The sequence below is a fragment of the Tenrec ecaudatus genome, chromosome 3 (genome assembly GCF_050624435.1).
Source record: "Tenrec ecaudatus isolate mTenEca1 chromosome 3, mTenEca1.hap1, whole genome shotgun sequence".
In the NCBI taxonomy this organism is placed as follows: Eukaryota; Metazoa; Chordata; class Mammalia; order Afrosoricida; family Tenrecidae; genus Tenrec; species Tenrec ecaudatus.
This window is the reverse complement of record NC_134532.1, coordinates 7,297,857-7,442,035: the sequence shown is the minus strand read 5'-3', so window position 1 is coordinate 7,442,035 and position 144,179 is coordinate 7,297,857. Positions and strand designations below refer to the sequence as shown.

Below are 144,179 nucleotides of genomic sequence, written 5' to 3'. Positions count from 1 at the left end.
GTAACTAGTTTCTCTGTCAATGTTGTTGTTGCTATTGCGAAGTTCCATGTGCACCAAGTACAACAGAATGCCATACTTCCTGATCCTGCTCCATACTCATAGTCACTGCTGGAACCATTATGTCAATCTTGTTGGAAGTCTGTCTCTTTCACTGACTCGTCACTTTAACAAGTGAGATAGTTAAGGTTTATTGTGCCAACCTGGCCAATAAATACATGTGGGGTTAATTGAAGGGTGGAGAGATAAATGGCTCAGTGAGCCTCGCCTTTCTAATTCTCTGGTCTCTTGCTTTCTGATGGTCTAACTAGGGTGCAGATGCCTTAGCCAGTTCCCTGCTTCAGCTGGCAGGTCTCACTCCCTGCAAGACATTCCTGAGGAGAAGCCACATGGACCTACCCTGATGCAGCCCTGGGTGCTGGAGCAGCCATGTGGAGACCCTGACAGCACTGAGATGCTTACACATTCACTGACTCAGCTTTCCTCTTGCAGCCGGCATCACTGCGTGTGTTTTGTGAGATGGAGGAGGATTTTGTGGATTGGTATCGGACATATGGGTTAATGTTGGACTTGTGTGCTTGGGCAGCACTGGGTTGGGATGTTTTTTTTTTTTTTTGATGTGCACTTAACCTTTATATAAAACCGAGGATATACACTGGTGCAGCTAGGAACTGGAAACACAGGGAATCCAGGAGAGATGAACCCCTCAGGACCAGTGGTGAGAGTGGCAGTACCGGGTGGGTGGAAGGAAGGTGAGGGAGACAGGGGGAACCAATTTCAAGGATCTACATAGAACCTCCTTCCTGAGGGACGGACAGACAGCAAAAATGTAGGTGAAGGGCAACGTAGGATGATTTAAGATATGGCAAAATAATAATTTATAGATTATCAAGAGTTCATGGGAGAGGAGGGAACGGGGAGGGAGGGGAAAATGAAGAGCTGATACCAAGGGCTCAAGTAGAAAGCAAATGTTTGAGAATGATGAGGGAAACAAATGTACAAAAGTGTTTGACACATGGATGGATGGATGGATTGTGATAAGAGTTGTATGAGCCCCCAATAAAATGATTTAAAAAAAACAACTCTTATACATGAGTTTCTGTGGATTTGTTTTTCTAAAGTATCCAGACGAATAGACCAAGTATACTGTTCCCCCAAAATTTGTATCTCCTGATAACATATCAAAGGCCATGAGATGAAGTCTTATCCTCACTTTTAAAGGAGCCTTATAATTGTCCTTCTTCCAAGTCAGATTTGGTCCTTTTCTGGAAATCTGTGGTAGAGCCACTGTTCTTCACTAACTATATAATTCAAAGGCATCAGTTATCCTTTTTCTCTCTCACTGCCCTCTAGTGGATTCTGATTCACAGTGACTCTATAGGAAATGGTAGAACTGCTCTTGTGAGTTTCTGAGACTAACTCTGTAGAAGTAAAAAATTCCCTCTTACTCCCTGGTAGCTATGAACTGTGGACCATGCAGGTCACAGACTAATGCATAACCACTACACCACCAGGGGTCCTCTACTCCTTTAGTCTTCTTTATCCCCCCGCCCCCAACTTTTCCCATGCAAACGAGGTGATTGAAAATACCATGATTTGGGCTCAGGTGTACCTTAATCCATGAACTGACATCTTTGCTTTTGAACATTTTATAGAGGTGTTTTGTAGTATGTTTCCCCCAGTGTGATACATTGTTTGACTTCTGAACTGCTGCTTCCATGGACTTTGACTGTGGATCAAGGTAAAATGATAAAATGACATTGTTGACATCTTTAATGCTCCCTATTGACCATGTTCTTGGGACTATTTTTTAAATGAACATTAATTTATACTGAGAGCTGTAGCCATGGATTTTGACATATGTCCTTCGTTCTTTACCTGAAACAAACACATTTGTGGCCTCTGCTTTTACTATCCATGAGTCTTCCACAACCCTAATGCCTTTTTATTTTTCATATAGTTGAGCTTGTAAAATTATTTGCTTAATATATAGATTGAATAAGCATGGTGAAAGGCGACCACACTGACACATCCTTCTTGTTTGAAACTAAACATGTCTTTGTTCTTTTGGAAAAGTGCTTCTTGGTAGATGTACAGGTTCTACATAAACTCAATAAAGTGATATAGAATTAGACTTCTTCTCAATGTCGTCTTTAATATTTTTGTGATGTATACACCTAAAGGCCTCTCTATAGTCAAAAACACATAAGTAAAATTTCATGGTATTTTTTGCTCTCGGCCAGAGTCAGAATCCTTCGGAAATCAATAATGATACTCTTTTTCTTAATTCCACATCCTATTTTAAATCTGGCATAAGTTTTTTGGCAATTCACTGTTGATGTACTGCTACAACCATTTTAAAATTACTTTCAGCATTATTTCCTTTATATATATAAGATTATATTGTTCAATAACATAATATTGAAGGATCATCTCCATATTCAAGGATCATTTTTCCTTAAAATAGACACAAATATAATCTATTTTAGTCAACTGACCTGTCTTCCAACATTTTTTTGGGGGGGGGTTTGCACAGGCGAATAAACTCTTCCATCACTGCCCTTATCCATGGCAGCAACATTTGAATCAATAAAATGAATACTGAAACAGAAAAAGAAATCCAAAAAGAGAGGAAAATATTTTAAACATAATTCTAATCACTTTATGCAAAAATGTGCCAAATTTTAGGGGATATATGATCAATGTTCTCATCCTTAAGCACTGAAAGTGATCAAAATAGCAGTTCTTCTCACAAAATGCTCCATTAAAAAAAAAACCAAACCAACAAAACGTGAGGTACAGTTCTCTGGTAATGTGAATTGAAGATTATGGAGGCAGATATTGAACTCTTAATTTCAGAGAATGATAAAGCAGCATTGGAAGTTCTTGGTATTAGAGTCTGCTTTTTATTGCTTTGTGTAGGAGACGTTTTATCAACGTTCCTTCTGCTTCAGAAACAATTTTTATATGTATCCATGATATAAAATAACCATTTAGTACTAGTATTTTTCAAAAGTTAAAGCGCTTTCTCATCAAGCAGCTCATTATTTAATGTTTCAATTGGGTTAGCTACAGATTTATAGCTTAACTCTTAAAAATATTTGTTTAATGGCTTTTTATGCACATTTGTATTGCCAATTGTTTTAACTTCAGTTTACTGCTAATCTTTGTTAGGAATTACTAATGTGTCTCTGCTCCAGGGCTTTATTGCCTATTATCAGTGTAACTGAAACGCATTTTAGGATTCTGACCATCCATTTTAAAATAAGTGGTAGTTTAATCTCTTCAAAGTAAGAAAAGATGAAAATTTCTTGACTTAATAAATATGTATTACAGAGATTTTAGCTGATAAGGTCCTTACTTAGTTAGGGCCCAACGCAGACTTGACTGTGGAGCTTGTTACCCTAGTTGACAAGAGTCTTCCATGAATGGTGTACTGAACAAGATGAAAATGAATCGAGAGACTACCCAGTGTCTTCTCAAGAAGAACAACCAGAGAATTCACAGCATCATGGAATAACTGAACAAGGGAGGAAAAAAAACTGCATCCAGTCCTAGGATGCTACAAAATCAAAAGAATAAACTTCCAGTTGCCTATTGTGAAAATTATTGGATGCAATAAATTCTTAAATTATTGGATGTACAAAATATCAAATGGGAAGCCGATGACCTTTATAACAAGTGGTGCTGGAAAAAATGGATATCAACATGCAGAAAAATGAAGCAAGATCCTTATCTCACTCCATGCACAAGAATAAACTCAAGGTGGATCACAGACGTTGAAGTTAAACCCCAAACAATTAGGGCCATCAATGAGGGAATTGGGACCAACTTGAGAACTTTGGCGCAGGGAATACACAGGCTATCAGAAATAGGGAAGGACACAAACACAGAGGAGGCACAAATTGACAAATGGGTTATACTGAAGATAAAACACTTGTGTACATCTAAAGAATTCACCAAGAGAGTAATAAGAGAGTCCACAGACTGGGAAAACATCTTTAGCAATGATACGTCAGACAAAGGCCGTATTACTAAAATCTACAATACTCTGCTAGATTCCAAAAAGAAAAAGACCAATAACCCACTTGAAAGGTGGGCAAAGGACTTGAACAGAAACTTCACTGGGACAGAAATCCGAATGGCCAACAAACATATGAGAAAATGTTCCCAATCTTTAGTCATAAGAGAAATGCAAATTAAAACAACAATGAGGTACCACCTGACACCCTCAAAGGTAGCCCAATTCAAAAAATCAGAAAGCAACAAATGTTGGAGGGGTTGTGGGGAGACAGGAACTCTCATCCACTGCTGGTGGGACTGTAAGTATGTACAGCCACTATGGAAATCAATCTGGCGATACCTAAAACAGATGGAAATAGAGTTACCATATGACCCAGCAATCCCCCTACTGGGCATATACCCAGAAGAGGCAAGAAACAAACCAAGACCAGACATCTGTGCTCCAATGTTCATTGTGGCATAGTTCACAATTGCTAGGAGCTGGAAGCAACCCAAATTTCCATCAACTAATGATAGGATTAAAAAACTGTGGTATATACATACAATGGAGTACTATGCATCACTATAAAGCAGTGATAAACGTATGAGGCACATAGCGGCATAGGAAGAACTGGAGAAAATCATGCTAAGTGAAGTAAGTCAGGCACAAAAGGACAAGTACAACATGAGCTCACTAAGGTAAGTAATAAATTTTTTTTTCTAAATGCAAAAGTGGCATAGGGGAAAAAGCTACTGTATACAAACATTTTTTTGGGTGAAGACTGTGTAGTATGGCAGAGACCAGACCAAAACCAGGGATGCACATGGTAGACAACAGTGGAGGAAGTGGGGAAAGGAAAATAAAAGGATGAATATAAGGAAGAAAAGGGAAGCGGGGGCATGGGGCACTAATCCACCCAAGGGGAGGGTATTGTTTATATCTCCACAGGGAAAGAGGGACCAGACTTCAACCCAGTGTCGCAAGGTGTGAATGCAATATCCTGGCGTGGAGGAGGGAACCAGTGGAGAGGTCTGGGAGGCTGGCCCCAGCACCAAAAATTAAGTGGATTCCTGCCCCTCCCCCGAAAAGAATTTGTTTCAAAGGACGACATTGATTCTGTAGCTCCAGGAGAGGGACATATCTGATCAGCAGCACAGCTTGGCCCACCAGGCCGTGAGGATGATGTTTCTGAATAGAGCAGCCAGTCCACAGAGAGAACAACATGGCTGGCCCCACTCTGAGACATGATGCCCCTCAGTGACTAAGGACGATACAGGGGACAGCACCAGAGACACAGTGTGGGAATTGCACCTGACCTGATTCCACCACACCTAGGCAAAGCACTGGGGTAGTGCGGCGGAGCAGCAAGGGAATGAAGTGGCAAGGTCCCCAGGGAATGCTGACAGTGGACTTTGGGGCCAGGGTGTGGTGCCCCAACAGATTGGACTGGAAAACACTCCTAAGGGCCAACAAACGATCCTTGAACTAACTATAAGCTTTTCTTTCAGGAAATGTTTTGTTTTGTTCTTTGTCAGTGGTTTGTTTTTGTTGTCTGGTTGTATACTGTTGCTTTGTTTTCCTCTGTCTTGTTTTCGTGCATGTTAGTGTCTCAACAGGTCTGTCTGAAAAGGACAGGCTGGATGAACTATCTGGAGGAAAAACAATGGGACAGACAGTTCCGGGGGGACTTGGTGTGGGGGGAAGTAGGGGAATAAGGAAGTGGTGTTAACAAACACAGGGACAAGGGAACAACATGGGACCCAAAATGGTAGTGAGGGGGGAGTGGCAGGCTTGGTGGGGCATGATCAAGGGTAAGGTTGCGTAGAGAAGAGGTATAGCCCAGGTGGGGATGGAGCATGGTAGTAGGGCAGAAGGAAAGTCAAGGTAGATGGAGGAAGGAGCTGGGAGTCAAGGGGCATTTATGGAGGTCTAGACAAAGACATGTACATGCAAATATATACATGAGGATGGCGAAATAGATCTATGTGTTTATATTTATAGGTTTAGTATTAAGGTGGCGGAAGGACCTTGGGCCTCTACTCAAGCACTCTCTCAATGCATGAATACTTTCTTTTATTAAATTGGCACTCTACGATGCTCACCCGCCCAACACAACTGATGAAGTCAAAGCGGGTGAACAAGTAAATGTGGTGAAGAAAGCTGATGGTGCCCGGCTATCAAAAGAGATAGTGTCTTGGGTCTTAAAGGCTTGAAGATAAACAAGCGTCCATCTAGCTTAGACGCAAGAAAGCCCACATGGAAGAAACACACCAGCCTGTGCGATCACGAGGTGCCAAAGGGACCAGGTAAAAGGCATCATGCAAAAAAAAAAAAAAGAATATATATATATATATACCATAGTGAATGTAGTGGAAGTGCAGAGTGGAGATCTAAGGCCCATTTGTTGGCCACTGGAGATCCCCTCATAGAGGGGTTTAGGAGAGGAGATGGGAGTCAGGGTGCGATGTAGTACCGAAGAAAAACACAGCTTTCCCCCAGATCCTGGATGCTTCCTCCCCCCAACTACCATGATCCGAATTCTACCTTTCAGGGCTGGATAGGACAGAGGCTGTACACTGGCACATATGAGGGCTGGAGGCCCAGGGAATCCAGGGTGGATGATACCTTCAGGACCGGGGTGTGAGGGGCAATGCTGGGAGGGTAGAGGGTGAGTGGGTTGGAAAGGGGGAACTGATTATAAGGATCCACATGTGACCTCCTCCCTGGGAGATGGGCGGCAGAGAAGGGGGGGGAGGGAGACTCCGGATAGGACAAGATATGACAGAATAACAATCTGTGGATTATCAAGGGCTCATGAGGGAGGGAGGGAGGAGTGGGGAGGGAGGGGAGAAAAAAAAAGAGGACCTGATGCAAAGGGCTTAAATGGAGATCAAATGCTTTGAAAATGTTTAGGGCAAAGAATGCACAGATGTGCTTTATACAATTGATATATGTATATGTATGAATTGTGATAAGGCTCGTATGAGCCCCTATTAAAACGGAAAAAAAAGAGAAAGAAAATGATTAGGGCAAAGAATGTACAGATGTGCTTTATACAATTGATGTATGTATATGTAGGGATTGTGATGAGAGTTGTATGAGCCACTAATAAAATGTTAAAAAAAATTATTGGATGTAATACATCCTTCATAACATGGGGAGAGGAGTTCCAGGAAGATGATGTCAATGTAAGATTGCCCATAGGAACAGCTCGCTGTGTGATCACCAGATTTATGGGCGAGAGGGCCCGGTTCTGGGTGAGAGGGCCCAGTTGGGGGCGAGAGGGCCAGGTTCGGGGTGAGAGGGCCCGGTTCGGGGCGAGAGGGCCCAGTTCGGGGCGAGAGGGCCCGGTTCGGGGCCTGGGACATGAAACTGGGTTTCAAAGCACTCCAAGGTTTTCTTCTCAGTTTTCGCACGCAGAGCACAGCGGGGCTGGTCATGTGTAAATCCCTTTCTCGCAGCATTCACCTGCAACTTGCCTCCCTTGTTAGTGGGGTGGCATCTCCCAGCCTCGTTCCACTCCCCCTTACCCAACCCAGACCCACCAGTGTGGGGATGAGACCAGGGACACTGGACCCCTCGGGGCATCCCATGGACACCTTCATGGACTCTGATTGGCCCTGGGTGCTGTAACTTGTGGCAGCCCATGGAGTAGAGTTTCCACTGGGGATAATCCCTAGCTTAGGCCAAGATTTCTCCCCTGGAGGAAAATAGAAAGACCTGGCTAATTGGAGAGGGACCCTGTACTGGGGAGAGAGGGGTAAGGCTGTAACCCACAGGTCAGCAGTCTCAAGAAGGTTTTTAGAGCTGTTCCTATTTTGTGTTGAGAAAGGAAACACAAAACTCCTGAATCCATCAGAGGAAACAGAACCTGGCACGTCTGGCTGTCTCCACAGCTCACCTGTGGCTTGCTAGCCTGCTCATGGAACTGGGGCTGAGGCAGATTGCCCACTGATCAGAAGTCCCCCTTTCCCTGGGACAGCCATTACAATATCCATATCTACTCTAAGACCACATGTAAGGCATGGATAGTTCTGAGTTGTGCAGAAATCCACTGTTATAAGCATAATAACAGAAGGGCTACAATCTCCCTACACAATATAGAGCGTCAATAAGGGACTGTGCAAGATGCAACATACCCCTCACTTATGCCAACCACTATAACGTCTGAGCCCTGGTTCCTCTACATCAGTAACACACACTTTCCTTTAACTTACCAAGCAAAATCACATCTGCTAACATCCTCTTCTCCAACTCATTAAGAATTACTATTCTTGATGGGAGGACTATGATTCATGCCACCACTTACAACCCACTTCCAAGCGCCTATACCCTAATTCCCCCTTTACACAACTAACACTCTCTTTACACATAATCGGATCCTCCCCACTCTAAAAAGCCAGCCCTGCCCCCACACATATCTCAGAAGACTACTTACTTCCTTCAGCTCAACCAAGATGCAATGCAAACAACATCCAACACCAGCAGCTACTGTAAGAAATCAAGAGAAACAAAAATAAATTACCGAAGAGGATCCAAACCGAACGGTTTACACAGAAGAATCAGATCTTGAGCCATCAAAGAAAGAAGGCATACCAATTCTACTTGTGCAAGAAATCAGGGATCCAATCCTGAAACCTGATAAAAAATAGACACTAGGATCTTCATATCAAAGGAAAATCTAGGAGTTGAGGAATTCTTTAGATGAAATAAAGGAAAAAGGCAAATGCTGTCACCAACAGAATAGAAGATGTAGAAAAACAAATCTGCAGTCTTGAAGATCACCAAGTAGAATTCAGCAATCGAGAGAAAAACAAACAAACAATAAAGCAAAAGACTCTGAAGAAAGCCTGAGGATGGTGTGTGATTGAATGAAGTGAAACAATATTTGAATGATGGGGTCCTGGTACAGGAGGAAATAAATATGCCTTCCGTTAAAATAGGAAGGGAATTCTAGAAAGAAAATTTCCCAATATCACAAAGGAGGAAACGTCAACCATTCAGGAAGCCAAGGGAACACAAACTAGATTAACTCCACTATTACCCCCCCCCCCCCAGAAACAAAGCAAAAATAAAACAACCACATCTAGGCATATCATAATCAAATTATCCAATTTAAAGAAACAGAGAATAATGAGAGCAACTGCAGAGAAAAAAGCATTTACATATAAAGATAAAAGTCACATAAAATCACAAATAAAAATAAGCACAGACCTCTCCACATAGACCATGCAGGAAGAAGAAATAATTTTTTAAAGTAAAATACATGTAAACATCTTTCTAGTATACATGTAAACATCTTTCTAGTACACATGTAAACATCTTTCTAGTATTCTCTTATATCAGCCAACATTTACTTCACATCTGCAATGATATTCCATATTCTTTTCCTGTTCTGCATTTGGCTTGACTTTCTGGTAGTTCCCGGTTGATGTACAGATGCATTGACTTAAAAATTATTTTCAAAACTTTTAATTTTATGTGGTATAATGATCTTGTTCAATACTTTCTACTTTCTCTTATATCATCTTTCTTTGGAAGAAGTGCGTATAAAGAATCTCTTCTAGTAAGTTGGTCAACTGTCTTCCAAATATCTTATCATAGATTAGTTCATGCTTCCAGAGCTGCATTAATTTCTGAAACAATTCAATTACTATCCCAACAATTCCTGGAACCTTGTTTATCCTAATGCTTTCAGTGCAGTTTGGACTTCTTCCTTCAATCCCATTGATTCAATCATATGCTACGTCTTGAAATAGTTGAATGTGCACCAATTCTTTACAGTACAGCAAGTCTCTGTGTTCCTTCTCTCTTCCTTTGGTACTTCTTGAGCAATCAATAATTTCCCCATGGAATCATTCAGGATTGTATTACAACTTCAGGTCTGAAATTTTCCCCCCTTCATTTCTTTCAGCTTGAGGTATGCTGAGCAGGCTCTTCTCTTTTTGTTTTCGATCTCCAGGTCACTGCGCAATTCATTATTATGATTTGTGTCCTCTGGATCCCTTTGGAATTTTCTGTTTAATTCTTTCCTTCCTCGTTTTTCCCATTCATTTTAGCCACTATATATTAAGATCAAGCTTCAGACTCTCTTCTGCATGCAGTATCATTATTTTGTCATTTTAATAACCTTTAACTCTCTTCACACATGATGTTCTTTATGTCCTCCTGGAACTCATCAGGTCTTGCTCACTAGTTCAACTAATCAGGTCTGTTTTGAAGATGATCTTTAATTTCAGGTGGGACTCATTGACGCGGACCTTTTGACTCTCATAAGTCTATATTTTAATGTTTGTCAGCTTCAGTTCGAGGTTTTATATAGACAATTGATCTTCTGTTTCATACCAACCTCGCCTTGTTTTAGCTGATAATATTATATTTCTCCATATTATCTTCAAGTGTAGTTGATTTTATTGCTGTGTATTCCATCTGGTGAGATCCATATGTATAATTGATATTTAAACTTTGGAAAATGTATTTGCAATGAATAATTTGTTGGTCTTCCAAGATCCTATTATGCAATATCCAGAATAATTTATGTAACCAAGGTCATATTTTTAAACTATTGTTCTTTCCTCTTTGCTTCCAACTTTCACATTGCGATCACCAGTAATTTTCAATGTATCATGATCACATTTTTATCAGAAGAAGTTGACCTAAGACATCAACTTATCCACATTGTTTTAGATTGTGCAAACGTTTTGAAAATGTAGTTATATTAATTGGGTTTTCCTGTAGTATATAGATATCATTCTTTCACAAACAGCATTGTACTTAAAGATAGAGATATTGAAATAATCACTTTGATTAATGTGGCACCATTCCTTTAAAATTTTTCGTGCCTGACAAAGAAAATCTATGTCTGTCTGAATAAAAATTCAGCTCAGCTCACCAATGCCTCAAATATCTATGCAACTTTATGATGACTTTCAATTTTCCTATATTTATATTTTGGTGTGAATATATTCCTAGATTCCACATTCTGATAATTAGTATGGTGTCTTCAAATTGTTTCTTCTCATTTTGAGTTGGGGTTCCTCAGCAAGGGGAGCCCACAAACCTTTGCTCTGTCCACATTAGAAAGTCAACTATACTTAGAAGAAACACCACCTTTCTCAGTCATAGTTTGATAATCTTTCAACTTAAGGGACTTGTATTTCGCTACTACTATATCAGACAATGTTCCCCTGATATTATAATGTCTTCAGTGTTTAATCCCTCCCTCTTTCTTTTTCCTAGTTTGTCTTAGTTCAAAAGCTCCTCTGAAACCTGTCCCTCATGGATAACCCTCCTGGTATTTGAAATATGAGTGACATTACTTCTTGTATCAAAGCAACAAAAAAGCAAGCTCAGTAGAGCAAACAGACAGACAAGTGGTGGAAAATTCAGACTATATGTCTATATTTTCTCTATATTTGTGATGACAATGTAAGTTTACTGTTGTTGAATTGATTCCAATTTATATGAGGCAGTGGTAGAGTATAAGACATCCTCTAATTAGTTGCATAGATAACAGGTCATTTAATTTTATATAAAGGACATAAAGTTTTCATATTTGCATGTGTGAAAGAAAACATATTTATAAAGTGATAGGAATATTTGACAATTTGAGAAAGAGTGGGAATACAAGAAAGAAACAAGAAAAGAAGAGGTTGACAAGGCTGTCAGAGGCTCAACTATCTGATGACTGCGGTTTCAAGGGTGCCCACTTTGCCCAGTGAACTTCCTTGACCCCATGACACTAGTGGAGACCAAGGATTCTAGCTCAGCAACGCAATCGGTATGGATCAAATATAAGCCTGTGGTCAGAGGGAATCATAAGGAATAGATTCATTACCTAATTTCCTTCAAAAACTCATGAACACTTATAAAATGGTGATAAGTGACCCCAATTTATATATGCCCAAACTAGAGACAGATGCCTAGGAAAACAAATGTTGATGAACACTTTGTGTATCTGTATGATGCTTTAGTGAACTTGATCTTCAGGTCTGTGCTTGAGTGATACTATTGAGAGAATCTTTCATAGATAGGAAATGGGAGACAATGTAGAGCAACAGATTTTAACAATGAACAACACCGTGGAAAAGATTCTGGGAGGTGCTGAACACATAGCAGGACTGAAATATACAGGTATCTCATAGACTTACTACCCTTGGAAATTATCATTTACTCAAAGCCATACTTACTTCATCAAGTATAAATGAAATATTGACATTTAATTGAAAATTATATAGGGCTATGAAGTTGACACAATTCATGGCACTTTAAAGGCGTGCCAAATGTTCATTTCCCAGTTTCTCTTCTCATCCACCTTGTTGGGTTGCTTCACTCTTGCACTTTGTTCTATCAAGCTCTCTAGATCTATCAATCAGACCCTGGTTTGAGTCTCTGCTGTGTGCAGAGAAATAGAACTTTTGTTTTTGAGCTACTGCTCCATTAGACAGGCATACCATATTTAAGTTTGTGAAAACTTAGCAAAATAGAATTATATATTTCTTTGTATATTATTAAAAGATGGGAAGTATTACAAACCACTTCTGCTAATTAAATGTGGAATAAATAGCTTATATTTACCTATGTAAAAAAATCTTTGTCTTTGACTCTGGGAAAGTCAACTTTTGGTGTCTTGGTCAAGGACTTCCTGGCCATATTTGAGAAATATACTGGCTGTTTGTGATGAGCTATACTAGAAACCACTTAGCTGGGACATAGCATCAAGACTCAGGCTATCATGCAGCATTGGACAAAAAGACTCCTGAACACACGGTGTCAGAGAGCATCAGAGTTGTCAAGAATATCAGCTCTCAGAAGGTCGCCACATCTGTTGTGTTATAGAAATTAGTTGTTGGAAATGCTCCCATCTCATACTAGGCATATTGTTATTTATATCCTTTTTAGTTATGATAAATCTGTACCACCAAGTAATATCCATTTGGTGGTTTCTGAATTTTTCTAGAAAATCATAAAACTCAAAGGACTAGTGGGAGCAAGCCGATCTCAAAGTGAAGAGTGCTGTGTGGACCCCTAAGCTTGTTGCTGGCACCCTGCAGGAAAACTGGGGAACAGCTCTGAACTGAAGGCGAGCAGCTCAGATGCTTGGGATCTCATGTAAACTCCCGCCAAGTACAAACTTGAGCCTGAAAAACGATGTTCTTTTAGATTGTGAGCTCTGATCTAGCTCAGGTTAGTTAAAGGTCAGAGAGAGAATACTGGGGGCAGTTAGCATTTAGCACGGAAATGCAGAAATGTGAAGCTTATATCCAAAGTCACACATGAGAAATTAGAGTGATGCTAATCCATATTTCTGCATAAAGAAGAGTGAAGAAAATCGAAGACACACGGAAACGACTAGTCTAATGGATGATGGCAACAGCAGTCTTCATTACTCTGAGACCAGAGGAACTAGATTGCTACCAGTATCAAAGTCTCTGAAAAGAATGACTAAATGAGCTCCAGGATAAAGTGGAAGAGAAATATGGAACAAAACTCGCAATGTTTTCAAAGACTAGGTTTACTAGTTAGAGAATAGTGGAAACCCCAGTAATATATACCTTAGCTACCCTGAGGGCCCGGAATTCTTCTCATCTTCAAGGCCCAATGTTCAGCCAAACAATAGACAGGACTATAAAACCAACAGTAAACAAGGACTGCTTTCACTCCCTAGAACAATCGACTCTCTGAGATCACAGGGCAGCAATTACCCAAGGACAAAGTTTAGAAGGCTTGGGAAAGAAAGTGGAATGGAAAAGGGAAATGTCCAAAGAAAGTTAGGTAAGTGATGCTATTTTGTGAGTATTACCATTAATACTGTAAAAAATGGGTATGAACTGTTCCAGAGAAAACTTATTTACTCTCTAAACTCTCACCGTATTCCTAATAACTAGGTTTTAAAATATTGTTTTAAATAACAGAAACATTTATTAAATAAAAAGCTATTGTTTTTGGGGTGGGTTTTGGACATATCCTCCACCTCGGTCTATGAACTTTCAAAAATGGAGTTTCCATCTATTTAACCATTCTCCCCAATTATGTACATTTTTATTTATGCCAAATGAAAAAAAAACAGCTTTGAAACTCCCAACGGACTGAAATTACCTTCTATTTAAATGTTATTTGGTTGTAGGACCACAAAGAAGTTCAAAAGGTATAAGATCAGGGTTGTTCATATGAGGGGTAAGGGTTCTGTAGTACAGAACAATTACTTAGTACCTACTGTGCTGCTTATACTGACCTCAGGGGACTCATGTGGTTCTTGTCCTTTTGTGACAGGTTAACTTCGCTTGGCATAAATCACTCCAACTCTCCCCATGAGATGATGTGCTTCATGCAATCATCAGTGATTTTCAGTGCTGTATAGTACTCCATTGTGTGGGGGGGCCACAGTTTTCTAGTCCACCCGTCTATCAGTGGAAATTTAGGTAGCTTCCAGTTCTTTGCGATTGTGAATTGCGCTGCAGTAAACATGGGAGAACAGATGACTTGTCACTGTCTATTTCTTACCTCTGCTGGGTATATGCCCACTAGAGGGATAGCTGGGTCATAAAGTAGCTCAATTTCTATTTGCTTTAAATATCACCAGATGGTTTTCCACAGTGGCTGTATAAAGGACATGGTGTTTGAAATTAGTCTCATATGTTCCAATACACGCTTGATTATTTTAAATACTTCTTTTTAGTATTATAAATCATATGCCTATATTGTGAAACATGTTCAGTTAACTAACAGAATCACGTTGTGAACAGAAAATAATTTAATTTCTCTCTACCCACAAAATTAGCTCTAAAACCACTGTCTTTTTCTAATTGAACACCCACTTTCAATTGGTCAAAATATCCATGAGTTTCTTTTCTTAGCATAGCTCCTAATTTAAACTGATAAATGTACCTTAAAACCAATTTCTGGAGATAGCTTCATCTCATCAAACCCCGAGTTCCACTTGATTCATGAAATTCTGCCTTGTATCCTTAATTGGTAATCCAGTGCTGAAGAACACTGTTGCTCACTGTTTCTTTGTGTGACCTTGGGCCCAATTATTCAGCTATGTGTCAAACTCAGAATTTGCTCCAGTATCTGTCTATTGCAGAAGAACAAAAAAGTTTTGTCCTAAAAATGCATCATGAAGTAGGATGGCTGCTTAACAGACTGTAAACAGTGTTTAAATTACCCTGTTTCTCAACTACTACCCATGTTGTGGAACTCTGTTTTACTCTGTTTATGACTAAATTGCTTATTTTTTAAAATTTAGTGAACATTTCCTGTCATGTCCCTGCCAAAAACCAAACCCACTGCCTCTGAAGAGAGTGCTGCTCGCAGACTGTGTTTTATTGCTTTGCCAGGGCTTTCTAAGCAGATATCTTTATATATGTCTCAAGGAGAGGCTAGCAGTTGAACCTCTGTTAACCTTGAAGTTAATAGTTTGGTGCTTAACCTACAGTGCTACCAGGAAAGTGTTGAACTATCAGTTAGCATAAAATTATTTCTAACCCATAAGAAAAAAGCTACATATTTACATTTTCATCTAATTGTGGTACACACACATTTATACAAAGGGGTTTCAAAATATTCATGGAACATAGATTTAAAAGCTCATCGAATTTTAGAAAGTTAATGAAAAAAAATTCTATGATATTTTAATTTTATTTTTTTCACAAACTTGTTGAAGCTCTTTGTACATACCGCACACAGAGACATACATGAACACACAGTGGTAAGTCATAAAATTATAAACTTTGCTGCCAGGTCCGACATGAAGAGATTTGTTCCAAAAATTGTTTTTGTTTTTAATGCCTCTGTGATTAGAGGGTGGACACAGACATATTCTCCGTGTAATGCGCTAATTTGAGTCTTGCTAGGGTGTCCTTCAGAAAGATCCAATTAAAATAGAGGCTTACTATGAAAGGTGCAAAGGGAAAAAATAGGAGAGGGAAAAGTATGGGAAAGAGAAGGGAGAAAGAGAAGAAAGAAATTGAGAGATAGCAGTGTAGAAATGGAACTTGCAATTCTGTGATTCAACTTTGCTCACTAGGAAAAATAATAGAAAAAAACAGAAGTATTTTTTGAGGGGATCTGCCGGGTCGGTTACATTCAAGGCAGAGAGGTTAGTTCAAAAGATATGGCACTGGCTTTGTGGGATTCCAAAAGGGAATTCTTGACAGATTTTCTCAAAATTAGTAAAACCACATGGGCTTATTGGGAAAAAAGTGTTTGTTTTTAGTTGGGGAAAAAATTGAGAAAATTTGTGCCTCAGAACTAATAATTTGTCATTTCCCTCATAATGATACAGCTCCTCTTTCTGTGAGTTCAGCCAGGGATATCCTATAAGAATTTTCTTGGGAAACTGAAAAAGAAAAAATGCCTTGAAACCCACAATTGACTTTCTGCGCTCCCATGTTTACTGCAGCGCAATTCACAATCGCAAAGAATTGGAAGCTACCTAAATTTCCACTGATAGACGGGTGGACTAGAAAACCGTGGCACATACACACAATGGAGTACTATACAGCACTGAAAATCACTGATGATTGCATGAAGCACATCATCTCATGGGGAGAGTTGGAGTGATTTATGCCAAGCGAAGTTAACCTGTCACAAAAGGACAAGAACCATGAGTCCCCTGAGGTCAGTATAAGCAGCACAGTAGGTACGGGAAAAAAGCCACTCATCTTACACTGTATGGGTTGAGGTACCCACCATCGGGCGGGGGACAGAGTAAATCCAAGAATATACATGCGATTTCAACAAAAAGAAGAGGCAGGGGTGGGTGAGAGGGAGCAAAGGGGGAGAAAAACGAGCAAGACCATGTTATTGGGGAATAAGGCACTAATCCACCCAGGGGGAGGGTACTGCTTATGTTTGAACAGAAACATGAGTGTGCGTGCAGACCCCACCAAAGCAGGCCAAATTTTGAGGACTACATAACCACATGGTGCAACGCATGAACAGAGAGGCCTATAGGGCCAGCCCCAATTACAGTCAAACTTACCTCTCTCCCACCACGCCAGAAGTATGTGCTACAAAGGACAACACTAAATCTACAGGTTGGGGAGAAGGGTTGTCCTGCCACATACATACAGAGGCAAACCAAGAAAGAAGAAGATAGAATGAGGCACTAGACCCCATACTGGTACCAAGCCCTGAGGGTGATGTCCCTGCACGGAGCTGGAAGGGAAACAACAGCTGGAGACATGATGTTCCCGTGACAGAGGACAATACTAGAGACACACAGTGGGCAGTGAACCTGGTCTCACCAACCCCTCAGTGGGACGAACCAAGAAGGGAACATAACAAATCAATACCTTGAGCAAAGTGAAGCCACAACCCCCCTGAGGAGCCCCCAAAATTGAATTCAGGTGAGAAGGGGCAGTGCCCAGAATCCTCCAGGACCAGTGGAGAGATATTCATAAAGGTTAGCAGACAAACCTGGTATTATGTAGGTTTTATCATTTTTGTCTTGTTGTTGTTTGTTTTTATTGCTAGTTTCCCCCTTTTTATTCAATCTTTTGTTTTCTTTTTGTGTTGTCTCTATTATTGCTGTTTTGCCTATCTATATAAGATAGGCAAGGAAAGCAAGCCTGAGGAGAAAGCAACAGGATGAATGGCTCCAGAAGTACTTGAGGGAGGAGACGTGGGAAAGGAGCAGTGCACAAACAACACCATAGACCGGGGAAGAACCAGGGAATTAGAAGCAACAACTAGGAGGATGTAGATATCCCAGTGGTGTTGAAGCAACAGCAATCTAGCTGATAGGAATTACTAATAGGCAGAAGAAGGGTGGGAACGGTGGTGGGGCAAGAGGAAGGTAAAAGGAAACAGAGAGAGGAAAGACCTAGGAAGCAAAGCTATGGATAGATGTATAAATAGCTGTGCAGTCATGTAAATATGCTAATTCATGAAAACAGTGACATTGAACCACATACACATATTTATATGGCAATACACTGCGGAAGTGGACAGGCTTTGAACCTCTGTTAAAGCCTCCCCCCCAATACAAGAATACTTTGTTGTAACAAATTGACAATCTGAGATGCTCATCCTTCCAGTACAATCGCTGAAGACAAAATGGGTGCATAAGCAAATGTAGTGAAGAAAGTTGATGGTGCCCAGCTATCAAAAGATATAGTGTCGGGGGTATTAAAGACTTTACATTAAACAAGCAGCCATTTAGTAAAGAAGCAACAAGTTCATGTGGAAGAAGCACACCAGTCTGTTTGATCATGAGGTGTCAACAGAATCAGGTAACAGGCACCAGAAGACCCCAAACAAGCAGACAAAAAAACTATATTGTTGAGAATGAGGTGGGTTAGAGCAGGGGACCCAAACACGTATGTGGAGAATTGGACATCCCATCACAGAAGGATCACGAGGAAGGGATTAGTCAAGTAGGGTGCAGTATAGCACCGATGAAACACATATTTCTTTGGTTCTTTGAGGCCTCTTCACCCCGCAACTATTATGACCCCAGTCCTGATTTGCAGTTCCTCCTAAACTGGAGCATGTACACTGGTACAGACAAAAACTCACAACACATGGAATCCAGGTCAGATAAACCCCTTAGGAACAGAAATGAGATTAATGATACCATACCCTGAAGAAAGAGGGACATGTCTGATCAGAGCACACAGAAACAAATGAAGGGAGAGGAAGAGAGAGTGGAACACATCCTGGCCCACCAAGCCCTGAGGACAATATTCCCACTCAGAGAAGTCAAAGCACAGAAAGGATCATAGAACTGGCCCCACCATGAGATCTGACATCCCTCACTGACCCATAGTGCTATGGGGACAACACTGGAAACACAGTGGAGGAATTGCGCCAGATCTGACCCCACCACACTGAAGCGACACACTAGGAATGTGCAACAGAACAGCAAAGGGTACAGAGCAATGAAGTTCCCAGGGAATACCAAAAATAGACTTTGGGGCCAAGGCGTGGCACCCCATCAGACTCCACCAGAAAACACTCCTAAAGGCCAACAAACAGGCCTTAATCTGTTTACAGGCTTTTCTTTCTTTTCTTTTGCCATTAGTTTGTTGTTGTTGTTGTTTTGTCTTATTTTGTTGCTTTGTTTTGTTCTGTCTTGTTTTTTTTGGTGCATATTATTATCTCTGCAAGTCTATCTAGATAAGATAGGCAGGATAAACAATCTGGAGGAGAAAACAACAGGATCAGTGGTTCCAGGGGGACATGGGAGAGGGAGAAGTGGGCGAAAGGAGGTGGTGTTGACCAACCCAGGGACAAGGGAGCAACAAGTGATCCAAAATCAGTGGCAAGGAGGGTATGAGAAGCCTGGTAGGGATTAATGAGGGAGCAATATAACCGAGAGTAATTACTGAATCCCAAATAAAGGCTGAGCATGATAATGGGACAAGAGGAAAGTAAAAGGAATAAAGGAAAGAACTAGGAGTCAAAGGGCATTTATAAGTGGTCTAAATACAGAGATGTACATATGTAAATATATTTATATATGACGATGGGGAAATAGATCTATGTGGACATATTTATAGGTTTAGTATTAAGGTAGTAGATGGACATTGGGCCTCACTCAAGTACTGCCTCAATGCAGGAACAATTTGTTCTATTAAACTGGCATTCCATGAAGCTCACCTTCCTGACATGATCTCTGAAGATAAAGCAGATGCATAAGCAAATGCGGTGAAGAAAGCTGATGGTGCCTGGCTATCAAAAGATATAGCATCTGGGGTCTTAAAGGCTTGAAGATAAGCAAGCAACCATCTAGATGAGAAACAACAAAGCCTACTTGGAAGAACTACACCAGCCTGTGTGATCACAAGGTGTAGATAGGATCTGGTATCAGGCATCAAAGAACAACAACAACAAAATCATATAATTGTGAATGAGGGGAATGTATACACACACATATATTTCATTCATAATCATATATAAACATACATACACACAAATATATGTGTGTGCATATATATGATATCTTAGGAAAAATTACATGCACAAACATAACTATACATAGTTATGTCTATATGTATATGTTCACACATAAATATCGATGTAGACATGTGTTTATGTATATTAATATGTGTTTATATATGCATATACATAATATAAAGAGAAATTTTTATATTGAGATAATAGCTGTCAGTGGTAGAAACAGGCAAGTCCAGTCTAAGCCCAGGCAGGTGACAAGTCCATGGATCAACTATTAAGCTGGAGTCTTCACATACTTATGTAGCTTCATGGATTGATGAATCCGAGATTGGCGGGAACGGCACTGGTAGGTGACTGCAGAGGGAGATGAATCCAAGGTTTTCAGGATAGATGGCAAGCTGCAAGTACTACCTGAATTTCTAGGCAATGTGGGAGGCCACTGCTCAAATTTCTGCTTCCCTGCTTGCAAGCATGATGTACTTTTTTCAAGTATTTGTCTATCCTGATAATGTGTCGAACGTACATGAGACAAAAACATCACTATTCATGCTTTATAGGCACATTCTGGCTCTATTTTGTTAGAAACAAATTTATTATTTCAGCAGTCTGTGTTATTTTCTATATTTTTGACCAGAAACATGATTAACTGTATCAATTCGCTTCCCATGCATAAGAGGCGGCTTGAGTCAGGTCTGCATTGGTCTTCAAAGAGTCCTCCTTGCTCGGCAACATAGGACAAGATATGACAAAATAATAATTTATAAATTATCAACGGCTCATGAGGGAGGGGGGAGCAGAGAGGGAGTGGAAAAAAAAGAGGACCTGATGCAAAGGGCTTAAGTGGAGAGCAAATGCTTTGAAAATGAGTAGGGCAAAGAATGTACAGATGTGCTTTATACAATTGATGTATGTATATGTATGGATTGTGATAAGAGTGGTATGAGCCCCTAATAAAATGTTAAAAAAAAAGATTTGCCATTCTTGTTGTTAAGGTGCCAAAGAGCCAGTTCCAAGTCCCAAAACCATAGGTACAACAGAACAAAACGTGGTCCGCCCTCCACCACCTTCAGAATTGTGTTTATGTTCCAGCCCACCTTTTTAGTCTCTGTGTCGCTCCATCGTGTCGAGGGTCTTCTTCGTGTTTGCTGTTCCTCTACTTTACCTAACGTGATGTCTTTTTTCAGGGACTGGTATCTCTTGATAACATGACCAAAGTTCATGGGATAAAGCAATTTAGTGAAGCATATTTTCCCAGTGCAATTTGTCATTTGTTATTTGTTCACATCCAATATACATGTACAATAAATTCACTATTTCAACTCAGAAGCACATATGAAACAATGTTATCCAGGAAAATAGAGTGTGTATATGCAACCATTTTGTCTTTAGTCCAATTTCCAGTCTAACAAAGCACCTTAAAGCAGCACATTTTCCCATTTCATTTATATACCAGGGTTTGCTAAAGGTTCCTTTTAATAGTCTCTTAGATTTTTCTATCCCTCTGTTTACAATGGCTATGCTTTTGCCTATGTCTCCTTTTATAATGCAAATGCTTAAAATATTAATCCTAATCACTTGACATAAGGTAGGTTCTGCCTCAGGGTGAGCCCTTGCCCACCACGGAGCTGTGCTCCATTGAATGTGCAATGACTGATTTTTCAGAAGCAAATTGTGGTTTCTTCTTTTGATTCACTTCGGAGTGGACTGAAACTGCAAACGCTTGGTTAGCAGCTAAGTGTATTAACTATTTTCACTATCAGGAACTCCTATATTAGCCAGTGTTAATTAATTACTTAATCAATGCACAACCATCAAGTACATTCCAATTCATAGTGACCCTACAAATGGTTTTAGAGACTTTTAATCTTTTTAAAAAAATTCTAGTGTCTTTGCTTTCCTCATTTTTTATTGTTATTCATTGGACTTAATACATACGTGTTAATCTGAGTTGACAAGAAAAACAAATTCATATACACTCATTTGTGTAATAGAGAACTTTATATCAAAAAGTAATTATATATTAAGAAAATATCCCAGCCCAGTCCAGATCAAGTCCTTAGGCCCAAGATTAGCCCACATGTCCGATACCGGTCTATAAAATCCTCTTCAGACTCACGCAACACATACAATGATGCCAAATGCAGGAAGATCGCTGAACAGTGGGTGGAAAATTCTGTAGATCTAGTGGTGGTGTAAGCATCTCAGCTCTGGCAGGAGTCTCCACATGGCTCCTACAACTCCAGGGCTCTGGCTCTATCAGTGTAGCTCTATCTGGCTTGTCAACAGGAAATATCTCTCTTAGGAAGATGAAGTAGTGAGTTGAAGGAGAGAGTGCTATTTATCTCTGTCACACGTCCAAATGAGATCATCAAGCTGCAACCTGATTGACAGGGTAAACAACCCCCCTTCACTCTTAATAGTCTCAAGCGAGCACCAGATTATGTAAATACCAGAACAAGATTAAAACAATTCCATATTTCAATCACGCCCAGCAGAATTTTACATTTGCTTCCACAATCAGTTTACAAACATTTTTTTAATGTGTGACCCCTTGACGTCATCACCCCTTCACCTCTCTGCCAGGTCTGTCTCAACCTTCTCCAAACCCTTATTCTACTTGCTGTCTCTGTGGATTCATCAATCCTGGTTTTTGTAGCCCCCCCCAAATGAACAAATGTATACCACAACTTCAAGAGGGTGATCCCCAATTACTTAGCTCTCCCGAGATATCCCCTGGTATGTACAATCAAATCCTCAACGTTTCTTTACCGCAGCAAACAACCTCATCTTTCCTTCATAAAGAAGTTGATGTACGGTATTTGAACCACCAACTTTGTGGTAAGCAACCTGATGTCTAATCCATAGTGCCAACAAGAGTCCTTTATATTAAAAATAATTATATTAAATTCCTGACCTGCTAATCCTGAATCTCTTATATATCTGAATTTACTCTATCTGAAACTTGTGTTTTCACCATTTTTTAACCTTATAGCAAATGTGATGCATTGAGACAAATAAATGGAGAATTATCTGATCATATAGTGTGAAGTTTATATGCCTAGGGCTGAGTTTTTATATACTGTTTCCTGTCTATCTACATGTCAGAAGATAATATTTCCATTGATATGCTTTTATAAAAAATCACCCCTTCTTTCTTTGGATTCACCTAGAGACTTCATATCAAATAGACTCTGAGTCTTGCAAATTGCTTTTCTATTGTAACTATTGTTTTCCAGGAGTCTCACTGATGCGGTGGTAAATACGTGGGAAGGTCAGCGTTTAGAGTCCTGTGGTAAGATCTCGGACTTTCAGCCATTCTAGGATTCTGAGCTATGGCCTTCACAGATGTTTTCCAGCTTCCCTCCTCCTTGGTTGAAATGTGAACACTAATGGAAGATGGAGTAATTTCCCATTAATAAAACCCCCGTGGGTCAGACTGCAATTAAAATGTTTTCCTTTTGAGCAGGTCTTTACTGAGGAAAACAGAATTATATGGGACTATTTTAAGGTAGTTACATGTACCCTTTCCTGCTGGAAATCATAGACAATTTTTACTCAGTCTTCACAGTGAGAAACGGTGAGGTGGCTCTGACGGATAAAACTCATAAAAGACTGCCCTTCCTTCATTCTACATAACCTGTAATTCTTCACTCAAACTACTCTGATTAATCTATGCTCGAACCCCATTATTAATCAAACCAAAATTAAACGTGTTGTCTTCTATAATACCCTGACTCATGATGATCTTGTAGGTCAGAGGAAACGGCTTTCTTCTGTCAAGCAACTTCTTGGTTTGAACCACTAAGTTTTTGGTTACCAGTCAAATGCTTAACTTCTGCACAACCAGGGTTCCATGATGCATAAATTACCCAGTATGCATTTTAACCAGTTGCTGATTCTACATAGCTTCTGTTGCCAGCAACCTGTGATTGTCTTTAGGCGTGTGTCCCTCCACTCTTTTGTGTGTGTGAAGAGAGTGGTGGATAGATCTAAGAAAGTCATTTTTTTCCTGTTTTTGGTAAATAGCTTTTTATTGTTGTAAGGACAGTGATAGCAACTTCGAATGCTGGTGGAAAATCCGGGGATTTCTTTCCCCCCATTTCTGTATGTTTTTCCTATCATTGTATCACTGATAGAGTTTTTAAAACCATAGTTTATATTTTTTATTGATCCTCCAACATCTAGTTGATTTTAATACTTTGCATGCATCATATAAATACATAATTTTTGTATCATACAAGTGAGTTCTGCTATCCTAAAATAACCTCAGTCCATTGCTGTGGTGATCATTTTGTCCTCTGTAATATCCAGCCACCTCTGATTAGTTTTGTTTCTAGAATGCTATATAATGAATCAAAAAGTAGCTAGTAACTTAATTAGGTATTTTAAATCAGTAAAATAATTTGAAGATGTATCCATGTTGTTAAATGTATTAATAGCTCATTACCCTTTTTTGCAGAGTAGTATTCAATTGTGTAAATAGATCATAGCTTCTTTAAAGATGTTTTTAAGTTATAGAATAGATGTGGCCATTTTCTTTTCTTTAAAAAAATCATTTTATTGGGGGTTCATACAATTCTTATCACAATCCATACATCCATCCACTCTGTCAAGAACATATGTACATTTGTTGCCATTATCATTCTCAAAACATTTGCTTTCTACTTGAGCCCTTAATATCTGCTGCTCATTTTCCCCCTCCCTCCCCACTCCCCCTACCTCATGAACCCTTCATCATTCATAAATTATTATTATTTTTTCATATATTACACTGTCCGACGTCTCCCCCCGCCTTCTTCTCTGCTGTCCCTCCCCCAGGGAGGAGGCTATACGTAGATTCTTGTAATCAGTTCCCCCTTTCAACCCTACATTCTCTCCACCCTCCAGGCATCGCCACTCTCACCACTGATCCTGGAGGAGTCATCTGTCCTGGATTCCCGGTGTTTCCAGTTGCTATCTGTACCAATGTACATCCTCTGGTCTAGCCAGATTTGTAAGGTAGAATTGGGATCATGATAGTGGGGGGCTGGTAGGAGGAAGCATTTAGGAACTAGAGGAAAGTTATGTTTCATCGTTGCTACCCTGCACCCTACCTGGTTCATCTCCTCCCCACAACCCTTCAGTAAGGGGTGTCCAGTTGGCTACTATTGGGCTTTGAGTCTCTACTCTGCACTCACCCATATTTTCAATGATATGATTTTTTGTTCCTTGATGCCTGATACCTGATCCCTTCGACAGCTCATGGTCACAACGGCTGGTGTGTTTCTTCCATGTGGGCTTTGTTGCTTCTCAGCTAGATGGCTACTTGTTTATCTTCGAGCCTTAAAGACCCCAGCCACTATATCTTTTTATAGCTGGGCACCATCAGCTTTCTTCACCACATTTGCTTATGCACACATTTGTCTTCATTGATCGTATAAGGGAGGTGGACACCCACTGATATGGTTTTTAGCTCTTTGATGTCTGATAACTGGTCCCTTCTACACCTCGAGGTCAGCCAAGCTGTTGTGCTTCTTTCATGTGGGCTTTGATGCTTCCCAACTAGATGGATGTGGCCATTTTCATGGTCCTGTAATTTTTTTATGGAAACAAAAACCTGGCTTTTTGTTTTATAGATTTTGTGAAAGGAGATAATTTGACAGAATAATTCAAGGTTTCTAAACAAAAACAATGGAAAAGTGGTAATGAGGGAGGTGGCTTGTTATTGTTGTTGGGTGCTATCAAGGTGGTTCCATCTCATAGAAATACTGTGTGCAGCATGATGAACATTGTCCAGTCCTGCACCATCCTCACAACTGTTCTTGTGTTTGAGTCCATCGTTGCTGCCCTGTGTCCATCCACCTTGTGGAGAGCTTTCTTCTTTTGCTAACTCTCTACTTTACCAAGCATGGTGTCCTTCTCTAGGGACTGACAATATGTCCTAACTATGAGAGAGAAAGTTTCCCCATCCTCGCCTCTGAGTAGCAGTCTGGCTGTACTTCTTCCAAGACATATGTGTTGGTGATTTTGGGAGTTTCTGGAACTTTCAATATTCTTCACCATTGTTTCTTCTTCAGTCTTCTTCTATGTCCAACTTTAACATGCATCTGAGAAAACTGAAAATATTATGGCTTGAGTCAAGCATACCACAGTCCTCAAAGCAAGCAAACTTGCTTTCAACACCTTAAAGAGATCTTGTGCAGTCGATTTATCCAAAGCAATGCTTGGATATCTTTTGATTTGATATCTTGATTGCTGCTGCCATGAACATTGCTTATAGATCCCAGTAAGACAACAAGTTTGACAACTTTGATCTTTTCTCCATTTATCATAATGTTATATACTGGTCCAGTTGTAAGGATTTTGGCATTCTCTCTATTAATTTTTAATCCAGAGTGCATCCTTGACCCTCATGAGCAAGTGCTTCAAGTCCTCCTCACTTCAGCACGTAAGGTGGTGTATCATCTGCATACAGCAGGTTGTTTAGAAGCACTCCTCCAATCCCAAAGCCACATTATTCTTCATACACTTCAGCATCTTCCATGTGCCTTACCTACTCTCAGACTAACAACCAGTTTCAGAGTCGCTGCTGACACCCACTTTCACCTTTTCTTTCTTTCTTGCCTTTTGAATGATCTTATACTTTCTTGATGAATGATGGTCTTAATGTCCTCCCACAGCTCATCAGGTCTTCTGTCAGTTGTGTTTAGTATAGCAAATCTGTTCTTGAAAGGGTCTTGAAATTCAGGCAGAATAAAATTCAAGTCATACTTTTGTTCCCATGGATGTGTTTTAATTTTCTTGAGCTTCAACCTGAACTTACATATGAGTAATTGTTGGTCTCTTAAATATTCAATCCCTACCCTAATTTTAGTTGCAGATTTTGAAATTCCCCATCATCTCTTTCCACATATGTAGTAAATTTGATCCGTGTATTCCATCTGGAGAAGTCCACAAGTATATTCATGCTGTGTGTTATTGAAAAATAGTATTTTCTATGAACAAGTCATTGGTCTTGTAACATTTTGTCATTCAATCTCCATTTTCATTTCTATCACCAAGACCATATATTTCAGCCACTTTCTTCAACCCCCCCCCCCACTTTTGAATTCCAATCACCAATAATTTTCAATATGTGTTTATTGCATTTTTGACTGATGTCAGATTGGAGATATTGGCATTTTTAACTAGCTTTAGTGATTGGTGTATATATTTGAATAATATTTGTATTGATTGAGTTTCCATGAAGGTGGATATTTATAATCCTATCACACACGTTGTGCTTCCAAATCAATCTTGAAATGTCCTTTTTGACAAGGAATCCAAAGCCATTCCTTTCGATTGTGTCAGTCGCAGTTTAATAAGCCACATCTTTCTGACTAAAAATGGCTAATACCAGTTGATTTCATTTACTAGCATTTAATATACAGATTTTTATGCATTCAATTTCATTTTTGCCAGCTTCTAATTCACCTAGATTCATAGTCCATTCATTCCAAGTTCCAATTATTAGATCTTTTTTGCAGCTGTTTCTTTTCATTTTGAGTCATGCCCTTTCGGTAGATGAAGGTTCCAAGGGCTTAACTCCTGCAGCGTTTACTCCTTCCCTGTCATTGCAGTTGACTTTTCTTTGAGAAGGTGGTGCTTTCTCAGTCATATTTTGAGTGTCCTCTCACCCGAGGGGCTCATTTGGCATTGTGACAATATTCTGCTTCTTTATATTTGACCTTCTATATCTGACAATAATTCAGTTCTCTATAAGGTTTTCAGTGACTGATTTCTTTGAAGTGGACAGCCAATTCCTTCTCCATCGTCTCCTTTTAGTCTGGAAGTTCCACTGAAATTTGGTCATTTTGGGTTCACCTGCTGGCATTTAAAATTATGATATAGCTTCACAAAAACATAGAAGCTACCATAATAGGACAAACTGACAGACACGTGAGTGGTGCTGGGGGTTACAATATTAAAATGATAGATCTTAGAAGCCAAACTGAATGAAGAAAAATGAAAAGGTATTTATTGGATGTGAAAAAGTAAGAGATGAAGGAATAGGAGATCATTGTCTGAGAGTATAAGTTTGGACCTTTATTTAAAGGTAAACATGATGTATATTATGGAGTGAACAATTCAACCATTTAAAGCGGAAGTTAACAACTGAATCCTTGCTGTGAATGAAGTTGAAGTGTAACACATTTTTGTTTTTGTTGAAATTGTAGTTAGGGTAAAAGTTTGCAGAGTAAATTTGTTTATCATTAAACAGATTTTACACATTTTTATACCATTAATTGCAATTCTCTCAATATTCAGCAAGCTTCTCACTTCCTTCCTGTTTTATGTTTTCATCCATTCTCCTTTCATACCCAATGCCATGTGAGCTCGGTTTTCAAGTAAATACCGACCTGTTTGGCCTCATATGGTTGATTGCTCTTAAGATTATATTTCTTGAAAGGATTCTTGTTTACTATGTAGAGTTGCGTGTTGTTTGATTGTAAGGTGATTCCTAAGAGGTTTAACACTATTTTTTTAAGTATTGTGGCTTAAGTGAATGTTTACAGAGCAAATACTTTATTTCATTCAACAGTTTACACATATTTTGCTTCAATTCATGCAACCTCGATGTACCATGTTTATCCCACTATGTCTTCAGGTTTCCTTTCTATTTTTCCTCCTTGCCTAACCTATCTTTGAGTAAATTCTGCTCTTTGATCTTACATGGCTGATTATCCTCATGTAGGGTGAGTTAAGCTCCAAACCGAAAGGCTATTCTGGGCTATAATTCTTTGGGTTCCCTCATTCTCTGAACAAAAGGGCTGGTCTCTCCTTGTTTAGTTGTAACAGTTTAATTGACATATAATTCATCTTTTATACAGTTCAATAGTTTAAACATAATGGAAAGAGTTGTGCAAGCATTACTATAAAGAATTTTAAAGTATTTTTCTTCTTTCTTATACTCATTATTAGTTCACCATTCCACTCCCCACCCATCTCTGCTGCTCTACCACCAAGAAACTATTGACCCGATCTCCATAGCCTTACTTACTTATTCTGAATTTCATATAAAGGAAACATAGAAAAACCTTGGTTGAAAGGATAGCAGAAGATAATAAAGATAAGAAAATTATAAAAATAAAAAATAATAGAAACGACAACAACCATTGATTTGTTGATAGAATACCTATTTGTACTAACATTTGGGAGACAGGAAATAAAAATCTGGTTTCCCTCTCAAGCTGTTCACGGATAAAAGCCAGTAGAAAATAGGATTTGAATATTTAATGATACGTTTATATTCCAAACATTTTTATATTGGCAAGATGAATATCTTGGCCCACATCTTTTTTAATGCACTACAACTTCATTCTTATAGGAGTCAATTATCTTTATACAATGCCTCCAAACAGATGGCTCTCTAGGCACGTATCCAAAGAGAAACTCAGAATAGTTCCAAAGCCGTGAGTGAGTCCATGGGAACAAGCAGCAAAAATCTGACATCTTCGCAAATCAGACTTCCAGCTGAACATCCATATGACTCTTCTTAGTGCATATTTGCATACATTGGAGGAACACATATGGACTTTCAGAAATATTTTATCTTCTAATTTAATAGCAGATTATCTATGTTCAATGTATTCGATTGAACTATCCATAGAACTACTATGGCTATATTTATCATAGTATTAGCACTATCATTTTTCGCTGCAGCAAGCATAACCTTCAACTATGCAATTTCTAAGCAGTTTTCCAGTTTTTTTCTAATTAGTTACTTAAAAGAAATGAAACGCCCTTGTTTAATGTAGTCAAACAATAATGTAACTTGAGTGCTGTTCAGCATGTGGAGGAATGAGATCTCTCTGGAGAGAATGCAAGATGATGAGATCTGCCACTTTGGGCAACAACCAGGTAGTTTCTTAAAAGGCTAAACATAATTTCACTGTATGATATAGCAGGTGTAGAGCAATTGGGTATATAAACAGCCTGAGTGTTTATACTTTATTAGTAATTACCAAAAATAGGAAGCAAGCAAGATGTCCTTCAATAGGTGAACGAGTAAACAAACCTCTGCCCAAGTCAGACAATAAAATATTATTCAATCATAAAAATAAATGAGCTATCAAGCTATAAAAATGTGTGAAGAAACATTAAATGTACATTTCCAGGTGAAAGATTCCAAATGGAAAAAAAAAGCTATATACCATACGATTTCAACCAAATGACATTCTGGAAGAAGCAAAACTCCAGAGACTATGAAAATATTAGTAGTTATCAAGGGCATATTAAAATCAGGAAAAGGATAGAGATAAGTAGGCATAAAATAGTCGTTTATAGGAAAGAAAACCAGTGTGTGAAACACTGTAGTGGTTAACACACTGCCTTTGTTAAAACACATAGAAGGATACAGCACAAAAATTAACCCTGTAAATATGGGCTTTATTTATGTATCGATAATGTAAACAATACATCAATATTACCTCATCAGTTTTAACAAATGAACCAGAGGCATACAAGATCTTAAGATTAGGAGAAAGAGTGCACAGGCAAGTAAGCGCAAGTGCAAACACTAATATCTGTACAGTACCTGTTTAAAGGTAAAATTGCTCAATAGATAAAATGCATAAAATCTGTAACTGTGTGTGTGCAAAGGGTAACTAGAAATACAATAATATCTTAATGAGATACTTTAAAAATAATGAACTTTAAAATTTTGAAAAGATATTTTTATGCATTTTAAACAAAAGAGTGACTTAGACTTGCTTTGAGATAATTATACACTCTAAGAATAAAAATAGGAGTGTACTTTATTTTTTCCCTAATAAAAAGGATAAGGAAAAGTTAAGATTTCCTTGCCTATAAATTGTACTTCACATGAAAATCACACATCTTATTACACATGAAAATTTCACAATACATATTCTACATTAAAAATCAACAGATCCTCAGCTATTTTTTAATGTATGAATGTGTATACATCTATATGTCTGTGCGTGTGTGTGTGTTTATGTTGCTACAGGGGTTCTAGGTCATATATATACATGTATGCATATACATACAGGTATATTACAAATAAAATTATTTAAACATGTCTATGCAATAGTATATAACTGTAAACAAGGACTCAATAATATACCTAGTCTAGTTGGAGTACTTTCACCAAAAAGGTCTAAATCATAGTGGGTTTAGCAGAGTCAGGAATTTCAGGATTTGGGAACTAAAGAGGATGCAATTTGGCAATGATGTAATGATGTAGTTATCCTCTATTTTATGATCTGTGGTGTTGATCCACTACTTTTGCATAGTGCTTGTTTTCACTAATGACGTTGTCTTTGGAGGTTTACCTTATCAATAAGTTAGGAATGGGGTATGCAAAACTATTGCATGATTAACTTACTATGTAGGGTTAAAACGTCCACTAAGGTTTTAAAATTCATTTTATATTGGTATATATGGAGATTGCTATAAGTCGATAAATAGATTCAAACTGATTTACATGATCATGATAAAGGACTGCAGGTGAAGAAAAATGAAAATAAAGTCTAAGGAAAAAGAAAAACATCAATTTTGAAAATATTAACCAAAAAAACTCTCATGTATTTTTGCTAAACACAAATGCAAATAAATATCCAGACAACCTTGGTAGCAGAGTGATTATTCATTGGGCTACAAACCCAATTGGATCAGCAGTTTGACACCATCAGCAGCTTCTTGGAAGAAGAGGCTTTCTACTCCTGTAAAGAGGTTACATTCTGAGAAACGCACAGGGACGGTTCTACCTGGTCCTACAGGGTCACTATGAGCTAAAAAGTGATTCAATGGCAGTGTGGTAGTTGTATAATCTGATGTGAGTTTGGGACTTGAGAGGATTAAGAGTGAATGGGGTGTAGTCTAGTCTGTCAATCGAATCATAGCCAATGAGGCCTCTCTGTGGGTGGGGCCTTCTCCTGGGAATTCTGGGAACTCTTGTATTTTCTCTTTAGAGGTGTAAGACACACTCTCTTGCCTCACTCCCTTGGAGATGCTCTACTGACAGGACACAAGGCTGACTCCCTGTAAGACATCCCTGAGGAGAAGCCACATTGACCTACTGTGATGTGGTCAGAACCATGGACCTGAAGAAGCTATGTTGAAACCCCTGCCAGCTCTGAGATGTTTACAAGACCACTGGGTGCAAAAACTTTCTACCCACTGGCCAGTGATCATCCTGCATTTGGCATCATTGCATGTGTTTCTTCAGTCTGAAGAGGACTTTATAAATTGGTGTCAGATATATGGGTTAATATCAGACTTATGGACTTGGACTGGACTGGGTTGGGATGCTTTCTTAATGTATATACCCTCTATATAAAAGTCTCTCTTATACACATGAATTTCTTTGAATTTGTGTCTCTAGTCAACACAGACTAACTCAGGCAGTGAGTTTGGATTTCGGTTTTGTAGTATGCTATATATATTGCATTCTTTCCTTTTTAAAACATAGTAAAACATGATATTCCAATTATCTTTATAAACCTCAATATATATGAGTGCAATTACCCAATTAGGAATTATTTAAATCTGTAATAGAAAATTTTTCAATTGTGTATGAGTGAACAAGAATTTTCCATTTATTCATAAATGCAATATGTGCAAAAATTATACATTCCTTAAATGATTTCTGAGTGTGTACCTGTGTTTTTGATTTAGGACTGTGCTCACACCTTATAGTCTCATAAAGCTGCTGCCTCCCAGATAAAACTGTTTCACAAGCTCCCTTGGAAAATTATTTCCAATATCTTTTTAAAAGTCAGCAAATTATGTCCTGAATCTAATAACTAGTTGGAATTTAAATCAAATTATTCTTCTACCTCCAATAAAGATATATAACTACTGTTGTACATTTTTTATTCAATAACTCCACATGCACATAAAATAGTCATGTCTTGTGCTTACTAATTCATTTATCTATTTAAATCAAACTCCTCAAGCATCACGAGGAAATCTATGTAGCAAAATTGAAATTCCGTTACTATCTACTTGAAAGCAGCGTATAGGATTTTGAGCTTTTGTAATGCCAGATAACACTGAAATGAAGGTTTAAAACCAGATTACTTTGTATAGATGAAAACAGATGAAATCCTGAGCCCCTTTGAAATCGAGTTTACTATCCTCTTCACCCACATGAAAGTATATTTACTTCACAAAAGAAGACAGTGGATTTAATAATTTAAATGGTTTATAAACTCCATGTTAACAGTCAATTTGCAGAAGAGAGAAAAGTCCTGGAAAACAGAATGTGCTATCTGAGCACAGGCATGGGTCACCCTTTAACACAGAGACAAAGCAAAGTTAGGAATGTCAATTTTCAGTCAAAAACTGACTTAGAAAAATTAAAAACTGGGATATCAGAAATATGTTGCAATTTGAATATTCTTATTTTTTAATATTCTTATTTCTTACCACATAATTAATTATGAGCAGATGAATCTGTTCCATACTATTTTATATTGGGTTTGTGAAAGCTTTTCGTTTTGTTCACAGGACACCATAGCAGAAATAATATAAGTAACTCTTATTTTGTTTTTCAATGAAGTTTTAAGCATACAAATTCACGATGATAATATAAAACTTCATAGACGAATCAGGCTGACAGTCTTAGAGAAATTCAATGCACCAAAAGCACACATTTCTTTGTATAGAGTTTATCTTACAAAATATTTCCTTAGGAAAGAAACTAAATTAAATATATAACATCACTTTGTAACATGTCAGTTCTACCTGATGCAGATTTCTAAATAGGAGGTGTGGAAAGCATTTTTATAAATCTCTATAATTACTTGAGATTCTTTCACTGCAGGCTTCCTGGTACCAGACAGAGTACTATCCGCTAGAAGAGAAATCAACTGTCAGTAAATGGAAATTAGCATGTTTCAGTATTAAGGAATTTTTAAATCAAGCTTGAAAGATCATTATCTAAGGTTCTAGAATCAAAAATAATGTAAGAAATTATTTCAAGTAACAACTGTTATTTATCATCATTTCTCATGATTCTAGTAGCTGCCTGGGTTCAACGAGTTGTTTTTTGACTTGGAGTCTTTAAGCTTATGGCTGCAGTAAAGAGTTGCTGAACTAGTGTCACTTGAGAGGCTTCCTCGTTTATGCCTGGTGGCTGAGAGTGACTGTCCGCTGCAAACTTAATCTGTTTCCATCAACCACAGAACCTGCCAGTAGCTCCTCCACGGGATTGCCTGCTCCCTGGGTTCCAAGAGAACCAGAAACAAAATATATCATATTTATGACCAAACCTGGAAAGTCATAGTATCTTATAGCCATAGTCAAAAAGTCATCCATATTCAAGGGGCAAGGATAAAGATCTTCACATTTTGGTGGAAGGATTGTCAAAGAGTTTGAGGTTTATGTTATAAATTAACCCTAGTTTCCCATAGTCAATTAATTATTCACATGCCTTCGACATTGGGATAAAAGGTAAAACTTTCTTATTAATTTACAGTGTCAGGTCATAATTTGGATCATCTTTTCCTGTAAAGAGGAGTCCTGGTGCCTTCGTGGGTTCCAGATAGGCTGCTAACTACAAAGTCAGCAGTTCAAAATTGCTCGCCACTTTCCATGAGGAAGATGAGGGTGTCTGCTCCTGCACAGATGCAGAGTCCTGACAACCCAGGGGGAGTTCTAGTCTTTCCTATAGGGTTGCTATGAGTCAGAATCAATGGGATGGCAGTGAAGCTTTCCCTCCTCTTCTTCTAAAGCAATGTTTTTGAGGATAATGACTCGTGAGAAAATCTATATATTTATATAATAATTATAAATGTATAATATAATGTTTTATTTATAATATTATATAAATTATTAACATATTATAAATTTATATAATTCAACTGCACTGAGTTACCTTGAAAATCTGTAAACAAACAATATTTTGTATCTCTTCCTAAAATCCTCCAATAGTCAGCAAACACATTTGTACAACATTGCATCATCATCAACGTAAATGTCAGCTGAGGCTTTTTGGTTTGGGTTTTTTGTTACATTGCAACTCTGCTGCTATGATATCCTGTGAACCAAATTTTAAAAAATCTTTCACAATCCCAATATAAAATAGTTTGAAACAGATGCATCTGCTAAAAAAATGGGGAACTGAAAGACACTCAGCAGTCACTATATGAAGCAATCCTGAAACTAACTTCCGCACCTATTGACAAAACACACACTGCCAGACTCTGGTCTTGCTTTAGCACTGCTCTCCAGTATTCACTTCTCCATCGCATTGTGTTCTAGTTTTTGAAGGCTTGATTAAACCCATCATAGCACCCATCCCTTTTCCATTAAATATATATTATATGTATGCAAAGACATATATATGCATGTATATATATGTATATTGAGGCTGATTAAGCTACTCAACCTTCCGTATGTCTGATTATATTGGGATCCAAAATCCCCAATTTTACAGTTTCACACCCAACTTCCCTTTCACACCTAGCTCAACGTTCCTCGATCAGAAACAATTTCTTTGATTAAATTTTTATAGGTTTTCTAAGTCATATTAGTATCCATTCCTTTAGGCAAAAAAATACAAGAACAAATATTTGGAACATCAAACATACAGATGTCCTTGAGTTGATTCTACCCCATAGCAATCCATCTTTACCTTGGGCTGGCAGTGAAGGTGAAGGTACAATAGGAGAATCCCCTTGAACTTCTTTGCTGATTTTTTTCCCCTCACATTTTATTTAGACATCAAAAGAGGCAACACGGTACTAGCATCACTCTGCCTCTAAATCAGTTCAGCTTTAGGATTCTTTAGTTATATTTCCTATTTTCCATATTACCACATGTGACCATATTGCCAAATTTTCCACTAATGTGGAAAGAGTCACCTTTATCCTAGTCGCAGGAAACATTTACTTTCTTTCCCCAAACCCCTCACTTAAAGCCTCCCAATGGCCTTTAGTCTGCATGTCATCTCAACCACATCCTTTCATCTTTCACTTTCAAACTCCTTCTCACAATCACTACTGATCTCTTGCCTCTTAACCCGTGATTCATGTTCTACGTTTCTGTTACACTTTCACATGCAAATACCCATCCAGTTATTACTGATATAAAAGATACATAATTACATAAAAGAACAGCATTATTTGCTAGAATATTATGACTTACATTTCAAGGAGCTTACATGTTACACAGTAACAGATATTTGAGGCTGCGATCACCAGTAAAATACTTCTTTCACCTGGATGACAGTCTCTGCTGGTTGTGTCCTATGAATTTATCTAGGGTCTTCCACAGATAGAGTGGGGAACACAGAGATTTTATAACTGTCAATGAGAGTATTAAAGGATGTGGGGTATTTTTTATTTTGTAGGAGAAAATTTTTATTGAAAAAGTACCTTGTATTAACAAAAATAAACGTCTTTATTTCTTGTAAAGAAATCCCTTGCTTACCAGAAAACTTCAACTTCAAAAAATTTATTTTTGATAAATTTTAATATGCTTTTATTAGTTGTTGCTCTTGCTGGGTGCTATCTAACTGGTTCCTACCCATACAGATTCTGTGGACAGAAGAACAAAACCTTGTCTGCTCTTGCACCATCCTCAAAATTTTTCCTCTACTCGAGCCCACTGTTGTAGCCAATCTATCCTATTGAAGGCCTTCCTCTTTTTCACTGGTCCTCTACTTTACCAAACATGATGTCTTTCTCCGGGGACAGGTTTCTCCTGATAACATGTCCAAACTTTGAAAGACAAGTCTCACCATCCTTGACATTAAGTAACATTTTGACTTATTTTTCTAAGACAGACTGGTTTGTCCTTTTGATAGTTCAATATAATTCTCCAGCACCACAATTCAAATGCATTGATTCTTTTTTTGGCCTTTCTTATTCATTGCCCAACTTTCACATGCATATGAGGCAACTGAAAATGCCATGGTTTGGATCAGGGGCACCTTAGTCCTCAAATTTATATTCTACACTTGAATATTCTGAAGAGGCCTTGTGCAACAGATTTACCCAATGGAACTCATCTTTCGACCTCTCAACTTTTCTGAGTGGTGGTTAACAAGTGGAGATCTAGACACCAAGTAACTAGAAAGGCTCATCAGAAACCCCATCACATCAGGGGTTCTATTAATGTTTGTTTGCCTGATTCAGATATTAATTAAACCACTCTACATTTTATGAAACCATACTATGCTTTTGATGTAGAGACAGATATAGATATAGATGTAGGGATAGAGATATACTAATGCCGAGTTGCTGTTGAAACAATTCTAATTTTGACTCCACATGTTGACGGTCGAACTGCACACTGCAAGTTTTCATGGTAACCTTTTGGAAGCAGACACGCAGGCCTTTCTTCCAAGACACTTCTGGGTTGGTTCCAACTGTCAAACTTTCAGTTAGTATTTGAGTGCTTAACCACTTTTGCCACCCAGGGATCCCAGAATTACATGTAAATATTATATTTCAGTAAAAGCCTTCATTTAAAAAGTGGGAAAACAGCATACTTTCTTATGGACAGTCACTACAATATTATAAATAAATTCCCTGAGTAACCTAAGCTTTCAAAAAAATCATAATGGTGTTGAGTCAGAACTTGAATGCTGGCCTTTATATTCCCAATAATGCTGTGCATTCTGGAAGTCATAGACCATATGCAATCAGCAACTAGGTTAAATATGTTGAGCATTGATATTAGAAACTATCTATGATGATAGAAACTTCAAAGTATACAAAGTTCATATATTAAGATGGCTGTTACTGTCAGATACTGTAATTTTTCACAGCTTATTGAGACCCCATGTATAACTGAATGAAACATCCTCAGAATTGTAGCCACTGAGTCAATTAATCTTATTGAGAGTCTTTTTTTCCCCACTAACCCTCAATTTTACCAAGCATGATGTTCTTTTCCAGGGATTGGTTCCTTCTGAGAACATGCATGATAACCTGTATGTGAGACAAAGTCTCATTCTCTGTTGTAAGGAAAGTTGTCCGTCATTCTTGCAAGACAGATTTGTTCTTCCTTCTAGAGGCTCATTCAGTGTTCTGTACCAGACCATAATTCAACTCCATCCATACTTCTTCAGTCTTTCTAATGAATTATTCAGCTTTTACATGCATATGAGGCAATTAAACTTACTATGAATAGATTTATTTATAGATGATTGAAATCTTTTAATATTCTGGGGGGAGTGGCTGTAATTTGCCTTCGTAATGGGAATGTACACTATTAAAGAACAGCTTTCCTTTGCACTATAGCACAGGAAGAAGTGAATTACGAACCATAACATTAGAAAAAACTAAACAAATGAGGTGCTTTGATTAGCGTTAGGAAATTGTAGTTGAGAAAAAGTTACATCACAAAATAAAATTATATTCCATGTGTTGTGCTTTTTCTAAAGAAAAGCTTTTTGAAATGGAAGTGTGCACTCTTTTGTATTTCTATTGCCAGGATTTCCCCACTTCAAAACGCGAACGCACTGCTGTCAAGTTGCAAGTGACTCATTGTGATCCTGTAGGACAGGGTGGGCCCATCACTCATTGTGATCCTGTAGGACAGGGTGGGCCCATCACTCATTGTGATCCTGTAGGACAGGGTGGGCCCATCCCTTTGGGTTTCTGAAAGTGGAATTCTTTACAGGAGTAGAAAGCCTCTTAAATTGTAAAATGAGCCACAATTCACAAAAGGATGGTGGCTCGAATAGGCTTAGGTAGGCTTCTGGTCTTCAATTTGCTCATGTTGTTCTTCTCATCATGATTCTCACAAAAACATCGCACATAAACACACAAGGTAGTCAGAAAGTGAGACCACAAGACATCTGGAAGGCGGATGGTGGCCTTCCTCTTCTGGCTTGATCACGTTAGTTCCTTTTATGTCTTTTCTTGAGGCTGCTTTATGTATACCGCGTCTAATCTCAAACAAGTAAGAGATTTAAGTTACATCTTTGATTTTCAGGTTCTGTGAGCCAGCCTTAAGGCTAATATATTTTCTAACCATACCCCACACTTCAAAATCCCTGCCATTGAGTCAATTCTCATAAAGAGTAAATTTATAATCCAGGCTAGACTTGACCTTGTGGGTTCTGAAACTGTAATTCTTTACAGGAGTAGAAAGCCTCATCTTGTTTTGCAAAGTGGCTGATGGTTTGATATGCTGACTTTGAAGTTAGCCACTAGTGTTCGTTTTAAATTATAACATATCTATTATCTTTTAAATACTGACTTGCCTACTTCAGTAACTCAAACTGAACTGGTTGGAAAAGCGAGATGTTCTTTGGCATTCTGGGACACTGTTGGCCCAGTGCTGCTCTACTTCCTTGTTAGCTACCCATCTGGGTGGTGATATTGGCTCTTCAGAGTCCAGGTGCCCCTCTATAGTATCTCTGTGGCACAGGGACAGGCCTGCCTGGTTCCTCTACCACAGCACGTACCAGCCACAGGCCCCCAGAGTCACCCTGGGACATGTTTGAGCTTTCCTGCTTTCTTGACTCCATTCCCTGCGCGTTAGTCATTGAAGGAGCCCTCTCACAGCACTGTGGGGTAAATATAAGACTCGTTGCTAACAAGACTGCCGTAGGTTCCTGGTGTCTAAATCCTCTTTGGGGTTTTTAAAATTTTAAGGAAAGAATGAAATTATAGCACGATATAGGCTATTTATACTTATTGAAGACACCAATACAATTGCAGGCAATGAATGAATAACTTGAAGTGCAACCCGGATCTATTGTACATACTCATGCAATCAGGTGGCTAAGTCAAAGTGCGAATACTGAAATCCATACATTCAACAGTGTCAGGGAGTTATTAAATGTCCTATCGGGCAGTGACAAAGCTTGATGGTCTCAATTATCTATGTCCAAAAATTAAGGTGTAAAGGGCACTGGCACCCCTAGGCCCATAAATGAAGCTAAAATACTGGGAGATAGTCAATAAATCCCCTTACATGTAAAAATTTCAATGTACTCCAGTATAATTTTTTTCAAACCAAGAACTACCTTTTTTTATCAGTCAGCTATCATTTTAGCAATGCTGGAAGAAGAAGAAGAAGAAGAAGGAGGAGGAGGAGGAGGAGGAGGAGGAGGAGGAGGAGGAGGAGGAGGAGGAGGAGGAGGAGGAGGAGGAGGTGGAGGAGGAGGAGGAGGAGGAGAAGTCCAATACTCATTCTTTTAAAAAATGCAATGATTTTTTTTTGGCTATTCAACATGTGATCACAGCGTACTGAACACTGACTGGTTAAAGTATATTCTTATTGCAGTATTTACAGAGATGCAGAATGAAGAGTCAATCATGAAAGCACTTTCCAACTCCTTATGGTGTTTCAACCAGTTGTTTGCTTTGGCATAGCCCAGTCATACAGCAGAACACTAGGGTAAAGACATAAAATCCTTTGTTGTTGGGTGAGATTCAAGTCTACATAGCCAAGGAAACAGATCCAGAGAAAATGAATAACCAGGGTCAAGAATTAAATCTATAGAAATAGTTCCATGTTAAAAATTAGAATATTTTGGTGGAAAATACTTGAAAGCTATTTTCTTCCTTTTTTATTCAAAACCATTTTATTGGGAGCCAGACACCATATCATTCCACAGTTCAATCACACATCAAGCAGTATTGTACAATTGCTATGACAATCATTTTCAAAATATTCTTTCCTTTCTTGAATCCCTTGACATAAGCTCCCCTTTAGTCCCTCCCCCGCCCACTGTACCCACCCCAGGAACCCTCCTACTTGTTGTCTATATAGGCTCATCAATCCCAAGTTTCATACACTGTCAAACAAAAAGACACATGACAAAAATTCAAGATGGTTACCCCCAATAACAAAATACATCTGAGGTAAACCCCATTATGAAAAACAAATCAAAAGAGAGAAAATGTTGAAAACAAGATCAAGCCCCATGAACAGCTGACAAGGTTTAAATTGTTTAAGTCAGGTTTATTATTTTGATAGCCTATAGTCACCTCTGCTGATCAGTTTCTTCCCGTCCCTCTATTATGGATAGAAGGAACTCCAGAGGCTTATTTCCTATGCAAGTCTCACAAACGTATTTTGGGTTTCCACTGTCATCCATAGCCTACTGAAAACAAGAATCTCACAATTAGGCCCTGATACTACCCCCTTTCTCAGATCTTGATTATGTGATTTACAATCCTTCATTTTGTACTTTATCAACTCAAGATGGTTCTACGTTTACGAAGGAACTTCTAAGTCATCATTCGTGTTGGAAAGCTAACGTTGCATAAGGCATATGGCCAGATCCTGTTTTGTGAGAAAGATATTTTTTTTAATTCTGTTTAATTATTTTACATTTTATTTTCACCATTATGTCCAAATGTAGAGCATAATTCTTAATGTCATAAGCACATCCAAATCCAAAGTGTTGAAGTCTTCTTTCAATCACCTAAGCCATCACACATAGTTAACAATACTGTAGGAATGCACAGAATTATGTCCATATATTAAACTTACATATTCACAAGTCACCTGATCTATATTTTTAAGTATTGATAATCTCACTTTAAAAATTATGCTCCCTTTCTCTATTGAAAAAACAAGTGACGGTAAATAAATACGTAAAAAATAAATAAAGCTACCTGAGATGTCTGACATTCATAGGACTCCAAACTCAATCAAGAAGCATACATGCTTAGTGAGCAGACCATATCAATTTGCCATTTATATGGAGCTACAGTAAAAAAATAACCAAACCCACTGCCATCCAGTAGATGTGGCATAGTGGTTACTCATTGGACTGGCATCTTCAAGGACAGCAGTTCTAAGCCATCAATCAGAAGCACTTTGAGAGACAGACTGGGTTTTCTATTTCTGAAAGAGGTACAGTTTCAGAAAGTCACAGGGCAGTTCTGCCTTGTCTTAGAGGGTTAGTATGAATAAATTGAGCTAGAAATTGCATACAATAGGTAAAAATAGTTTAAAAATCAATTATTTAGGTTACTTGTCTTTCTAAATTTATAGTTCACAATCAATTCCTCACAATGTGACCAAGAAAAGTAACTCTTTAATAGTGTATGTACCAAACGCTAAGAAAAATTATGCTCAATCTATTTTTTTTGGCAAAGTATACCACTTGTCAACTGCTTTTTTGAATTATCAACCCACTCCTAATTATTTTTCCTTTGTTTCTGAAAAATAAACAACAATGCTGCTTTTTATTTGTATACAAACTTTTAAAATGAAAAACTCATTACTGTAGGTTTAAATTATTTTAATCAGACAGACAGAAGTCTCCCAGAGCCAATGATTGATTCTTTAATCACTATGCTTGTCTAGAGACATCATTTGATTAGCCTGCTATACCTTCTTACAGTGTTACTGATCCGTGACTAGCATTTCTAATAGCATTTCCCCAGAATAAAGCAGATTCACTCCCATCATTGACAGCTTTGCACAGATAGAAAAATCTTTCCAAATGCACTTTGCTAAAATTAAAAAAGAGAATGAGAGAGGGTGTACAGAACAGGTGGTGTCTTATTTTTAAACTTCTAATGTGCACTTGGACCTCTTCTGAATGTGATATTATAGTTGCAGTAGAAGATCCTAAATAAAAATTCTTTAAAAATACAGTAAATCTATTTTATATTTTTCATATAATGCCTTCAAATTATACTTATTTCCCAGTTTGTAAGGTTATCTATTTAAATCAGGATTTAAGTCAGCGCTGTTATAGTTTATAAGCCCCTGTGTGATTTTGACTTTAGAATTTGCAAAGATAAGATCTATCCGTTAGCATCTTCATATATTTGAATTAGTCAGGATTGAATAAACTTTCTCTTGGCTAGCTAGCAAACCCATTTCATAGTGATGTAACACAAATAGGCTCCCTTCTCACTCTACAAAATTCCAACAAAATTGCTCTCAGGCAGCACGAATGTAAACAGTCAGCCTGTGGCTCTGCCAGCTCAACAGGAAACCGTTTGCAGACACCTGCAGCAAAGGGAAGGAAAGACTGAACAATTACTTAGAAGCATTCCATTCGTTCAGGCCAAATATCATTTCTGCTCCCAACTCATTGGTTAAAAGTAGTCACATGATCTTTCAGATAGCTAGAAATTATGGTTTTTCACACACCCAAAAAGAAACACTTTTAAGTGTTCACTTTTATGAATATGCATTCTTGTTGTCCGCTACTCTAACATTCCCTCTTGAAAGAAATGCCAGGATAACATAGTGACAACAAAAGTTGGAGTCCCTGGGGGTAGTTCACAGTTTAATGGTGTCATTTCCATTGTATGCTAGTTAAAATATGAGATGAATTTCCAGCTTTTATACAATTAAAGTCTCATAATTACTTACTCCTAAGGAAGAAGTTCTCTTATCTTGTACCATAATAGACAGACTTTACAGATTCAGTAGGGCCATATACTGTAAGATCAGGGTCATCAGTTTTGGGTGGGATTATTCTATCACTTCGACCATAAAAGTGGAAATGTTTACCTTCAAGCCTTTAAGACCCCAGACACTATCTCTTTTGATAGCCGGGCACCATCAGCTTCCTTCGCCGCATTTGCTTATGCACCCGCTTTGTCTTCAGCTGTTGAGTTGGGAAGGTGAGCATCATAGAATGGCAATTTAATAGAAGAAAGCCTTCTTTCATTGAGGGAGTGCTTGAGGGAGGCCCAATGTCTTTCTGCTACCTTAATACTAAACCTATAAATATATGCACCTGAACCTATTTCCCCATCCTAATATATAAATATATTTACATATGTACATGTTTCTATCTAGACCTCTATAAATAAATGCCTTTTGCCTCCCAGCTCTTTCCTCTATTTCATTTGACTTTCCTCCTGTTCAACTATCATGCACAGTCCCCACCAGGTTTTCAACAATTCCTCTTGGTTACATTACCCTTGATCATACTCTACGAGGCCTCCCACACACTCGTCACCACTGATTTGGGTCATTTGTTGTTCCCATGTCCCTGGGTTTGTTAACACCACTACCTTTCCTATCACCTCCCCCTCTCCCATGTCCCCCGAAACTGTCGGTACCATTGTTTTCCCTCCAGATTGTTCATCCAGCCTATCTTATTTAGACAAACTTACGGAGGAGATAATAACATGCACAAAAACAAGACAGAGAAAAACCAAGCAACAATAAACAAGAACAACAACAAACCAATGACAAAGAAACCCAGAACAGAACACAACAAAAAGGAAAAGCTGATAGTTAGTTCAAGCATCATTTGTTGGCCTTTAGGAGTGCTTTCCAGTCCAGTCTGTTGGGTCACTATGCCCTGGTCCCAACGTCCACCTTCAGCATTCCCTGGGGACCTCACCGCTCCATTCCCTTGCTGTTCTGTTTCACCCCCTCAGTGTTTTGCCTCCGTGAGATGGGATCAGATCGGGTGAAATTCCCACACTGTGTCTTTAGTGTTGTCCTCTGTAGAGCTCTGGGTCAGTGAAGGATGCCATGTCTTATAGTGGGGCCAGCCATGTGGTTCATAGGGAGGGTGGGTTGGAAAGGGGGAACCGATTACAAGGATTTACATGTGACCTCCTCCCTGGGGGACAGACAACAGAAAAGTGGGTGAAGGGAGACGCCGGACAGGGCAAGAAATGACAAAATAATAATTTATAAATTATCAAGGGTTCATGAGGGAGGGGGGAGTGGGGAGGGAGGGGGAAAAAACTAAGAGCTGATGCCAGGGGCTTAGGTGGAGAGCAAATGTTCTGAGAATGATGAAGACAATGAATGGGCAAATGTGCTTTACACTATTGATGTATGTATGGATTGTGATAAGAGTTGTATGAGCCCCTAATAAAACAATTAAAAAATGAAAATGTAAATGTTAAGAAAATTATTCAACCATAGATTTTCTGTCAATTGCAAAAGAGGTAGACATAGATTTGTGGCCAAAGAGACATCTTTTTAACCCTTATGCTTTTATAAATGTGAGAGAGGAAGCTAATAAATTTTACCTAAAATCAATACCTGATCATATTTAGACCTTTCAATTCTCTGTTTCTTTGTGGTTCAGGTATAGGTATAATTAATGCATGCTGTGGATACCATCGGGAAGTAGAAAGAACATCAAGTTTGATGTAAAATAAACCTTAGTGTTCTGTAAATCAGTTAGATAATCTAGTGATAAACAGCTGTTGTGGCATAGTAATTAAGAAGTTCAATGGTTAACTGGAAGGTTAATGGACACTCTGTAGAAGAAAGAAGTGACAGTATATTTCCATTAAGAAGTAGAGCCTAGGGAACTGCATGGATAAGTCTGCTTAGTACTATAGGATCTGTCTGGGTCAAAATCAACTGATATTGGATTTTTCATTTTAATCTAGTGCTGCCAATATGAAATTGAGATTGATGTGAGTGAAAAGTCTAAATTCACAGTGTTCATCAGAAGTACATTTAAAATTGCATCATAAGATATATATCAGCAAGACTCAGCCCAGTGTGTGTGTGTAGGGGGAGGGCAATAATTTATTTCATATTCCAGTTAGAAATTTACTTTGTGACCTCCCAAACCAAATCCACTGTGCTACTGACTAATGCGGGCTTTCTGAGACTGTAAATCCTTATAGGAGCAGGTAGCTTCAATTTTCTTCTGTGGAAGTGCTGGTGGGCTTGAATCACCAATCCTGTGGTTAACATTCCTAGATTAAAATTATTTTCTTTGGCACTTACCAGAACAATTCAGAAATGCATGAAAGAAAAAGGTCTTATAGTTGAACCAGAATATCAAGCTATTTACCAGTTAAACCCACTTATCTAGAAGAACACATTGGAAAGAGATAATCTCGGTAATAAATTAATGAAGATATTTATATTAGCTGTAAATAAATAAATATTTTAAGTTAGACACATGGAATAGTTTTCACCAATTATTAATAACAAGGAATTAGAAGTTGGTGCATTATATTATTTACCAGAGAGATATGATAGCTGAGGTCAAGTAAATATAACTTATTTGGTTTTTATATAATAGTATATATTCCTTTATTCTCAACATATGCTTTTTGTTCTTAGCTATATTAATTAGATAAAACAATTAATTATCTAGTATTATGGCAAATAGTTGCCTCATCTGAGTAAATAATGAGGCAGAAAAAGTAAGAAAATGAAATATACCAAATTTTTTTTACAAAATATCATCTTAGCAAAAGTCTCCCATATTACATATTATTAAAATTCTGAGTTACCCAGTTCTTGCCTATCTTTTCCCCATACCCTCATTCTTAACACACACTCTCCTCGGTCTCAAGACTTCAGACAATCTATAACTTGATCATTTGTTTCCTCCTATGTATATCTTAATTTCAGATTCACATATATAATAGCTTATGAGATAATGTCCTCTTAGCTAAACTATCTCAAATTTAATGTCTTCAAAAGTATAATTCTAATTTCTACAGCACCACAAAACCGTCTCTCCCTGACTGTTCACTCTTCAGAAAGTGGCAAGTCTTCTCAGTTTTCAATGCATAGAAACCCTTACAGTCACACCAGATTCTTCTCTTTTTCTGAAAAGTCATGTGCAATCCAATATCAACTTTTAAAATAAGAATCAGACTCATCCTCCTTACCATTCCCGGTAAATAACCAGAATGCATTCCCTACACCATTATTCATAGTTTGCTTTTGTTATTTTTATTTTCTCTATTGAGTGTCTCTTTAGACTTTCAGTTCTTTGGAGTAATTCACATCCATATTCATAGACCGCTGTTTCTTTTATCAAGAATTAAGACAATATGGCAGTGTTATACACCACCTTTTTCATAGTAACAGTGCAATAATGAAAGAAGTGGTGTGACAATGCTGAAATTGTGCTTTCAGCACCTGTCTCAACTGTAGGTCATATTTGTTTCCTCACAAGAGGTAATATTTAGTAAACACCCAACTGTGATTTTCAAAGATTATAGCCACACCAGTGCTAATTCATGGACAAATAACAGGTTTCCGTACATTAATAACACGATCTGAAAATGAAAATTCTCTTCAAAATCCACCTGGAAAACAAAATAAACATTAAAATGTGTTACTCTTCACTATGTATTTGAACAGCTAAATGGACTGGCATTTTTTAAGTATCAGATTTAAAATTGTAAGTCTCTCTCTGTTAGAGAAAATTTTTCTCCCTGCCTAAAACTTATCAAGAATTTTAAGTTTATATAAGGTGGAAATGTGTTTTCAGTCAATAGGTGTTATTTTTCCTTTTAAAATTTATATTTCATATTTTCCATGTGAACAAAATTTTTAGTAGAGTTAAAAGTGAATCCACGATGTAGGTGAAATAGATGATGTTCTAGTTTGAAAGATGAAAACTTTTAATTTCCCTTTGTATAGAGAACATAGATAAATAAATTTTCAAAGTTAATAATTTTAGAGCAATTGGCAGAGAATGGTAGGAATATTTTCACCACTGACTGAACAAGAAGTCTTTACCAGGGCTTCATGCTAGACAAATTACACACATTATGCCATCTGAACGTCATGACAGGACTTGAGCATCAATGCGTTAAATGCAACAATCCCCGTTTTAAAAATGTCTTGTTCTATTAATTCTACAGATACTGGTAACAGTTTCCAAGACCGGAACTCTTTAGGGGAATAGAAAACTCCATCTTTCTCCGGTTGGACTACAAGGAGTTTTGAATTGCCGCCTCTGCAGATCTCTGGCTCAATGTATAACCACTACACAGCCATGGCTCCTCACAGCGTCCAATTGGGAAAAAAGAAGAAAAAAAACAATATTTCAATATGAGTATTTCAAAGGGGTGTGTTACACAGATATTTGAAACAGTGCCAAGAAAAATGAATTCATTCGGATGGACGGATAATGAGAAGTAGAAACTCCCACCCGGAACTTGCAGACGAACCCTCTCCCGTATCACTGGTGAAGGAGAATATGGGTATGTGAAGCTGGAGACCGGAACCACCAAAGGTTTCGCTGCAGTTGTTAGTACCCCAAAGAGGTTCCTAACAGCAGGCACTGGAAATGCTCAATAAAATGGACCCTGAAGGTCTGCTTGTCTTCTCTTTTAAGCTAACACGGACTGTTCTGACAAAAAGAATGGAGTCCCTCCCCTCCACCCCCGCCCCCAACACACACCTGCTCATTCCTTTTTAATGTCTATCTCAGGCTTTTCTCTCAAACTATAAGGCAAGAATTTTTTAATGTTTATCTCAGACTTTTCTCTCAAACTATAAGGCAAAAGAGTCTGAGAAATTTAGTATCCAGACTCCTTCACCAGCAGCAAAGAACAGAATTCTTTTTTAGCATGAACTTTAAGCAGAGATTCAGTAGGCAAATTACAATGATAAAATTCACAGAAGAAAGCTCATAGCTCATAAGCTTGACATTCTAACAAGATAAATATTTTCTAACTGTTAGATCAATTGTCTTTCCACCATATTCTAACAAGTTCAGTTGGTAAGAAAAGTAATTAGTATTGTTTGAAGCAACAAAGGACTACACTCTTCAAGTTGTACAGGAAAGGACATTTAGAATTTGAACCTCTCAATAAAATAAGAGACGTAGAAAAGCAATTAAGATATCTTTGATCTCAGTTCATTCAGAATTATCTCTGGTTTCAGTATCTTTGCTTATAAAGCTAATGATAAGAACTAGATGTGCATTCAAATTAGGATCTAAGGAAATTCGCTCAGAGCTAGAAAACCAGCTGGTTTATTCAAACCCATTTGCTAAGTTACTACCTTGAATTTACATTCTTTTAAACTATGTGGTTTTGGGTAACCAGTTTTCCTTTTGCCATTATGAGACTATTTTAAGGAAATTCAATTAGTCTTCACTCTGCAGGTGGAGACTAGAGGGCAGAGAAAGCAAGGAAGTACACCTGATCAATCTAACTGATGGATGATTTCATTTCCTTAAGATTAATGTCTTCAGGTGAAAAGACCATCTGCTATTCGAAGATCTCCATGGTTTGTCTAGTTCCTTAGGGGATGATATATAACTGCTATCAACACATGCTAAATTCACATATGTTTCCAAATGTCCTCCTTTAAAATGTATTCGCAACCTAATTATAGCCAGGGCTTTCCTTTGCTTGGAAAAAGATAACTTGAGTTCTTAAGTTTGGATGCTAGATGACAACTTCCAGAGAAATAAAGCTTCCCTTAATTCCCTGTTATGCATGTATCGTTCACAGGATGGAGCCAGAATCATTGGAGCTGGGTTTTGGATATGCAGTTACACAAGCATTCTAGTTGTTCATAATCACACTTAAATTGGAGACTAACTAATTAAAGATTCAATTCCTGCTTTATTCACTCTAGGGCTTATTCTTCCATTTTTAATCATATTTTTACCTTATTTATTCAATGCTATCACTGTAAGCACCTAGATTTCAAAGATTCTTTACTTGTTTTCCATATGTAAGTCTGTTAGTCATGAATAAAATTAAAATTCAAACTTCATGACCATTAAGTTTGCTAAAAATGATTAAATTGAGAAAATGAGAAGTATAACTTTGTACTTCTTAATGAATTCTTAAGGCTAGAATTTTATAAGATCTGATAAAAATTCCCTATCTCCACAAAGAATGAAGGGTACTTATTAACGCATATAACTAAGATAAAAGTGGACATTTTCTATGTGTGCCTACTTGGGGAGTTGCATGGTTGATTGTGTCAAACTATTCTGGAAGGGAGGAGTTACTTCCTGACAGTATAGGAAGGATAAATGAATTCCATATTACACAGAAAAAGCATCCTAATTCATGTGTAGCATCAAGCACTAACTCATTCCCTTACCACCCCATTAATAACATTGTGTCTCTTAATATACACTTATACTACAAAACTGATCTACTGATAAAAATAGTAATTAAATTGAAAAAATATCTATTTCTTTAAAGTTTCAATCAATCATATAGGTTATTTATTTTTTCAAAAGTACAGATACTTTATTGTTCTATAATTCAATCATATAAAGTATCATTGTGTAATTGCTACCACAATCAGTTTCAAAGCATCCTCTTCCTTCTTGATCTTGACGTCAGCACCCTTTTAGTCTCAGCCCCTCTACTATACTACCCACCACCCATGCCGCCTCCATCCCTTGAACCCTTACTCTTCTTCATGTCTCTATAGGTTCATCTCTCCGGGCAGTGCTATCTGGAAAAGGGGGGGCATATGTAACAACAATTTAAGGGATTACCCCCAATGACAACACACATCTGAGATAAACTCCAATATTAACAATCAACACAACAGAAAATGTTGAAAACCAGATCAGGCTCAACATGCATCAGAGGGGAAGTCAACTGAAAAGAGATAGACCTTTCAAGTCAGGTTTGTCATTTTGATGTTTTGATCTTCTCTCCACGGCGCTCAGCTTGGTAACCAGTTCCTTCCCATCCCTCTATTATGGAAGGGGAAATAGCCAGAAACGTGCTTTCTCTGTAGATCTCACAAATGTATCTTGAGCACCCACTGTCATCTGTAGTCTTCTGCAAATCAGAATCCCACGGTTTAGGGTTTGGTACTTTTCCCTCCTTCAGCTTCCGACTGTATGATTTACAGTCCTCAGTTACTGATGCTGGTGTGCTTCTTCTATGTAGACTTAGATGGCTGCTTATGTTGGAACCAAGCCTTTCAGACCCCAGACATAATTTTATCTAATAGCTGGCACCGTCTAATTACTTCACCACAGTTTGCTATAGCACCCGTATCTTCTGTGTTCCCTTCCCGAGGGCGAGTACAGAGCCAGGGCCATGATGGATGAAATAATCCCTCTTAAATTTGAGATAGGATTTAGTGTGAGCCCCAGATCCATTCATGGACCTACCGGTGTTTGTGTGTTTTTATTTTTATCTGCCTTGGGCTCCCTTTGGACATCATCTTGTTAATTTATGGTAGAGTCTTATCAATAATCTCCCTGGGGCATACATATCTTCCATTAGTATCGTCAATGATTAGCCCCTGGTACTATTTTTGTTTTTGAACATTTTATAAGGGGCTCATACAACTCTTATCACAATCCATACATATACATACATCAAGTGTATAAAGCACATCTGCACATTCTTTGCCCTAATCACTTTCTTTTATTTTCTCCTTTTCTTTTTTTACATTTTATTAGGGGCCCATACAACTCATCATAATCCATACATATACATACATCAATTGTATAAAGCACATCCGCACATTCCCTACCCCAATCATTCTCAAAGCATTTGCTCTCCACTTAAGCCCTTTGCATCAGGTCCTCTTCTTTTTTAAAGCACTCTTGAGAGAGAGATATTGGACCAGTGTAAGCTAACTCCCTATCACAATACCTGGATTACTCACTTGTACAGAATAGATCCTTCCATGGCTGGATGCTATTGACACAAATAATGTAAATAGCATTGTTTTGTCAATGCTATTTACAAACCATTTTCTTTGTCAGGGCAAACTTACAGTAATATTTACTGATAATTTCAATCACAGGTTTGCTGTTATATATTTTAATATAGTAGATAGGGTATTGATGTAGTAGGTCAATCATTGTTTGCCTACTGAAAATTCAATAACCTTGGTATAGCTGCCTTCTGTTTCCTCAAAGATCAGGACATTTTGGTCTAAGTCCTCAGGTTATCAATGTGTTTGAGGTAGCATCCGGTTCCCCTAGTGGAGTTTTCATATCGTTTATCACTGGTGCAGCCTTGGGAGCAGCTTGTGTGTCCAGGCTTCAATGCCGCAGTATTGTAGGGCACTTGGCCTGCCTCCGCAAGTTGTGTGCAGAAACCCAGGACCACGTGGCTTATTTGGTGCATATTGCCAGGTATGCTCCCAGTTAGGATTCTTAGAAGTATTTTCAGTCATTTTCCCCGTTTTGGAGGAGGTCTGTCCTCCCACTTCTCCAGCCAACAGCCATGCATGTGTGCTCCCTTAGTCGTGTTTGCTCCCTTTCCCCTCTCCGGACTTAACTTTCCCATCAGTATCCCTCATCCCTCCCATAGGGATGTCTACCTGTCCCAGAGGACCGCTTGAAAGCTTTGCATGGCAGTAGACAACAGACCCTTCCCCTCCCTTTACAATTGGTCCCAGTTGATGTGATGTGCTCTCTGGCTGAATGATGTTCAATATGCATACCTAGAGAGGATGGTGTCTGGCTTGTTGACACCAGTCAGGTTCTCTACCAGGCTGTCTGGCCACTCAGGCAGCAGTCTGGATGCCCAACAAGCCTGATTTGTGCTATCCTGTTGCCTGTTCCAATAGCTGTGGATCCATACAATATTGGCCTTTTGTGATGGCTTAACTTCATTCTGCATAATGTCTTTCAGATCCCACCACGGCATGAGGTGTTTTGTGCTTTTATCACTGTTTTCTAGGGATGCATACATAATATTACATTGAATGTATATACCATAATTTTCTCTCCATTATTCTCCTGATGGGAATTTAGGCTGTTTTGAACTTCTTGCTATTGTGAACTGGGAACATGGAGGAGCCTATGTCTATGATCTTCAGGGTATAGGCCCAGGACTGCTATTTCTTGATAATATGGTATTTTTATTTGCATCTGTTTTAGGAATGACCACATTGTGTTCCACAGTGGTTGTATGTATTTACAATCTCACCCGCAGGATAGAAGAATTTCAGTCTCCCCACACCCTTTCCAGCATTTGTTTTCCTCAGGTTTTAAAAAAATTATTTGGACTACAGTTATGAGCGTTCGATAATATTGCCTGGTTGTTTTGACTTGTTTTTCCTGGGTGGCTAGTGAACAAGAACAATTCTCCATAGGGTTATTAGCCATTTGGGTGTCAGAGAGATATTCATTTATTCCTGTAGGTTTGTAGTATACTGTAGATCTTAGCAATGAGTCCTTTGTCCATTATGTAATTGCCAGATATCCTTTTCCATGCTCTATGCTCTTCTTTTACTCTTTTAATGAAATCTTTAGATGTATACTACTGGTTGTTTTCAATAGGTCAAATTCACCTGTTTGTTTTCCAAAGCATGTGCTTCATTTGTTATATCTGGTAGTCCTTGTATGCCAATGTTCTCATTGATGATCCCGATAGCATTAGGTTTTACATTTAGGTCTTTCATCCACCATGAGTTTGTTTTTGTGCATGGGGTGATATATGGGTCTCCATATATGAGGCAGTAACCCCGCACTCCCCCCGCAAAAAAAGCAGATTTATTTTTCCAAAGCTATGAATTTCAATTTTTTTTAAAAACAACATTATAACTGTCCAAGTACTCTCCATTTCTCTTAAGAGATTTAACAAATCTGTGACGACATTCTTGGAAACATTTTTTCAAACTCATATGTTTGGATGACCGACAGCCCCTCCCTCATTTTTTTTCTTCACCTCTTCTATATCATCAGATCACTGTCCTTTCATGGCCCTCTTCATTTGCAGAAACAAAAGCAAGTCCCTCTGAGCGAGGTCAGGTGATTAAGGTGTCTGGGACAAGAGAGGCATGGTGCTTTTTGCCAAAAACATCACCGAGATGCCTGCCTGAGAAGGTGCATTGTTGTGGTGGCAAAACCAGTCCCTTGCCTGCCACAAATCAGGCCTTTTGTGTTGCACACTGTTACGCAATCTTTTCAGAACCTCTAAATAGAAAGCTTGATGAAAAGTCTGACCTGGTGGAATGAACACCAAATACACTATCCCCCTCACATAAAACAAACAATCAAACAAACAAATAAGCATCATCATTGAGTTCACTTGATGAGCTTTTTGGGGTGAGGCGACATTGGCTTGGTTGATGTTTGCTTTCCTTGTTGTGAGATGGGCCCCATGTCTTGTCACCAGGAATGACTGGGAAGAAGTCTGGGTCACTTGAGAGCTGTTCTTTCATAGGATGGGATGTTTCTACTGAATACTCTTTCCCGGTCGATCAGAACCCCAGCCACACATTTCGCAGCAACCCTTCTCATTCCAAATAGTTCATTAAAATTCGCTGAACCAAGCTCCAAGATGGTCCAGGTAACTTCCCCATCTCTTCAGTGCTCCATCGTCAGTCTTCAAGCACAAGTACATGCATTTCGTGGACACTTTCATCCATTCTGGAAGCTGATGGATGTCCAAACTAAGGTTTGTCATCAATCGACATTTCACCTTTTTTTGAAAGTTGAAAACCACGATTCCACTTGAGCTTTTCCCGTAGTGTTGTCATTTGAAGCTGTGCACATCACATCACAACAGTTTCTGTGGCATTTTTCCCAAGAAAGAAACAAAATTTCACAGCCACACGCCTTTCTCTTAAATTGACTATCATTAAAAAAAAAAAAACGAGGTTCCAGCAAAAATGCTTTTATGAAAAACTTCGTAATCAGAGAGAACCTTCCCAGGCAACGCTGCTGGTGAGTGCACTAACTCAGAGCGGGTTACTTGAAGTATGCCTAGGAGTTCAGAGTATTCCTGATGAAATGTACCCGTAATTAATATTATATATACTATTAAGAGAAATATGATTGGCTTATACTTTCTTAGTTATCTTAATTTTTCCTTTGTCATGAGAAATTATCTCCCGAGTCATGTTTTTCTGTAAACATGCATCACTTTCTAATCTTTATGTTTTATGTTTCTATTTTTAATGTGTACATAGAAAAGTTCAAAAGTATGTATATGTTTCTTTTGTTTAGTTTGCTACACTCGGGGTTTTATGATATTTTACTTGAGCATGCAGTTTCTAAGTATTAAAATGAGATCATGGATATTTGCTTCTATCAAAGAAAAATCTATAAATACATTCTCTAAATTTATAAATTCAAGTAATGCCATTTATGTTTCCCTCTCTCAGTGGGTTGATAAAGTATTTTAGGTACAATATTTATCACTTTTACAAAGGTGGATAGATACAATCCACATTCACTCTGCGGCCCTCTTAGTTAATTCAAAATGAATTACCTTTGATTCTCTTCTTCCTTTTCTACAACTACTCTGCAGTCTCCTACTTTATCATATTTGCTGGGTTTTGAAAATATAAATTTTTGCCCAACATTTTGTCATTTAAATGTCAATTCCACGTCATGTTACAGCATATGAGCTTTTCACAGAGATTCTCTGCTTCCCCTTCTTATTTACTCACTGAGTGATTGAAGATCTCTCTTAGGATCAATGGTGACTTATATAAGTAAATTATGTACTTTCCAGAGAGAAAAATAAAACACAACAACTAAGAAGAATGAACACTGGAGTGACGCTGCTGTTAAAATAGCCAGAGGATATTAAAATCAATTTTTGGAAGTAACTTCAAAAGTAATATGTTTTAATCCATCCTTTTATCCCCATTACCAGATGCCCATGACGGGCCTAGGACCCTCGAGTGTGAAGCTCTATAGGGGGGAAAAGACATCATTCCCTTCCATCATGTTGAACATATTGTACCTTCTACATGCTGATGCTCCACATCGCTGAGTCACACAGTATGAACCACCCTAGCCCTCAACTTCCTATTACAGAGAAGCTTATGCATATTTGAGGATAGACATTTTATTCTCTTTTTCTATGATTTCGTTTTGGATTTTCTTCTTCTTCTTCTTTTTTTTTTTTTTTTTTAGCAACCATGCACTGTGCTTTTAAATGCATTGGCCACCCCAGTCCTTCTGCTTTGTAATGCAGTAACTGTGCCCATCAAAACAGAAGTGGACTCTTGTCTATTGAGAACTTCCCTTTTGCCTAAAGGCTGATGTTTCACTAACCTATTGCTAATTTAATTGGTATTGAGTCAACTTAGATTCGTAGAATCCTGTCTGTGCTGAGTATACCTGTTTCACAGGATTTTTAAGGCTGTGAGTTTTAGAAGTAAATCACCATGCCCATTTTCTGAGGGAACTCTGGGTGTCTTGAACCATCAATCTTTTGGCAAGTATATAACTGCACCATTTATTGATGGCTATAGAAACCTTATTAATGAGAGTAGTGTGTGCCATTGTTACATATTGATTCATAGAGACCTTTACTCAAACCTAATCACAATTATTTTTACAGCTTTTTAGAATTGCATTCCCTTATGAAGATTTCTTTACATGTACATAATTCACACATTCAATAATTCATTCACACTAAAAAGAATTTTACAATCATTACCAAAATCAATTTTAGAACATTTTCTTCTTTCCAATACTCATTGTTATTAACTCTTCATTTCCTTCCAAATACCCCTACCATGCCCCTATTGATCTAGGTACTGTCTCTATAGCTTTACCTATCTTGGATTTTATATATAGAAAAGCATGTTAAAATTAAAAAATAGAAAAGCAATGATGACAAAATAAAAAAAGAAAGGCTTAATTGAAAAGAAATACTAAAAATTTTAAATGTGTCAAAAGGGAGAGCCAATGATATGGTGATACATATAACCTATATCTGCAATAACCCACTTTACCATGCGCTCTGTTTGATGGTCAGGCTACTCATACCCCTGGCCTACGATCAGAAGTAATTCTTTGGAAGTACAATCCCTGTGGCAACCCTGCATATGGATTTTGGGCTTTCACTATCACAGTCTCCAAAGCAGGTGTTTAGAATTGAAGCTCCAATGCCATTCCCTACTCTGGATTTGGATTTTATTATTTATAATCAATCCTTTGATCACACTGGTTGATGTTGTAATTGCACACATGCTATCTAGGACTTCTATGGTAGGTGGAACCCTGATGTGTTTAGTTCTTAATCTTTGGAACATGCTAATATGTGGTCTTCATATTAAAAGGGACTTTGATATGAGATTGCGTTAAGGATCTTGGAAGGAGAAAAATATCCTGGATTATTTGGGCAAATCCACTATAAGTCTTTATTTGAGAGATGTAGGAGAATCGATCAGAGGAGAAATAATGATAGAAACAAAGTAAAAAGGAAATGATTGTTAAAGGAAGTCAGGAACCAAGGAATCGGCACAGCCTCTGCAAATCAAGAGAAGGAAAAACAGATTCTGTTCTAGAGCTGACAGAAATGAATATAAATAAGTCATCTCCTTCACTTAAATTTTATAAGATCTATGGTGATGTAACTCCAAAATATAAGATAATGAATATGTGCTGTTTTAAGTCACTAACTTTATGGTAAGAAACACATTTGGCAAAAAAATTGACAATAATAACTAGGTCATCTTTCATATTCTGCTAAATCACATAGTACTGTGAGCCCTAACTCTTTAAGGGAGTATATCTCCTTCGGAGACAGTGGTTGGTGGTTTCAAACTTCCAGAGTTGAAAATCACAGCCCAATGAGTAACCTCTACACCACCAGGGCTCCATAAATACATCTTATCTTTATCAGATGTGATGCACGGCAATCTCTTGTACAACAAACAAGATGTTGCCTGCACTTGCGTCATCTTCAGGATCATTGGTCTATCCACCAATTGCACTCTACTGTGTGTGTCACAACGATGCTGGAAGCTATTTATACCACCAGTATTTACACCACCAGCAGTGTCACCCATTATGAAAGGTTTCAGTGACATTTTGAAACTAAACAGATTTGGAAGAAATGCCTGGTATTCAGTTCAGGAAATGAGCCAATCCCGTGCATCACAGCAACTGTTTTCAACAAAACACTGTGATAAGAAAATTAGGATCAAGGACATTCGGAACACACAATAGTCACAACAATGGAACTTAGTCATAAGACCAGGCAACATATTATCTGTTGCACATGAGATTGTCCGCCTGGGCAAAAAGATTTGAAATATAGTAATACCCACACTTTTGGGCAAGAAAGTTGAGAGGGATTTTTTTACTAAAAATACAATTTAAGGAATTTTCATCCACAATGTGCAGTACAATAGTAGTATACGCCTAAAGAAATCTTGCTCAAAGTGTAGATCAAGTAGCAAAGTACTATGTTGCTGTGTGTTACAGAGGATCACAGTGAGTTGGAACTGATTTGATGGCATTTAACAACAACAGAGTAAGATAAAAAAACCCAACCACTGCCTAAGTTTTATAAGGATGGCTTGATTGGCAATGTAGTACTAAACTGATTAGCTATGAATCAAGTCTTTATTTTTAGGTGAATCTAAATATGTCATGTGAAGTGCATACTTATATTGATTTCATTATGGATTAAAACACTTTCAAACTGACAAGCCTATCTAAGAGAAAACAAGAATTTCTGAATAGAACTTGTATTGTTGTCAATTTAAAAGAATAAATGTATCTTAAATGATCAAGTCACTATAATTATGTATCTTAATTTGGAGGAGATAAAATTTAAATAAAAATAATGGCAGTGATTCAATAAGGGTCAAGTATTATTAGATAGTATTCCATTAACAATTAGTTGCTACGCAACTACATTTTGAACACTCACTGATAATGCTATTTTTATAAATTTATTTTATTTTATATTCTATGTAGGCTGAAGTTATATCTTCAAGTTATCCTCTATGAATGACAAAGGTTCTAGGCATCCCTGTTTCTGATTTCAATTGCTTGCACCTTTAAGAATATATTGGTCACATGAAAGTGGAACACTCTTTGACCACGGAGTACGGAGCATTATAAGCTTTAATATGTGTTTGTCTATTCAAAGATATAAGAGGACAATGAGAATAGTGGCATTTACTTTTTATTTATCATCAACCCCTGAAAAACTCAATATACTACAAAATTAAGTTTCTGTAAAATAAAGCATCTTTATCCTAGCAAAAAATAAAACAACAAATGATCAATAGTCTCATCAACTCAAAATATCAATTTGTTAATGAAGGAAGTAGAAACATATGGTTAATGTTCAACATTAGAGAAATAAGCAACAATTTACTTTGATAGAATATAAGCAAATCCACTTATAGGTCAGGACTTGGTGAGTAATGAGATATTGATTTTTAGTGGGTGGATACCCATAAGATATGTTAACTTCTGCTCCAAAATAAAATAACCTGTTCCTATCATTCTAAGGCATGGTCTAGACTTGCCCACTGCTGCCACCGTGATCAGGTTCACACCTAACGATTGTGTCCGCATGACCGTAGTTTCTGAAAGGCTTACAATTGAAGCTATCTTTCCACAGAGATTCTTCTAGCTGGAAAGGAAATGAACAAATTGTACAATGTAATATAATCTCTTTTCTTCTCCAAAATTCAGGTTTCTTTGAGACATGAAAGAATTTGTCCTGTTTGCTTCACAGTTCTTATATAAAATGTGATTCCAGGTGAGTAAATGGGAGAACAAAAAAATAACTTCCAAGCATTTATAATTTATTGATTTGTCCCCTTAAAATATTGAAGATTGACATTGACATAAATGCAGTCACGTGTACTTTGAAAGCCCAGGGCTTGAATGTAGGAGTCTGGGTTTGTTATTTCACCTGTGTGATATTGGGTAAAACAGGTTTCACACTGAGCTTCTTTGATCATCTGTGAAGTGAGAACATTGACATCTATCATGCTTGATTTCCATCGTCATTCATCTGGAAACTGTAAAGGAAAATAGAATAATTTTAGGTATACATTGCATTTGATTAATCAAATAAGACTGTAAATCAGAGTTATAGAAGTGATGATTGTACTGTAATTACAGGTGTTGAAAAATAGCAGATAAGTTTTCTTGTTTGATTGATATGAAAGCCAGTGATGAATATATGAATATGCATATAGAAATAAATTGTTATCAATAAAATGTTTATCAAATTTTTTATCAAATCGCTCACACAGTTCCAGAACTGGGTTAATTCCAGTCTGGCTCAAGTCTCTGGATCAAATGGTAAGCTGGGGGCTTCACCTGACTGATGTTGCTGCGGAGGCTGATCATGAATCAGGAAGACCACAGGTTGGGCCATAAAAATTCAAATGAATCTAAGTTCCCCATTCTGCTGATAACTCCTGGAATCGTCAGACCATATGGAAGGTGAAACAAATACAAAATGCAGATGGAGCAAAAGTGGCCAGCTTTCCCCAGCATTGGCTGAAAAGGGAGCAAGCCACACACCTGAGGAGCCTTTCTGCCAACTGCATCAAGGATGTGACCTAATAAGGGTTTATCTCACTGCTCCCAGAGTTGATTCGGCTGTGTTAACGCCCATCCAGAAGTTGATTGTATTGTGGTAGATCACACCAAGGAGGGTTGTTTGCCCAACTCCTGACAACCGTGGTATTCTCAATGGCCTTATAGGCAAGAGAAAGTTGGATAGTGAATAAGATTGACGCATTTGAATGATGGTGTTAGGGAAGCCCATTGACAGTGCCATGGACTGTCCAAAGAGCAAACGAACCTGTCTTGGAAAAACAGTCAGATCCTCCTCAGAAGAAAGGTTGGTAAAGCTTTGCCTCACATCCTTTGGATATGTTATCAGCAAGACCTAGCTTCATAAAGTAGAGGGGTATCAAAAGAAGAGGAAAACTCTCGAAGAAATTAGAAAGTTTCTGTTTTGTTCTCTTGCTTTCTCTTTTTGTTCTTGGGTCAAATGGGTTTTGTAGGATTAGTAAAAAAAGAGAGAAGCTTTACTTACTCTAAAGTATTTAGACAAGAGATTTTTGTCCCTATTCAGTAAACTTATATGAACTAACGTGTAGAATCAGAAAAAGAAATTCATACTTGGGAGCTGTGATTTGTAATGTGCCATCAAATTAGTTTGAATTTATGACCATATGTACAACAGAGTTAAACACTACCCATTCCAGCACCACACTCGCAACATCTTCCCACCCATTCCTGCTCCATCGCAATGTGTCCTTCCATCTCCTTGAGGGCTTGCCCCTTTTCTGCTCCTCCGCTTTACTGAATCTGATGTCCTTCTCCAGGGACTGGTCTTTCCTAATGATATATCCATATCCAAATTAGTTTAGATGAACTTTCACCATCATTGTCTCTAAGGAGCATTCTGGCTGGACTTCTTCCAAGAGAGGTCTATTTGTTCATTTGGCAGTTCATGGTACTTTCAATAGTCATCACCAGCCAAACCCAACTCAAGCTCCCTGACATTCAAATGTGTCATTTTTCTTCTGCCTTCCTTAGTCCATGTCCAAATTTCACATACATAGGAGGTCATTGAAGATGTCATGCCTTGTGATAGGCATAGTTCAGTTCCTCAAGTAAGAACCTCGCCTTTCAAGACTTTAAAGAGGTTGTATGCAGCAGATCTATCTAGTGCCATTTGTCCTTTTATCTCTTGACGGCTGCTTCCATGAGCAGCAGTTGAGGATCCAAGCAAAATAAAGATCCCTGACAACTTCAAGAAAATAACTTATCTACTACCCCCCAGTATCATTGATTAACGTCATGGATGCTTGGAATAGCAGTTAAATTATCCTTTACAGAGTGAAATATTTGCATTGATTATTAACAGGATGTTATGAGTTGAAGGACTTTTAAGAAGGCAGACTATGTAGAACTTTAAAAATATTTCTATATAATTCAGAAGAAAAAAGAAAGCAAAGGGGAAAGGGAGGAAGGAAGAAACTATGAATGGGAGACGAAGAGAAGGGATAAGAAGACAAGATAGAAAATAAACTACGGACGGTAACTGACACTACAGCTCCCTGTGTATCAGGAATTACAGTTGTAGTCCTGTTTGCCTTCATGTGTGTTCTACTCCTCCTTTTATGACACAGTAGAGATGCCTCATGCGGGTACCATGGCTGTGATCTTTATGGGTCCAGATCACCAGGCGTTTGCTCCTGCAGGTAGCAGGTGTGTTCAAACCATCATTCTTTGCATCAGCAGCTACGTGCATATCCATTGGACAACCATGGTTCCTCCGAGTAATGGCAAGTGTCTTCCTGTAATCCCCTTTAATGCACAGGATAACTGTGGATTCTCTCATCCACACTGCAATTTCAAAGAATCCAGAGAAGTCACTCGGCATGCGTAAGCTACTGTGTGTTGAGAATGTGGTTTTGGGTCATTCCTAATTACTCATCCCTTGCTCTTTTCATTGACCCACCACCTCCTCTTAAAGTGCAGATAAGGGAAGATTTTTGTGAGGATGAGATAGTTGAAATATCATGAATACTATTTATGACAGGGTATCCAACTGTACTGCCATTTCAACTTGTTTCATTCTCAGAAAGGACAAACAGATAAAACCCAAATGAAAAAGTGGTAAATCAGAAAAATAAAACCTGTTCCCAGCTCAGCATGTGTGAGAATAACTTTTGAACAGAATATCTCTCATTAGAGCTGGCCCCCACAGGGTTTCACAGACTAGATTGAGAGTGACAAGTTTCTCAACCATCTGCGCAGGAAAAAAAAATAATTGAAGAGAATAATTTCCTGATCTGTCCTCAGATATCTAGCTTATTTGTCATTTTTGTCATTTCCCTACATCTGGAGTTGTGTCGGGGATTTCTTATAAATTAAGATACAAGAAACATGTCTTTTGACTTCGTAATACCACTACACCATTTGCTTAAAACTGTATTTAAAACAGAGACCAGTAGCATAAAATCTAGTATGGAAGATAAAGAGATCATTCTAAATGTAAATGTAAATGGTTAGAGGCAACGTTCTGTTTCTTAACTGGCTCAGCTCAGCACAGTAGAGACCTTGTCTTTCAAAGGATAATCCTGTACTTGAGAGTTTAGATTGACACATCAGCAAGGATCAGGAGGGTTGCCCAAGTCTCATGTGAAGGTGGAGTCAGGTCAACCCTCCTTGTTGCTGAGTCAATACTGACTCATAATGACCCTAAAGGATAGTGTAGAACTTCCCCCTGTGAATTTCTGGGATTTTAATTCTTTACCGGAGTAGAAAGCCCAGTCTTTCTCCCATGGAGCTGTTGGTGGTTTCGAACTTCAGACCTTGAGGTCAGCAGCCCAACTGTCAAACAGTGTATCAAATCATTCTTCCTGCAGAGCAGCTAGTGGATTTGAACCACCAATCTTGGATTGATAGTCCAATGCTTACCCAACAACACTTTCTTACCAGATACCTTTAACTAAAAACATCCTTGGTTTCAAAGAAACCATTGATTATGATTCTATTCCACATTGTTTATATTTGCAATGAACTGTCTTTAAAAAGTAGAAGCCACACAATCTTGTGCTGCCTCAATTTTCCATTTTCTGAACCAAACAACTCAGTCATGCAATGATTATAACACCACGTTTCCCACTTCTTGTCAAATGCCTACTGCCATCAAGTCAATTCTGACTCAAAACAATGCTTTATGGGATTTCTCAGGCTTTAAACTTTTATTGGGAACAGACCGTCTCACTTTTGTCCTGAAGAGTCGCTGGTGGATTTGAATCACAAACTTTGTGGTCAGTGGTCCAACACTTCTCTTACAAGCACCTGTGTGCCAAATCACATTGACTAAAAGCCTCCTCATTTTCAAAGGAGCTGCTCATTGTGATTCTGTTTCACATAATTTATATTTGCAATGAATTACCTTTATTGTCTCTCAGTAAATATATTTACTTTATTCTAGGTCAATATTAGTTACTGCATCAGAATATGGGTAATCCACAGAAAATCAAAATTCCCTTGTAGGAGACTTTCCTGAATAAGGAGAAAAAAATTTTTTATCGCATTACCTTTGAAGGGAAATTAATTGTCTTGTTCAATCACATAAAGCTGTTTAGATTTGTTCCTTGGCCTTGAGACATCATTAGGTTCTCTCCCTGTGTCTTTGAGTGCTCTATCGCAGGGGAGTTTTTTCATTTCTTACTTCACACTTCACTCAAACGCTGTTTTGTTCTCAAGTGTGGACTCAGACTCTCTTATCTGCTATCTCTATATACTTTAACTACAAGCAGAATGCGACTGGATTCCAAACGGAAATGCCTTTTTAAAATCTCTCCCATGAACTCCTCACCTATATTTCCATCTTGCCTTGAGCAGCTCTCAGATGCATCGACCTCCGTGGTTGAGGGCATTTCCATAGTCTCACATACATATCAGTGATCACTTAACTTGATAACTGCCAAGTTTCCCCATCTTTCCTCCATAAAGCATGGCTTTATTGAAAGTTTTGTTGAAAGTTTTTTGTTGAAAGATTTTTCTCTTTTTCTATTTAACAAAGAGAAGAGAGCAGAGATAACAACAAGAATAGAGAGGTAATGACTACCGAATTGCATTTGGGAATTTCATCTACTGTTACAACTCGTATTGTCTGCTTTAAGTACCGAGTTACTTTGTTGATTTATTCTGCTGTCACTTTCAACCACCACAAATCAAAGGACAATTTATTACCAAGAAGATGAAGAAAAAAATAATCTCCTATTTTCCATTTCAAACCAGAACTTAATTAAATACGGGAGATAGAAGAAAATAATTAAAAATGTCGACGGAGACAAGAGAAAAGACAGAGTTATAATGGAAAATATTGTCAGAGATTTATGTTTATTGAGTATAACAACTGACAGATCTTCTTACTTATTTGTATCTAGAGTCCATGACCTGGTACTTCAATAAGAGAGCAAATAATTTTATTTTTTAAAGTTAAATAAGCCAGTAAAATATTAGAAACTTAATGTTATCTCTGAACAAAAGAGAAGCATTCAGGGAGCAGTAATGAAACAATAGGCCTAGTATGTTGCAGATTAATGAATTGCTGGTCTAGGAAGTTCAATCAAAGTAGGCCAATATTGATGTGCCTTTAGAAAGACAGATGGGATATTGCATGTGCTATTCAATGTAATGAATTTTCAAGGAGAAAAAAAATCTCTTCAGTATGTGTATAATCATTTATGAGCCATGGAGAAGGAAGGTAAATTATTAGAGGATGTATTTCATTCTAGCTAAGAAAGAAACAAAAAGGAGTAGAAAGAGGGATTTTTTTCCCTTAATAATTAATTGATTACTTCACAGAAATTAACTATTTTCCAAAACTATTAATGTACTAAATCTGGATCCTGTTACGTCTGGACTCTTATCAATCTGCCCCCAAAATTATAATTCACTGATAACCAATTAAGCAATGCATAAAGAGGATAAAAGAACTTCAGATACAGTCAAAAGGGAAACCAAAGCTAAATTGTCCAGAGGTAGAACAGATCTGTCTACTTAAGATCTATATCTCAATCATAGAATCCGAAATTTATTTCACCTCCCTCTCCCTTTTCAGAAAAACGAACATACTCAGTCCCAAACCCCCAGGCACCTCCCATCACCAGTAAACAAACACTTCTCTGTTTTAGCTCCTTATCCAGGAAAAAGTGCAGTTAGCTGCTCTTGCAATCCCAAAGAACTGGATCTCCCACTTCAGGAAACACTGGTCTCGCTCATATTTGCATGCCACATGCATATAAAATAGTAAAATCTCATTAGGTGTTTGAATGAATGAAAAATTGAATAAGGAAAAGAGTGATTCCAAATTAGTCATGACATTTTAAGCAAATATGTGTGCCAAAGATTTTCAAATTGATGGTTATGTTAATATTTCTTATTCATAAATCCTTATATTAGCTTTGCTAGTCTGCCTATCTCATTACTATATTATGCCTACCTCCAAAGGAGTCATGTATAACTTAGAAAGACACAATGGCTAACTCAAGTGACTATAGTTCCTAGATATACCCAAGCATATCTGAGTAACATCTATCTATATTCTAAATGTAATTCAACTTCGTCTTCTCATTTTGTCTTAAAAATAGTAAACATTACTGCAGATAAATAAGAAATTTAATATAAGGTTTAACACAGGTATTCTTTGATCTATTAAGTAGGGAAGCTTCCTTAATTATATCTTTAGATCAAATGAAATTGAAAATTCATACTAAAAATGTAACCCTGAGTATATACTTTTGAATTGTACATCCAAGAAAAATTAAGGCATACCTTATCATTTTAATTATATCCATTTCTTTCCACTTATTTTTTAACTTATCTTGCCCCAAATTCTTTGTGAGAGTTTGGTTTTATGTCCATTTGGGTGGACCAGGATCCTCAGCATCATGCCAGTAAGGCCTCTCCATAAGGTGCAAATCATAGCCTGGTGACATTTCCTTGGGAGTGAGGTCTGTGTCATATGAATAAATAGACAGGAGAGAACTGACTCTCCAGCTCTCTTCCTCTGGTCTAATCTTTCAAGATGTGTGCCAGTGGCCTGTGATATTTTCTGTAGATCCTACGAGCTGTTCCTGAGGTACCATAACATCTGATCTGATGATCTGTCTCTACCTCCAATTGCTTCTGATATTCCAGATTCCTAATGTCTTAGCTCCCCGGCTTCCTGACCTCTCAGCTGCCTGGTTTCTCAATCCCAAGCCACATAGTCATGAAAAACTTTCCAGTGTTAACAACCAAGCTGCACTTCAGACCTTCTACAACTATTTTATTTCTATACATCCATAAGTGCTACTACATTTGCTTCTCTAGAGAACCACCCTTATACACTGTATATTGAACTAGACTTTAATATTTAGTACTCCATTGTAAAGGAGGTAAATGAGTAGAGTTTCTTAGTGACTGAAAAAATTAGCCACTTATAGGGGATGGTCAACTAGACTGGACTGAAAGAAAACATGATGGACTTTGATCCTCCACTCATACTGCACCTCAGTTCAAGAACATTTTTTTCTAACAACCTGGCATTCTGTGAGGCTCACCTTCCTGACACAATTGCTGAAGATAAAATGGGTGCATAAGCAAATGTGGTGAAGAAAACTGATGGTGCCTTAGACACAGCGTCTGAAGTCTTAAAGACTTGAAGCTAAACAAGGGTCACCTAGCAGAAACGCAAGAAGCCCACATGGAAGAAGCACACCAGCCTGTGTGATTAGGAGGTGTTGCCAGGATCAGGTAACAGGCATCAGCAGACCCAAAACAAACAGACAGACCCAAAATCCATCTGAAGACAATGGGACATCTCCTCACAGAAAGGTCACAGGGAAGGGATGAATTAACCAGGGCACAGTATAGCACCAATGAAACACTCAATATTCCTCTGGTTCCCTGAGGCTTCCTCACCCCCCACAGTCATCACCCCAGTCTTATCTTTCACTGTGGGCTTCTGGAGAACGTGCACAGGTACAGATAACATATAAGAGTTCATGACACATGGAATCCAGGACCAGGAAAGGGAGTTGGGATATGAGAAGGTTAGGGGAAAGGTGGGGAGAGGATGGGAGGAAGAGGGAACCAATCACAATGATCTACACATAACCATATACCCTGCTTCCCAGGGGACAAACAACAGAAACCATGGGGGAAGAGAGACAGTGGTCTGTGTAAGATATTAAAATAATAATAATTTATCATTTATCAAGGGGTCACAATGGGGAGTGGGTATGAAGAAAAAGGGGCTGATATCCAGGCCTCAATAGAAAGTAAATGTTTAGAAAATAATGATAGCAACATATGTACAAATATGCTTGATACAATTTATGTATGGATTGTTATGAGAGCTGTCAAAGCCCCCAATAAATTATCTTTTAATTAAAAAAAAGAAATTAGGTGACTGGAAAATTGGTCTTCATATTCAATTCATAAGTAACTTTGTAAAATAGTTAATTTCTATAAATTAATGGGTTATTATAAAAACATCATCCAACAGTTATTTTAATCAGTAATAGAATCAAGTATGCTTAAACTCTTAACTTTACTTTACCTTTCCTGTCTCACAGATTTCCACATAATCTTTACATCCTTGAATTCACAACCCCAATCTATGGATATGACTTTATCATGAGAGTTCTTGGGAGACTAACTTTACCTTTCATTGTCCAGCAATGGTAGAGTTGAAATTGCTCTTTATTATGTACAAAGTGATTATCTCATTATAATAATGCTTTTTATCAGAAGCATTTTATTCATTCAATAAACTGTATTGAGTATTACCAATCAGGTACTGTTCTGAGTACTAAATATGAAATAAAAAACTAGATAAAAATTATTCTTTAGGCTACTTAGAGGAGACAGACAATAACTAAAGAAATGGAATAAGAAAGAATAGCAATGGGCTGCCATGGTTGTACTTTAGAATAAGCGTGTGAGGAAAAACTTCAGGATGAAACCAACCTTTGATTAAATATTCAATAGAGGAAAAATATTAACCCCTGCTGATACCTAATGAAAAAGTATTTCAGGTAGAAGGAAAAGTAAGTGCAAATTTTGAGATGCAATTGTGTTTCCTGGGTTTCAGGAAGAGCATGAGTGAGAGTGATTAAGATCTTTAGACAGTTTTGTCAGGCTGAGAAGTATATGAAAACCAGCTGATTTGTACTACCTAAAATAAACAAACTGGTAAAAATGAGCTCAGGTCTTTGGAGGCATGACTCCAATGCTTCCCAGAAGATCTCAAAGCCCAATATGTGCTATCAAAGAAAGCCTTATCTTTTATAGTAACAGAAATAATACTGCTGTAAATCAAATCCAGAGTCTTACCATGAGTAGTTGAATTGTAATGTCAGCTTAATTTTCAACTTATAATTATGTCTTTTGTCAAAATGTGCACATTAAGTGGGAAAAGCTTCGATCCTGAAAGCACATGGAGATAAAGGGACTAGTAATCAAGAAGATGGGTTGGCGCTATGGGGGGCAGCATTGGAGATACAGTGTGGGAATTGTGCTGGATCTTACCCCGACACACCAGGGCGAGACATTAAGGGCATGCAACAACAACAAGGGGAGCAAAGCAATGAAGTCCCCAGGGAATGCCAAAACTACACTGCGGGGATGGAGATGGCACCCCATCAGACTCGACTGGAAAACACTCCTGAAGGTCAACAAACAGACCTTCAACTATTTCTAGGCATTTCTTTTCTTTTGTTGCTTTGTTTGACTCTGTCTTGTTTTTTTGTGTTTATTATTGTCTCTGCGTGTCTATCTAGATAAGATAGATGAGATAAACTATCTTGAGGAGAAAACAACGGGATCAACAGTTCCAGGAGTGCAGGGGAAGGGGAAGGTGGGGGAAATAAAGTGGGTGTTAACCAACTCAGGGACCAGGGAAAAACAAGTGATCTAAAATTGATGGTGAAGAGGTTGTTGGATGCTTGGTAAAGCTTGATCAAGGGCAATGCAACTGAGTGGAATTACTGAAACCCAAATGAAGGCTGAATATGATACTAGGACAAGAGGAAAGTAAAAGGAAATAGAAGAAAGAATAGGAGGCAAAGGACATTTATAGAGGTCTCAATACAAGCATGTGCAGGTGTATATATACTTATATATAAAAATAGGGTAATAGATCTATGTACACACATTTATATGTTAAGTATCAAGGTAGCAGAGAGATACTGGGCTCTATTCAAGTACTCCCTCAATGCAGGAACACTTTTTTCTAATAATCTGGAATTCTGTGATGCTCACCTTCCCCACACAATTGCTGAAGACAAAATGGGTGCATAACAAATGTGGTGAAAAAAGCTGATGGTGCCCAGCTATCAAAGATATATCATCTGGGGTCTTAATGGCTTGAAGATAAACAGGGAAGAAGCACACCAGACTATGTGATCATGAGGTGTTGATAGGATCAGGAATCAAGCATCAAAGAACAAAAAATTATATCATTGTGAATGATGGGGAGTGTGGAGTGGAGGCAATTGGACATGCTCTTACAGTAGGGTCATGGGAGGAGACAATCAGGGTGCATATAACACTGTTGAAACATACAACTTTCCTCTAGTTCTTTAATGCTTCCTCCCCACCACTATCGTGACACCAATTCTACCTTACAAATCTGGCTAAACGAGAGCATGTACACAGGTACAGATAAGAGCTGGAAACAGAGAATGTGGGACAGATAAACCCCTCAGAGCCAGTTTTGAGAGTAGCGAAACCAAGAGGGGAAGGGGAAGATGGGAGGGAAGGGGAAACCAACCACAATGATTTATATATAACCTCCTCCAAGATGGATGGACAACAGAAAAATGGATGAAGGAAAACATCAGTTAATGTAAGACATGAAAAATAATACTAATTTATAAATTATCAAGGGCTCATGAGGGACATAGGGTGAAGGAGGGAGGGAGAAAAATGAGAAGCTGATACCAAGGGCTCAAGTAGAAAGAAAATGTTTTGAAAATGATGATGGCAACAAATGCACTTGATTCAATGGGTGTATGTATGGTTTGTGATAAGAATGGTACGAGGCCCCAATCAAATGATTTCAAAAAGAAAGAATAAAAATCTCTAAATTAAAAAAAATAGAAGAAAGGAATATTGTGCCTCTAGATTGTATTAAGCCACTTCAGCCACCAGCACCAGCCCTCACATGTAAAGAGATTAATCCTCTATCACTGTAACAACTATTCCCTCCATCCATACTTGAGGACACTGATCTAACTACTCATACTCATATGGCACCCATGTATCTAGAGCATTGTATGAAGCAGATGCCTGATAAGATATTGAAGAAAGTTCCCAGGAAACAACCTGCCCACTATTATTGCTTCTAGACTGTGTTCATCAGGGTAGACTAGAGAAACGAATCCACAGAAATTCATATGTATATAAGAGAGAGTTTTATATAAAGGGCAAGTGTACAATAAGAACGCATCCCAACCCAATGCTCTCCAAACCCATTATTCTCAATTAGCCTATATGTCCAACACCAATCTATAAAGTCCTCCTCAATCTCACAAAACACACACAATGATGCCGACTGCAGGAGGAAAGCGGAATCAGTCAATGTGTAAGCATCTCAGCACTGGCAGGGGTCTCCACACAGCTGTTGCAGTACCCAGAGCGGCACCAGGGTAGGTCCATGTGGCTGCTCCTCCAGGATATCTTTCAGGAAGTGAACCTTGACAGCTGAAGCAGGGAACTGGCTAAGGCAGCTGCACCCTGGAGCGACCATCAGAGAGCAAGAGACCCAAAAACAAGAAGGAAGAGGTTTTAATCTCTCCACCCTTCAATTAATCTGACATGTGTTAATTGGCCAGGTTGGCACAATAAACCTTAAACATCTCATAGACCTATAGGTAGCCTTAAGTCATAGCGAATATCTAAATAAAGGTGAAGTCCAGACAGTGAGCCACGAATAGGTAAACTATACTACTATAGTGTTATAATATGTACAAATAGAAACCTGGGGAGTGTGTGTGGGATTCGTTAGTAAGGATGTAAGATGATGGTAGGAGCATAGATTGTGTCAGACTTTGGGTGGTTCGCTGAAGCAAGGTTGCAAGAAGACAGCTTACACAAAGTCAAGTTGACATATCAGACTTACCTTGGTATACTATAGATGAAGTTTTTCCAAGGGTTAGATAAATTGGTATATTAGAGTAGATTTATCAGGATTAACCCACGGATCCACAAATAGAGTGCTCTAAGGACAGTTTTTAACAAAATAAGCAATGCATTTGCAAAAGGAGCCCCAGTATCTCTGAAGACTCCTGACATTTCTATTTTATGTCAGCAGCCAGGTAGGACAGTGGGAACTCCGCTTACAGTAGGGCTGCTGCTTGAGCCCCATGGGAGTGGAAGCTAAGTGATAGTACTCAGCAGAGGGACACACAGTGACATGGTTACGATAATGGACAGCAGACTGAATGGAAGGCCAGGTCCCTTTGAGGAAGGATTCCACTACACCACCAAGTTTTATACTGTTATTCTTTCTCTTAGTATTCCCCAAAGGAGTCTTAGGCATCTTAAGAGTGAATGGAAAAAAACATATTTTTCAGGAATTACTAGACACCGGCTGTGTTAGTCTGGGTAGACTACAGAAACAAATCCAGGGAGACATTCATGTGTATAAGAAAGAGCTTTATCTAAAAGAGCAATTATATATCGAGAAAACACCCCACCCCAGTAAAAGTTAATTCCTTAAGTCTGATATTTGCCTGTATGTTTGATACCAGTCTATGAATTCCTCTTCAGATTCACACAATGCATGCAATGATGCTGAATGCAGGCAGATCACAGGCCGGTGGTTGGAAAGTCTGGTGGATCCAGTGGTGGTGGAAGCATCGCAGCGCTGGTGTGGGTCTCATTGGGGCTCCTCCAGCTTCCGAGACCTGGTCCCATCAGTACAAGTCCATGTGCTTCATCAGCAAGAATGTGTAGCAGAGAGCAAGTGAGTGTGTGGCCTATAGTAAGCTGTTTATCTTCATCTCACCTCCAAATGAGGTCATCAAGCTATGATGATAGGCTAATTGACAGGCCAGACTAAACCGTTTCTATCTTAATAGTCTCCAGTTGACATCACATTATGTAACTGCCAAACCAGCTCAGAGTTTACATTAACTCCAGGAAATACAAAAATTTTTGAAGGTCTACCCGTAAATTGGGAGTGTATGGAATTCAAGTATTTAATGGTATTTTTACTTAGGTTTGCCTCACACTGGGTCCAGTGGTTACCAAGTCCATCCTGTAATAAATTCCCCGGTTCTTAAATGCATAATTGAAATAAAAATACTTATAGACTGGCATAACCCCCACATTGGATCTCTGACATGTGTGATATGGGCTGCTATGGTAGGCAAAATCCAGTAGCATGCATTAGGGTTGCCTTTACTTAGGAAAACAGGACACAAAAAGCAAGCCCACATTCCTGGAGTGATTCTAGAGATGGGTTCCACCATCAAGCTATTTAAGGATGCAGGGCTGTTGCTTCTCACCCAAACAAACAAAAACAGAGAGTATGGAGAATGACAACTGGTCACTATAAAATTAACTAGGCGTTAACTCCAATTAAAGCTGCCATTCCAGATACCGTTTCCTTGCTGGAACAAATTAATACTTCTTGTACCTGGTGTGCAGCTAGTGATCTGGCGAATGAGGTTTGTTTTTGTTTTTTTCTCAAATCCATTAGGAAGACCACCAAAAGCAGTTGGCTTTCAGATATAAAGGGCAATAATACACTTTCAAGACCTTCCTATAAAGATATATAATAAACTCTGTAACATTATGACATAATTTAGTTCACAAGGAACTTGATCCTATTTCCCTTCTACAAAATGTCACGCTACTCTATTATTACATTGATGCCATTAGGCTGATTGGACCCAGTAAAGAAGAAGAATAGGAAAATTTAGACTTATTGGTAAAACAGCTGTTGCTGTTAGGCGCCATTGAGTTGTTTCCTACTGGTAGTGACTCTGCACAACGGAACAAAACACTGTTTAGTCCTGGGCCATCCTCACAATTATTCCTATACTTGAGCCCATTGTTGCAGCCAATGTGACGATCCATCTTGCCGAGAGTCTTCCTCTGTTTTGCTGCTCCTCTGCTTTACCAATCATAATGTCCTTCTCCAGGGACTGGCTTTTCCGTGTAACATGTCCAAAGAACATGAAATTAATTTTTGCCATCCTTGCCTCTAAAGAACTTTCTGTCCATACTTCCTCCAAGAGAGATTTGTTGTTCTTTTCGCACACCCTTGTACATTAAATATTGTTTTCCAGCACCATATTTAAAATTCAGAGATTCTGGTTCACTCTGTTTTATTTACTGTGCAACTTTCACATGGGTATGAAGTGACTGAAAATACCATGGCTTGGATCAGGCGCTGCTTAGTCCACCTCCATACTTCTCAATCCTCTAAAGAAGTCTTGGGCAGCAGATTTACCCAGTGCCACACATGGTTTGATCTCTTGACCACTGCTTCCATGAACATAGATTGTGGAGCCAAGCAAAACAAAATCCTTCATAATTTCAGTCTTTTTAATATTTATCACAGTGTATCTATGGTCCACTTGCATCTCTACAGAGCCCAGCCTAACACAGAGGAATCCAAGAAAAAGAAGAGAAAGAATACCGATATGGGAGAAAATGAAATTTATCTGGTAGTGAACTCCATTCAGTACAAAAAGAGAAGGGAAAAAAACCAAGAGTGTAAGAACACCTTTAAAGTTTCTTAAATGTGGAAATGAGAAGCCATCATCCAAGGGCTAATTGTGCTTTCCCTCCAATGGCAACAAGATATAAAGCATATAAAAATAAGCCTCGGTTCTGTTACCCTATTTTCAGATAAAATAAGTGTTTTATGACCTTTAAACATTATTAAGGAGTCCATATAGCTCAGTGTTTAAAGTGTTGAGCTGCTAACCAAGAGGTTGTTGGCTCCCTCTCATCAGACACACTTAGAAAAATGTGGTAGACGTCTTAATGCTTTACATTTTTGGAAACCCTGTGGAAGGAACACCAATACTCTCTCCTATATTATCATTATGATTCAGAATGGATTCTATAATAGTGGATTTTGTGTTTGCTTTTTTTTTTAAGGATCTGTAGCTTCATTTACTGTTTTCTTGTGTCTACTTAAACTGTTTTTGCAATTCTTCCAGGAGTGTAATTGTGGTAGTTACATAATCTGTTGTCAGTTTGACACTTGAGAGTGAATGGGGTAAAGTTTAGCCTGACAGTCAGGTCACGGCTTGATGATCTCATTTGGAGGGGTTAGCGAGATAAATAGCTTGCTGGAGGCGGGTCACAGGCTTACTCCCTGGGAGACATTGCAGTTGACAAGACACATGAAGCTATGCTAATGCCCTGAGCTGGAGGAGCCATGTGGTGACCCTTGCTAGTGCTGAGATGCTTCCACTGCCACTGAATCCACAAGACTTCCCACCCACTGCTCTGTGATCTTCTTGTATTTGGTGTCATTGCATGTGTCTTGTGAGTCTAAAGAGAACTTTATAGATTGGTGTCAGACACATGGGCTAATATCAGACTAAATACTTGATCTTGACTGGGCTGGGATGTTTTCTCAATATTAAATTGCTCTTGTATATAAATCTCTTTCTTTTTTTAAATGAGCACCACCACCAATCAGGTGTCTCTTTGCCCATAGCCACGAGTTAATTTATTTCTTATGCACATGTGTGTGCCTATGAATTTGTTTCTCTAGCCACCCAGACTAACAAAGTAACCAAAAGATGAATTCAGAGAGCTAACTAAACAAACAATCAAACAAACAATACACACACACACACACACCACACAATAAAAGTCCTATTGGTTGCATTTTGCTTTGTGTAGGGAATGGCAGTGTGCCCCATTGACTGAGTTAAGAGGGAGTTGTAACCAAGAAACCTGTCATAAAATAGTACAGCACCTGAGAAGGATCAATGTCAGAGTGTTCATTAAACTAAGACAAGAAGTATTGATTTACAGGAAGGGAGAAAAGCCGCAGGGGACTTTTCAATGGTGTGGAAGTGGGAGGTAGAAATAAGAAGAGTGAACTTCACTGTGTTTTTTATTCTATTTCCTTTATCCAAAGTATAGATTGCAGTGTAACCCCTAGAACACATAAAACAAATACTGGAGTAACTGAATGCAGCAAGATTCAAGCAGTCCATAAAAGGGCAGGATGCTGCCTCTGTGCTCATCTGCGACTAGGGACCATGTTAAAGTCCGAGAATAGCAACTAAGACCACCCCTGTCCCAGCTGCAGCCTTTATCCCATACCCCTGTACCTGAAGCTTCCGAGGGAGGTTGCTTTAGAGCATCTTCTGTGTTTTGTTGTCATCCCCTCTTTTAGGACACCTTGTGCTACTTGCCGTGACTCCTCTGTAAGAGATGATAACTCAGCTAATCCCAATCTCCCTGTGCCAAACCCCAGCCCTTGGCATTCATTTATCAAGCCTCACAAAGGCAATAAATAAAGCAGGATGGAAAAAGTAAACACTGAATATTCTGAAGGCATTGTGTTTATATGGTTTGGATCTGAAATGTGAGCTTATTACTACTAATATTTGGAATATTTCACTTGGATAGTGAGATAGTTAAGGTTAATTGTGCCAACATGGCCAATGAACACATGTGGGATTAATTGAAGGACAGAGAGAAATGGCTCCGCCAGCCTTGCCTCTCTCTATCTTGCTCTTTGGTCATGGTATCAGTTTGCGCTGCCTTGCTTGTTCTGTGCCTCAACTTGCAAGCTACACTACCTGTGGGACGCCTAACCTGTGAATTGTATCACTGTAATTTGAAGTTTCTTCAAGACCTGCTTTGCCACACCATTGGAATTTACATCTCTTGAGTTGGGGACTGTCAGACCCTGTCATCTGGCTGACTGTTGGTGACCTGACTTGTTTACTGCCTGTGCCCGGATAGCCAGAATTGCTCTACAGAGGACTACCCGGCGGTCCTCAAGACTTGAAGGACTTCCAGTGCCTCACGTTGTCTCACGGGAGTGAGTTGTGCTGAGCCAATTGTACTGCTTTATAGAGTAGTTACATGTGTATTTCTTATGTTTTTATATATATATATATATATATATATATATATATATATATATATATATATATATATATATATATATATAAATTATTAGCATACTGGTTTTGTTTCTCTAGAGAACCCTGTCTAACATAGATAGTATTAATTCTTAAAACTGTACTCAACTATCAAATACTCAGACCATACTTTTAAACTCTAGTTAAAAACTCATTATTATAACGGAAAGTGGAGGAAAAATATTCAACAGAGCCAACAAATGGCAGTTGATTTTTTTAATAGGCTATAGTCCATAAGCTAGGATAAAGAATCAGTAGTTATTAAATACTGTATTTCTGATATTTTAAAGCTGGAAATCCCATGATAGAATTAAAAATCATTGGTTTCTTCATGACGAATAACTTTTTTTCAACAACATAAAAGACAGCTATGAAGGTTGATCAGCCAAATGGAATACACAGGACTCAGCTAGCCTATATCTGTAGAGGTAACTACTGTCATTAGTCAATATGAGGCCATGGCCCAATTGAGGAATAGACCACCAAGTGCTCATATGCAAGTTCCAACTGAAGTTGAAGGAAACTGAGACATGCTAGAAGACTTGAGGTATTTTCTAATGAAGATCAAAGAGCGTAGCCTTCATTATGTAATACAGCTCAATGTAAGTAAAACAGAATTACAACTGGATAAATAGCATCATAATAAATGGTGAAAAGACTGGCATGGTTACAGATTTCAATCGACTTGGATCCATAATCAATGTTCATGGAAGGAGCATTCTAGAGAAATCAAGCAACGAATTGCTATTGGCAAACCTGCCATAAAAGGCTCCTTTAAAGTATTAAAAAGCAAATACATCATTTTACAAATGAAGGTATGCTTTTCTCTAAGACATAGTATTTTCATTCACTTCATATGCATGGACAATGACTCAGGAAGACAAAATTTGATGCATTTCAATTATGCTATTGGTGGAATATATTCAAAGTACCATAGATTTCCAGAAAAAAAAAACCAAACTAATCTGTTTGAAAAAGTATATCCAGAATGTTCCTTAAAAGAGAGGATGGCAAGACTTCATGTCACATACTATGGACATGCTCTCAGGAGGAACAAATCCCTAGAAAAGAATATTATACTTGATAGAGGGCCAACAAAAAAAGGCAGGCCCTCAGTTTGATTGGCAGAGTGACTGTAACAATGACGTCAAGACTAACAACAATTACTAGAACGGGACAGGACCAGTGTTAAGTTCTGCGTTACAAGGAGTTGCTACGGGTCTGCACCAACAGAAAGGCACCTCCTAATAATAACAATAACAATGCAAAATATCACGAATGGCTTAGTGGATAGGGAAATTGTGTAACATCCAGATTAGAGTCATAAAAACAGTATTAATTTATTTGATGATTCACTCAATAAATACACACTGCTTACTTTATTATAAGTATCCTAATACGTTTAATCTTGATCTGAATTACAAATCCTGTAAGCACAGTCCAAGTCTGCCCAGTGTGTGTGTGTATGTATTATAAATTAAACAAATAATCTTATGAATTGCTATATACAAAAGTACTGTATAAAATAATAGCATCAACCAGATCCAACCCAATAAAATTTCATGAAATCCTGTAACAAGATAATATCATCTATTGTGATAAATTTTTCTCTGGGCATATGACATTTGAATTAATAAGCCAGATGAAAGGGATTAGGGCGGGGAAAACAGAAATTAGATTGAAGAGTTTTCTCAATCAGGGAACAACATGCACACTTATTCTTAGTGGTAAAGGAGTATGGAACTTTAATGAATTTAAAGAAAGCATGGGTGGCTGAAGCTCAGAGGGGACAGAAATGGACCACGTGTGGTAGGAGAAGTGATGTCCTAGTTGTAATGAGGAGCTATAAGCAGATTTTAAGGCAGGTGACATGTCACGGTTCCATGGCTACTTGATAGACTGCTAAATGAAAAGGTCGAACTCCACGTTGCTCCGTGAGAGAAAGCCACGGCAGTGGCATCTATAAAGGTTATAGTCTTGGAATTCCTTCGGGTGGAATCAATCTGCCAATGTGTTGTCATCAGATTATACTGCTAAAGGATGTTGCAACATATTGAATAGTCTGTAGAGGGGAAATGCAAAGTTCCATTTACAACTGCTGTAGTGAAATATGAGCGATGATGCTAGGCTAGGTAAGAATAATGGCTAATTATTATTTAGGAGTGGCTGTAGCAGAAATCCAGAGCTTTAGGAGACTTTAGGGCTTATCAATGTATTCAAATTACTTAATATTTGTAAGTAGGTGGTAAACAGATATTTATTTTAAAACAGTAAAGAGAGGAAGAAGGCAGAAAGTCTAATAAGAAGAGAGAGATGTCTTAATGTTTATTGAGACAGAAATGATTTTGATAATGGGAAGGAAAGCAGAAAGGAAGGAAAAAATAAACTTACTCACAATCTATTAGAAAACTGATGAAAGTGTAAAAGTATTCAATTTCAGATCAAAGCTAAAGTCTATAGTTATTAGGTTCTCCTATTGGGTGTATGACTATATTTAGGTTCTATTTATATTTATATATGAGGATGGGGAAATAGATATATGTGCATATATTTATAGGTTTAGTAGTAAGGTAGCAGAAGGACATTGGGCCTCCACTCAAGTACTCCCTCAATGCAAGAATATTTTCTTATATTAAATTGACATTCTAGGATGTTCACCTTCCCGGCCCAACCACTGAAGACAAAGCGGGTGCATAAGCAAATGTGGTGAAGAAAGCTGATGGTTCCTGGCTATCAAAAGATATAGTGTCTGGGGTCCTAAAGGCTTGAAGGTAAACAAGCGGCCATCTAGCTCAGAAGCAACAAAGCCTACATGGGAGAACCACACCAGTCTGTGGGATCACGAGGTGATGAAGGGATTAGGTATCAGACATCATCAGAACAAAAAATCTCACCATAGTGAATGAGGGGGAGGGGAGCAAGAAGTGGAGACCCACAGCCAATTTTTAGGCCAATGGACATCCCTTTGCAGAGGGGCAGCGGGAAGGAGACAAGCCAGTCAGGGTGTGATGTAGCAACAATGAAAAATACCACTTTCCTCTAGTTCCTAAGAGTTGTATGAGCCCCTAATAAAATGATTTAAAAAATAAAAAAATTAGCTACATGATCAAAATGTTTGCATACAGATTTCCCTAACCTTTATATATATATATATATATATATGTATGTATATATATATATATATATATATATATATATATACCATTAGAACATTGGAAATTACTAAATGCATGTAGGAAAGGAGTTACTCCTACAAAAGTTCAAAAAAATGTTCCCCTAGTTTCACTAATGACAAATTAAATTAATAAATTCAGCATACAATCAGTATACCAACAATGGTGATAGATGAAACCTTCTGCCAGCAGAAAATTATACAAAGAAAAGTTAAGAATAAGATACCAACTGAAAATTGGATGACTTCTGGTAGACAACAGGAGCACAAGGAATACCGTGGGATATTTGAACCAGAAATGCATCTTTAAAAAATTAATGTTGGATATGCTATTTAGTGGTCATAAAAACTGATATTTTCTATCAACCAAGTAATAATCATGGTCCATTTTGAGAAAAGTTCCTTCCACAACCACCTCCTGACCCACATACACCAAACCAAAACCAAACTCACTGCCATCCTATCAATTCTGACTCATATCAACCTTATAGAACAGGATAGAACTGTCCCTGTGCATTTCCAAGACTGAAACTGCTTTCAGGAGCAGAAAGCCTCATATTATTCTCAGTTAGCAGTTGGTGGCTTCAAACTGCTGACTTCGTGGATTGCACCCAATGCATAACCACTATAACACCAGGGCTCCTAATCCCACATACACACATATACAAAATCTGCTGTAGAATAAAATTAATATCTTAACTAATAATATAAAATCATATCAATGATTGCATATGATGCATTCAGTAAAAATATATGAATAGTAAGTCATAATTATCTAAAGAATTTTGATTTTGTTTTCATTCTTGAAAATATTATAGAAATTTCAGTTTAAGTGGTAGTAAACCTCAATGACTTTATAAGGACATTAACATATTCAGCATATTGAAAGTAAATGAAGGCTAGGACAATCCTGATATCCTCCTCAGATCTAGCATGAAACATATTTCACTCAAATGTTATGTCTAAAAATTTAAATGCTGACAACGCTGTAAGTTTTAGGCATTTGGCCCATAAAAACCACATATTGTTAATCTCACTTCTCTGAGTCTCATACAGTGAAAACTTTTTCCACATGCTTTCTTATGCCTCTCAATTGTCACATTCACTAATGACGAACAGAATTGATTCTCAATTAAAACCAATAATCAGAAGGGTAGAGACCTGAGATAAAACTTCAATTTTTATCCAACATAACCTTGTCACTAATGGCCACTCATGTCTCAAGGACATCGGTTGCTATCTTTGGTCATGCAGCAAAAGAAATTCATAGCTTTTTAATGACCTTGCCCTAAAATCATGGATGTCAGAGCAGATATTTTTTAATTAGATCAATTGGACAATCATTTCTATGGGAAATTATCCTGAGTGGAAACCTGGAAGAGCATGGTACTTTGGGGTGGTCTGTAAGGAGCATGTGGGAAAGAAGAGAAGAATTTAAAAGAGCCCAGGATGGCTGGGCAAGAGTCTGCAGTGTGAAAGTCATCCTAGTGGCAATGTAGAACTAGATAATTGTGTGTGTTTTAAACCAGAGAAAAGAATGCTAACTTCTATGTTTTAGACTAGCAGGTGCCTCGAGTTTCATAGTGTGAAAAAGGAAGTGGTGAGAGTTGTCAGAAAGAAAAGAAAATAGCTAACGAGGACACAATGTAAGGCTCAGAGTCTATATAAAAAGAATCATTGACAAACAGAAAACAAAATGTACAACCTGGAGCAGAGGTCACGGGCCCAGTCTGAGAGAGAGACAGCAGGATTTCTCCCGAAGAGTCAGAAGTAAAGCATGTGTGTGGCATACAGCCACACAAACAACAGGAGGAAAATGTCCCCAGAAATGGTCACTGGAGTTTTCATAGGGCTTGGAAGGCTGTCAGAGTATAGAATCGCTTAGCAAATTACCTAAATAAATATTCATTTTTTGTTATCTAAAATATTCCTTTAGATTTATTTCAGGAACCCATTATAATAAAAGCAATGATTTGTATCTGTCAAGTCATCCCTACTCAATCTAAAAAGATTCCCTAAGCATTCTGCAATGGAGAGAAAGGGGGGAAGGAGAAAGAATAATACATGGAGATCTACAGTTATGTCCTGGTTTCACAGTCATATGTTTGCATCCTCGCATAGCTGTTTCTATCGCATTAAACAGCATCCTGGATAATTTATAAACTTTCTACGAATTACTCTTCATTGTTCAACCCTCCAACATACCCATCCCTGCCTTTGCTTTCAGATGATAATACGCTTCCTATTTCACTGGGAAAATGAAAATGTTCATCTTGATTTCATACCACTTCCCCTCAATTTCCTGTTATCCTTCAGAACCAGGGGTCTCTGCAGGGTACGAAGGGCGATGCACTCTGATCCTGACAGAAAAGACCAGAGGTTATGGTCTCCTTGAAGCACTTGGAAAGACAATTCTGGTGATCTCTTTCTCAGCAGACTCTTTACAAGACTCTTTCATTTTGTAATACATACTAGGATTTCATTTTCTTTAGGGCTGGGTAATGTTTTATTGCACGTTTCTACTATACTTTTTTATACATTCAGCTGTTGATGTGTATATGAACTGTTGAAATGATCTGGCTATTATAGATAGGACTAAAGAAAGTTGTGCAAGTTTCTGTTTGTATTTCTGCTTTTAATTGGAGGGGTACATATCAAAAGTGGAATCAGTAGGTCATGTATACAATCATTGAGGTATCCACATGGAGATTATAGAAATGACCACATTTTTACCTGTATACTTCCTACAAAATATAAACAAAACTTTCAACTATTTAAAAAAAACACTTTACATACTACTGGGTTTTTTTCTTTGAATACACACGTGTCACCATGAGGCTGTCATCTAGGTGGCAAATAGGATTTACAGAACCAGTACTTCTGAGTGGTCTGTAGTCAATGTCTACTCCACAGGTTTTTCTATTGATAGCGCATTTTGAAAATCAGGGTTTTGTTTGTTTGTTTGTTTACATTCTAGTTAACATCAAAGGAGCCCTGGTGGCATATTGGTTAGGTGTTGGGCTGCTAACCACAATGTCACCAGTTTGAAACCACCACCATTGGGAGAAGAGGAGGCTTTCTCCTACCTATAAATAATTCCAGTTTGGGAAACTGACAGGGGCGGGTCCCTGCTGTCTTACAGGGTCACTGTGTATCAGAAATGACTTGATGGAAGTGAGTTTTTTAGGGGATTAATATCAACTTCGTTCTTCTGAATGCTCAGGACAAAATCTTTAAAGACATTCTCCCTTGTACGACGAAATTTCCATCTAACAGGCAATTCTATTGATCTTATATGCAGAGCACATCCAGAATCTGACTCCTTCTTAGGACCTGGGTGTTGACCACCTTGGTAGTCAGCATCATCCGTCTCATGGATTAGTGCAACTGTCTCCAAACCAATCTTCCTCCTTAGATATGCATTTGTCTATTCTCTCATCAACCGGGCGCTCATTTTTAGACACAATGAACAGGATGCTACGCCATTATCAGCTCAAAGTACCCTAATCATGCCCCAACTCAAAGTTCCAAAAGTTTTTCACCAGCCACCTTTATAACCATATCCCTTCCCACCTTCCCCTCATTCACATTACAGAACCTCACTCACCAACTTGCCATGCTGCAAACACACCAGGCAACTCTCCACTCAGAGGACTCCTCTTGCTCCAACTTCTGCCTGCAATGTTCTTCCCTGAGTTATCCCCCTACTTCTTATTTCGCTTTCTCAAAGTCTCTCCTCAAATGTCACTGTACCTTCTTTGACATCCACGCTTAAATTGCAACATATAACATCAGTATTCCCTATCACCTCGCTGACTTTTTATGAACAACTTTTTTATGGTAACAGTCTACCAGAATGACACTTTCCTGAGGGTAGAGATGTTCTGTTGTCTTTGATCATTGTTCAATCTAAAACACAAACACGTTTCAAATACTGGCAACACTTTTTAATAAATAATGGTTGAGTAGATTAATTGTATATAGCTGGGTATGATAAAGTTTTTTCACGACAGTATATGAGATATTATCTTTGCTACTAATTATTAAGTAGTAGCAGGGAGGTGAAACGGAATTTTGTTCTGTCAAAGTAAAACTAAAGGGGAGATAGCCCCAGGCTGTCTGGAAACCGCAAGCTTTAGAAAAGAAAACACAGTGCCATTTCAAATATTCTGCACTGTATTTCATCATGGGAATATGATTAAAATTAAAGTGTTCATTTAGAAAGATTCCATTTTGATAACCTGGCGTTATTTTAAATTCATTTTCTTGTCAAGTCAATGTAGGGTATGGTGTCTGCTTTGTATCAATTTTACTGCGGCATACTCTGAAACACAGGAAGGCTGAAAGATAAATTATGGCTCCTTCATTCCTAAACACTATTTGAAATCATGAAATGCTATTCTATAAGACAAATAGTATTTTGCAGTCATGTGGTAGTTTCCCTCAAGAATAATAGCTTAAGGTTTTTTATATGATTACTTCTAGTCTGTGACTCACAACCTGAAGAAAGTGATATCTTGGTCTAGAGAAGAGTTTATGTTCATGGCAAATTACACCCATGTGCAAGGACAGGTAGGTTTCGCTTAAAACTGTTAAGTTTCCAAAGTATGACATATCTCAACATCTTCTCGTTTCTGCTTGTGTCTGCTTAGTTATCCCCAATAACACAAAAAAGAGAACTCTCTGGAATTCCTTCAGAGACTATGTAGTATTTCAGGGAAATTTATGACCAGTTATGTTATGGCCAGTTACGATGTTTCTAGTCAAGTTTACTAAGATGTTGCAGACGCATAATATTCCCACAAGGAAAGAAAAAATTAAGGGGATGCTGGGGCATATTTTAAAACTAATTATCATTCAGATGTGATTAACTTTCACTCTTGAGGGTTAAAAGCATCATCCGTCATTTATTTTGCAGTTGGATTAAAATGTCATCACTTTAAATCGCCTGAAAGAAAACCAGGAAGCAGCACCATGAGATGCAAATATCTCTCGTTTTACGGTTCAGCAACTTGACAGTCTGCCCTAAAGGGATGTCCACTTTGTGCTCTTAACATTAATTTATTCAGCTATGTAGGTCTTTGCCAGGTAACCCAGGGATAATAATTGTTCCAATGTTTACCAGTTCACTGCTAAGTATTCTGTAAAGTGCATGTTTGTAGTCTTAAAATGAATCCTTTAACAGTAGAGATTCTCATTGCACTTTCTGTGCACATAATTCATAAACACTGTAGTCCTGTAGTCACAGAAGCTAAGAAAACACTGTAAATGTAACATGATGGAGCTGAGGGACACAGAATCAGTTGAACTTTTGTCTTACTTTGCTTCGCACAGTGTGAAGAGTGGGGCTTTCAGGTACATGTAGGACATGCCAGTAATTTCATTTCCTAAAACATCCAAATTATTTTCTATCCATCCTAGTGTCTCTAGTATAAAAAATAGGAGACCAAGATCTCCACTTTCCCTATAATTATTTTTACTCTAATATTTTCTATTTTTCACTGAAATCACAATTCACTACGTAAATGCGTACCTTACTTTAAAATATCCCTTTTTACTTGCATTTAAATATTTTATCTTGTTTGCATGGAGAATGAAAAGGAAGGATCAATAAAACCTGCGACAAAGAAGCACGCTGCATTGCTTACTGCACCGGACTATTCTAACATGGCATGTCAACTGAATGTTAACAGTGTTAAATTGTCTGTAACAGAACAAAGTGAGGTACTAACAGATTCATTGATCTTGAAAAAAATATTTGAAAGCCTCACATGTAGGTATAAGTATTTCTATGGGTATTTTCTATATATATGAGATATGAGTCTGAAAATATTGCTGCAAAATCATAGAAGCCATTATAAACCAATAAATTGAAATATGAAGCTATTGTTTTTCAATATATACCCTCCATGTAGGTCTAAACAATTCTGTAGGTAGTGTTTCCATCTCTCTAACCCTTCTCAAAGAATTCTACACTCTTCAATTTACACCATATCAAAACAGCAGTTTTGGCATCCTGTTGGGCCTCTATTAGTGTTACTTTTACATGTTCTTTGAGTTTGGGAACAAAAAGAATTCTGAAGGGATAAGATAAGGCTGTACGGTGGATAGGGTCAGGTTTCCCAATAACATTCTTATAGGATTTCTCTTTATACTCTTGAATGTGGGTGCATTGTCTTGATAGAAGGAAAGCAAATAAACAAACAAACGCAGTAAGCTTCCTGGTCTATTTCTTACCAATGTAGCTTACAATTTTTTTAACCTTCTTCCTAATAAATTCCCAGGATTATCCCTTGTCCTTAGGGAAAATCCATCAAGTTTATCCCTTTGGGACCCCCAAAAAGGAGTTGTCATACCTTCTATGCTGACCTCACTATCTTGAATTTAACTGATCTAGGTGATCTAATAGAGTCATTGAGTCATTTTATGGAAGGCATCCTAATGAGTATAAGGGAATTGCAATACTGAAAACATGCCTGCAGCCATATACTTATCACGGAGACATGTTTATACATGTTTCATTTGGAATATGTCTGTAGATGTATGCACTAGAACTCTATCACCACCCATGCTTCGGACTCATAATAACCCTATTAAGGGAGTAGAACTGTCCCTTTGAATTTGTAAGACGTTAAATATTTGTGGGTGCATGCAGACTCCTCATCTCTTGTAGCCTCCCTGGCGGTAATCGCGAGTGTGGGTCGGGGTCAATGTTAACTGTGAGAAGCGGTAACCCTGAGCCACATTCGGGATTACACTGCACAGAGGTCCCTTAACTGCTCCCCGGTCCAGGTCCAGTGGTGTCCTCCGCTGTGATCGCACAGTGATCTGAGGTCCTCATTCAATTCCATTCTCTGCGTGCAGTGTCACTGCACGGGGCAGAACTGGGCCGGAAATTCAAAACTGCAAGTCTAAAAGAGACACATGCACACACAGTGATACAGTGTAACCTTTCAAAACTGCAAGTCTAAAAGAGACATATGCACACACTAACAGTGATACAGTGTAACCTTTCAAAACTGCAAGTCTAAAAGAGACATGCACACACAGTGATACAGTGTAACCTGTGAGGACTACATTATATCAAAGCAAATTACCTAAGATTTGTCCATAGATCAGTCTCCAGTGCCCTGCCTGCCCTTTTATTTGGAAAATTTTTTGCCTAGAAAATTTTTGGCTATGGCATCACAAAGTGTCACTTTAGCACAAAAGGAGTTTTAGACCAGATAAATGACAGCGACAGTGACTTAGAATTGCTCGCAGATTTGTGTATTAAAGTTTATCATACCTGGAAAGTCTACTAGAGAGATTAAAATGAGTAATTTCTTAAGAATTACAGGCCTACAATAAAAAACAACAAATTTTATGCAAAACAATGTACTGCTTTGGGTACAAAATTACTGACATAACTAGACCGCCAGGGAGGGTAGGTGGCTGGAAGGTTTACATTATAGATCTTGGAGTTAGCAGCTCAAAGTGTAACCTCTATGACACCAGTGTTCCCCTAAACTTGTGGCAATGACTTTACTCTCGTATATTTCCTATTTCAATGTGTGTGTTCTATACCTTACATACGTATGCCCTGTCTTTTAAACACAGGTAACCATTGTTCTGTTGTTTTCTGCTTTCAAAGAAGATCCATTCCACATCAGTAATGGTGTGTATGACCCCTTCTCTCTCTCTCTCTCTTTCTCTCTCTCTGAAGACCCTTAACAAGCTGGACTGCCACGGTGGCTGAAACAATGGGCTCAAGCAAAGGAACGATTGTGAAGATGGTGCAGACTGGGGAGTGTTTCCTTCTTCAATGCACAGTGTTGTTATGGGTGGAAACCTACTCACTGAAGCTCACAACAATGGTATCTATTTTTCTGTCTTCTTCTGAATCTCGCTTGAATTCCTGGCAACTCCCTGTAAATACCCTGTGGCGACCAGCTTTGAATTATCTTCATCAAGATTGTCCTTCAATGTGATATTACTATTGTTTAATAATTTCTGCATTCTGTTGTGTCTTCTTCCTTGGGAATAAGCACACATATAGATATATGCCAGTTGATCAGATTATCTACATTTCATAATATAGACAGCACTTTCAGCCTTGCATTCATTTAATGGAACATCTTAATTATTTTTATGACAATTCTTAGGAACTTGTTTTTCACCAATGTGTTCAGTGCAGATGGATATTCCTCCTTCAATATTATAGGCCTCCATTACATGCTACCCCCTGAAATGGTTAAACATTAGCCAATTTTTTTGTTATATTGAGTCAGTATATTCTGTTATCTTTTTTATTTTTCATTTTTACTTATTACTGTAAGTTGAGTGAAAGTTTACAGAGCAGATCAGTTTTCCATAGCAATTCATACATATTTTGCTTCTCATTGGCTGCAATGTTCACAATAAAAATTCTTACCCTCCTTCCTATCTCTCTTGTTTCCATTACTCCTTGTTTCCTAACATTGATAAACTTTGTTATTGGGGAAAGGCTGCCCTTATTGTTTAAAATGGTTGCCTATCCAGGGTGCAAATACCTCTCCATCTTTTTGGGTTGGTTGCTGTTTGGTCAAATACTTTACCCATAAAATCCTGCAGTATTGCAACATCCGGCTAGGCAAATCATGCTTTTCATGTTTTGGCTTTTCGTTTCAACTATCGGCAAATGTAAGTATACTTCACCTACCTTCTGGGGCAACCTTTTGAACGTTTCTGTGCAGTTATCTTACTTCATTCTTTTTTCCTTTTACATTGCCTACTCTTCATTCAAGGATAGATTTCAGATTGTCTTCTGACATCCAATTTGTTTTTCTTTCTTTTGCTTTTAGTCTGTCTTTTTTAAGACCCATTATTTAGTTACATATAACTTCTGGATGTCACCCCACAAATTTTCAGTTCTGCAGTCATTACTGTAAAGCAAACACCTATCTATGTATTTTTAAATTGATCTCTAACTTTAGTTAAGATGTAGTGAAGGTTGTACTTTGACTCTTGTGGACTTTTAAAAACTTTCTTCAGATACTGAATGGCTTAAAATAATACAAAAATTTGGCCTACATGAAAAAGGAGGCATCAGAATTGGAAGAAAACTAATCAGCAACCTGAAATATGCATATGAATACTCCAGCTACTTCATGTAAGTGGAATCTTGCAATATGTGTCCTTTTGCGTTTGACTTTACTCAGCATACCATTTATAAGGTTCATCTCTGGATCAGAATTTTATTTCTCTTTATGATTCAATAATATTATATTGAATGCATTTAGCACATTTTATTTGTCTATTCATTTGGTGGTAGATATTTAAGTTGTTTCTGCTTTTTGAGTACAGGCATACCTCATTGCACTTCACTTTATTGTTGTGGCAGTCACATAATCTATGGACTTGCAAAGGGGTGGGGTCTAGCCTGTCAATCAGGTCATAGCCAATGAGGCCTCTGTGTGTGCATGATGCTCTCCTGAGGATTCAAGGAATTCCTATATTCACCCCTGAAATTGGGACACACACTCTCTGCTTCATATTCCTGATGACAAAACACATGGAGCTACTCAAGAGCCCTGGAGCTGGAGGAACACCGTGGAGGCCCACGCCAGTGCTGAGATGCTTCCATCACCACTGGATACACAAGACTGTCCACCCACTGGCCTGGGATCTTCCGACATTTGACGTCATTTCATGTGTTTCGTGATTATGAAGAGAAATGTATAGATTGGTATCGGACATATGGGCTAATATCAGACTTATGGACTTGATCTAGACTGGGCTGGAATATTTTCTTAATATACATTTACTCTTTAATATAAAGTTCTGTATTGCACACACATGAGTGCCTATGAATCATTTTCTCTAGTCAACCCAGACCAACACATTGGTTTTTCCAATATTGCAGTTTTATTTATTTATTTACAAAGTAAAAAATGTGTGACAACACTGCATCAAGTAAGTCTATTAAAAAACAAAACAAAAACAAACAAATGCACTGATGTCATGCTCCCATCATGCCTATCACATTTTTCTAAATTAAGAATATTTCAAAGTTTTTATATGATTATTTCACATCTAATACAGTGCATTGTATTGTAAATATAACTCTTACAAAGGCTAGGAAACTTCAAAAATGTATGTTATTCACGTTATTGTCATTGTTGTTGTTATTGGTTGCCATCATGTCCATTCTGACTCATAGCAACGCTGTGTGAGACAGAAATGCAGCCCTGCCCTGCACCAGGCCCACAGTTGTTTATGTGTTTCAACCACTGTGCCTGGTGTGGTCACTGTACCAGCCCTTATTGTGGCCCTTCCTCTTCTGCACTGCTGCTCCACTTCAGCAAGCACCATGCCCTTCTACAAGAATGGGTCTCCCCTGATAAAATATCCAAGGCACATGAGAGAAGTTTCACCATCCTTGCCACAAAGGAACATTCTGGCTGTAACTTTGTCCAAGACTAGTATGGGTTTTTTTTCTTTTGTCAGTCCATCAGTCTATAAATATTCTTCATCAGCACAATTCAAAAGCATCAATTCTTTTTCAGTTTTTCTTATTCAAATTTGGCTTTCACATGAATATGGAGAAATTGAAAATACATAGCTTGCCATAGTCCTCAAAGCAACTTATGTGGTTTTCAACACTTTAAGCAACAAATTTACCCAGTGCAATACATGCTTTGATCTCTTGATGGCTTCAGTACTTTATCTTTATCAGCAAGTGCTTCTGATACTTATCATTTTCAGTTTGCAAGCTTGTTCCATTTGAATGTCCAAGTTTTTTGGGTTTTTATGCTTTAAAAAAATAATTTTATTAGGGGCTCATACAACTCTTATCACAATTCATACATACATCAATTGTTTAAAGCACATTTGTACATTCATTGCCCTCATCATTCTTTTTTTTAAATCTTTTTATTGGGGCTCATAAGGCTCTTATCACAATCTGTACATACATCAATTGAGCAAAGCACCCTTATACATTCGTTGCACTCGTCACTCTCAAAATTCACCTTCCACTTGGATTCCTGGAATCAGCTCGGTTTCCCTTTTTTTCCCCCCCATCCCCCTCCCTCCCCGATCCCACCCCTGGTCCCTTGATAGTTTATAAATAATTATTATATCTTATCTTACACTCCCCGGCGTCTCCCCTCACCCGCCTCACCCTTGCCAATCTCCCAGAGAGGAGGTTACACATAGATCTCCGAGATCGGTTCTCCCTTTCTACATGCCCTTCCCTCCTGGTGTCGCCACTCCCACCGCTGGTGTTGAGGAGTTCGTCTGTCCTAGATTCCCTGTGCCTCCAGATCCCCACTGCACCGCTGTACATCCTCTGGTATAACCAGGTCCGCAAGGCAAGGTAGGATTGGGGTCATGATGATTGGGAGGGGAGGAAGCGTTCAGGAACTAGAGGAAGGTTTTCAGTTTCATTGTTGCTACACTGAACCCTGAGTGGCCCATCTCCTCCTCACTACCCCTCTGCAAGGGATGTCCAGCTGTCTACAGATGGACATTGGGTCCCCATCATGCACTCCTCTTTCACGGTGATGTGATTCTCACCACCACCCCACCTTTGATGTTGGAGACCTGGTCTCCTCTGTCCTTCATTGTCACCTATGTTGGTGTGCTGCTTCCGTGTGGGCTCGGTTGCTTCTGGGCTAGATGGCCGTTTGTTTGCTTTCAAGCCTTTAAGTCCCCAGACGCTATATCTCTCAGTAGCCAGGCACCATCCGCCTTCTTCACCACACTTGCTTATGCACACTTTCGTCCTCAGCCATTATGTGAGGAAGGTGATCACACAATGATTGTTTTTGTTCCTTTGTATGGTCCATTCAACACCTTGTATTCGCTTAGGCCGTGTGCTTCTTCTCTGTGGGCTTTGTTGCTTCTGAGCTAGATGGCCGCTTATTTGCCTTCAAGCCTTTAAGACCCCAGACGCTATATCTTTTTTTGATAGCCGGGCACCATCAGCTTTCTTCACCACATTTGCTTACACACACGGCTGTCTTCAGTGATCATGTCGGGAAGATGGTTATCCTGCAATGGCTGCTTAGCAGGGCGAGGTGCTATTGTATTGGGGGATTATGCATGAGGAGGCCCAATGTCCATCTGCTACCCTACTACTGAACCTATAAACATAAGTTTTTAATAAGACTTCCTCCAACCAAATTCTTAGCATGCAGATTGAATTGTGATATTAGTATTGAATTTTGGCCTTCACTCTCAAAACGTGGGTTAAGCTATTAGATGTGCAATTCCTTCATATCCATATAAAAGCAGGGCAATGAATAAAGAAGAAAAAATGGATGGCGGATGGCTTTTGAATGATGGTGTTGTCGATAATAAAGACTATGACATGGACATACAGAAGTAAAACAAATTTGTCCTGGAAGAAATGCAACCAGATTGTTCCTTAGAAGTAAAGACAGCGAGATTTTACCTCACGTACTTTGAACATGTTACCAGTAAGGTCATCATGCTTGGCGAAGCAGGGGGTCAGCATAGAAGAGAAATATCCTCAATAAGAGGGGTTGAAATATTAGCTGTAATAGTGAATTCAAACATAGTATTGTAAGGAAGGCACAAGATTTTTTTGTTGTTTTACTGAATGGATGGCTTGAAATAGCAATATATGCAGGAGTTATTGTGAAAACACTCACACAGTTCTTACCATCTGTATATGCCTCTGATATATACTATCTATTTCTGTTCATGGAAACATTATTGTGGGGTAAGTAATTTTTATCTTCTAAAATGCATATGATTATATTAGTTAAATCTGTGTTTAAATTGCTTTCCATAAAGTATTCTAATGAAATATTACATTCTAATTTGCTACATTTTGAAAATATCACTTCCATCAGTTTTATACATCTGAGAAATCAGAATTCCTAAGGAAAAACTGACATTCTCAGTCCTTCCACTGTTAGTGCCAACTTTACCAAATGTAAAATCTCAATTTCAGTATGAATATAAGTAAAACCAATGGAATTTGAATTCTTAGAGCTGTGGTAAAAGGCATTATGTAGTAAATCCATTTTCCCTGAAATTCAAAAGTGAAATTTAAATGTATAACTTTTATGTCATTTCTTCACTATATTCTTTGTCAATCCTCATATTGGTCATCATTTTTAAAAGAGAAATAGATAGGTTGAAGAAGATAAAGGTGAACAAATCAAAAGAAAATAAAGAGTAAATACTGTTCAACATAAATTGAAGAAGCTCAGGAAATGAGGGACCAAAAAAAGCTATGTCCTTAGATCTATATTCTCATTTAGGCCAAGAAAGAGATCATTGAAATTCATGTAAGTCAGTTTGTCATATGTGCATTAACCTGATTGTTCATGTGGAAAAGGAAAGCTATTCTCATTGTTTATTGAGGAGAAAATGCCAGTGCGGCTAAAACAGTGGATTAAAAAGAGTTTGCTCATGTTTTAAATAGAATAACTGTTGAAATAGGTCAAACATCAGATTGTTGAATATTTGTAGATATGAACAGTCACAATATATAAAGTCTCTTATTAAGATTATTTACAATAATCTTCAATGAAGTAAAACCAATTTACAAGCAACAGAATGAAGTTGTAATGTATGTTTTGTAGAGTGTATATCGGAAAGCGAATGATAGATAATAGGCTCTGGATCTGATTTAGTGCTCATCTAATAGATGAATGGTTGGCTGTTTCAACGCACTCAGAAGCACTTGGCAAGACTGCTTGGTCATCTGTTTCCCAATGGTAACAACAGTGAAAACCCAATGAAAGCCATGTATCAAGCAGTTATACTCTACAAACTTGCTTTGCCACAAGTCACAATCGACTGGGCAGCAATATACAAAAATAACTAGTACAAGATACAAAAATATAATTGATATATTTATGAGCTATTTATGTGTGGTGAAGACAAAGAAAAAGTGTTCAGACTTTTATAGGTATCCTACAATACTCTGTCTTCCATTGTCCACTTCGATGTCACTCAGTCTCAGAACAGCTCTGAATTGGGAAAATGGCACTCTTTCTGCATGGTGATAAGAAGAAATTAGAGTTCAACACTAAACCCCGGTTAGAATTGAATTTTGTACTCATAATTCGACATATTGAAGTTAGATATACTGAAGTCCTGACCCTTCCATGTGTGAATATGACCTTTCATGGGTCACAATTGAAGAATGTATTCTGGTGTAAGGTGAGTACGGGGATCCCTGGTGCCTTAGTAGTCAAACGGGTTGCTAATGTAAAGGTCAGCAGTACAAAGTCATGAGCTGCTCAACAGGAGAAAGAGGAAGATTCCTATCCAGTAAAGAGTTACAGTCCCTGACATTCACAGTGGCAGTTTTACCCTGTGCTATAGGATCAATGAGAGTCCGAATTGACTCAGTGACAGTTATTTTGAATATGTAGGGTTCAAACCTACCCACCACTCCACAGGTACAACATGAAGCTATTTGCTCCCACAAAGATTTATAGTCTTGGAAACCAACAGGTACAGTTCCACTCTGTCCCATAGGGTCAGCCTAAGTTAGGAATTTACTCAATGGCAGGAAATACCATAAAATAGAGACAAAGGTGGATTTTCTCAAGAGCTAAAAGAAAGACAATAGCATTGACAATGCCAGAATTTCAACTTATAGTCTTCAGAACTTGAGAAAATTAAATTCAGTCTGGAAGATTGCCCATTCCTTTGAATGGTTTTGCAATGAAAATGATGCTGTGTTTTAGGTGCTACTGAGTCCATCCTGATTTTATAGAACTATCCTTAAATAGGTCTTGTACCCCATGTGATGCATCCTATCATCTCTTGAGTGCTGCTTCCATGAATATTGATTGTGGATCCCAGTAAGATGAGATCCTTGACAACTTCAATCTCTTGACATTTACCATGAAGAAGTTCTGAATATTATTTTACATAAAGTTGTAATCCATAATTTAGACTACAATCTTTGACCTTCCCCTGCATGTGCTTCAAGTCCTCCTCTCTTTCAGCCAGCACAGTTCTGTCATCTGTCTATAGTAGGTTGTTAATAAACTTCCCTCCAATCAAGATGCTGTATTCTTCTCCAAATAATCCAGATTATCAGATTATTTGTGTTCTGTATTCATCTTACAGATTGAATAATTATGGTGAGAAGATGCAAACCAGATGTACACCTTTCTCAAGAGCTAAGAGAAAGAACATAGCATGGACAATTGACACCTCTCTGATGTTAAAGCCTGCAGTATCCCCTTACTCTGCTTGCACCGCTCCTTCTTAATCCATGGACCCCAAGAGCACAATTCAGTACTCAGGGCTACATATAGTTTATTCTGACCCACATAGTCGAATACCTTAGCATTGTCAATAAAAGACAAAGGTCTTTTTTATTTTCTACTTTCGGTCAAAATGTGTCTGAGTTCAGTAATTGTGTTAGTCTGGGTAAGCTAGTGAAACAAATCCACAGAAACTCATATGTATTGTAGAGAGTTTTATATAAAGAGTAAGTGTACATTAAGAAAGCATCCCAACCCAGTGCTGTCCAAACCCATAAGTCCAACATTAGCCCATATGTCCGACATCAATCTACAAAATCCTCCTCAATCTCACAAAACACAGGCAATGAGGTCGACTGCAAGAGGAAAGCTGAATCAGTTGGTGTGTAAGCATCTCAGTGCTGGCAGAGGTCTCCACACAGGTGCTCCAGCACCCAGGGCAGCATCAGGGTAGGTCCATGTCGCTTCTCAGGGATGTCTTGCAGGAAGTGAGCCTTGCCAGCTGAAGCAGGGAACTGGTTAAGGCAGCTGCACCCTAATCTGACCATCACAGAGCAAGAGACCTGAGAACTAGAAAGGCGAGGCTCACTGAACCATTTATCTCTACGCCCTTCAATTAATCCCACATGTGTTTATTTGCCAGGTTAGCACAAGAAACCTTAACAATCTCAGTAATGATATATCTTGTCCCAAGTCCACTTCTGAATCTGGAGTGAATCTCAAGCCGCTCCTTTGATGCATTACTGCAGCCATTGTTGGATGGTCTTCAGAAAAAAAAATATTACATGTGGTATGAATGATATCGTTTTATAATTTGAGCATTCTATCAGGACACCTTTCTTTGGAATGGGTACAAATATGGATTGATTCTAGTAGTTGGCCTAGTTGCTCTCTTCCAAATTTCCTGACATAGAGAAGGACACTAGCTTGTTGAAACATTTCAACTGGTGGGTCATAAATTTCTGGAGCCTCATTTTGACTAAAGTTTTCCCTCTAGTTTCAACTTTTTCCTTCAGTACCTTTGGTTCTTGCTCATATGCTATCTTTTGAAATGGTGGAATTGTTAGGTTTCTGGGTTGGGATACCTCAGTTCTTGCTTCATAATGCTGAAAGAATTCACGTGGTAGAAGCAGGTTTGTAATCCAAGGGGCTTTTAGGAAGAAAAGGAGGGTTTCAGGTATAACAGTCTCAGAAGGTATACACTGTTTCTGGGAAGCACGCTAGGCTGGATGGGAACCGCACAGGAGTCCATGACTGAATGCAAGAAAACGACTGATGAGCGCACCATAGAACTTCCTTGCAAGACGTTGAACTACCTTGCCAGACGCTGAGCCACCTCAAAAGAAGCGAACACAAGAAAATCCACTTTAGAGAAGAAATAAAGCGTGGCATTAGGGTGGACCATCGCCAAGAATCAACAGCTGAGCCAAGGAGCCACGGCAAAAGTGTGGGGAATCCCGATAAGACTGGGACATTGGTGACGTCAAAAAGCCAGCCAAGCTGTCCATTTAAACCTGGGTAGGGGCACTGACTATTCAGAGAGCTAGGAACCAAGGAGACATCAACTCCTGCTCTCTCCAACTCTCCCCAGGGTGAGCACACCAACGAAGGCAATGCTTGCTGGGACTATGATGCTAGAATGATATGAGTGAAGAGTACTCTTATTGCGCTCATACTTGCCCCAATACTTTTATCCTTAATAGTTTGAGACATTTTTAGGTTTTTTGATGTGCGTTTGCATTGAATAAACCGGGCATTTGAAAATGTCTAAGAGCGTTCAGTAATTGCTGAGCATGCCGCTCATGACAATTACTGAAGGTGAGAAACGTGGAAAGAGTACGGGAACAGGAACACAAAGCCAAGCTTCAAGAGCCAGAATATCCCGGCTTCCAGGGAGTGTGGGCCCTGAGTGGGCCCTGCTGCCTCACCCTAGCAAGAACAGAGGAAAACAGAGCCTGACCTTTCTGTGGCAGGGCTTTTGTCTCTGGCTGGGGAGGCCTGGTTGACGGTATTGGCCGATCTGATTGGCTGAGTTTAAGCGCACCAGGATAATATATTGCTGGTGCCTAAAGTGGGTGTACCTAGGCTGGGTTCTGCCTGTGGCTAGGGGGCTTGTGTCTGACCATGATCAGTTCTGGATTTTCCCATAGGTGTCAAATTAGTGTGCCTGATTTCTTTCCAACCTCTGTATTGTGGCATGGAAAGCTAATTTTCATTTCGTGTAGGCAGTCAAGGAGACAACTCCCCATTTCCCTGGTCTAGCTACCTTTCAGAATGTTCACTATTTCTTTTTGTTGCAGTGATTCCGTGTATTATTTGGATCTTCTTTTTTTTTTAATTTTAACAATTTATTAGGGGCTCATACAATTCTTATCACAGTTCATACATATACATACATCAATTGTATAAAGCACATCTGTACAGTCTTTTCCCTAATCATTTTTTTCTCCTCTTTTCTTTTTTTACATTTTATTAGGGACTCATACAACTCTTATCACCATCCATACATATACATACATCAGTTGTATAAAGCACATCCATACATTCCCTGCCCCAATCATTCTCAAGGCATTTGCTCTCCACTTAAGCCCCTTGCATCAGGTCCTCTTTTTTTTTTCCCCTCCTTCCTCTTTGCCCCCTCCCTCATGTGCCCTTGGTAATTTATACATCGTTATTTTGTCATATCTTGCCCTATCCGGAGTCTCCCTTCCCCCCTTCTCTGCTGTCCCTCTCCCAGGGAAGAGGTCACATGTGGATCCTTGTAATCAGTTCCCCCTTTCCAACCCACTCACCCTCCACTCTCCCAGCATCGTCCCTCACGCCCTTGGTCCTGAAGGTATCATCCACCCTGGATTCCCTGTACCTCCAGCCCTCATATGTACCAGTGTACAGCCTCTGTCCTATCCAGGCCTGCAAGGTAGAATTCGGATCATGGTAGTTGGGGGGAGGAAGCATCCAGGATCTGGGGGAAAGCTGTGTTCTTCATCGGTACTACCTCGCACCCTAATTAACCCATCTCCTCTCCTAAACGCCTCTATGAGGGGATCTCCATTGGCCGACACTTGGGTCTTGGGTCTCCATTCTGCACTTCCCCCTTCATTTAATATGGTATATATATACATATACATATACACATATATACACATACATACACACACTTATATAGTTGGGTTTTTTTTGTTGTTTTTTTTTGCATGATGCCATATACCTGGTCCCTTGGCACCTCGTGATCGCACTGGCCGGTGTGCTTCTTCCATGTGGGCTTTTTTGCTTCTGAGCTTGATGGCCGCTTGTTCACCTTCAAGCCTCTAAGACCCCAGACACTATCTCTTTTGATAGCCGGGCACCATCAGCTTTCTTCACCACATTTTCTTCTTTTGATGCTTCCTGCCGCATTCAATACTTTGCTCTTAGAACCTCCCCCCTAAACCATTTGTTTACGAATAATGCAGACATTATAGCGCTCCCTAATTCAATCATATCAAGCAGTGCTATACAATAGCTATCACAATGAGTAAGAAAACATTTTGTTTCCTTCTTGATATCAGCTCCCCCTCTACCCCCACCTTCCCCACATATCCCCAGGAATTCTTATTCTACTTGTTCTTTCTACAGATTCACTTATCTTCTGTTCCATATACAGAAGAACAGAAAACACATAACAGAGTGACAATATACAACAGAGACACACCCCAGTATGAAAAATACCAGAATTTAAAAAAAATCAAATTAAACGCAAAGTGTGTCAGAAGGGAGATCAATGAAAAGGTTTTAACAGTTCAAGTCAGATTTATCATTTTAATTTACCATTGTCATCTCTCCAATACTCTCTGTCTGACAACCAGGTGATTTCCATCCTTCTATTTTGCTGAGAGAGAAATCACCCAGGGCTTATTCCCTGTTGAGATCTAAGGTATTTTGGACTTCAACAGTCACCCATGACCTTCTACATACCAGATTCTCATAATATACGGATGCTTACATATTTCAAGTAGAGGCATGAATATTTTTCTTCTGTTATTTCATTTTCAGGTATGTTCAGCGTGTCCTTCCATTTTGGGTTACTAACCCAAGGTGTTTACATATTTCAAGATAATATTTTACTTTGTCTTCTTGAGACACCCTTTCAAATTTTCTGCTCAGCTCTTAAATTCATTATTCCTTCAGCATCTCTTCCGATATCCATGATGATCTTTTCTTTGTTTCCTGTCTTTTAAATGACCATTGGCTTTCTTCTTGAATGATGTTCTTGATGTCATTCCATAAGCCTACAAGTTCTTTTGTCATTAGTGTTCAGTGCATCCAACCTGTGTGTCAGATGTTCTTAAATTCAGGTGGGATAGACTCAAAGACTGTATTTTGGTTCTCATGGACTCTAAATTTTTTTTCTTCAGCTTAAATCTGAACTTACATCTGAGCAATTGATGATCTATTCCACAGTCAGCCCCTGGCCTGCTTTTAGCCACTGATAGTGAGCTTCTTCTCCTTTATCTCTTCCCACAGATGAAATAAATTTGATTTCTGGGTGTGCACCAGGAGAAGTTCACATGAAGGGTTTAGTGCTGAAGTCTTTGTTCTTGCAAAATTCGATCCTGTGATCTCCGGTATCATTTATATCACCTAGACCATAGGCACCAACGACTGTATTCTTCTTTGTTTCCAATGTTTGCATTCCAATTGCCAAAAATTATCAATGTATATTAACAGTAAGTTTTGATCAATTTCAGACAGATTTTCTTCAATTTCATCATCACTAGCTGGGCACCATCAGCTTTCTTCACCACACTTGCCCATGTACCCATTTTGTCTTCAGTGATCATGTTGAGAAGGTGAGCATCACAGAATGCTGGATTGTTAGAAAAATGTTCTTGTGTTAAGGGAGTATTTGATTTGAGGCCCAATGCCCATCTGCCACCTTAATTCTTAACATATAGATATGAATACATAGTCTATACCCCTCTCATTTTATATATATATTTACATATGTACATGTTTGTATTTAGGCCTCTTTAAATGTCCCTTGCCTCCTGGTTATTTCCTCTATTTCCTTTTTACTTCCCTCTTGTCCCACCATCATGTTCGGCCTTCATCTGGGTTTAGTAATTCCTCGCTGCTGTATTGCCATTGATTGGGCCCCACTAGACATCCTACCACCATCCTTCCATTGATTTTAGTTCCCTTGTTGTTCCCCTATCCCTGGGTTTGTCCCCCTCCCTCGACCCCTCTCCCACCTCTCCTTCTCCTGCATGCCCCTCGGAACCACTGATCCCGTTCTTTTCATCTCAGAATTATTTATCCTTCCTACCTTATCTAGGTAGATATGCAGATACATTAATAAGTGCAAAAACCAGGCAAAGCCAAATAAAACAACAAAGGAAGTCAAAACCAACAACACAATAACAGCAAAACACAAAAACAAAATAACAATAACAGAAAGAAAGCTACTAACAAAAATGGAAAAGCCTATAAATCAGAGGTCATCACACTATGGCCTGCGGACCACATGCGGCCCGCTGAGGACATTTATCCGGCCCACCAGGTGTTTTGGCCCTGTTTTGTACTTCAAAATAAGATTTGTGCAGTGTGCATCATTTTTTTTTAACTGTAGTCTATAGTCCGGTCCTCCAACAGGTCTGAGTTTTGAGGACCCCTGCTATAAATAGTTCAAGTTCTGTTTGTTGGGCTTTACACGTATGTTCCAGTTGAGTCTGATGTGGTGCCACCCTCCGTCTATTTTCAGCATTCACCGGAGATTTCATCACTCTGCTTCCCTGCTGCTCTCCCTGCTGCATGTCCTCAGGGCCTCACCCCAGTGTGATGGGGCTAGATCGTGCACTATTCCCGCACTGTCACCAGGGCTGTCCCCCACAGCGTCATGGTTCAGTGAGGGATGCCATGTCCTATGGTGGCGCCAGCCCTACAGTCCTCCCCTAATGTTGTCTGCTCTGAACAGGAACATCATCCTGGGCTTTGGGGCTTGGTGAGCCAAGATGTCCTCTGCTCCTTCTCCATCCCTTTGAGATTTTCCCATGTGCTCTAATCCAACGTCCACTTTCCCCAAGCTGTAATCCCAGTGCTGTCCTCTGAAATGCATTCTTCTGAGCCGGGGCAGGGTACAAATAGTTGGGCCTGGGGTGGGCCTGCAGACCTCTCCATTAGTTTCGTGTTACATGTCAGTATGATGCAATCATGTCTTAGTGCATCGGTTTGAAGCCTGGTCTCTATCTTCCTCTCCTGTGGCGATATCTATCTCACCACAGCCCCTTCAACACTTGTTGCTTTCTGACTTTTTGAATTGGTCTATCTTTGAGGGAATTAGGTGGTATCTCATAGTTGTTTAAATTTGCATGTCTTTTATGAATATTGATCTGGAACATTTTCTCATATGCTTATTGGCCATTCTGATTTCTGCCACTGTGAAACATCTGTTCAGGTCCTTTGCCCACCTCCTCGGTGATCAGTTAGTTTTTTTCTTATTGTTAGCTTGCAAAGTATTGTAAATTTTAGTAATAAAGTCACTGTCTGATGTGTCATTGCTAAAGATGTTTTCCCAGTCTGTGGGCTCGTTTATTATTCATGGTGAATTCTTTTGATGTACACAGGGGATTTATCTTCAGTATATGCCACTTGTCAATTTGTGACTCGTCTGTATTTGCATCCTTCCCTATTTCTGATAGCCTATGTATTCCCTGTGCCAAGGTTCTCAGGTTTATCCCAATTCCCTCATTAAAGGTCCTAATAGTTTGGGGTTTTACCTCAAAGTCTGTGATCCACTTGAGTTTATTCATGTGCGTGGAGTGAGGTAAGGGTCTTGGTTCATTTTTCTGCAGGGAGGTATCCAAATTTTTCCAGCACCACTTGTTGAAGAGGGCATACACTTCCCATTTGATATATTTGGGGCCCTTATCAAAGATCAGTTGCCTGTATGGGGATTTTTTTATTTCTGGGTCTTAAGCTCTTTTCCATTGGTCTGAATATTTGTCATTATGCCAGTACCACACTGTTTTGACTACTGTGGCCATCTAATATGTGCTACAGTCAGGTAGAGCAAGTCCTCCCACACTGTCCTTCTTGAGGAGTTCTCTGCTAATTCTCAGCTTCTTTTCTCATCATATGAAGTTAGTAATCAATTTTTCCAATTCTTTGAAGAAGAATGGTGGTATTTGTATCAGGATAGCATTGAACTTAGCCTTGGACAGAACCAACGTCTTTACTATATTGAGTCTTTTAATCCACTAGCATGGGGTATTCTTTCATTTGTTGAGGTCACTCTTGGTTTCTTGTGATAGTGTTCTGTAATTTTCCTCATACAAATCCTTTGTTTTTTAGTCAGGTATATCCCTACATATTTCAAGTTGTGCTTGACTATTGTAAAGGGCACCACCTTTTTAATTTCCTCTTCTGTGATCTTGTGTGATGTGTATAGCAGTCTAATAGACATCTGTTTGTTGATTTTGTATCCTGCCACTCTGCCCTAGTCCTCTATTGCTTCCAACACTCCACTTGAGAACCTTTGGGGATTTTTGATGCATAAAATCATATTGTCTGCAGATAATGATAGTTTGTCTCTTTCTTCCCCAGATGAATACCTTTGATGTCTTTTCTCTGTCTTATGTTGTTAGCCAGGATCTACAGTATGATGTTAAATAAGAATGGGGACAAGAGGCATCCTTGTCTGGTCCCCTTTTTCAGTGGAATTGTTTTCATTTTATCTCCATTGATTATCACATTGGCTATTAGTTTTTCATATGTAGCTTACAAAATATTGAGGAATTTTCTTCTACACCTATCTTCTGTGTGTCTTGCACAGGAATGGGTATTGCATCTTGTTGAATGCCTTTTCCACATATATCAATATTACCATGTGGTTCTTATGATTCTTCATGTCAATGTGACGAATGATACTTACTGATGGTCTTTAATATGTTGAACCACCCTTGCATCCCTGGTATGAATCGCAATTGGTCAAGGTGAATTATTTTTCACATGCTTTTGTATTCTCTTGGCCAGTATTTTGTTAAGGATTTTCTCATTGATGTTCATTAGGAAAATTTTTCTGTAGGATCTTGTGGGATCCTTGTCTGCTTTTTGTATGTGAGTTATAATAGCTTCATAGAAAGAGTTTGGGAGTTTTTCCATCTTTTTCTATGTTCTGGAAGTGTTTGTGTAGGCTTGGTGTCAGTTCTTCCCTGAAGGCTTGGTAGAATTCTCCTGTGAAGCCATATTGTCCAGGGGAAATTTTTTTTGTAATCCCTTATAACCTTGTCTATCATCTATTGCCATGGGTCTGTTGAGGTTCTTGACATCCATCTGGGATAGTCAAGGGAGGGATTGTGTTTCCCAGCTGCATGTAAAGGCAACAAGTGTGGGTTAGAATTCCCCGAGCTTGGCCATAAATTTCCCTAGGTGTAGGGGAGTGGCCTGCAGACTGATAGTGGTTTGAGAAAGCAAAGAGAGGCAGAAGGGAAGAAAAAGAGTGAAAACAAAGAGGAGAGCAAAAATAAACACACACACGCATAGTGCAAAGATAAAAGAAAGGTAAAAACAGTCAAAAAAGAAAACAATAAAAAGGAAATCTGAAGCTGCTGAGACTATGGTGGGAAAGAGAGAAGAGACAGAAGAAGGGGGGAAATAAGAAAAAACAAAATAAGAAAGAACAAAAATATAGAAAAAATAGATAGAGCTGATCCCTCTGCAGTGCCGTGTGGAGCACTGCCTTGTGACATGTGTAACACTGTCACAGGGCCAGGCTGGGGCTGTCCCCCACTAGTTTCCCTGGCCGAGGGTAGGGGCCTAGAATCCAGCATTGGCATGTGGGAGAAAAGATGGAGAAAAGAGAAACAGAAAAGAAAAAAGATACCAAAAGACAGAAGAAAGAAAGAAAAGAAAGAGAAGGGGGGACATCACAACTGTGCTCTCTAAGATTGACTGTGGTGGGAAAGAGCGAAGAAAAAAAATAAAGAATAAAGAGATTGCGGATCCCTGATCACCTGAACTTGGTGACTTAGGGATTTAAACTCTGCCCCAAGGTGGCAGGTTGGTGTCCCCTTTTAGAGCAGGGTCCCAGCAGTGCTGGGAGGAATTGCCGTTGTTGACAAGATCACCGCAGAGACCAGACTGATTTCCTCAGCAGTGCGGAGTGATGTAGAGGACTGTCAAAACTGCCTTGTATGGTGTGCAGCCCTCCCACAGAAGACACGCTGGAGTTCCCCCTGCTATTTGAGTTGACTTGCTCTAGTCCTAGGGTGGTGGCCTAGAAACCAGCAGTGGTGTATGAAAGGAAAGAGTGGGAGAGACAAGGAAAAAGAAATAAAAAGAAAAACCGACACAAAACTGGGCCCATTTAGACTGAGTGCAGTGGGAAGATAGAAGGGGGAAAGAATCAAAGATTAAAAAGAGTAGTAAGTAAGGAGACCAATGAGGCTTGATCGCCTGATGTTGGGGCTGGAGGAGTTCCAACCCTGCCTCAAGATAGTGGGGTGGTGTGCCTGTTTGGTGCAGGGTCCCACAGATGCTGGGCAGAATTACCCTCAAAGGCTAGATCACAGCAGAGGCCAGGCAGTGCTTCCCACAGCAGGGCTGATTGCTGGACTTCGCTAGTGACACTGCCTTATGCTGTATGTAGCACTGCAGCAGGTTGGGTGTTCTCTCAGCCTAGTGTAGGGCCCCAGGACAGGCAGGACCTCCCCACCTGTGTGTAGGATCACTGAGGGTGGACAGTAGCTCCCTCTCCTGGGCTTGTTGTCCTACCTTGTGCTAGGACTGCTGATGCCCTAATAGTTCAGAAGATTTTTTTGTTCCCCACCACCACAAGCTGGAATTGAATGTGTCTTCTGAAACTGAGGCTTGTTCCAAAGGGTCTTTGTTATGTTGATAGCCTCTGAGCTCTGTAGCTAACTTCTGTCATTTCTTAGCATGGGGTCTCTTACAAACTCACTTGGATCACAAACCAGGCTTCGGTGTGAATTCTTTCTCTCACGAAGCTAAGAACCAAGGTAAATCTTTCCCACGAGAGGGAGAGATCTAACACTTAATACCCTGATTCTAATTTCAGGACTCCGCCTTTCAGTCCCTTTCGCCTTTCCTCCCAATTTTCTGGTCTGGCAGCAGGAGCTGTGGGCAGGCAAATCTAACTAGAGGCCATCTTCTTCTGCCTCCACAATATGTAATTATATATTGCGAAATATTTAATTCTAATTAAAATTAAATGCAACTTTGTCTTGAAGCATGGTGTAGCACGGGTAAAATCCTTCACGCAGGTGCTTGTATGTGGGCGCATCTTCTTATTTCTTCTTTCATGCCCCATTAGCAAATAAAGATCCCTAAACTTGATTCCCAGTCTGATCAATTTTAGATTGAAGACATAGGTAAAAATCTATAATTTCTTCATCACTAGCTTTCATTGTTGGGGCATGCATTTCAATTATAGTTGTATTGACTGGATTTTCTTGTATGCGGATAGCTCTCATCCTATCGAAGACAGCATTGTAGGTCTTCAAGAAAGGTCTTGACATGTCTTTTGATGAGAAATGCTTTTTCTTTATCTACGTTATTATGGTCAACTCTACTTTCAGAAGGCAGCTCTTTCTGTCATCTTAAATTTTTATCTTAACCCGAGGAGCTCTTGTTTTGGCACTATTTATGAAAGTGTTTTGCTCTGAATAGCCACATTTTCCTTTGAAAATTTCTCTAAAGTGCACAGTCGATTCCTTCTTCATTGTCTATTCTTATTCTGGAAGTTGTGCTGAAATCTGGCCCTCTTGGTATTTGAAATAGCAGTGAGATAACTTCTAGCATCAGAACACACAAGCCACCAGAGTCTGACAAACTGACAGATAAGTGATGGATTAATTGTTTAGTACAATAAATTGAACATTAAAAAGAATTATTTGTTTAGTTGATGACCAGCAAACTTCATAATTATTGAAACATTTCGTAAAAATGCGAAATTTTTTTGCACCAGAATTTATGTATATTACAGGTTTTATGCATATATATTTATATTTAAGTAAAACTTACAATGTTAATACTTTTCAACACACTTTAAAAACATATACTATTACTGGAAAAGATGTCCTTATACAATGTTTCTAATGGAAAAATTATATTCTATCATCTGAGGGTCAATAATGATGACACAAGCATGCAAACGATTATTAATATGTTAACATCAATTATATCCCTTGTAAGTCTATTAATGTAAACAGAATCATTCATAAGCACTCCAAAGCAATTTAAGTCTTTGCAATTCATCTGACAATATAAATTTGAATTCACAAAATGAAATAAAAATATATTTACAAAGCAATGTATTTTTTATAAAAAGGTATACTGTAATAAAAATATGTTGTTTGCTAAACATACTTCCATTTAGAGCAGAAATTACTGTACACATAGGCAACATATATTTTTTTAACATTTAAAAAATAATGTTGCATTATTTTCTGAAATCAATTTAAATTGCCATGGAAAGATTATTACTTAAAATTGGAAAACCCACCACAGTCTCCACTGAGAAGAGGCAAATTAAGTAACTAGGAAGCATATTTTTAAGTAGTAAAGGTGGAATTCTACAGTTAAGTTGCACATATGATGACAAACATGAAAGGAAAGAAACTTGGAGAAGTAATAGCACTGATATTGAGTAAAGGGAGTCTGCCTTATCACAAAGACATGGAATGGGAAACCTTGAATGAATTACCTTAGCCAATGAACAGTGTAACCAATAAATAAGATGAATTTCTTATACAAAACATCTGTTCTCTTAAGAAAGATGGGTTTTCACTTGACTTATCTAAATTCATTTCCTTTAGGAGGCATGCCATCCACTAATGTGACATGCGGTATGGTAGAAGGACGTTCTGAATGCTGCAGCATGCCCCAATCAGCATTATTTTCCTTCTTCACAAAGTCAAAATTTAGCATGGATTTTCTACATTATTCAGCACCTTTCTTGAAAGCCAATCTGTTTAAAAGCAACCTCAAATGAGGTTTCTTGATGTAAAAATAAGTGAAAATATTTCTATGTTTATTTGAACATGTTCTTCACTGATGTCTGTCCTACTTCATATTCAACCAAGGATTCAGAGACATAGCAAATTTTGTTTTGTTTTTTTCATTTTTATTTCTCTACTCTCTTTCTTGATCTTGTTTCTTTTTTCCTTACTTCTAGCCTTCTTTCTTTTGGAATAGGTTTATTTGTTTATTCTTTCTCCGAACGTGCATTCAGTAACTTTGAAGTGAATTTCTATTTGTCAAAAACTGCCAACCATATTTGTTAAAGCATACATGTAAAATCTAAGACTAGAAACTAGACAGATGTGTGTTCGTTTATACGGAAGTATGTGCATTATCTGCAAACTGGAAGGTACTGAAATATCTAACAGGAGAGGAAGGAATAAATATAATATAATCACAGGGACATGCTAAACTTTAGTGAGAGTTAACAAAGTATACTCCACTCAAAATATGGGTGAATCTCACAAACACAAATGCTGAGTGAAAAAGAAAAATACAAAAGACTCAATATTATATGAGTTCAGTTGGGAGTATTAATGTTATGCATCAACTTAGCTCGGCTGTGGTTCTCAGTGGTCTTTAATAAGACATTTCCTAAACAATCTGACATACTTCCTTTTCACTGAACTTTTAAAAAGCAACCCATGCTCTGGAAATAAGGTGAATAATGTAGTTTGTAGCAGGAAATAAAAGCTTGAATGTATGTGCCTTGAGCCTTGATTCTGTCACACCTGTTCATCTTCCCCTGCAGCAGAAATGAGAGCAAATGTGGCAGCAAGACCTCGACCACATGCTCTGAATTGTAGTCCCAGCTTTTTGTCTCCCCAGTGTTTGATTCTACAGACCTCCAATTGTTTATCAACCCTCTATAAAATTAGGATCCACAAATCCTGTTTGTAACTTCCCTGTACTTCTTAAGGAACTTACATTCTGTTATGATTATGAAAATCAATTGGCTGTCCATTTCACCTTTTCTGCTGACTAAATATCAGTTATAATTATGATATCATAATCATCCTCAGCAGTGGAAATAGATAAGAATGTAACATTAGATGTAAATGAGTGCCTGGTGAAGGAGTCATCAGAAATTGCTCTGAAATATTCGCTAGTTTTATATTTAAAGGAAAGAAGATATGGCTGGTTTAGACAAAACATTGTTTCCATATAAAAAGGATTTTTTGACTATACATCATTTTATTTCATTTCATATGACTTTAAAAAATTACAATAGTTGATATGCATAAAAATGCTCCAATACAGTTCCCATACACCCCATACTAAGTTTTCTCAATTGCTAACATCTGACAATAGGATTTTACATTTCTTAAAACTAATGGAACATGTATTGATAAACTTTATTAGCTAAAATTCTTGTGTTATTTTCTCCTCCTCCTCCTCCTCCTTCTCCTCCTCTTTCTCCTCCTCCTTCTTCTTTTCTATGATCCCATCCAGGACATCACACTGTATATAGTCAACATGTCTTCTAAGACTCCTCTTGATGGTGATAGCTTCTAACATGTTCATTATTTTTACGAGAGTTAGTGAGATGATAATGAGATAGAATAGGACAAAGAGTACTAGTCAGGAGCTGCGGAGAATATGCCCCAATTTAGATTTATCTAATGCTTTTCTAATCCTAGTCAGACTGGGGAATGGGCTTTTTGGACATATAAAAATGTCATTTTCATCATAGCACATCAACAGCATACTATCAATAATCAGTATTTTTGTTGAGATTAAACTGAATCATCTTGTGGAGGTTTTGGTTGTCAGGTTTCTCCACTGTCAAACTGGGTCTTCCCTCATTTCTTTCCACACCAGAGTATTTTGAAGCCAGTTGCTGGCATGCATTTAAGGAATGGGGAGTTTTGCTTAATATTTTAGAAGGATAATATGTACATAAATTATTTGGAATTATTCTACCTGGAAGAATTCTCTCTTCTTCACCATTTATTTACCCGATCACGTCTTTATATATGCATAGATATTCATACTATACTTGTGCTTATTTTTTTAAACTGTATTTGGGTTTTTCATTTATAATGCATTATTATTATTCTCTAATTATTCCATCTGTGACCACTGGGGTCTCTCTGACACCGTTTCATCTTTTAGCTTTTGAGAACTGTTTGACTTTCCAGCACCGCAATTTGTTTCATGCTCATAGTCCCTATTGAAGTCCTAGAGTGATCCATTTCTCCAAGGAGTCTTGCTTCCTTGTGGCATACACCTGGAACGAAAATCTAATTAGGGCATTGGGTCCACACCAAAACTTATTATAATTATATCCCAGAATATACAAGAACAATATACCCATATATTAACACATTACTTCTAATATTTAGCTATATTTTATTTTTATATTTTGGCCTAAAATTTACTATAAACTGTATTTTCCTTTTATTTTCAACACATTATAAATCGAAGCAATTTTTTTCTGTCAGATGAAAATCTTGTCCTCATTGAAACTCAGCACTTAGCCATAAATGTACATGGCCGATGTTCACGGCCACAATTTAAATCCTTTAGAGGAAGCAGGCTTTTATGACACACACCAATATTTTCTCTTAGATTTTTTTAAAAGTAGTTTCAGCTACATATTCTCTAATTTCCCTTGTCAACAATAGAGAATACACCCTTTTCTAACATTTCATAGCAATATCTTTGAGTGCTACACGAGCAAGAACATAAAGAGAAATAAAATAAAGGTATAAAATATTGAGGTTTGGGACAAGTAATATCACACCCAAAGGAAAAAAAATGAACAGACTGATATTTCTGCTTTTATTCCACAAAGAAAGAAAAATAAGAATGCTTGCTACTGACAAATGTATTCATAAATGCTTAATAGTTCCCACCTTTCTAAAGATAAAAGGAATAAATGGATATCTAACTATGACTTTGAAGGTGTGTCAGTTAAAACAAGATATCATACACTAAAAGAGTCTATTTTCTTTAAATTTACATTCTGAGAGGTGGAGATAGGATGAAAAATGTAGCCTCGCCATCTGTAAAATGAGATTAACTAGTAAGTAGATGATCTCACAGGTCCAATCCAGTTGTGAACTTAGTAAGTCTATGGATGAACTTATGTGTAGTGGCTACTTAGTACCTTGTTAAGGTGACCACAGCTATCATTAAGGTGTAATTTCACAAAACAAATAAAAAGCTAGTGTTTCCCTCATGGTAGCCATGACGTCGTGGATGAAGTCACCATCTCATTTGCAAATTTGAAACATGTTTTCATAGTTTGCTCTTTCTAATGGATTTACCGATTGCTTCCTAAATTTATTGTTGACTTTCATGAATCTCTGGTGGCTGAAAATGTGAGAATTAGCAATTGCTCAAATATGCAGGACAAAATTACTTATAAAGAGTGTGTTGTTTTAATTTCTCAAGTTACTTTCACTGCCATGTTTCTAACACTCTTCAACCCTATTATGAACTGTTTTACAGTCTATCGACTGTTGCCCAGCATTCAATTTGGAATACTCTGCTGATGCAAAATCTAATAGATATTGCTAATATACATGTAGAACTCTGTGCCAAAAACAAATCTGCTTGATATCAACTAAAAATGTCAACACTGGTGCTGACTTTGTCTTCCAGGGATCCGAGTTTACTCAATTATGATAACCAGCTATCATTTGACAGGAAAGAGATTCATTTGCTCATTCTAGTCATGTATTCATTTATTCCAATGGCTCAGCAAGAACTTAAGCCACACACATTGTAAACAACAGAATAAGAAAAACGTGAAAAGAGTAAAAGGTCATTTCAATGAATATCCAAAAGAAAGAGGGGTTTCCAAGGTTACCATCCACTACCTAGCTTTCAGTCTGTCAAACTGTGATGGCTTGTGTATTGCTGGGATGTTGGAAGCTACATAACCAATATTTGGAATGCCAGCAGGGTCAACAAGGTGAACAGGTTTCAGCAGAACTTAGGCTGGTGGTTTCTGAGGAATTAGTCGTGGAAAACATTCTGGACGATATAGAAACATTGTCAGATAGCATAAACCTGATCAAAAGAAGCAAGACATTGTCAGAAATAGTACCAGAAGATGAATATTTCAGGTGTGCAGACAGTCAAAATAGGAGGAAGGAAGAGTGCCCTTCTCAAAGGACACTTGAGCATAATAATGGGAATGGAGTAAAACTGGTGGTCGTAAAGCCTTCCAGACCCTCATTTGCTGATGGGATCTAACTCAATATGAGGACATGAAGCTGCAAACGTCTATTATTAGTTGGAATTTGGAATGCACAATGTATGAATCTAGGAAAATTAAAAGTTGTCAAAAATGAAATGGAACATAAAAATTGACATTTTATAATTAATGAGCTGATATGAATTAATGAATCAGAAAATCATACATTTTGCAATGCTGAGAATGAAGCAATTTAGAGGAACGCCACTGAATTTGTCCTAAAAAGAGGATGTTTCAAGATCGGTCTCAAGGAAACAGTGTTATTAGTGATAGGGTTATATAATCACATTCAGGGAAATCCAATCAATGCAACTTTTATTCAAAACTATGTACCAAGCGCCAAAGCTAGTCCATGGGAGCCAAAATATGACCTCAATTTTGAGAACATCTCAAAAGCAGATGTGATGTGTTGAACGCTAATGACAGAAGACTTGATGAGCTGGGGAGAACATCAAGAACACCATTAATGAATAAAGCAAAAGATCAAAATGATCAATGCAGATGTCAGGAGATACTCTGAAACTTGCTCCTAATTATAGAGTGGCTAAGAATAAATCAAAGAACAGAACAAACATCAAGGAGCAGTTTGAGAGGACAAAGTAAAATGTGCAGAGAAAAATGTGGAATGAAATGCAAAAAGACCTAGAATCAGAAAACCAAAAAGGATGAACATGCACCATATATACTAAGCTGAAAATATTAAGGAAGTCTTAGGTACAATATTGAGTGATTCTATGAACAAAATATTAATTCAGGAAGCATCAAGAAGATGCATGGGCTATATATGGTGCCACTATATCAAAAAGAACTAGTTGATATCTAACCATTGCAAGAAGTAGCATATGATCAACAGCCAATGGTATTGAAGGAAATCCAAGCGCACTGAAAGAATTCACCAAATGCCTGGCTATTAAAAGATATAGCATCTGGGGTGTTAAAGGCTTGAAGGTAAACAAGCGGCCATCTAGCTCAGAAGCAACAAAGCCCACAAGGAAGAAGCACACCAGCCTTTGTGATCAAGAGGTGTCGAAGGGATCAGGTATAAGGCATCATCAGAACGAAAATCATATCATAGCGAATGAGGGGGGGAGTGCAGAATGGAAACCCAAAACCCATTTGTAGGCCACTGGACATCACCTTACAGAAGGATCTCGGGGAGGAAACTAGCCAGTCAGGGTGTGATGTAGCAACGATGAAAAATACAACTTTCCTCTAGTTCCTAGATGACCCCCACCCCCACATCACGATCCCAATTCTGCCTCACAATTCTGGCTAGACCAGAGGATGTACACTGGTACAGAAAGGAACTGGAAACACAGGGAATCCAGGGTGGATGATCCCTTCAGGACCAGTGGTGTGAGTGACGATACTGGGAGGGTAAAGAGAGGGTGGGTTGGTAAAGGGGAACTGATTACAAGGATCTGCACATGACCTCCTCCCTGGGGGACGAACAAGAGAAAAGTGGGTGAAGGGAGATGTCTGACAGGGCAAGATATGAAAAATAATAATTTATAAATTATCAAGGGTTCATGAGGGAGGGGGAAGTGGGGAGGGAGGGGGGAAAATTAGGAGCTGTTGTCATGGGCTTAAGTGGAGAGCACATGTTTTGAGAATGATGAGGGCAATGAATGTACAAATGTGCTTTACACAATTGATATATGTATGGATTGTGATGCGTTGTATGAGCTCCTAATAAAACGATTGGAGAGAAAAAAAGGAAGAGGGGGAAAAAAAGAATTCATCAAAAACAAGGCTCCAGGTGTTGATGTAATAAAAATCGAAATGGCTCACTAAGCTGATGAAGCACTGGAAGCATTCATTCACCTATGCCAAGAAACTTGGGAGACTGACCGGGCACAGCATGTGGAAGAGATTCATCTTGTACCCATTCCAAAGAAAGATAGTCCAAGAAAATGCACAAATTATACAGTCATATTGCTGATCTAAAAACAAGTATATTTTTTGGTGAAGATCATCAATATTGATTGCAACAGTACACTGACAGAGTTGCCAAAAATCCAGGCTGGATTCAGAAGGTTTCTGATATCAGATGGATCTTAGCTGAAAGCATAGAATATCAGAAAGATGTTAACTTGTTGTGCATATTCAAAACCTGTACATGGATCAAAAGGCAGTTGTACACATAGAACGAGAGGCTGTTATATGAACAGAGCCTGGTTTATACTCTGGAAAAGTGTTAATCAGCATTGTATCTGCTCAACATACTTATACAATCTGTATGAAAATACTCAGAGAAGCTGTTCTATGTGAAGAAGAATATGGCATCAGACTTGGAGAAAGGCCTCTTAAAACCTACAATATGTAGATGACACCACCTTTTTTGCTGAGAGTGAGGAGGAATCGAAACATTTAGTAATGAAAATCAAGGATAGCTGTCTCCAGTATGGATTTAAACTCAAAACAAAAATCCTCACAACTGGACAGGTAGATAACAAGATAATAAACAGAGAAAATGTGGCAATTCTTAAGGATTTTGTTCACGGAAGACGCAGTCTAGATATCAAAATTGATAGCGGGGATGATTATCTAACTTTCTAAATTGATAGTGGGGATTATCATCTAACTTTCTTTAGTATAATATGAACCACCCAATTGTATGATATATGAAATATACACCAATAAAACTGTTTAAAAATAACAAAATATGTTCCTACGTTTAAAAAACGAAGATATCCAAGAATGCACAAGACCTCTTTAACCCTCTTTAAAGTGTTGAAAAACCAGGCTATTACTTTGAGAGCCAAGGAGCATCTTAACCAAGCCATGGTATTTTCCGTTTTTACATATGTAAATAAAAGTTGGACTTTAGGGTGCTGGTTATGAATATCAAAAGTACTACGGATTGTGAAAATAACATACAAATTTATCTTGGAAGAAATACAGCCAAAATTCTCCTTAGATGCAAAGATAAGGACACTTTATCTCATATGCTTTGGGCTTATTATTAGGAGAGCCTAGTCCCTGGAAAAGCACATCATGCTTCGAAGCATGGCAGCACAAATAAGGAAGACTCTTGGCATGATAGATGGAAACAATGGCTGCACAAATGAGCTCAAACTTGACAACAACTGTGACAGAAAGACAAGATCAAAATGAATGTCAGAAGAGATTCTGAAACTTGCTACTAACCATAGAGTAGCTATCGCAAGCGGAAGACTGGATGAAGTCAAGAATCAAAATAGAAAAAGTTAAAGGGCATCTAAAGAAAACAAAGCCAAATATTATAACAAAATGTGTAAGGGCCTATGATTAGAAAACCCCAAAGGAAGAATATGTTCAGCATATCTGAACTTGAAAGACCAAAGGAAAAAATTCCAATCTCAAATTGCCTTTTGAAATTGTATAGGCAAAACATTGAATGATACGGGAAATAGCAAGAGACGATGGAAAGAATACATACAGTAACTGTACCAGAAACAAACAAACAAACAAGCAAATCTAGTTAACAGTTCACCATTTCATGAGAGAGCATATGAGCAAGACTCAATGGTGCTGAAGGAAGAAGTCCAAACTGCACTAAATGCATTAGCTAAAAATAAGCCTCCAGGAATTGATGGGAAACTCATTGAAATGTTTCAGAAAGCTGAAGAAGTACTGGAAGCACTCTCTATGCCAGTGAATCTAGAAGACAGCTACCTGACAACAGACTGGAAGAGATCCAAATTTGTGCTCATTCCAAAGAAAGGGGGGCCAATAGAATGGCCAAACAGCAGAATGATATCATGGATAGCACACACAGTAAAATTTTGCTTAAAATCATCCATATGGGTGACAGCATCATAGTCACAGGGATGTGCCAGAAGCCCAGGCCGCTTCAGAAGAGGACATGGAGCAAGGGGCATCATTGCTGATGGCAGATGGGTCTTGGCTCAGAGCAGAAAGTACCTGAAAGATGTTTACTTGTGTTCTAGTGACTCTGATAAGGGATTCGTCTGTTTGCATCATAATAAACTGTTATTTCTTGAGAAGAACGGTGTTTCCTGAACACTTCATTGTGTTCATTCTGAACTTGTGCATAGATCACGAAGCATTTGTGCAGACAGCACAAGGGGATACTTCATGGGTTAAAATCATGAAAGGTGTGCATGAGGGTCATTTCCTTTCATCATATTTCCTCCAGCATCCATTCTACCTGTATGCTGAACAGATCGCCCGGGAAACTGCATTATATGAAGAAGAGTGTGGCATCAGGGTTGGAGGAAGACTTATTAACCACCTACAACATGTAGATGACACAGCCTTGCTTGTTGTCAAGGACTTTGTCGTAGTTGGACAAACAACCAATGCTCACGAAAACCATAGTCAAGTGATCCAGAGACATACTGCCTTAGGTAAATCTGCTGCACAAATCCTCGTTAGATTATTGAAGAGCAAGGATGTTACTTTGAGGACTAAAGTGTGCCTCAACCATGCTATGGTATTCTATATTGCACCATATGCATGTGAAAGTTGAACATTGAAAAAGGAAAACTGTAGACGAATTGATGGATTTAAATTCTGGTGCTGCAGGAAACTATTGGAAGTACCACAGACAGCTACAAGGACCAAATGATCTCTGTTGGGAGAAGTACATCTACAGCGTTCCTTAAAAGCAAGGATGGCAAGACTAAATCTTACATACTTGGGACAAATTATCAGGAGAGACTCGTTCCTGAAGAGGGACATCTTGTTTGGTAAAGTGGAGGGTAGGCAAAAAAGAGAAAGACCCTTTATGAGATGGATTGGCACAGTGGCTGCAAAAATAAGCTCAGGCCTTGGGACAATTATGAGGCTAGCGGAGAATAATGCAATGTGTTGTTCTGTTGTGCATACGGTTGCTATGGTTTGGAACCAACTCAATGGCACCCAACAACAACAACATTCTAATTAAAAAATGAAAAAAATAACGCTTTAAAATTAATGTAAATAATATGTATTACTTTGTATCACAGAAGTGTTTAAGATATGGATTATCATATCTATGCATTAAAATTGCAATATATATTTACAAAATAAGTGTTTAGTTTATAAAATTTCACTTTTGTAGGCAACAGGATACCTTTAGGAAAGCTCTCTTATGTATAAGACTAGTTGCCTTGGAGTCAATTCCAACTCAGGACCAGCCCGGGTATGTCTGCTAGAACTGTGCTCTACATACTCCTCAATGACTCACCTTCAAAGCTAGGTCTTCATACCTGTCTTCTGAAGTTCTTCTAGGTTGGCTTCAACCTCTGCCTTTCTTAGTAAAGACTAGGTAATCAGCCATTTGCATCATCTAGCAATATATGTACAGCCATCATAAACACGCATATATATAATTCCATACCTGAATATGGAATTCCAAACCAAACTCGAAGTCATGGCCATCAAGTCAATTCTGACTCATAGAAGAGAGAATATTCCATCTGATAAAGCTAGACAGCCTCAAATTAGTAAAAACTTACCATTTTAGGTTATTATTTAAATAATTTCATTTTGATATAGGAATTAATTAATTTGCTATGATTAACATTTCCTATCCATGCAACATGCTATTCTGCAATTTCCAGGAGATTATTGTCTGAGGACAGAAATTGTTGAACAACACAGAGGTTCATAGTATCTCTGAGGAATAGTAAATATGTCTGCCCATTGGCACTTTCGATTAAAAAGGGAGAAATATTTCTTTTCATTGTTCTGTTGTATGCTATTATAGATCATTGAAAATGAAAATTAAATGAGATGATCATAAAAATAATTTTGAGTAGATGTGGAGAAATCTGAGAATTATTCAATGAATAGCAATCAACACTTTGACATGGATGAAAGAAATTGTGGTCAATATTCCACTAGCTAGTCCATTATAATGTCCAAATAGAGTATTTTCCTAAGAAGCTAAAACAATGAAAAGTGAAGCTTTTTTTTCAGCAAATACAACATCTTAGATTTATTTCAAGTTGTAATTATTGCAGGGCAGAGGGAATAGGGGTTGGGGGCAAGAGTCCTTAATTCAGAATGAAACTTTTAACACGGGGCAGAGATCTTTTTTGCATGTTATCATCATAATCTATTTCAAACCTCAGACTTTAGGTAAAAGTTAGACCTGCCTGGAATCTAGTGAGTATCTATGACAAGTCTGAGAAAGTTCTATTAGAGAAGGCTGATCATTTCTCAGGTCAAAAGAAAGCAGCTAAAAATGGCAACTCAGGTTGTCACCTGGTGAGTGATCATGTCTCGCATTACCTCTTAGAGGAACCGAAAAACGTGACTGAATTTGGGACATGGCTTTTTTTGTGGGAGGTGGGGAGAGGTGAGGGAGACGATGTCATAGGCCAGGTGGTAAGAGAACACTGGATACTTTCTCCAAAGCTCACAAGGCCTCGTGTCCACTAACAGCAGGGATTCAGTGCTTCCCCAATTCTGCCTTTAGGAGCATCCGTTATCGAACACTTTGTTAATCCATTTTTGTCGGGTGACTGGGCAAAGTGGCACTATAAGTGTTTACAGGTTACTCCCTCTGTGGCCTTGAGAGGGCTCTTCCAGCTTTGCCAGCGAGATATTACCTGGAGGGGCCACGAAGTCCTCCTCCTCGACTCGGGGAGAGTTCTGAAGTAGATTTTCAGCACAGTTGCCTTCGTTTACGTCATCAGATCTCAGGTACAGGCAGCTGTCCTCCAGTACCGACTCCCTGGGCTCCACGCCGTCCGTGTCCACTTCGTGGAGCCGGTCGGCAAAGGCGATGGCTTTCTCGAGCAGCGCCACGGCCTCGCAATTGCCAAAATCCACCAGTGCCAGGCGCTCCAGATGTTCGATCACCTCGGCCGTGATCCGATGGCTTCCCTGAAGACCTATCTTGGAGGTGACAGCCGGCAGCCGCCCAGTGCGGGCAGACATCCCAGGCGCCCGACCCACGCCCCAAAGTGAAATTCAAAAGTAAATAAGCGAACCTACAATTTGTGATAACAAAAGCTAAAATATATCACTGGCCATGCCTTTGTAGCAAAAAGAGATTTTAAAAGTGATATTACTTAGCATATTAAATAATTCTTTATAAACCAGGCGCAATGGTATAGAATGTTATGTCGCATTTTCTAACAAGTCGAATTTTAAGATAAACAGAGTATAATGAAAAAACATAGCTTATATCAAACTAATTTCTTAAATTATGTGAATAAACATTTTCTTATTATTATTTTAGACAAATCCAAATGCAATATAATATTAATGGCTTTTGAATGATAGCTTATTTAGCCAGAGACAGATTATATTTGCTGGAATAATAGTAAACACGATTACTATAATGAATATTGTTTCACAAGAGCTGATAAATATTTCCACCACAAAATGCAAAAGAACAGAATGATACAAAGGGGTGGGGGAAATGGGGACACCTGGCTGTACTCACATGTCTTTTGGAAAATCATTTAACCTGTGAGCATCAATGAGGGTCTGATTATTTGTAAGTCATAACCTCAACAATACTATGAAAATCACATAAATCTTTTTGTATTGGAGTGGCTGGAGATGGTGTTCCTTATTTTATTTTTTTAAAATAATCATTTTATTGGAGACTCTTACAACTCTTGTTACAATCCATACAGCATTTATATCTGACATATTTGTACATATATTCCATCGTTCTTTTCTCAACATTTGCTTTCATGAAGCCCTTGGGATCAGTTCCTCTTTTATTCCCTCCCTCCTCCCCTCCTCTCCCCTCTACCCTTTGTGGCCCCTTGATAGATTGTAGATTGTTAATTATTTTCAAATCTCACACCAACCGCTGTCTCCCTTCCTCTCTGATTTATGTTGTTCTTCCACCTGGATGTGTGTGGTTATGTGTCATTCATTGCAATCGGTGCCCACCTCCCTCTCCACCTGTCCCCCACTTTCCTCTACCCTTTTGGTAGCTCTATTCCAATTCCTATTCCTGGGTTCCATGTATTGTGAGTTTTATCTCTTGCCTAGACCTATGTACATGCTCCTGCCTTGTCTAGATTGGGAAGCATCACTGGGGCCATAATAGCAAGGGGTCAAGGGTCAGAGGTATATTGCGTGACCCATTTGTGCTCTACTTCACCCTAATTGACTCAACCCCTCACTGTGACCTCTCCGTGGGAGGATGTTCCATTGTCCATAGATGGGCTTTGGGTCTCTGCTCCAACTCCCTTCCATTCTCACCAATGCATTTTTGTTTGTTGTCATCTTCTGATGCCTGTTGCCTAGTCTCGATGACACCTCACGATCACACCAGTTGGTATACTTCTTCCATGTGAGCTTGTTTCTTCAATGTTGGATGACCACTTATTTAACTTGAAGCCTTTAAGACCCCAGACACTATATCCTTGAATAGCCAGGCACCATCCTCTGTCTTCATCACATCTGCTTGTGCACCCATTTTGTCTTCAGCGATCGTGTATGGGTTGAGGGGCGAGGATCGCAGAATGCCAGTTTGTTAGAATAAAGTGTTCTTGTATTGAGGGAAGGTATGAGCCAAGGCCCAAGGCCCGTCTGCAGCCTCAGTGTATTGCCTTATAAATATATGTACATAAGTCAATACCGCTGTTGTTATGGATTAATGCATTTACAAAAGTACACACCTCTGTTAATCTCCATATCTATGCCTTTGTTTCCTAGAGCTTGCTTTTGTTTCCTTCTTACTCCTTCTGTCCTGCCATCACTCTCCTCCTTCTTCTACCTCTTAGTGCTTCCACTCTACTAGCTTGTTGTTGCTCTAATACTCACAGAATCTCTACCCTCTCCTAGATGTTGTTTTAGATTCCCTAGTTATTCTCTGTCCATGATGCCATCTGCTCACCACACCCCTCTCCCCATCTCCTTCTTCCCCCTCTACCTTCTGGGGCCATTGGCCCCATTGCCTTCTCCCAGAGCTTCCCTCCCATATCCAACCAATAGAATTAGGCAAACCAGCAGTGTCCTATTCTGAACAATAAGAAAACAGATGGTTGAAGAAAGAAATGGAGAGAAAAAGACGAGAGACAAAAAGTTTTTTTTAATTTCAATCCTCAAATGTCAGTGGAGAGGCCATAATTCTATCTTCAATCAACCTTATAATCATAACTTTGTTTTATTGCTGTCCAGGACAAGCTATTTTTTACATGAAGGAATAAAAACAGGAAAAAGAAATAAAATAAATTGAAAATGATATCTGTATATAAACCCAGTAAAAGTAATGAGCAATTCCAATATATGTCCATCAAGATATAAACTTCTGTAAAATTAATTCTTCCAAGCTCACTTCACCACTTCAGGGATGAAATATACATATATATAATTTCCCACAATTTTCCAAACTGGATTAATTAAGCTTGTATACAATGTTTTCTATTCTATTTCTGTTTTTAGTTGCTGTCAGGTTTTCTCGAACTCATGAGGATCTTATATGTAACAGTACACAATGTTCTCTGGTCCTGTACCTTTTTCATGGTCCCTGGAATGTTTGAGTCTATTGTTTGAGCGACTGTGTCGAGGATTTTCCTGAGAGTCCTCCATTCCACTGCCCGCTAAGACATTCCTAAGCTTGAATGGTCCTTTGTTGCTGTTTTTTTGACAAAACATAAAACTCAATACTATGAGAATTGATATATATATTTTAAATATATGGCGTGTCATCCTGAATAACTCTAAGATGAACCTATTTAATAGGGGTTAGGGATTATAATATGTTTTTAGAAAAGTCTGTTAAAATATTTTGTATAAAATTGGTAATAACACTAAGCAAAATTAAGTAAAAGCTAATATATTTCAAATCAACAAATATTTAAGCACTTGTTATGTGTAACAATATTCTTTCTTTTGTTTTTCCCATAACAATGAGAACATAAGTGAAAAAATATATAGGTAAGAGGAGTTTATGGTGTTTGCACACTTTTAATATTTGACCTAAATTTTACATGAATTTCTTTAGAAGATTTTTGATTCAAGAACTCAAGTTCTTGATTTTTAGATTTTGGTTTCAACAAATTCTGTGCAGAGTTAGCAAGCTGCTCCTTGTAATCAAGAATATGAGCCATGAATAGAACCATTGATATTTCTTCTATATTTGATGAAAATAATTTAAAGGTAATTGAAAAGCAGAGATTTTTTGGAGTGAGTTGATAATTATATGAAAACGTATAGATCATGATACAAATCGACCTATTTCTAAAATCTCCAATGCTTATTTTCTTTTGAAAATATAGAAATGGGGTAATATTAATAAAATCTTGTACTTGTATTTTTGCCAAATGATAATTAATCCAACAATTTACCTAAATCTGATATTGACAGGATTTAAAGCTAAAAGAATAGAATTATAGATAGTCCCTGTTGCCTCAGGGGATACTAACTGAATATTAAACATTACCAAGTCTGTCTAGTGGGCACTTTGGCCATTCTTTATCAGATACAATGCCTAATTTGAATTATAATAAATAATTCACACCAAACCCCAAACTCACTGCCAGAGTACTTTTACTCATAGTAAACTTATATAGGATTTCTAAAGCTGTACTTCTTTTAGCTTTTCATTTTGAATTAGATGGAGATTTATAGAATAGATCATCAGTCTTATATTCATCAAATCATACATAATTTGTTTCAAAGCACCCAGTGCATCCTTTCATTGTCCCATCATTCATTCAGCTTTCTCACTGTTTCCTGTTTCTATTGCCCAGTCTATTTTAGCTCCCTGAATTTTGTCACTGGGTAAATGTCATCTTTTTAATATTAAATTTTCGATCATTTTAAATCAGGGGTGAGTTCACTTCTAGATCATAGGTGGACTAAGGGGCCTAGTCTGAGGGGAATCCCACCTGTCTCTGACCAGTAAGTTTTGACTCTTTAATGATTTTAACTTTTTATTGACATTTTCTATCCCTCATCTTTTCTTCTTTTTTTTGTTTTTAAAATCATTTTATTAGTGGTTCATATAACTCCTATCACAATCCATATGTACATCAATTGTGTAAAGGACATTTGTACATTTGTTGCCCTCATCATTCTCAAAACATTTGCTCTCCACCCAAGCCCCTGGCATCAATCAGCTCCTCATTTTTCCCCTCCCTTTCCCCTCGCCCCTCCCCCATGAACCCTTGATAATTTAGAAATTATTTTGTCATACCTTGCTCTGTCCCATGTCTCCCTTTGCCCACTTTTCTGTTGTCTGTCCCGCAGGGAGGAGGTCACATGTAGATCCTTGAAATCGGTTCCCTCTTTCCAACCCACCCTCCCCATGCCCTCCCAGTATCGCCACTCACACCACTGGTCCTGAGGGTATCAACCACCCTGGATTCCCTGTATTTCCAGTTCCCATCTGTACCAGTGTACATCCTCTGGTCTAATCAGACTTGTAAGGATCATGATAGAGGGAGGGTGGGGGAGGAAGCATTTAGGAACTAGAGAAAGGTTGTATTTTTCATTGCTGCTACATTACACCATGACTGACTTGTTTCCTCCCCAAGACCCTTCTGTTAGGGGATGTCCAGTGGCCTACAAATGGGTTTTGGGTCTCCACTCTGCACTCCCCCACTCATTCACTATGGTAAGGTTTTTTGTTCTGATGATGCCCGATACCTGATCCCTTTGACACCCTGTGATCGCACAGGCTGGTGTGCTTTCTTCATGTGGGCTTTGTTGCTTCTGAGCTAGATGGCTGCTTGTTTCCCTTCAAGCCTTTAAGACCCCAGACACTATATCTTTTGATAGCTGGGCACCATCAGCTTTCTTCACCACATTTGGTTGTTCACCCTTTTTGTCTTCAGCGGTTGTGTCCTGAAGGTGAGCATCCTAGAATGCCAATTTAATAGAAGAAAGTATTCTTGCATTGAGGGAGTACGTGAGTGGAGGCCCAATGTCTTTCTGCTATCTTAATAGTAAACCTATAAATATATGCACATAGATCTATTTCCCCATCCTCATGTATGAATATATTTGTATATGTACATGTTCATATCTATACCTCTATAAATGCCCTTTGCCTCCCAGCTCACGTTCCCAACCTTGTCTTCAGTGGCCCAGTACCTAACCCACAGGGCAAATAGGACTTAGGGTATAAATTAGATTCCTCAATTACATTTTCAATCTGATTGTTGTTTTAATAACAAGCAGGACAAGCAGTTTTGTACACAACACTCAAATATTAAAATAAATGTATTAAGTTGAAGCACATAATTTCTCTCATTATCCCACTCTGGTTATTTGAAATTTTAAAATATTATATTTAAGTCAAAACCCACTGCCAGAAAGTTGATTAAAAGTGACCCTATCTAGGCTTTCTGAGGCTCTAAAGCTTTATAAAAGGAGGAAGTCTAATCTTTCACCCAGTGACTAGTGGTTTTGAACTCCTGACTTTACAGTTAGAAGTTCAGTGCTTACAGGACAGTGCCATTAAATGGAGCTCTCAGGTCTCTCAGGTAGGCATTGACTTATTGACTACAAGGTTGGTTGTGCAAATCAACCAGCTTTACCAATGGAGAAGGAAGAGCATGATAGTGAGGCCAACTGCTGCCATGTGGATTTACAGCCTCAGGAACTTTACACGGAGTCACTGTAAGCTGCATTTGGCTCCATGGCATTGGAGTGGTTTTGTTTTCTTTGTGGTAATATTTAAATGAATTAAAATATATACGTTGTTTTCATTCTAATCAACATTACTAGATTGCTTCCTTTTGAAAATATATTAAAAACAAAACAAAAATCAACTCAGTGCCATCGATATTTGAGACTATAACTCTGCACAGGAGTAGAAAGCCCTGTCTGTCCCTCGGAGCCACTGGGGGTTTTGAACTGCTAAATTTGCAGCTAGCAGCCAAACGCGTAACCACTATGCCACTAGAGTTCCTTCTTTGGAAAATAAAGGGGATGTTATGTAGTATAGTAAATGGGAGTGTGAAAATCCCAAAAGAAAAGCATAAATTTTCTTGAAAATGTAATGTAGCTAGAAAGTTGAGTGTGGAGCCTCAACACTCCCATAGATGCTTTTACCAGATGGGATGTTTAGAAACATAGAAGAGTGTAAAACGAGTGTTTGAAATACGAGCATGACCAGTCTGCTCAAGAGAAAGTGTAATCAAGAACATGTTTATTTGAGCAATTTCTGTGAAAATTTCCACTTCCCTATTAGAATGTAAGAGTACTGCTTCCAACACTGGTTGCTTTATCAAACACCGGATGGACAACAGTTAATAACAAAATTGCAGTACCATATTTTCATTTTCACATCTTTGACAACTAGTAGTTTAAACCTTTTTTATTTACCCTATTTTTTAATTTGTCATTTGAAGTTCTTCTTTTCATCATGTTTATTCATATCATTTACCTGCATTTCTCTTAGAGTGATTGCTTTTGGATATTTAACAACCATGATTAACTCAAATGGCTCCTTTAATAAAGGGTAACATTGATTTATTTAAAAGCAAGGATAAAATTCAAGTGCATGAAATATATTTCACATGACATTTCATCCTACTCAGAACCTGTTATTTTCTTCCTAACCTGAGACATTGCTCTGGCCAGCTCATCTTATGCTTTTCTCATTCTTCAAGCTTCCAGCTCTGAGTGCGAGCTACATTATGTTCTAGACATACTATTGCACAAATCAAGCTCTGTTGGACAGCATTCCACTTAATACCATGCATAGCAGTCAAAAATAGATACTTATAAGATGGTTAATATTCATCTATCAAGAGCACAGCAAATATATTAATTGTTTGAGAAGTGCTTAAAGCTACTGAATGAACACACACTAATTTTCCTTTTACTATTCAATCATTTCAGTATATTTTAAAAATCTAGCTTAAGACTTACAGAAAATCATTTTTAAAGCCGCAGTGTCGGTTATCTGATACAGAAAACGTTAAGATGGTCCTTTTTTTATTCATATGGTGGAACCAGCATTCAGGTGGTAAGAAATGATAAAACATTGAGACATCTCAATACAGATACACAAATGTAAATTTAAAATACAAACATTTTTGAAGGTGGCTCTTTGAAATGCCTATATATTTAGATCAGTGGCATTTCTATCATAGCATTGATTGTTTTGGAGTTATTTTCAGAGACTAGAGAATGCCTGTATTGTGGTCATACCTAACATATTCACACTATAGTGCATGTTAGAACCTGTCATCTTTCTATTCAATAGATAACGAGCAGCTCTTTGGGGCAGTTTCCTAAATTCATGGCATCCTTTGCGGATAGTTTTGGTAATACATGTGCATTAACCCTATTTTGTGAACTTATTAAGGATAAGAACTATTTCTTTCCATTTTTGTAACACTGTATTTTCCCAGTGTCAGGCATGTGGGAAATAGCTACTTTCTTCATTTTTAGCTGCACAGGCTGTGAGGACTATTCTCATGCGTTCCTATCAAAATGCTTTGACCAATGGCAACATCACCAAAGTTAATGCAGTGTCCAAGCTGACTATTTGACATGGGCTGCACTTATTTTGATGCATGAATTCGAACATATTTGTTGGAAACCGAGTAACTGATCTGGGACCAAATTTGTCTGCTCTTGCTACACAGGTGAGAAGTGGGCCCAACTCCACATCAAGCTAAGGATGACTCCTTTGAGGTAGAAGTCAGACATGCCCTCCCGACCCACGTTACCTTATGCTGACACCTACCGTCCCTTCTATAGCACTCAAGATCCATGCTAAGTTCAACAATATATGACGCTATCCACCCAGATCTCACAGACAATGCGATTATGGGATCTATTGGGGGAGCTTCAAGGGTTACCATAAATCAGGATCAGTCAGGTTCAAGAAACACTAAGCAAACCAGTTCTTTAGTCTGCAGTAGTACCTCTTCTCAGCTATGTCAAGTAATCCCAAATCCCTCGGGTCTCCAGCTTCTTAGCTATGTTTTCCCTCGTCCTTTGCCCTTGCTCATGCAAGTGTAACAAATGTCTTTTCACATGGATCAATATCCAAAGGGGTCTTGCTGAAAGGCCTGGGTACAGTGGCATCCGGTAATTCTACTGCTGTCCCCACTTCACTCAGGGAATTTGCATAAAATTGATAACCGTGAGATTCTCTGTTCCTTCTTCTGAAAGGACTCCGTCTATTTCCATCAGAATCTCAAAACTGACTTACAGTGCCCTGCACTTTGCTAGCATGGCCCCATACAGTCATTTGGTAGGAGGTAAACAGACTATGGCTAGAACAGCCCTATTAATATGAGACAGATGATATCAAAATGATGACATAGAAAAGTCTTCTTTTCTATGCAAGTGAAAAATGTTATTGGTAGTTAAAGGGCTTGCCTGCTCCCTGAACGTTCACTGGTTTGAAATCCCCAAGGTGTCCACGAGAGAAAGATGTGGCAATCTGATTCTGTAACAATGATAACTTTGAAAACCCTTTGTAGGAGTTCTCCTCTGTCATGTGTGGTCGCCATGAGCTGCAAATAAACAACACGTAACAACAATAATGGGCACAGTTTTTATGTAAGTGAGGTGGTTAGTTTATTGTTCCAACCTGGCTGATAAACACATGTGGGGTTAATTGAAGGGCGGAGGGATAAATGGCTCAGTGAGCCTCACCTTTCTAGTTCTCGGATCTCTTGTTTTGTGATGGTCGCACCAGGGTGCAGCTGCCTTCGCCAGTTCCCTGCTTTAGCTGGCAAGGCTCACTTCCTGCAAGACACCCCTAAGGAGAAGCCACATGGACCTACCCCGATGCAGCCGTGCATGGTGGAGCAGCCATGTGGAGACCCCTGCCAGCACTGAGATATTTACACTTTCACTGACTCGGCTTTCCTCCTGCAGTTAGCATCATTGCATCTGTTTTGTGAGATGGAGGAGGACTTTGTGGATTGGTGTTGGACATATGGGTTAATGTTGGATTGTTGGGCTTAGGCACCACTGGGTTGGAATGTTTTCTTGGTGCAAACTTAACCTTCATATAAAATTCTTTCTTGTACAGGAGTTTCTGTGGATTTGTTTCTGTAAATTACCCAGACTAACACAGTAAGCATTTTTCTTGGGTTTTCTCCCTTGTATTGGGTAGCTATGCATTGAAATTAGTGGGGCAGTGATGAGTTAAAGAAACCTAAACTATAAGGTTGCTGTGAGTTGGAATAAACTCAATGGCTTTGAGCTTGATGTATTTTTGTTTTAAGCTATTTACATTAGTTCCTTAGTGATTCCTATAAAATGATATCCAAACATGCAGAATATTTGCGTTGAAAGCAAATTGTCACAAGTTTACTATCTCGCTTCAAGTTTCCATCCATTATAATGAGAAAAGTGCCTTAAAATCTAATTTGAAAACTTAAAGATTGTACAATTAAGTGGGCATAAACTACTCTCTGTTTAATGTTCATGGTAAATTATGTCACTGCAGGAAAAAAAGATGGACTATTTTTGTCTCATTAATTTTTATGTAAAATTATTCTTTCTTGTCATGGTTGCCCCCAATTTAAATTGGAAGAGAAATAACTACCGATTGTTTTACTAGTTTGTCTAGGTTTATACATATACTACTTTGAATAAAAAATGGGTGCTACATATACTTAATATTTATATTCTTTAAGTATTTTTTTTACTAATTGTACTTATTTTAGAGCAAGACAATGCCAGTCAAAAGAATAAAAATAGAAGAACCAATGCAGGAAAAGTCAAGGAGGTAGAAGGAAATGATTGCTATGCTTCACACTAGAATCAAAATTAGCTCCAACACGGAAACATAAGGAACTTATGAAATGAGCTTCATAGCTCACAACTCGCTGACACTGAGTTGATTCTCCTAGGGACACACCCCTGTGGTTGCTGTTGTTGTTGGTGTTAGGTGTCCTTGAGCTACTTCGGACTCACAGCAATCTTATGAGTCACACTTGTCCTTGGGTTTGAGCCCATTGTTTCAGACCCTGTGTCAACCCATCTCCTAGAGAGCCTTCCCCTTTTTCACTGCACCTCCACTTTGCTAAGCATGATGTCCTTCTCCAGGACCTGAACCCTCTTGATAGTATTTCCAAAGGACATGTGATGATGTTTTGCCACCCTTGCCTCGAAGGAGCATCCATGGCAAGATAGAAAGCAAAAATTAACCAGCATCTAGGAACTGGAAAGGAAAATCATGAGACATTTTCTATAAAAATTTTTATTGCTCCTAGAATCCATAGCTTGAATTAACCTGCTGTTTTTGTAAGGTCAAAAAAATTTATTTGATTTTGTAAAGGAGCATTGGTCTCACAGTGATAAGCTTTTAACCTGAAGTTTGGTGTTTTAACCTACCAAATACTCCAGGGGAAACAACAATAACTGGTAATCTTCTCCCAGAGATTACAGCCTAGGAATCCCTATGAGGCTGTTCTACTTTGTAGCTCCACGTTGCCATGAGCTGGAATTAACTCCACAGCGATGGGGAAGACAAGGGATAATTGAAGTGTTGATAACAGCTACCTGAAAATGCCTCTTCCTGCACAGGAGATCTGCTTCTCCCTTCCATTCTGGGGCTCCGAAGGTTCCTGGAAGAATTATCACAACATCTGTGGGGACTTGACAGTGCTTCAGTGTGAGAGAGAGGTTGGGCTGGCTATAACTGGGTGAGGTATTTCTGTTCTACCTACTGACTCTGGGCCAGATAATTCACAGTTGTGGCAGGATAATTAACCAGCAATTACTTTTATCTCCTACTCGCTTCCAGAATAAGACTCCCAGAAAGTTAAAAGAGAAATTCTTCCCCGTCTTCAGGGAAATTCTAAATTTGGGGATTTAAGGATTTTATTCTTCTGGTCTATACTGAAATTTCTATTACTGAACCTATTACCAATGCTGTTTTATGTGGAAACACTGTTTTAGCTCAGTAATTATGAAAGAGGGGAGATAAAGTGTGGGAGGGGAACAGGCGTACTAACTTGAAAGAGACTTAACTAAGGAGAGGATGGTTTCAGAGAGATGAGAAGTGGGACAAAGTGAGAAGTTTCAGGAGTGGCAACTTCTGACTTGGTAAGAAGACGTATTTTCTGAGAACTAAATATGAAGTACGAAAGTCCCTACAACCAAAGAGTGTCATTGTCAATACGTGTCCAAAAGTCTGTGGAATTCCCCACATTTGGACAAACTATACACATAAGCTCGAACAAGGAGCATTTTAACAGCATCCATAATGTACTGATTAAAAAAATATTTTTAAAGACAATCGGTTAGAGAGTATTTCTAATCTGGTCTTAGTTCATAAAGGCTTCCTGGTGGTGCAGTGCTTAAGCATTGGCTGCGATCCACATAGTTGGCGGTTTGAAACAGCGAGCAGCTCCCCCGGAGACAGACTGGGCTTCCTACTCTCGTAGCAGTCACCATCTCGGGAACCCACAAAATGGCGGATATAAGTCAGCATCGACTCAAGAGCAGGGAGTTTGGTTTTGGGTGTAGTTCATACGTGCTTGAGTTTATTCCAAACAAAAAATGGTTCCGTGTGTCTCTGTGATCAGGCAAGTTCTCTCAAGAATACGCTTGTCTTAGTCACAATACAGTGTCTTTCCAAGGGCAGGAGTTGGTCCCAAGGAGATCTGTTGGGGCAGTTAAATTCAATGAAAAGAGGTCAGCTCATAAGGTGCTGGTGACTATGTGGGGGACTTCAAAGGCCCATCTTAGTAGGTTTTCTCTATGGACATACAGTATCGATCACCAGAGCTTCATATGAAGAAGTCTTAAGAAAATTAAAAATTGCATTGATGAGCAAAAGATCATGAAAGATAGGGTGAGACTCCCCCCCGCCTTTTTTGCTATCAGAACTATTGACTTCTTCATTCCTCCAGTGTATCGAGAGCTTGCATAAGATACTTTCATTGGGAATCTTTCCCCATCTGCTTTACAGCTGTGATCTTACCCCTTCAGATTTCTTTCCTATTCTGAAAACAAGATGATTTCAAGGGAAGATGATGAAAATCCCTTGAGGATGCCAAGGGTCCATTTGGAGGTAAATGAAAAATAAAATAATTATTTGGGTGAAGGGTTAGAGAGGTAGAACTACCACTTTTAGAAATTTATACATAGTGAGAGAAGTTATAGTAAGAAATAGTAGTCTCACAATTTTATATTTTGTTTAAAAACTGTTTCTAGGATTTTGTAGCAATGTGGGTTTTTTTTTTTGGTAGCCGTATAATTCTAAATACAGAAATGAATACCCATGACAAATAGTGTTCTTTTCACTTGCAAGCCAGGTTTAATTTAAATGTTTTAAAGTTATATGGATTCTTTTCTTTGATCTCAGTGGTACCCTTATATTCTCCATTCTTCAAAGCAAAGAAACAGGAAGGAAAACTGAAGCATAAATAAACTATGTTGATTAGCGTATACAGTAGATGGATTCAGTAGTAAAAAGAAACCATATGCATGTTGTGAGCCATCATGAAGCAGAATATTGAATCATGTCCTTAAGTGTTTGAAAGCAGCAGAATTGATAAAGGGCCTTCTTTTCTGCCTTACAGAAATTGCTAGGCTTTGAGCCTCAGGGGTTATGAAAAGCTTTTGAATTTCAAAAAGATTTAGCGTTTTATTTTGTAGGTCTTGGCTTTCTTCGGCGTTGTTTTCGTTGTCGGCGAAGGCTTCCAGCAAATTCAGAGCTACAGCTTCCCAGGTGCAAGTGCCCTGGGAATGTGGAGCTTTGTCACTACAATCGCTGCATGTGGCAACCACTGCATCATGTGTCATCCCCCCAAAATCATTTTGGCCGGGAAAGCCGAACGATCTTCCAGCCCCGGCCCATGAGCCAAAGATCTATCCACCTGCACATGCCTATACAATGAAAAGCAGGGTTCGTGTCCTTAGAAGACAATTTCCAGAAGTGAATGAAAGATGCCACAAAAGAGAAGAAAAACAAAAGAGGTAACTACTGCCGTTTTCTCGGGAGCCCTGGTAATGTCGTAGCTTATATGCCGGGCTACTAACTTCAGTTTAGCACTTTGAAACCACCAAGTGCTCCTTGGGAGCAGGATGAAATATTCCGCTCCGGTGGAGATTTACAGCCTCCGAAACCCAAGGGTACAACTCGACTTTATTGTACAGCTTTGCTCTGAGCCATCATGACACACTGGCAGCGGGCTGAGTCCTTACAGCCTTTTCTCATGACCAACCCCGGGCCTTGGGCCCAGAGCCACACCATAGCTCTCTCAGCTCTGAAGCTCGCTTTGTGGTGTGAGGGCTAATACAATCCTTGCTGAAAACCTGTTCAGTGGGGAAGTAACCGAATCTCCTCAGGGAAAGAATTTTGAGGAAGGCATGTTTTTTAAAGATGATTACATCTATGTGGATGGAACATTCAGTGACTTGGCTTCTCATTGTCCAGTCCTTTACATTTTAGATTCCTTGAACTCCATTTCTGTAGTGCCATAAAACATGTCCCAAAACTGGTGTTATTACTACCGTGTTTCCCCGAAAGTAAGACATCCCCTGAAAACGAGACCTACTTACAATTTTGCCTCTCGCTGAAATCTAAGGCATCTCCTCGAAAATAAGGCCCAGGAAGTTACTGTAACTCTAGACTCTGGACCGGAGCAGTGGGAGCCGCCATGCAGCTCACTGTGGGCGCAGAGCAGCCGGAGCAGACAGGAAGTGCGAGGTTTCTTTTAATAAAATAAACAATAAATGTGTACCGTATTCTTCTTCATGGAAAAATAGATATTCCCTGAAAATAAGACCTAGTGCATCTTTGGGAGCAAAAATTAATATAAGACTGTCTTATTTTCAGGGAAACAGGGGAGCAGTAGCTCTGTCTTCTGAAACAATACAGTGTGACATCCTATCCTTCCTCTTCATCCTAGTTGCACCTTGATATACTAACTCAATCAGATTAGTAAACATGAGCAAGATGAGCATTCACACGAGAGGTAATAGCATTTGGTTTTTAGGGATAATGATGATGAAAGCCTAGAATACAGAGGGAGCAGTATTTCCATTTGAAACACATACTACATATTTACTACATATTTACGTGTTATATAAGTATCCATGGCAAAAAACCAAACATGACATCTTAGACTTTTATTGACCATGGATTAAATCATTAAGAAATTGGCACAACAGACCAAGTCTTTCAATACGTATATTCTGAAGGGTTTATGGATTGGCCTATCCCTCTGTGTAGGACTGATCTGGAGAGAGAAGCTGGGCTTCTATAGCCTCTGATCAGATGGTAGAACTCAAGCTGCCGGCACAGAGAATAAAACATCCTAGTTAATGGAAGATATATGATATATCCCCTTTTCCAGAAGGGCAAAAAGATCAATTGAGACTAATATACGTGAAACCTTTTCCTGAGTTTTATAAAGGTATCAAAATGGAAAACACTGTATCTACTAATTTTCAGTGTAGAAAGCACATTCACATTGGAAAGGAAAGAAAAATGCCTTTTCATTCCATCTCATTAGCCATCATAGAAAATAATCAAGAATTTTACTAGGAAGCCCAGAGTTGACGACAAGCTGATAAACGCCATGAATGAACAAATGGATGGGAACAGAAACAATGCAAGAGACTCAGCCATAAAATAACAATGTCCAAGAAGGATAGCCTGGGAATATTCCAGAGTTAGGAACTGAACAAAGAGAGGGGAAGAAGGGTATCTCTAAACTTATTTTCCAATCTAGAGAAAGGGTTGTAGAGATGTACTAATAAATTATTTGTAGTGTCAATAATTTGGGGGTCTTGATCAATAGGTGGCTGTCAGTCCAATTCACAACTCCCCAGTCCTGTCCAAACCATGGGGTCAACAAAGATCCATATGGACAAGAGATCTTGGGCCTGCCACAGAAAGGACAGACTTCTCTGAAAAGTTTATGGGAAAGACCGGGTGTTTCTTACAAAGAAAGACAAAAGTTAGGAAGATCCCTCGCAGAAAGCCAGGGAATTGTTAGTGTCTGCAGAAAGTCCAGCACCTATTGAGACCAATAGTCCCTCTGTGCATTGTGGGTGAATATTAAAGCACAGAAGCTTTGGATTGTCATGGACACATCCTAAGGAAAAACTTGTGTCTTAGGCATGGATTTCTTTCATGGGACCTAAATTAGTATGCAAAAACACTCCAGACTAGACAGAGTGATATAGATGTGTGTGTGTGGTGTGTATATTAGTGGTGTGTATATATCGTATATATGTGTATGGTGTGTATATCTATGGTGTATATATATGTATGATGTGTGTGTGTGTATATATACACACACACACACACACACACACACACACATGTCAGACATCAGTAAGATTCTTGGAATTCTAGTTGTGATCTATACTGACCCCTGTAGAGTGACTTTTCTGAAAGAAGTATTCATTCTGGGTAAGAAAATTTATTTATTTTTGCTGCTAGCAATAGTCTGTAAAATGGTCTCTTTTCATAATCAAGGAGATTGTTTCCATACATATTGATATCTTCTAACTGGAAAGCAATCTCTTCTGTTTGTGCCTTCTTTGAGGTATATATTTAAGATTTTTTCAAGAGTTCTATCTTAAAGAAAACACTTTTCTAAAAATCTACTTTGACTTCTAAGAAGTAACACTTTAATAAAAAAAGTATATCAGTTCTTTGATTTACATATGTTCATGTGGTAGAGTTTAATTTTGTTAATGATAGTGCCTTTATGTGTGTGTGTTTCAGGAAGTTCAAAAAAATCATTATATTTTATTGCTACTTACTATAAACTCTTTGAGACCCATATATGTAATCATAATTGTATACAACAATGCATAATTATATTCATATTCATATGTGTATAAAATATTTATATATCAGTTTATATATGCAGAGAGTGAATATATATGCATATAACTTTGAAAAGGTAAAAAATCAGACTTTTGTTTTCAATTGGGAAAAGGCAATAAATTCATTATCATAGAATGTGGTACAGTAATCTTCCCTGTTTCTTCACTAAATTGAAGTACATGAAGCTCCGTGTGAGTGTTTTGGGGAAGGGGGAGAAGCAGAGGAGAGAATGTGGCTATAGGGGCATGCTATAACCAGAAGTTTAGCTTTATTTGCTTGGAATTCACCCTCATGAGATCTCTGAAGATATGAGAGTTGCATTAAAAATATCACTACAGTAAAGTGTAGTGAAGAAATAAGGTGGTGCCCGGCAATCAGAAAATAGAGAGTCTGGAATAGTAAAGGCTCGTCTCAAAGTAAGGATCCACCTACGTAAAAAGTCACCTAAGCTAATAGAGAAGAAGCTTCCCAGCCAGTGTGATCCAAGGATTGGACAACAAAGTCAAAACCCAGAAGAATGAATGGTACCAGAGGCTAAATTCTAAACATCCAGTTTGTGAAACCCTATGGATGATCATAGAAGGCCCAAATCCCTTTGCATGCTCCCTACGTGAATTGAGTTTGTGGTGAATCCCCACAGACCATAGTCTTGGAATGTGAATAGCCTTCACATGCAGTATTGAAAAACAGATGTTAGCAGCCAGAGTTAGGTGAAATGTAACAACTTGTCATTTGATCTCATTTTGACCCACTTTTTATTTATTCTATCTTTTCAATAATTTCAATTGAGGGTTTTCTGCTTAATTTGGTCATTGTTACTGAGCCATGTTTTAAATCTTTGTTTTGTATGTTTTTCGGTACAGAGAAATGGGGTTGGTTGGATCTGTGAAGACAGTAACTGAATTTGTAGTTATCTAGAGCATGGAAGGAAAGTTTGGGGGAAATGGGAAGACAGCAGCAATGGACACAAGAAGAAAGAAAATATTCAAAGTTGACTGTTATGTTAGACAGATTTCTCTAGAGAAACAAAACTGGAACACTCATAATTTTGTATATTTTTATATAGACAACATAAGAAATAAGCATTTAATTAATCTATAAAGCAGTGCAAATGGCTCCGTGCAACTCACTCCTGTGAGACAACTGTGAGACACTGGCAGTATTGAGGTCTTCATGTCCTGAGGCCCACACGGTAGTCCTCTGTAGAGCAATTCAGGCTATCCGGCCACAGACAGCAAACAGCAAGGCAGGTCACCAATAGTCAGCCAAATGACCGGGTCCGACAGTCCCCTGCTCAAGAGATATAAGTTCCAGTAGCGTGGCAAAGCAGGTCTTGAAGGAACCTCAAATTACAGTTACAGTCTACGGTTAGGTGTCCCACAGGTAGTGTAGCTTGTAAATTGAGGCACAGAACAAGCAAGACAGCAGCACACTGGTCTGATCATCAAAGAGCAAGAGATAAGAAGAGCGAGGCTCACAGAGCCATTTATCTCTCCACCCTTCAATCAGTCCCACAGGTGTTTATTGGCCAGGCTAACACAATAAACGTTAACTATCTCAACTGTCATAATGTTTGTACAGACCTTCTTATGACTGAACTCTAGAATTGAATGATCTTCTAATTATACCTCAATGAAACTATTCTAAAAAGAAAATCAGATGTCAATAAAATTAATAAAATAATTGAATAAGGAAATGTGGCTTTAGTAGGCCTTGAGCTGAAGGTGAAGAGCCTGGGAACAAAGACGGCTCTGCTGTAAGATCTTTAGTGTTGGTGCTGTTCATCTGTCTGGAAGGAAGACAATGAGATTAGCCTACTTGGTGATGCTTTCAAGCTGGCTGATGCTGGCCTCCCCCCTGTTTCTATCTTCTAAATTACTCTTGGATCATTGTGCTTATTGCATAGGAAAATACATTGTCTACAAAGCTTGATGTGTGTTCTTAATATATATATATATATATATATATATATATATATATATATATATATATATATATATGAATATTGAATAAATCATAAAAGATGAATATCAGCAACCTTAATTCTTAACATATAGATATGTGTACATTGTTGTATTCCCCTCTTGTTATATATAAATATATTTACATATGTACATGCCTGTGTTTAGACCTCTATGAATGTCCTTTGCCTCCTGGTTCTTTCCTCTATTTCCATTTACTTTCCTCTTGTCCCACTATCATGTTCAGCCTTCATTCGTGTTTAGTAATTCCTCGGTGCCATATTTCTCTTGATTGCGCCGCACTAGGCATCCTATGTCCTTCTATCCATTGATTTTAGTTCACTTGTTGTTCACTTGTCCCTGGATTGGTTACCCCCACTCTCCCTTTCTCCCACCTCCCCTTCTCCCATATCACCCGGACCTATCAGTCCCATTCTTTTCATCTCCAAATTGTTTATCTTGCCTCTCTTATCTAGATAGACATGTAGAGATATTAATAAGTGAAAAAAAACAGGCAAAGCCACACAAAACAACAAAGGAAGTAAAAAACCAACAAAACAATAACAACACCAAAAAGACTTTGGGCCTTGACTCAAGAACTCTCTCCAAATAAGAACACTTTGTTCTAGTAATCTGGCATTCTGTGATGCTCAGCTTTCTGACATCATTGCTGAACACAAAATGGGTGCAAAAGCAAATATAGTGAAGAAACCTGATGGTGTCTAGCTATCAAAATATATAGAATCTGAGGTCTTAAAGACTGAAAGATGGACAAGTGGTCATCTATGTGAGAAACAAAAAAACCCACATGGAAGAAACACACCAGCCTGTGTGATCATGAGGTGTCGATGGGATCAGGTTTCAGGCATCTAAGATCCAGAAAAAAATCATACACAATTTGAAGGGCATGGAATGGAGCCCTAAAGTCCAATGTAGACAATTAGACATCCCATCACAAAAGGGTCACAAAGAATAGATAGCCAGTCAGGATGCAGTATAGCACCGATGAAACATACAACTTTCATCCAGTTCTTTAATGCATCCTTCTCCCCACTACCATGACCTCAATTCTACCTTACAAATAGGATTAGATCAGAACATGCACACTGCTACAGATAAGAGCCCACAACACAAGGAATCCAGGATAGATCAACCCCACAGGGCCAACAATGAGAATAGAGCTACCAGGAGGATAAGGGGACTAGGATCTTAAGGATCCACATGTAACCCCCTTCCAGGGGCTGAACAACAGAAAGGTGGGTGAAAGGAGATAGTGGACAATGTAAGATATGAAAATAATAATCTATAACTTATCAAGGGTTCATGAGGGAAGGTGGGTAAGGGAGGGAGGGGGGAAATGAGGAGCTGATATCAAGGGTTCAAGGAGAAAGGAAATGCTTTGAGCATGATGATGGCAGCATATGTACAAATGTGCTTGTCACAATGGATGAATGTTTGGATTGTGATACGAGATGTAAGATGAATAACAAAATATCTGAAATTCTGATTTTCAGAAATCCATCTAGACCCACAGTACATTTCTTGAAATTCATCTAGACCCACTATACATATTCCGAAATTCATCTAGACCCACTATATATTTTCTGAATCCTTGTGAGAGCAGATAGCCTCAACATACTCCTTACTTGTGATAGTTAGGCTTTTGGTTTTGTGCCAATAAGGCACCTGTAAGAAGATATGGGTGGGGTTTAGCCTGTCAATCGGGTCACAAGTAGCCTTTTGATCTCCCTTGGAGGTACTACCAAGATATATGGTTCTCTGGAGGCAGGCAACTCTCTCATTCTCCATCTTGTTGATCTGACTAGTATGCTGCTTAATCTGGCTGCCCTGACTGATCGCATGTACTGTGCTACCTGTGGGCTGTGCAGTGCTCCACTCAAGCTTGACAAGACAATTGTGAACCGCATCATTATGCCTTGCTTGTTCCAAGCCTTGGCATCGGCTCCACCTTGGTGTGTCTACTGATAATGGGCTGACTCCGCTCTTGTTGCCACCACTCCAGATGCCACACCTCAGTCGGCCACCTCGCATCACTACACTGTGAGGCTCCATTGTTACTCGCTTTGCCACTTGTGCTACTACCTTCCACTGTACCTCCCCAACTCATCTTCCTATTATCTGCTTCCGTGACCTTGGGTTAGTGGCCTTGTGAGTTGGAAATGCTTATCTACAAAAGTGAGGAGAACTTAGCTCTCAGTATGTTGTGTGATTAATTTGCTGTTATAATCCTTTACACTATATAAACATATCCACTTATATACAGGAGGGGGTACCAAAAAGGAGCTTTTGTAGTATGCATTTTCCCCATGAGGAGAGCAATGAAAAACTCGCTCTGAGTTAGGGCACCCAGTGACATTGTATGGGAAAGTTCTCTCTGCTTACAGTGAATTTTTCATATAAGCAATTTTGCTCAAACATCATTTTATGTGATGGCTGATTTAAGAGAACAATGTGCAGATGTGAACTTTTGTTTCCTGCTCTGGAACAATACCTCAGAAATGGTTGTGATGTTGAACACAGCTTGCAAAGACAGCGCTATGGAAAAACTCAAGTGTACCAGTGGCTTTCTTGTTTCAAAAAAGGTGACATGTCAATTGATGACAGACTTCATTCTGGCCTTCCATGAACTTCTTAAATGGATGAAAATGTCAACACAATGTGGTCATTTGTGTTCAAAGACTGATGCCAGACTATTGAAGGGATGGAGACGTTATTGAGATTTGGTTCAGCAAATTTTAACGGAAGATTTGGGAATGAGAAGGGTCGCTGTGAAATTTGTGCCTTAGGTTCTGGCCAACCAGGAACAAGAGTGTCCAGTGGAAATATACCCTGCTTTGAAAGACCAGCTTCTAAGTGACCCACGCTTTTTTTTTTTTTTTTTTGCCGAGGTCTTTACTGGTGAGGAGACATGGTGTTATTCGTAAGACATGAAACCAAACATCAATCAAGCCAGTCATCTCCTCACCCAAAAATGCCCATCACTGAAATTAAAGATCTACATAATACTCATTTGTTTTTTTAATGTGAGGATGATAGTGCATCAAACTTTCTATTTAGAGGTTCTGAAAAGATTGCATAACAGCGTGTGACATAAAAGGCCTGATTTGTAGCAGGCAGGAGAATGGTTTTGCCACCACAACAATGCACCTGCTCAGGAAGCCATCTCAGTGACCCAATTTGGGCAAAACCCAGCATGCCCATATTGCCCCAGGCACCTTGCTCACCTTACCTTGCTCTGTGTGAGTTCTTTTGGTTTCTGCTAATGAAGAGGGACATGAAGGACAGCAATTTGATGACACACGAAGAGGTGAAGAAAAAAATGAAGAGGTGTTGTCTGACATCCAAACAGATGAGTTTGAAAAATGTTTCCAGGAATGGAATCGCAGACTTGACAAATGTATTAAGTGTAATGGAGGTGATATAACTGTTTTGTTAAAAGGGACAGGAGAGCAACCAGTAATCCAAAATGAGTAGCAAGGAGGGTGTGAGAGGCCTGGTAGGGATTCAGCAAGGGCAATGTAGCTGAGAGAAATTACTGAAATCCAAATGAAGGCTGTGCATGATAGTGGGATAGGGGTCCTCAAACTTTTTAAACAGGGGGCCAGTTCACTGTCCCTCAGATCATGGAGGGCTGGACTATAGTTTAAAAAGAACTATGAACAAATTCCTATGCACACTGCACATATCTTATTTTGAAGTAAAATAACAAAATGGGAATAAATACAATATTTAAAATGAAGAACAAATACAGTTAAATCAATAAATTTATCAGTAATTCCATGGGAACTATGGGCCTGCTTTTTGCTAATGAGGTGGTCAATGTCCGGTTCCATATTTGTCACTGCTAGTTCTAACAAGTGATACAAGTGTGCATCAGTTAGTCTAGATCTGGTTGGAGATTTCAGAGGTTTCATTCTTTAAAAAATCTATTCACAGACATCAGTGCTGTCAAAGATGGTTGCCATTTTGAAGGCATGCTTCCTGAGATGAGGACATGTCTCAGAGGGGAGAGATGCACAGAAATCAGGAAGGCTGCTTGACTTGAATGCGTCTTTCAGAGAGTCACAATTCTGCAGTTCAGCCAGTTCCATTTGGTAAATTGTATCCACGTTTTTCCAATATCAATAGAAAATGAGTTATGGAAAAGCTGTATGTCCTGTTCATGGAGATGAAGCTCTTTAAATTTGAACTCCTTTTGCAACTTTTCCAGTGAATCCACACATGTTTTGTTTGGGAATGCAACCAATGGTTTTTCTGCTAACAGATTTTGAGTTGTGGGGAGATGGCAAAAATTTTCTTCCTTCAGTTGTTTGATGAGGAGGCCTAATTTTACTTCAAATGCTTTCATAGGTGGTTGCACATCACAGACGAGCTTCCCCTTTCCTTGAAGTTTCACATAGAAACTGTTGAGTAGCTCTGTTACATCTGTCAGAAGGGCAAGGTGCCATTTCCATTCTGCATCGTTGAGTTCTGGTACTTCTTTGTTTTTTGAAAGCAGAAAAGCTGTAATCTGTGGAAGTAAGTCATAGAAATGTTTCAAAACTCTCCCTCGACTCAGCCAACAGACTTCTGTGTGGCACAGAACATCTTCATAGGCAACAATGAGCTCAGACAGAAATTCCTGAAATTGCCTGGGGTTTAGTGCATTAGCTCTAATGAAGTTAACACAGGATACCATAATTTTCCTATCAGAGTCCCACTCCAGTGATTTACTACACAGCGCGTGTTGATGGATGAGGCAGTGTATGGCGATTGGATGAGAATGACTATGTTTGTCCATCTCTTGGTTAATGCGAGCAATTACTCCTTTCTTAGACCCCCACCATGCTAGGAGAACCATCAGTTGTCACACTGGTTACTTTAGCCCCGTCCAGCTCCAAACCATTCACAGTTTGGCAAACCTTTTCATAGACATCCTCTTCTGTAGTTGTTCCTTTGATGGTTTGCAGTGCAGTAAGCTCTTCTGTGACTTTGAAATAGTCATTAGTCCCACAAATAAAAATTAGAAATTGTGCAGAATCATGAACATCATTACTTTCGTCAAGTGCCAAGGAAAAATAGTAACGTTATTTTTTTGTGGAGTTTTGCAAATGCTGATCCAAATTGTCTCCCATTTCTTCAGTCCTTCGTGCAATTGTAGGTCCTGAAAGATTCAGTGCACTAAATAAATTGACCTTCTCTGGACACATCTCTTAGGCAACAGAAAGAAGGCATTCTTTAACAAATGCTTCCTCCACGAAAGGTCTGCCAGTGCACGCTATTAACTTGGCAACTTGGAAACTTGCGCGCAGTGATGAAATATTTAGCTGTTGCTACAATGTATTTTGTCGATGTATTTTTCCGTTTTAATATTGAACTTTTCTCACTTCTCCACCCAAACAATCATATTCATCTTTATGTTGAGTCTGATAGGGTCGACGCAAATTGTATTCTTTGAACACAGACACTATATTCTGACATAACAAACACACAGCTCTTTCCTTGTACTGCATGAAAAAGTAATCATAATTCTACTGTTCTTTGAATATCCTACACTCCCAAGTATTTTTTTCTCTTTCTTGATATCATTGTTTCCTAGGGATTCCAAATTGCTATTAGTAATATATATATAAACATATATCACTACAAAAATAATATATCAGCAATAACTTGGCCCCCACAGAGACATATAGGCTGCACTGCCCATCAATGCAGTCTGATCAGTGTCCATCAATGCAGCCTTGCCAGTCCACATCATTTCAGCCTCTCCAGTGCCCACATTGGTGGAACTCCGCTTTTACCTCAGGCTCACACTGGTGCGGTGCGGCGACTACAGACCCAGTTCCTCCACCACCTTTCCAGTTCACACTACCCTGTGTGAACCGCACTGCAATCTGTGAACTCGCACAGGAATCTGATCGCATGGGTGAGAAGACCCAAACGATCAGATTCCACTGCAGGAAAAAAGAAGGCGCATATGTCTTTTTTCTTCCGAATCTAATGCGAGCTCAGCCATACAAGCACATGGCTGAACTTGCACTCCTCAGAGATCGCAGCAGTGTGACCCGGGGATTATACAGCACACAACATACAACATCATACACAACTGAATAGCAATCAGAATATAAATGCACTTACTGTCAATTAAACTGGGTTTCCTACTCTTCAGCTGTCTGCAGAGCTGGATTAATTTTCCATGGGACCCTGGGCAGATTACCAGTTTCGGGCCCCCATGTGATAATACTGAGCACTGCCCATTTGCATTAACACTGACTGCTGACCATTTGCAATTCCACTGACCACTGACAATTTGCATCAATACTGAGCACTGACCATTTGCATTAACACAGAACACTTACAATTATCATTACCACTGAGCACTGACAATTTGCATTAGCACTGTGATGCAACTCCCTAGCAACCACCCCCAAACAACTAATCAATTTAGAAAAAAACTAACTTTAAAAAAGGGCCTCCTTAACTGCAAATAAAAGTCCTACTCACGGCAAAAAAAAAAAAAAATAGACATCTTAACTTCAAAATAAAATAAATCCTAACTTCTTCTTACCTTGGTCCTCAGCCAGCAGCAGGCTCTGCACAGGCAAGCGCATGACTCATCCAGTCACACCAGCGACTGAGAGGAGGAGTCCAGAGACACAGGGAGGGGGAGGGGGTCGGAGAGTGTGGGGCACACCCGACACATGTGCACTCTGGGCCCGGGATGAGTCTGCTGCTAAGTGGGACAGGCAGCAGCGGCGAGCTGGATAAATTATTTTGTGGGGCCACATGTGAACCGTAGGCCTTAGTTTGAGGACCCTTGGAAAAAAGAAAAGTAAAATGAAATAGAGGAAAGAACTAGGAGACAAAGGGTATTTATAGAGGTCTATAGAGGTCTAAATACAGGTATATACATATGAAAATATATTTATATAGGATGGTGGAGAAATTGATCTATGTGCATATATTTATAGGTTTAGTATTAAGGCAGAAGATGGACACTGGACCTCCATTCAAGTACTTACACAATGAAAGAACACATTGTTCTATTAAATTGGAATTCCATGATGCACACCTCCCTGACACAATCACTGAAGACAAATGTGTGCATAAGCAAATATGATGAAGAAAGCTGATGGTGCTCAATTATCAAAAGATATAGTGTCTGGAGTCTTAAAGGCTTGCAGATAAACAGGCGGCCATCTAGCTGAGAAACATCAAAGCCCACATGGAAGATGCACAACAGCCTGTGTGGCCACAAAGTGTAGAAGGGACCAGGTATCAGACATCAAAGAACAAAATATCATATCAGTGGGTGCCCACCTTCCCGATATGGTCACTGAGGACAAATGTGTACATAAGCAAATGTAGTGAAGAAAGCTGATAATGCCCGGTTATCAATAGATATAGTGCCTGGGGTCTTAAAGGCTTGAAGATAAACAAGCGGCCATCTAGCTCAGAAGCAACAAAGCCCACGTGGAAGAAGCACACCAGCCTGTGTGACCATGAGGTGCCGACGGTGTCAGGTATCAGGCATCAAACAACATAAAATCATATCATTGAAAATGAGGGTGAGTGCAGAGTGGAGACTCAAAGTCCATCGGTAGGCAATTTGACACCCCCTTACTGGAGAGTTATGGGGAGGAGATGAGCCAGTCAGGGTGCAGGGTAGCCATGATGAAACATAACTTTCCTCTAGTTCTTAAATGCTTCCTCCCCCACCCCACTATCCTGATCCCAATTCTACCTTACAAATCTGGCTAGACCAGAGGATGTACATTGGTACAGATAGCAACTGGAAACACAGGGAATCCAGGACAGATGTTCCCTTCAGGACCAGTGGTGAGAGTGGTGATGCCTGGAGGGGGAGAAAGGGGGAACTGATTACAAGAATCTACATATAATATCTTCCCTGGGGGATGGAAATCAGAGAAGTGGGCGAGGGGAGATGTCAGACAGTGTAAGATATGACAAAATAATAATTTATTAATTATAAATGGTTCGTGAGGGAGGGGGGAGTGGGGAGGGAGAAAATGTGGAGCTGATATTAAGGGCTCAAGTAGAAGGCTAATGTTTTGAGAATGATGATGGCAACAAAAGTACAAATGTGCTTGACACAATGGATGTATGTATGGATCATGATAAGAATTGTATGAGCCCCCAATAAAATGATTTTTTAATTAAATAAAATGTTTTCAAATCCTGTAAGGCAAGAAAAAATATAAACAGCTTTGAAAAAATAATTGCGGGTTCTTTGGGAGGTACCCCCTGATGAATACATACCAACATGGAGCAATAAAGTAACAGAGAGGACAGCAGGGCAGGAGCTGAGCCAAGCTATTTTGACTCCCTCCCCAAAATAATGTAATACAGAGAACAGCATTGAAGATACAGCCCAGGGTGAGAGGTGGGTCTGTCCTGGAAACAAGGGAGCAAAATGATAGAGAGAGAGAGAGAGAGAGATTCATCCGGGCCCACCAAGCCCCAAGGACAACATTCCCTACTTGGAGCAGCCAATACACAGAGAGGATCACCCTAGGGCCGGCCCCACCATGAGACACATGTCCCCTCATTGACCCCAATATAGCTTTCACCTCCTACTTCTTTCATCTATTTTCTCTCACCTCCTTCCTCCTGTCCTTCTTTCTTTGTTTCTTTGTTTCTTTGTTTCTTTCTCTCTCTCTTTCTTTTCTTTCTTTCTCTCTCTCTTTCATATCTATCTATATTTAAGAGGTAGTAGAAACAATCCTGGGAGAAAACAATGAAAACTGTGTTTCTGGGGAGACATGAGAGAGGAGTGGGTGGGGACCGGGAGTGGGGAGCCAACAAACTCAGAGACAAGGGAACAATAAGGCACCTAGACTCGATGGTGAGGAGGGTGTAGACTGCCTGGTGGGGTTGGATCAAATGCGATGTATCCGAGAGGAATGACTGAGAACCGAATGGAGGGCGATCATGATAGGGGGACAGGAGGAAGGAGAACTCTGCCTAACCCAGTACGTGAGACTGGTGGGGTTTCACCGCAGTCAT

General features: G+C 38.6%; 1 pseudogene; it reads right to left on the bottom strand.

The window, feature by feature from the left end:
• Window positions 1-116,990: 116,990 nt before the first annotated feature.
• Window positions 116,991-117,383, bottom strand: LOC142443123 (glutamyl-tRNA(Gln) amidotransferase subunit C, mitochondrial pseudogene; annotated as a pseudogene).
• Between the last annotated feature and the right edge of the window lie 26,796 nt (window positions 117,384-144,179).